At 45.3% G+C, this 144,179-nt stretch overlaps 3 protein-coding genes and 1 pseudogene across 3 annotated transcripts; all 4 read right to left on the reverse strand.

Annotated features, from left to right (window-relative positions):
* Window positions 1–3,316: 3,316 nt before the first annotated feature.
* On the reverse strand, window positions 3,317–65,132 carry LPCAT2 (lysophosphatidylcholine acyltransferase 2). The gene is made up of 14 exons (XM_084812867.1): window positions 64,959–65,132; window positions 49,603–49,742; window positions 46,173–46,390; window positions 37,021–37,133; window positions 31,526–31,586; window positions 30,909–30,967; window positions 30,696–30,730; window positions 25,453–25,507; window positions 24,458–24,540; window positions 21,469–21,594; window positions 19,459–19,612; window positions 8,145–8,243; window positions 6,721–6,862; window positions 3,317–5,692 (listed from the first exon to the last, which is right to left on the reverse strand). Exons 1-14 carry the CDS (start codon window positions 65,118–65,120, stop codon window positions 5,469–5,471), a joined length of 1,671 nt encoding a protein of 556 aa, XP_084668993.1. The 5' UTR covers window positions 65,121–65,132; the 3' UTR covers window positions 3,317–5,468.
* Window positions 16,747–19,278, reverse strand: CAPNS2 (calpain small subunit 2). Its single transcript, XM_084812868.1, has one exon. The coding sequence runs from the start codon at window positions 18,954–18,956 to the stop codon at window positions 18,042–18,044; it is 915 nt and encodes a 304-aa protein (XP_084668994.1). The 5' UTR covers window positions 18,957–19,278; the 3' UTR covers window positions 16,747–18,041.
* Window positions 65,133–84,965: 19,833 nt separating the features above from the next.
* MMP2 (matrix metallopeptidase 2) lies at window positions 84,966–142,526 on the reverse strand. Its single transcript, XM_084812869.1, has 13 exons — window positions 142,121–142,526; window positions 138,922–139,148; window positions 134,792–134,940; window positions 129,400–129,528; window positions 119,964–120,137; window positions 113,308–113,481; window positions 111,467–111,640; window positions 109,157–109,312; window positions 107,993–108,122; window positions 100,099–100,235; window positions 91,620–91,779; window positions 89,194–89,303; window positions 84,966–87,936 (listed from the first exon to the last, which is right to left on the reverse strand). The coding sequence occupies exons 1-13, from the start codon at window positions 142,322–142,324 to the stop codon at window positions 87,833–87,835; spliced, it is 2,028 nt and encodes a 675-aa protein (XP_084668995.1). The 5' UTR covers window positions 142,325–142,526; the 3' UTR covers window positions 84,966–87,832.
* A 751-nt stretch (window positions 142,527–143,277) lies between these two features.
* LOC146338848 (small ribosomal subunit protein uS14 pseudogene) lies at window positions 143,278–143,469 on the reverse strand (annotated as a pseudogene).
* Window positions 143,470–144,179: the final 710 nt, after the last annotated feature.

A 144,179-nucleotide genomic window follows, 5' to 3' on the forward strand; every position in this document is an offset into this window, starting at 1 on the left:
TTCTTTCTTTCAAAATGTTTTATTTTAAAGTTCAGAAACCATAAAAAAACAGCACAAACATTGAGAAAACACCATACATATTTGCACACATGAAACAATACTGCAAAATTATCTGTTAATTCTAAAGATGAAGCCCTACCTATGATTTAGAGATGATATTTGCCATTTGGAACTTGGTATTAAAATCCAGAAAGCCATCAATGTACCTAATATATTAGTCTTCCATTCAAATGATTTCTTGGGTGTGCTATTCTCCAAAGAAGGTTATTTGCCCTCACACAAAATTCAACAGTAAAGTAGCTGCACTTCTGTAACTATGTACAGTGATTTTAGCCAGAGTAAACATTTCCTCCTTTGCAAAGTAAAATTACTGCAAATTCTTGTTTTGCACACATGTGGCTATCCTGTATTCCCACCTTTGCCAACCTGGTGCCCTCCAGATGTTTTGGACTATGAGTACCATTGGACACTGCCAGCATGGCCAATGGTCTGGGCTGATAGTTGTTGTAGTCCAAAACATCTAGATGGCGCAAGTTTGGGGACAGCTGCCATATCCCCCTGCACTGTTTATGGGACCATAATCCAACATACAGTTAAGCCTATTTAAACCCACTTATTTCAATGTGCTTAACCAATGTTTTAAATTAGAGCTGTGACAAATGGCCTCTCGAAATTCTCCACCCCAGTTGTGGGCAGAGGAAATTGGGAGGACCATTTCACTGAATTTCTCCAATGGGAGGAAAAATTCTCTACTGATTCACACAGGTAGGGGCGGGGTCACCATTGGCTGAGGTAGTGACACAACTTCCTTCTTTTTTCCCTAAGGTTTTTTTGGGGAGGGGGCGTGGGGGTGAGCTGCCACTGCAAGTGGCAATGGCATCCACTGTGTTGGCTGCCTGGCCCCCATTTTGCATACACCACAATGCAGGAGTGAGGGGACCCGTGTTGTGTCCAGCTCCAGGGAGGAGGTGAAGCTGAACCTGAGCCAAAATCTGTCCCCCAATTTTCTGAAAGTTTTCTTCCATTGTTCTGCCCCATTCTCAGGATGCTCTAGAATTTATTTTTGTGGTGTTTTTGAGCTTACATAATCACTGCAAGGTGGCCAAAGGTGCTTTCTATTACACATCTCTCATTGCTTTGCAGCCTCCCAGGCTGCCTGCGCTTCCTGAGCTGAAAAAGCTGTATGGGAGGAATTACCACATGATGTCTTCCCCTGGGCTTTAACTGAAATGTAGGAAGCCAAGGAGGTGACAGGCTGCCAGAGAGATGATTGCATAATGAAAGACAGGAAGTTGTGCACGCTCCTCGGACACCTCAGTTGTAACGCAGGCACAAAACCCCCAAACCCAACCCATGAGAATTTCTCTGAAATTTTCATCACCATTGAATTTCTTTTCAAAAGCCATTTCTTTTCTATCAAATTGAATGAGAACGGTCAAAAAATACCTGGGAGAAATTTTCGGCGTGGCATAGGGATGGCAGAGAATTCCACCACGGATTCCAGTGAGGCCGGATTCTTTGGAATCCGGCCCCCCGGAATCCGTGGTGGAACAGCCTCTTGCCCCCCCCCCGCAGAATCCCCCGGGATGGAACTTACCTGGGGTGGAGGCAGTTCTGGTGGCGGCGGCTCCGGCAGTGGCTGGTCTCCTGGCCGGCCGCGGCTGGGCTGCTGCGGCCGCCATTGCCGTCCTTCGAGCTGTGATAGGCTATGTAAGAATTTACGTAGCCTACCACAGCTAACCCCTAAAAAAACAAACAAAAAACCAGCGTACGCAAATGGTGGCGGCTACAGCGGCCGCCATTTGCGTTCCCTATTTTTTGCCGTTCTAGCCTACGTAAATATTTACGTAGGCAATCACGTCGAAAAAAAGGGAACCGCAAATAGCGTAGTGGGTGCTATTTGCATTCTTCCCCCCCCCCCCGCTGTTTTATCCTATGTAAATATTTACGGATTTATGGAAGGATTCTGGGGGGGGAGGACTGGATCGCCTCCCCCCCCGTTGAGGATTCTGGGGGGAGGGACGGAGCGCCCCGCCCACCGTGAACAGAACAGGTAAGTCACTTTCGTACATCCCTAGTCTGGTACTAATTTAAACACACTTAATGCTGTGTTTAAATTAAACACAGCCTTGGCAGTATGGCAGACACTGCCTTTTGCAAAAGGAACTATACACCATTTTCTTTTCACATACACAAGAAGAGTCACACCCTCATCCGGATTCATCCATATCATTTCTGTGTTTGACACGTTTCTGTCTTTTCCATCACAGAGCAGCATGCACAGAATTCTAACATTGTGGCCCAGCGCTGTGTAGGTCCAGAAATTGCACTAATCCAGGAGATGTTGAACCTCTTTCAATATGACGGCTGAATTCAGTTTCAAAGAAACTCTCATTGGTCACATTCCTGTGGTGAGTGTGGCCAAAGACAAAAAGGGTGGGGCCAAATTCCAGCATACTTGATCTAACAACTCTTATTGTGAGTAACTAAGCCTTAGAACAGTCGTTTCAACCACTTGCTGTGAGGAAATGGCTGCACAAAAGCTGGAAAACCGAGTAACAATTGGCAGGTTAGGGGAAAGGGGTGGATCCAAGGAAAGAGGTGTGGACATCTGGGAGGGACCCCAATGGGCCAGACTGGGACCCCAGACCTGAAGTTTAACACCCATGCACTAATCTGTGGATCTTCCAACCAATCGCTCTCTTTCTATCTCTCATCCTAGAAGAAACAGCCATATAGCAACTGTTGAGTCTGTAGCGCTAGATCTTTTTATTGGTATTGAAGTTAACTGTTAGGGCACATTTATGCATGCCAGATACCTCTTTTCTAGCAGTATTTCCTGCTTTTTATTCTGTATCGTGCAAAATACCACAACATATGTCATTGTGTTGTGTTCGCTACAAGGCACAAATGTGCAGAGCGAGACAGCATCAATATGATGGGATTGTACCGATATGGCACAGGGTGTAGATCTGGCCTCATTCAAATTTAAACATATAAACTACTGGTGGGCACATACAAAACCCATAGCAGCAGGAAGGGCAAATGAAGCCCCCTGCCAACGTAAAGCCCATAAACCATACATTGCAAGCATACCCCTCATTTATTGTATTATTTATTCAGTACAATATTTACATCTTTTCTTTCCCAAAGGACCCACCCCAAACGGCACTTGATAAGGATAAGACAGGCATGACTATGGTAATATATTAATTTTGGGGGTGGGGGAAGAATGCAAAAATACTGTGCAATCATTTTTCAGTGCAGCTATAAGGTCAAAATCACCTCAGTATGCTCTCTTTCTCCCCTCTGAATACCTACAAAACAGAAGACATTGAGACAAATCTAATCTCCCCCTGCCCCGTTGCTTCCTTCTTCAAAATGTCCCTGACCAGAAAACATGACCAGACACAAGTTTGGGTGACATACTTGTTCAGATTTCACACTTTCAAACCAATACACAAACAAAAATCCAATTATCAAAATTTGCAGGTAAAAAAAAAAAGCATACAAAAATATTTGTATTAGGGGGAAAGTGCATATAGTAGTGAACAAAAAGTTTAACAATGTATTAGGAAAATTGCTCGCAAAAAACATATACGTTAGGGAAATACACATACAAAAATGCATGTACTAGGAGAAATGCACAAAAAAAATGAATATGAATTTTCATGCAAAAAAAATCTAGATGTACAGGATGAACTGAATTTAAGACTGGAAAAATTCTTGGAGTTCATGACAAACTAAACTAAAGAATGGAAAACTGAGAGAAACCTAAACTGACACATTTTTTCATTTCAATATAGGTCCCAATAAGTACATTGGTATGTGTCAAAGGGTGATTTTTTCTCACCATCGCCACACAACACCAATGTTTGGCTGCTATTTGGGTCATAGAAAGATCCACATGCGGAAAGATAGTGAGGACCAAATGTATCGCCATATTTAGTAGAGCTGTGAACAAATGGCCTCTCAAAATTCCCCAGCCTATTTGTGGGCAGAGAAATTGGGGGGACAATTTCATCAAATTTCTCCTAGGGGAAGAGAAATTCTCCAACCATTTCTCATGGATAGGGCTCACTATCTGCAGGGGTTGTAGCACAGCTTCTTTTTTTCCCCTAAGGGTTTTTGGTTTATTGCACTTCTTCTGTAGGTGGCAACAGCATCAACTGTGTTGAGGCTTCCACTTTTCTGAGGCAGAATTTTGAATTCCTTTTGGTGGTCTTTTTGAGGTTACCTAATCACTGCGAGATGGCCAAGGGTGCTGTGTGTGTTTCCTCTCTCTATTGTACATCTTTCTATTACTCTGCAGCCTCCCAGGCCACCTGCACTTCCTGAACTGAAAAAGCCCCATGGGAGGAATTGCCTTATGATGTCTTCCTCATGACGGCTTTAACTGAAGTGCGGGAAGCCAAGGAGGCTACCACAGAGATTAGTGTGCAATGACAAAGAGGACACTCATGCACACTCCTCAGCCACCTCCTAAGTAAGGTAATCACAAGAATCCCAAACCCAACCCATGAGAATTTCTCCTCCTTTGAATCTCTTTTCGAAAGCAATTTCTATCAAATTGAATGAGAATGGTTGAAAAAAAAATGTGGGAGAAATTTTCAGGACAGCACTAATATTTAGGGTTGACCCAGTCCTTGATGAGCACAAACAGCTATTCAGAATGTTGAGGGTGCTATTTAATCAGCTGATTCTTTGAGCTTCTGATTCACAGATTTGGCATGTGAATGATATGGTCCGAGACAGGGGCATTAATCCTGCCAGCTTTCCTCTAGATAAACTATCACACAATTCCTTTTCTCAAGGAAACCAAAAAAGAGTCCATCAAGTAAGCATTTAATGTGGTCATCCAATGAAATAGCCAAGGAGTAGATGCAGAAGTGAAATGACTGGGAAACAGGAAGGTGGTGGCATCACGTGGAGAGTTGTAGGGGCAGGATGAAAGGGGGAGGCATGGAAAAGGAATGGGACAAAGGGGGCAGGGAAGACACATTACTGATGTTGTTCCACTACAAAGCCCACCCAAGAGGCAAACTCCATCTCTATTCATTTACGATCTCAAGAAGTTTCAGCTCCTGCCAAGATACTGAGGAGCTGGGAAGAATCTATTGGCTAGTCAAGAAATAGTTCTTAATTGTTCAGAGACCCCTGCCAGAAAGCAAAGAGGTAAAAAGATCTGTACTCCTCTGAATGAGTGTGGCCCTGTGTTGAATTTTGCCTCGATGCAAGCAACCGGGTAAAATAGGAGCACCATTAATGCAGCCCACATGGCCAAAATAGAATAATTCATTCATTAAAAATAGTTTTGACATAACTGTGTTGTTGTTTTTTTATAAAGTAGTTTAATCTTGGTCTTCATTTTCTACAATAAAAAGATATTTTTGAATGTTTAAGAAAATTGATCCTTATGCAGGTTAAGTTAAAAACAAAAACAAAACCATATTTCAGGCCTTTTAGATTCAGTCTTCTTTTTTATCAGAAACACTTGAATGGTCATCTTCAGTGATCTGAGGACAGACTTTATTCCTTGGCACTGAGGTCTTCTCTGAAACTGGGGGTTTTGCAGTGGGTATGCAGCAACTAAATTCCGTCTCTGGAAATAATTGGCAACGTTGTAGCTCACGGTATGTTGTAAATATCTTGGCATATTCAGGATGTTTCAGGGCAAAATCCTTGAACTCTTCTGGAAATTAAGGAACACAAGAAATGAGATTTAACAATGGCAAATTTCAGAAGTCACATTAAACCAGACACAGGAATTTACAGCCCCCCCCCCCCGCCCAGAAGCTACCAGGGATGCACCCTCCTCAAGCCACTGCTAAAATTGCTGCCACTGCCAAATTTGTCACAGAAATTGCCACAGAGTCAGTGGCAAAAAACTAGCTTAGAAGCAGAACCACACTCCTGGGAAGCTTCTGGGACTGTGAACTGACTTCCAAACAAGACACGCGTTTGTTTTCCCACACTTCTTGCTTTCAAGCAAAATTGCTGTTATCCTGTCACCACCATGGCAGCAAATTTGGTGGCGGCAGGAGGCAGCCCTGCAGAAGTGGCCATGCAGGCTGCGCATGGTCTGTAAATCACGTGTTACCCACCCCTGCACTAAATTATGTGATAAGAACTTCCGCAGTGAGCCTTGGGTTCCTCAGCTCCCCTCTCATCCTCCAGCATGGCCACAAGAAGGTATCTTGGAAGTTTGGGCTTCCATTTTTGCTTAACCACAGCTTGTTGTGTTGTCTGGACTTACATACTGTGGTTAATGTTAACTATGGTTTCTTCGAAACAAGCCGACTTCAAAAAAAAAAAAAAAGAGGTCATGAAGCTGGCATGTTGCAGCAAACCACAGTTCATATGGTGAACAGAAAAACAAAGCAAACGCTTCCAAACTCTTTCCTTGTGGCCATGCTGCTGTAATGGGGAGGACGGGGGGGGGGGAGAGCTTGATGCTTGCTGCTGCTCATCCCCATCTTGCCAAACTATGAGCTAGTATGAGGACTAAATGACAGTGGCATAGGACACCAAGTGTGCACCCCACACACAAGCAAGATGCAATTTGTACAGGCAATATCTACACTTTCAGCTGGTTGAACTTTCATGGCTGCCCCGTGGAACCACAGGAAGCATAGACCTGTGACGAAGTCAACTAAGAGCACTCCCAGCGTCCTCAGAGACAAGGGGAAGCCGTGATAGTTCAAGCTCAGCTATACTTACCATAGGTGAGCTTGTTAGAGTTGTCAGCATCTATTTCCTTGAAGAGATTAGAAACATCAAGGTCAGGAAGTCCAAGTGATGAGCGGATACTTAAGGCAAATTCGTCTTCCGTTATGATGCCATCTTCATCAATGTCAAAGAGCTGGAGAAAGAGAAAGAAATGTACTGAAGTTTCAAAACATGGACAACGTGCAAGCTGACACATCCTTACTGCAGTCAAGTAATGCTGTCTATCTTTGAATGAGTACAGAGCTGTCAGAACACCTCAGTACCTGCCATGTTGATATGGAGAGACAGGGGTTCTTGCAGCAAACTAGGTGCAACTAGTGTGTGTGGGGGAGACAGTCATTCAGTCCGCATTTTAATTTTAATGCGACCTTCCCCAATTTTTCACTTTCAAAATGAAACTCAGAAGCCTTTCAAAATTCGCACTTCTCCGAATTTTGAAATGGCATTCTCGAATCAAAACATTCATACAAAAACGGTGGCTATTAGGGAAAATAACATTTTAAAATTAATTATATTAGGAACAATGTTGAAAAAAGTGTACATTAGGTAAAAATGCATAGAAAAATTTATGTATTAGCAGCCTCTCATCCCCAGCACACTGGCAGAATGGCTCCACCACCATTGCTGTCCCTGTGGTGATTCGCTGGTAGGGGGCCCAAAATGGTACATGGAGGGACAGATAGGTTATGGGTTATGGGGTTGGCAGCACATGCCCTATGGGTCACATGCAGCCCATGCCGACATCCCCTGCCAACTCCCCAAATTGGGATTTCTCCCCCCCCCAAAAAAAAAGATATCTGTAGTGGCGACAGAGGACCCAAAGGCTCAAAATTAACTTGTTTGCAACCTTAATTTGAGCCCTTTAACCCTTCATAGTGGCTGCAGAGTGTGAAAAGTGTACAATTTTGTTTGCGAACAAGATAATGTTGACCTTTTGTGTGCTCTGTAGCTGCTAAAGATGTCATCATCATCATCATATTGTTGTTGTCGTTGTCGTTGTTAGTATTTAATTAAAATCAGAACCCATGGCAGTTCCGGGTCTGGGGGACAAAAATGATCCCTGGACCTCCCACAGTTGCCCAGTGCTGGGCTAGACCATGGATTCACAGGATCTTGAGCCCCTTTATTCTGCCACCTGCTCCCAAAGAGGCCTTGAAACTCCACCAGCCCTAGAAAGGACATACTGAATTATCTCTGATTCCTGTCAATGTGGGGGGGGGATGGGGAAGACAAAATGGAGCCCCCCACACAAAATAGAAAAAAGTTGCCCCTGCCCTTCATCCTGCCTTGGGAACAGCAGGGCTTAGATGTGGTACAATTACCCCCCCATACACACACACACAGACACACACACACAGACACACACACTCTAGCCGAACTCTTTTTGGAGTTGGGCACTAAACTTGAGGGCTTACCCGAAAAGCCATCTGAATCGTCTGCTCTGTATTGGCAGGATTACATAGAACAGACAAACCAATCACATATTCCCTGAAGTCGATGGAACCATCGCCATTCTGTAAGAAACACAGGACAACAGTTATTATCTGGGGAGGAGCATGATGGAGGTTTTGTCTCTCTCTCTGACATGCTAGATTTCCATGTGCAGTGGGGGACTTATTTTTAAATGTGGGAGCATTGACAATCTTTGCAAAACCTTCTTGTCCTGATCTTCACAACCCTCCATGGCCTTGCCACCCCATCACCTTGCTCTTATATTCTATGACTTATATAGTCTCTTATATGATGCATCCCATTCTGTGATCATCACTCATTCCACCACCTTCAGTTGCCAAAGGTCTTGGGCTCCCTCATACGTCTCCACTCTTTCTCCTTCGCTTTCCCTTCTGCTGCTGAGAACTGCCTCCTACAGCACCTCCAAGGTGCTGCTCACCTACCCAATTTCCTTCAAATGCATCCCCCAAACTCACATTTTTTATGAAGCCAGAGGAACAACCCCATAGTCATCAATGCCCTACAGCAGGGGTGCAGAGTTGCAAGCCCTGGGGCTGCATTTGGCCCTTCAGGGTTCTCCAGATGGCCACGTCCCTTTCCTCGACCCTCACTGGCTTCCCCCAATAGTTCGGTTTCCCAGTTTTTGTGCCGCTTCTCCCGCCCCCTCCGATTCCAGAAGGTTGAAAAGCCTCTCCTAAGGCTTAGTTTCTGGCAGGAAGAGCATCAAGGTAAAACACGCTAGAAATTTTGATATTTTGGGCCTGCCTTTTTTGCCTTCAGCCCTACCCACCACTGGAATGCAGCCCCCGAGAGCTTCCTTGGAACAGAATTCAGCTCATGGGCTGAAAGAGGTTCAATACCCCTCCCGTACTGTAAATAAGTAGGTGTAACTGAAATAATGACATTTTCTCCCCCCCATTTTCCCATTCCTCCTTTTCCTTGTGACTGATTTCAAAATATATGCCCTTTGATGTAGGTAACGGTCCTGTTTTTTTTGTACATCAGCATGCACATAAACAGCATAAACACCAACAAGTGGGATCTAGTGCTCCTGTTCAAGGTTCCAGCCCGCCAGTCATGATGTTTTTGAAGATATTTCATTCCATTCCTCCTCCTCCTCCTCCCTCATTTTGGCCCTCTACACACAGTCAATCATATCTCATGCATACTAACATGCACAAACTTTATTAAGCTGTATTCACCCCCCCCCCCAATGTAGGATGTTCTTCCTAAAGTTATTTTGTATTTCTGCAAACCTTGCATTTTCTCTCAGACTTGTGTGGGCAGTACTGTTTTGTCTACCTATGGACTGGCACTCAAAGAATGGGTTGTCTATATCACAACAGAAACACGGTTCAGGAAATAACATACCAGGCAATTATCCCAATTGGGTGTTTTAACTATTTCTTTGTCTAATGCATTTGGTGGGGAGAAAGGGTGGGGGGACATGCTGCAATATTTGGATGTTTTGTCATGTACAGGGTGTTCTTTGGGAGACTGGAAATCCCTTCTGATCCTGAGCCGCATTCACTCAAGTAGTGTTGTCGGATTAACAAAAGCACTTCCAAGTCATCATCATTATCACATTTATACCCCCACATTTTTTCATCTTGCAAGGGACTCAAGGTGCTTTACATGCTCTTCCTCCTTCCCATTTCATTCTCACAACAAGCCCGTGAGGTAGGTTAGGCTGAGAGTCAGTGATTAGCCCACAGTTACCCAGTGAACCCTTCGCTTTCTGGATTCAATCCGCGTTATTCAGCTACTTGTTGTTCAGTCATTAAGTCGTGTCTGACTATTCGTGACCCCATGGACCATAGCACGCCAGGCCTTCCTGTCCTCTGCTCTCTCCCGGAGCATGCTCAAGTTTATATTCATTGCATCGGTGATGCTATCTAGCCATCTCATCCTCTGCTGTCCCCTTCTCCTTTTGCCTTCAGTCTTTCCCAGCATCAGGGTCTTTTCCAGAGAGTTTTCTCCTTGCATTAGGTGGCCAAAATATTTGAGCTACAGCTTCAGTATCTGTCCTTCCAATGAGCACTCAGGGTTGATTTCCTTTAGGATTGATTGATTTGACCTCCTTGCAGTCCAGGGGACTCGTAAAAGTCTTCTCCAGCACCACAGTTCGAAAGCATCAATTCTTCGGCGCTCAGCCTTCCTTATAGTCCAGCTCTCACAGCCATATGTTACTACTGGGAAAACCATAGCTTTGATTAGATGGACCTTTGTCGGTAAGGTGATGTCTCTGCTTCTTACTATGCTGCCTAGGTTTGCCATAGCTTTCCTCCCAAGGAGCAAGCGTCTTTTAATTTCATGGCTACAGTCACCGTCTGCGGTGATCTTGGAGCCCAAGAAAGTAAAATCTGTCACTGCTTCCATTTCTTCCCCTTCTATATGCCAGGAAGTGATGGGGCCAGATGCCATGATCTTAGTTCTTTTAATGTTGAGTTTCAAACCAGCTTTTGCACTCTCCTCTTTCACCCTCAACAAGAGACTCTTTAGATCCTCTTCGCTTTCTGCCACACCTGCTAACAAAAAGGGACCTTTTTGAGGCCAACATTCACTGTAGAGGTCCATTTGTCAGGCTCATGTGAAAGGGCTTTCCGCTGTGTTGCCTCCAAACTTTGGCTATTGGGCGGTATAGAAATGAAATGAAATGGAATGGATGGATGGATGGATGCATGAATGAATGAATAAATATAAACTATGGAATACACTCCCTCAAGAACCATGATTGGCCCCCACTCTCTTGGCCTTTAAAAAGGCTTTCAAGATACAAATGCTCAATTTATCCTGTTAAAATGTGCAGTTTTTAATATTTTTTAAACCGTTTTTAATGTTCTTGTTTTCACTGTTGCAAGGTTTGCTGTTTTAAATTTTTCCACACCACTGTGATGGCTTTTTTAGCAGATATAAAATAAATAGAATAATAAAATAAATAGAATAATATGAGGAAGTAACCATCTGGCCTCGTCTGGCCAATTAGTACAACACAGAGATTCCTTGGCTGGCTTCTCTGTAGACTTCCCTTTTTCAGCCATAGCTAGGGAGTGAACACACAGGCTACATCTCTTTCTGACATCTTTCAGGTCACCGGTTCAAGACCTGCTTCAGCCACATCCATAACAATTGAATGTGGAGTGCTAGTGCAAAACTTTAAAGTCATAAATAGCGCGGGACCGCAAGAACTTGAAAGAGCCAACCTCTTTCTCTAAAACCCCACCTTCATCAGAGAGGGAGAGAGGTCTTGCTCAGGAGTAGTGTCCTAGCTATTGAATGACCAGGCACTTAACAAGTACTCATTTGTTTTAAAACTCACCCAGGCATTTTAAAATATTTTCATTATCTCAGTATTTCAAACACTCTGGGTAGAATGCAACTTACAGTAGACCCACTGAAATGTATTGATTTGCTTAATTTAATCATGTTAATTGGTCTACTCTAAGTAGGACTTTCATAGAATCATAGAATAGTAGGGTTGGAAGGGGCCTACAAGGCCATCGAGTCCAACCCCCTGCTCCATGCAGGAATCCAAGGACTTTAGTTGGATTCTACCCTCTGACTTGGGGGGAGCAATCCTATGGCTGCTAGTCAGCAGCTAGACAGCCATAGGATATGTGGTTTTCCAGGAACCGACCTCCCCCACCTTCCGCGCTGCCTCGCAGGCAGTGTGGAAGAGTCCCGTGCTCCGCTCTCCAAAGAGGAGTGTGGAGCGGCCAGAATGGGGTGTTCTGGGGAGCATTCCAGGGTGCATTCTGGGGCAGGGAAGGCGGAAATGCCAGTACAACACATCCTATATGTCGTCTGGCAGCCTCCTCCCCCACTCCGCTTTCCTGCGGCTAGACAGCTGTAATTGGCTGTCTAGCCGCAAATGCAGGGCAAGAGATGTGCAGAAGGGACGATTCCCTCCGTGCTTCTCCTGCTCTGCATTGGATAGGCAGCTGCCTATTCCCATAGGATTGCGCCCTTAATGGCACTTTCTATCTGCTGGTTGCTGTATATGTAGTTTTAATTTCTGTAAATTGTCTTGAAATCATGGATAAAAATGCTGTGTATAGAAACATTTTAAACAATAATCAAATAGTTAGATAAATAAATGCATAGTCTTCCCCTGTTTACCCCTCCTTCTTGTCTCCACCGTGTCTAACATTAGAGTGTAGGCCCTTGTATTGGCCCCAGTAGCATAACCAAGTCATCTGTAGTGTTAGAGGGGCCCAGAGATGCTTGCTTAATGCTTGCTTAAGTTCATTATTAGTGCAATTCCCTTGTTAGTAGGCCTCTGAGCATGTGAGATGAGTCAAAGGCCGATACATTCCACACTAACAAGCTAGAAGATCTTATCAAGACCAGCCTGGGAAGTGAAGCTATGTGTTTATGTGGAACTGCAGGTGGCTGTGCTGGGAACCAAGCATAGCTAGTCTACGCTGGGAATGAACACTAGATGGCACTTGCTGCTGCTATGCTGCCTCACTGCTAACATGTATGGTATAAAACCCATTGTACCCGATGGCTCTGGGTTCAGAGAAGCTGTCTGATCCAACCATTGGGTAAGCCTGTGTGCTGATTGTACTCAACACAGTATCTCCTTGTAAGTAAACCTGGATCTGATTTATCACTACCTTGGCACCTCTAAATTAAGAGATCGAAGCCCACAGCTTGGGCAATATAGCCCCTCAGGGCAGAGGTCTGTTACCTTTCATTTTGGAAAGAGATATGCGTATTGGTGATGCTATGTATCAATCTTCTCCACCCTGGTGCCCTTCAGAGGATTTGGACTGCAACTCCCATCAGCCTCAGCTTCTATGGCCAATGGTTAGGAATGCTGGGAACTGTAGTCCAAAACATCTGGAGGGCACCAGCTTGGGGGAAGCTGCCACGTTATAATAACCATCAAGTGCAATGGAGCGTGCTCGGTTTCGACCCATTGGTTGCACAAGTGTGAGTGTTCAAGCACAAGAGGCTTACATAGTAGCCCTCGGGACACTGGCTAATTTCGAGGCTTCAGGGAATATGAAGGGAGGGGCACTCTGTCATAAAGAATGGAATGCAGTATGAACTGGGAGGGGCATTTGAAGACTTTATTGTTTTTTTCTTCCCCTTTACAGAGGGTGGGGAACACACACCCCGGCTACTAGAAAAACAGATGTGCCCATACAAAGCAAAACATATTTTATTCGTTATTGCTGCCAAGAACACAGGCCTGGCATTTACTGTTTGTTCTCTTCCCAAATGGAAAACATGTTGCAGCCTAATGCAGAAGCATTCCAATGTCCTTCTAATGTTACAGGGATGTCAGGGAATCCAACAGGGTTGGCACCAGAGCGTCAATGTTATCGGGCACCTGCCAAGGCACACCGCTGACCACCGGAGCCCTCTAGCCCTGCGCTCCTTTGCCATTGCCTGCCTGAGCCTACTGGCAAATGAGCAATGGGGTTGGAGAGAAGCAGCAGCTGCCACCCACCTGGACACCAGCGAACCCTTTTTCCTCTGGGTGGCAACAGGGATTGAGGAAAGGGAGATAGATTTGGTGAGGGTCTACTGGAGGCATCTTGTGCAAGCCCCCCCCCCCAAACAAGAGGCAGCCCTAGAGTCCAATTTAAGAAATACCCAGATTTGTACATATGTTGCAATTCCATGGAAGTGCAGAGAATCCACAGAAAGCAGTACAGGGCACACAATGTCACCATCAGGGAATCTCAGCATTCATTTAAACACCAAAGCAGGGGTCTAGTCCTCATGAATACCGATACAAAACAGTGAGCAGAAAATGCCTAACAAGTCTCAAGAGCTAAAAAGAGTCTGTTGCATAAGATTTATGACATGAAGATAATTAAATTGAAAAATCAATACATCTTACATTAAAAAAAAACCCAAAACCAATTCCAGAAGTTCTCTGGTTTTTAGCGGCCACAGCTTGGGGCGGGGGGGGGGGGACGGGACACATATTTGGAAGCTCCCAGAATGGAAGCAACTGACGAAGAGGAAAGGGTTAAACAACTTCTTACAACATTTCCCATCCACTTTCTCCATTCCAAATGACCCCCCCACACACACGCACACCAGTCTCTTCACAAAGCCAGGTACTGAGGTAAAGCGATCTGAACACTGATATGAACAACAGAATGGCGAGCCGTTTCCATGCTGGGTGGGGAGATGAGCAATGAGAGAGGTGAGAATGAAATGAGAGAGAGAGAGAGAGAGAGAGATTTGAGAAACAGCTTGCTTGATTTCCCTTGCCAAGAATGCAGGAGATCACCTTGCATATTCCATCTGTCCAAACACGCAAACACCTTTTTTGAGGGCTGAAAAAGTGAAGAGACAAGCCTCGATCTGACACAACGAAAAAAAAAAAATGACAATTCATTGGAAACTTGAAGATGTGGTTTTAGAAACAGTGCAAGTTGGGGGTGATGGTGGGGACAGTGAGGGAATGAAAAGAAGAAACAGCAGAGGGCGGGGGATGTGCTGCTGGTGAGTGGGGGCACAATAGCTCCCTTCAGTTGTTCTCCCCTCACATTATTTCTAATTGCATGAAGGGGTGAGGTCCCGCCCATGTCACACTTACGCACACCTGTGTTGAGGCTGAAGGTCTGAAAGTGAGGTCACGTTCAATGCATGCTGGCTCCCCATGAGAGCTAGAACCCTGCACTATCCTGTGTCCAGACCAGGCTCCCGATTTCAGATTGTCTGTCCCAATGAGGGGAAACAGTTGATAGGATAGACCCCCATCACCCCAGAGCTAAGAGTAGGTCAGGGTTCAGCAACCTTTTTGGGCCCATGGGTATATTTGGAAATTTGAAAAGCTGTCCTGGGTGCCACCACGAAATGGCTGCTAATAGAGGTGTGGCTTACCAGAAGGGACAGGGGTCCCTTTCCTCTCCCACCTTCCTTTTCTGTGTGGCTGGATCCTCTGCAGAAGAAAGCATCAGCCTGAACTTGCCCACTATCTTCATTTCTTAAGAATGTTCTTGACCTCCACAGTGGCCCAGAGGGATTCATGGGACATGAAGGTAGCAGCAGCTGCAGGCCCTGACTTTGCTTTGAAACAATCCCAGCTGGCAGTAAGGGAATTTGTTAATTTAAAAAGTGGAAGAAGTAGAGCATCTTGGTGTGTGCCAAGGAAGGTGTCTGATGGTGCAGTGCAATCCCAGGTGCACTGCCTACTCCTGGAGAAGACAATACTTTGTTAGATGGACAAACAGTTTGACCTGGTCTAGCACAGGTTCCTATGATGGGGGTGGAACCATCACTGTAGGTATGGATGCATCTGTCAGCTTGGTTATTTTTCCTGCATTCCATTTTTTTTTAAACCCTCACATTCTTTCTGTCACTCTTGCAACAGAAATCACTTGCAGGGAAGCTTTTGAAATTAGGCAGAGGGACCCCCCTGCCATAGGATAGGATGGTCAGTTTCACTTTCTCCCACATTCAATATGTTTTTAAAACCTCGAGTTCTTTCTGTCCCAAAAAACTTTGCACATTTCGGCAGTTCAAAACAAATTGAAATGAAAGTCTGCATAGGTCAAATTCAATAGCTGCAGCTATTCCCAGCATGGAGAGAACCATGTCGTACCTGCCTGTCATATAGCTGATAAAGATGAGGAGCCTGTTAGGGAAAAAAAGAAGAGGGATGCCTAATTCAGTGCCACAAACATGGATGAATAAGTTAATGGGATTTAAAGCCAGACTTTTCAGAGCTAAATCCTCAAAGGTCTGGGCTTGGATGCACAGTTTTAATTTCTTCCACATTTGTTTTTATTTTTAAATCTCAAATTCTTTCCATCCTGTTTATGAAGAATTATATGAGTTTGGGTAAATTCTGATCAAAACATGAACCAAATAAAATCCTCACCCATCCCTATAGGAGATAATCACTGAGGATGTGTTTTGCTTGCAGAAAGCCCTAGGTTCAATCTCCTGGGCATCTCTGGTTAAAAGTATATTGGGTCAGGAAAGCTGGGGAGGGACTGCTGGTTGGAAGAGAGAGCCTTGGGCAAATGCTTGGACATTTATAAATTTATAAATTCATACTGCCCCCAAGCTCCTCAGAGAGAAATGCAAAATGAACAATGCATAATAGAGTCATGTGGACACGCTACCAAGCTTTCAGTTTCTATCATGGATACCGGAGATCTTTCCCTCTTTGTCAGCCATCCTGATGCTACCCATTTTATTGGCATCCGAAGCTTCGTCTACAGTTGCACATTGAAGCAGTAGGTAGAAAAATGGTTCATACCAATTCAGGCTACAACAAGGGGTGCCATATTTGAATCCTCTCCCAAATCAAAGGAAAGACTAAAGTCACACAACAGGGAGAGAAGTTCTGGTACGGGCTTTTGTCTGCTGTGCTTGCTTTCTGTCTGGAATGCTTAATGTAAGCAATATTGGGGGTGGGGAGTGAAGCATCCCCCCCTGCATCCTTGCCAGGGACCTGGAGTGGTACAGACCACTCTAGGCACAGGATGGGATTTCTTCTGCAATCCCCCCGCCCCCAGTTGTCTCCCTCCGCTACCCCCATTCAGCTAACCCAAGCTACAACATTACAGAAATAGCAGTAATCTCATTGTGTTTATCATCCAAGTTTATTTCCCCTTCTTTGCACACATTCATGCTCAGAAACTAGGAGGGGATCCGTTTTGCTAGTGATGGCTTGAGATTCAAATCTGTCCTCAGGCAAAACGATGTAGAATGCCAGACAAAAAGTTACGAATTAAAAGAAAAAACTGCTCAGCTCAAAGCTTGCTCTCCACGCCCTCCTCCCACGTTTAAGTTCAGCCTCTCCAGATGTGCCACACGACAACCTCCATCAACCCAGCCAACACAGCCACAGCTGGGGACAAAGGGATTTGTAGTCTGATGCATCTGGAGGTCTCCAAGTTGGGGGAGACTGGTCTTGTTTCAGCATTCCCTCCAACAGAGAACTTAGGTTGCCGAGTGCCTACCGCAGTTTGGAAATGAAACAGGACCACCCAGTAATAAGGGCTCTCCAGGCAGGAAGAAGTTTATCAGTTTGTACATTAAAGGAAAGAAACTTTAAGACAGTCGGGGCTGGTGGCTCCAATTTCGGCAGGGTTGTGCATCCATTCTGGGTTTCAGTCAGAAGCAGCCAGAAGTCTAAAGGAGCTATCCAAGGAGCTGAACCTATTTTGGGGATAAGATCCAGCACCGTGGAAAGCTCCTTTAGAGTTCTGGCTGGTTCTGATTGAAACACAGAATAGATTCACAGCCACACTGAAATTGGAGCCCCCAGCCCCCACCGTTTTAAGGAACAAAAACAGCCTAACAAGCACCTGTGAGCCTCCGGGACTTACACATAATGTTGAGATGTTAGTTCACCGGGGTGGGTGGGGGTGGGGAGATGGGAACTGGAGGTTGTAGGGGGAAGAAAAGCCACCTGGCCTGCTCAAGCCCTTAGAACTGAAAAGTGAGGGTGGGGTGGGGTGGAGGGAGGTAGTATAATACCGTATCCTGGGGTGAGAATGAGTTTTGTTCTACACATTGATATAGCCCAGGCACACTAAACAGTACATACAAGTTCTTGAAGTGATAATCAACTGTCTACAAAAGAATAATACACATCCTGGCCATCCTCAACATGCCAAAGATTTTTCCAACAAAACGGTACATAACCACAGACAGAAAGCTGAAATGAGAATTCTGAGTAATGCCAGGAATAATTCAACACCTCCCCTACCTTGCCTATCACCCCAAAGGTAGCAATGGCAAGAAAGTTGGCCTCCTTTCCAGAACGGAAGAAGATCCAGCTATTTAACTAAACAGGCATGTTTGCAGTCCAAAGCCAGAATGAGCATCATAGTTTTCACTGTCGTTGTCATCTTCTTTCTGCCAGTTGTCTGGTTTCAAGAGTACATGGTCAACTGCAGCCACTCCTGGATGGTCATCTGGACTTTGCCATCACCATCTCTGTCCAGAGCTTTGAAGGCACGGAACATGCCGTCCAGCCGTACCAGGCAGCTGATGAAGTTGTTGAAATCCATGCTGCCGTCTTCATCGGCGTATCGGCGGATCATCAGCGCATAGAGCTGCTCGTGGAGGTCGAACCCTGCGCTCTTGAAAGCAGAGGGCAGCTGAGCCATCTCAACAGTCCCTGCTGGGCCACCGCTGTGCTCCTTGTAGACTCGCTGCCATTTCTTGAGGTTGTTCCACAGGTAGCGGAACTGATAGAAGTCCAGCTTGCCTGTGGTGTCGCTGTCCATGACTGACACCATGCTCCGGCAAGTGTCCAGGCTGAAGCCATCCGTCTTTAGGTCTTGATGCCTGGCCATCACCTTGTTCAGGATGTTCATCAGCTCTGTGGGGCACACCTCCATATCGTCGCCGGCCAGCTGGGCAAAGAGCCGGCGGAACTGCCGGAGCTCCTCACTCTCGTTGGCTTCCACGTTGGCGAAGTGGCTGCGGGGGGCCGGTGGCGGCTCTGGGGTGTACCGAGCCGCTGCCTCACTGACGATGTTCACAAGCCCCCCGAGAAGCCCCATGATGTTCCCAGCTTTTTTCCCACCGCTGCCACCGCCTGCCAGGAGTCCTCCGAGGCCTCTCACGAGGGCGCCGCTGCCGCCGCCGCTGCCGCCACCACCTCCAAGGCCTTTCAGGATGGCTCCGCCAGCGCCGCCACCACCTCCGAGGCCCTTCAGGAGGGCCCCGCCAGCGCCACCACCACCTCCGAGGCCCTTCAGGAGGGCCCCGCCAGCGCCACTGCCAGCGCCACCACTCCCGCCACCGGTGGCAGCATCCAACAAAGCCTGGGCGAGGAACATGGTGAAGATTAGGAGAGACCCAGGCGTCTTCCAGAAGCTCCGACGGAGTTTGTAGAGAGCTGAGTTGGGTGTGTGCTACAAGAGCAATGCAATCTGCCAAAAGCTATTACCACATTCCATGCCCAAACAAGTCATCCAGCAAGGCTGGAATCTATCACAGATGTGGTGCCCCGCCCTCTGCTGTGGACGAGCGGGCACAGAACCGTCCTGTTGTGAATTTGGGGTTGCACAGCCTTTTCCGAGCAGATCTAGGCTCACCTTAGCTTCATTCGTTCTGCCTCCTCACTTGCCCTTGCACAACACCAGCCCTTTCTTCGTTTAGCAGTGCACAAGCTCCCAGCTCGCCTGGTTTATATTAAGCAGTGAAACACGATTGGTGGGAGGTGTGGTGTTGTTTTTTTTAACTGAAATATTTTTGGACTGAGATATTTCTGTCTGCAAACAGGACAAATCTATTTTCACATCAGCTATGGAAGAAGAGTGGGGGTGGAAGCTTGCTTACCCTGTCAAAAAGGGCAAACAGCTCTTTGAGCACGCTGGAGACAGGCAGCTTCAAGTAGGTGGCAAACTCCTCGATTCCAATTCGGCCGCCTTTCGAGGCGCTGGCGATTGCGGCGAACTGATCCAACTGCTCTCTGATGTTGTTCCACTTTAGACTATGAAAAGAGGGGGGAAGTGGGGAAGGGCTGGGATTAGCACACGATGCCTTTTGAGAGGTACAGAGCAGCAGAAGCAAGACAGCAAATTTGTTTGGAAGCAACTGAGTCACGCGGTGGTAAGGTTAGCCCAGATTCTGGGCCCCAAGCACCATGAGGGCGAGAAACTTGACCTATTTTTCATAAAGAGGCAGTCCCTTCCACACATTGCCTGCATTAAGGGGCAACACAGATGTGAAAGGGATAAGCGGTCAAACCTCTAGCCCTGCCCCGATGAAACACAGCTCACTCCTAAACCTGCTGTCCACAAATTGGTGAGGATGCCTGAGACAGAGACACCCTCAGGCTTCCCTGCCTCAGGTGGTCCTCGTTAATGTGAGTGTCATGTGAAGGGGCCCAGTGATTTACAGGATCCCACACTGGATTGCTCAAGGCCTTCTCAGTGGTGGCACATGAAATGTGGATACTCTCCCCAGGAAGGCACACCTGACACCTACTTTCAAGTCACTTTGGTGGCAGACAAAGATCAATTCCTTTCAGTTCCATTTGATCTGCCTCATCTTGGTTGGCGTTGGTTTCTCTGTTTTAAATTCATTAAAGAAGGAGCAGGACCCTGGTGGGGGGGGATAAGGGGGGGCTTTAGCCCTCCTCTCCCCACTGCACTCTGGTCTGAGGGGAAACCTCATCAGGCCTCCAACTGTCAGCAAGTTTCGCATTTGGACAAAATCCAGAAGGAGTGCGATGCTAGCCTGTTGCCACAAAAACAATGCAGAGTCTTGTGACACCTTCAGGACTAACAAATTTATTATGGCACTAGCTTTCAAGGACACCACCTGCCCCCAACATATGCACCTTTTCCATGAGAGCTTATGCCATGATAAATGTGTTAGACCAGGAGTAGGCAATGTCTGGAGGCTTGGGGGGGTGGCGGCACTTTTACTCACCAGACCCCACGGCAGGCTGCGGGGTGCCAACCCCCCCGGGGCGAAATCATGGGCTTGCCACCAGAATTCAGCAGCAACCAGCTCTGTAGCACTACAGAGCATTGCCGTGGTTAAATTTAGCTTGTTTCCAAGCGAAATAGAGCTAGGGAGGGATGGGTGCGCCCCCCTGTCTGGGTTCTCTGGGCACTTGCCCAGCCCCTGCCCCCACTCGTGCACCCCTGGACCCATGCTCCAGCTTCCCGCCACTCGCTGAGCCACCTGCACTCCCTCCAGGACCCATCCTTGAACACCACAATCACCATTTTCCAAAAAAAACCCAACAACCCGGCAATCGCCATATGCACACATCTAGTTATATTCAAAATGGCACTGTGAATGGGCCATGTATGCAAGATTAATCTTGCGTATATGGGCCATTCATGTCACCATTTTGCACACAACTAGATGTGCGTATATCGTGACTGTCATTTTTTTAATTTATTTTTTGCAAAATGGCACGCGCAGTGCTTCCTCATGGGTCCCAGCCGAGTGCCGGAGGCTCGGCGAGCGTGTGGGGGGGTGTCAAGCGAGGACAGGGACTCGGCAGGCACGACTCGGGGGTGTGGGTCCTCTAGACTCCAGGACTGAATCAGGCGCATGCATCATCCCTAAATGGAACGCCTTTGGTGCTCCATGGCAGCTGCAGAGTGCTCAAAGGGCCAAATTTAGCTAGCAAACTAGCTAAATTCTACCCCTTGGATGCTCCAGAGCCTCTATGAATACCTTGGGGGTGGATTTTGTTAAAATTATGGGGGGGGGAGAAGCAGTGGGGGCTTCATAAGGCCTGTGGGCCCTAAGTTACCCAGCCCTGTGTTAGACTTTAAGGTGCCACAAAGTCTACTGTGGTCATGTACTCAGCAAAAACACACTTACTTCAACTTCCTGCTGATTTTTGTGAATTCAACCAGACCAGCCTCCATGGGCAAAGTCAACTGTCCTGCTGAAATCATTAGACGGCAGTCTTCGTATGTGTGATCAGTAACTGGCACATCTAAAGCACTGCAAATGACAAACAAAATACAGGGACACACAACACCAGTTAAAGAGGTAAACCTATCTTCTCATCGTAAGCACTAAGAAACATCCGTATTTCACAGAACGTCGCAGCAATGGAAGAACTGCCATGACGTTCAAGGCAAAAGCTACAGTGGAAGTTGCATTAATAGAGGGGTGGGGCCAAATTCAATTTTGGAGATGCTCTCGGGGCGGCATTTCAGTGGTGGGTGGGGGCCAAAAGCACACAACGTATCAGCATGTTGTGGCTTGTTTTAACCTTGGGTTAAAGCAAGGGTGTTGAATCTCTTTCAGCCTGGGGGCCGAATTCTATCTCAGAGAAGCTTTGTGGGACCACATTCCAGTGGTGGGCGGGTCCAAAAGAAAAATGCAACGTATTGCAACTTAAAGCTGTTACTGCCAATCACTAAGCCTTAGGAGAGACATCTCAGCATTTTAGAAGGGGGGGGGGGACTGCACAAAACCCAGGAAACCACCAAATGAACAGTGGTTGGGGGAAAGGGGACATGGCCATATGGAGTACCCCAGGCTTGAAATCCCTCACCTCTACCTCTACATTAATACAAGGACTAAATACATAACTGTGTAACTGTCAGGTCCCAGCTCCAGCCCTGCAGTGAGCCTGGTAGGTTATAGCTAGGATTTGATTAGAAGTACCCAGGAAGGGCTTGGGCCTATTCAGCCTCTGGAATGTCAGAGTCTGTGTGAGCTTCTCTCTGTCGGTGTCCTCAGAGCGGAGCCAGGGGGAGTCACCCGACTCCCTGCCCACCTGCTGGTCTGGCCTTGGCAGGCAGGGAGGCTGGAAGCTGTCCGTGAGAACCTGACAGGGGTGGGGTTTGCAGAAGGGTCGCCCAGGTTGAAACGCCAGTGCTGGGGGGCTGAGCAGTGATGCTCTGTTTAGACAGAGGCCTTGCCGAAAGGCTAAAGGACCTTGTTTGTCAAGGGATCTGGAGGGGGAGTCTTTCGGTCATACCTTCCCTTTTAAGCTGATGCAAAGGTGAAGAGCCTTTGCTTGGAACATGCTGTCAGGTTTCTCGATCCCCCCAGCGCACACACTCAGGCAATCTGACACCGGACACCCAGATAAGGGAGATTTCTTTATTGCAAGAAATCCCATGGCAAAAGCTTAATGGTTCCGCTCTTCAGAAATCACATAGCTGATGGTCAATAGTGATAGACTCTATGTAATTCCAGAACAGTCCAAAGCTAAACATACTACCATGACTGAGATCCTCATCAACATGGTTTCCTCGTTGCCATCTCCATAGTTCTGAACACAAGGGAAGGGACTCTGGATTTCTGGCATATCTAACCCAGGCAATCCATACATGAGGTTCCAATCCCACACATGGAATGGCAATGATCCTGAAATGACCCCATCAGGGAATCAAGGGATAAATCCTTGGAAGGCCTAAACAAAACCACACCCATACAGAGTCCAGCTTTGAATCTTTTTTTGGTAACTCCAGGCTGAATGGTTGTGGCTTATCAAGATGGAGGGAAGGGTAAACCCAGACACACAAAGAGTTCTGTGCCACCGCTTTCGCACTGGTAACTCCACACTGAATGCTTCCAGGCATAGTAAAGTCCAAAAGTCATAGATCAAACCCAGCCTGCCAGTATGCTGAGCTGATGATGAACAAAGACATACAATCCACAACAAACGAGAGTTAAGTCGATGAAAAACTTCACAATACTTTTCATAGCAAGTCATTAGCAAACCAAAGTTCCACTTAAGGAAGAGTCCATGTGCAGAGTGCCTTCAACTTCCCAGATGATGATGGATCCAAACAGAGAAGGTTTTCGGCAATAAAGCCGAGATGTTCCTAGCAAAGGCTCTGCATCAGCTTGAAAGGGCCCTTGACAGACAAGGGCCTTTAGCCTTTCAGCAAGGCCTCTGTCTAAAAAGGGTGTCACTGCTCAGCCCCCCAGCACTGGCGTTTCAACCTGGACAACCCTTCTGCAAACCCCACCCCTGTCAGGTTCTCATGGACAGCTTCCAGCCTCCCTGCCTGCCAAGGCCAGACCAGCAGGTGGGCAGGGAGTCGGGTGACTCCCCCTGGCTCCGCTCTGAGAACACCGACAGAGAGAAGCTCACACAGACTCTGACATTCCAGGGGCTGAATAGGCCCAAGCCCTTCCTGGCTACTTCTAATCAAATCCTGGCTATAACCTACAAGGCCCACTGCAGGGCTGGAGCTGGGACCTGACAGTAACAAGCATTTATTATTTTGGTCTTAGCCTCCATATCTGCTGGTAGGCAAGAGAGGAAGGTGAAGAAACACAGGGCTCTATTAAGCCTTACTAGGATCCCTCACAAAGAAGCACTGCACATATGGAGGAGTGGATCGCGCCCACTGTATAGAAGCTAGGGATCTATGAGAATTTTGGTTTTGCTCGTGAAACATGCAACCATATCCCATTCGAAAGCCCGATTGTGAGCACATATCTGCCGAAAATATTTGCAAGTTGTCAAACGTGCTTGCATTCATCTCATTCTTGATTCCCAGTTTGATCTGTACAGATTTCCTAATCTGCAGAAATCTCCTCTGCCCTGCTTCAGCCTGTGGAGGAAAGTTGTGCAAAGTATGACATTCATGCAAATTTGGGGAAATGTGTGCAAATCTCCCATTTGATTGCTGCTTGATTTGTGCAAGTTTCCCGCTGGCACAAAGTGAGCAGCAATCACTAACGCGAACAGGAATCGGGCAGGAAATGAGCGGGGAGGCCATGTTTGGAGTATCATAGCAATCTCGAACATCACTTGTTCTTCCTTCGCTAACAGAAGCTAGTCATCAACAACTTTAAGATACTTTGCAAAAATAATACCCCCATGTGAACTCATCACCTCGCCATTTTGTTACGAACTCTGTTGGCAAAAAGAATTGGATCTTCCTTCTCTTCCTCTGTTGGAACGTAGACAGGAAGAAACTGCAGAAAAGAATGCAGTATTTTTTTCAGTAATCAAACAGAGGTCAGTAGACAGTCAAGAACAGGGGTATCTGGTCACACAATTTTGTTTTGATTTGAATTAACTCATCAGCTAGGGAAGATAAGCAGATCAGCCACCAGATGGTGCCACATCCTTTAAAAAAGACAATCTACTGGTGGAATTTATTTATTTATTTATTTATTTATTTATTTATAATGTTTTGGGGACACTTTTTTAAAAGTGAACCCTCTCAATAAATAAGCATGGTTCAATATCACAAGCTCATCAATTTTTCTAGGTAAACAAACAAACAAAAATTGCAGTGCCTTCCTAAAATCAAGAATGTTTACTATTTTCTAAAAAAGAAAACAACAACAAGAAGAAGCAATACTGAAGTTGTAATTGATTTCAGCATTTCTCAAACCTTAACAAGCTAAGCATCCACCTTTCTGAAGCCCATGTTTTCCTATTAATATTCTGGCAACAAAATAGCAAAACATGGGCAATCGAAATGGACGGGCTCATCCACCCTTAATGTGAATCAGTTGTCAAGGAACAGCCAAAAATCAGAAATGCAGGCAAGAATCTTGTGGCATCTTAAAAACAGAGAGGTTTATTGTGGCAAAAACTTCCTTTGGCTGTAGCCTGTAGCTCGCTTCAAACTGGCCTCTAGCCCATGCAACCTGATGCTGCAAGGAACCTGTCCATTTTAGGATTCCATGAGGCCCTTGGTTGTGGTTTCCTGCACTCAACTACCTCTCTGCAGCTTCTCACAGACATAGACCAAATCAGCATATACTAAAACATTTGCAAGAAGGCAGTTTCTTTATTGGGAAAGAAGGGGGAAGAAAAACAGACACAGCTATATCAGCTAATCCAAGTTAAAACACCAACATTAGTCTGGTTCTTACCTCAACTTCAACTTTTGTAAAGAGCTGGCACAAAGTCAGGGCTAACAACTCTTTGCTGGAAAAGAATTTTTAAAAAATAAAACATGGTTGCTATTAAGCAAAAAAACTGGAAAAATGAATCCATTTGGACACATGTAAGCACCTGGGTTTTAAGATGTACACTACAAATCAAATTGTCACCACTTTTAGAAGTCACATCCAATAATAACCATGCCTCGCACCCATCCCTTAAATAATCTTTACAACAACCTTGCAAGGTAGACTATTATTCTTCCCAGTTTAATGATGGGGGTGGGAGGTGGGTGGGAATGAGAAGCTGAAAGGGACTTTTTAAAACCACCTTCAACAGTCAATGTTAGGGAAACAAGTTTTGAGTCCGGAGGTTCTTCCTCCTCTTTCAGCAAAAAAACACTTCCTCCTCTTCTAGCAAAGGAGAAGAAGAAAAGAAGCCCCAAAAACTTTGCTGAGGTATATAACCTTGGGGCAGGAATAAGAGGTGATGGGATGAACAACTCTGGTTCAGGCTACTGTTAGAGGATTCTAGGATTTGAAGGTCCCCCGTCCCCCCGCCCCACACAACTCCTTGCAAAATCGGAAACTAGCAGAGCAGGGGAAAAGATTCTTGATCCCACCCTCTGTTACGTGTGCGCATTTTCTACATGCAGGAAGATTTCACCAAAGGGGAACATTCATAAATGCAGTCACCCATCGGCAATCTAGACTGGTGCAGTCCATTCTGCTGCATGTGTCAACTAGGCCTAACATCCGAGTTGGGGTGGCTAGCCTTGCCTCCACTCCCCTTTCACCATTCTGGGCTCTTACAGAGAGGAACACCAACCCCCTTAAGACTCTACAACTACCATCTTTTACAGAGTATGCAAATGAACTGGTTGCTCAGCCGTTTTCTCCCCCACTCCCCACCGAATAAACTGGCAATGAAGCACACTCCTCAGCCTCCAGGGATGGCCCAAGACATTTTGCTGCCTGAGGCAAAGAACAATTCAGTGTCCCCTCCTGTCCCATAGATAAAAAGCCAAATGGAGTGGCAGCTGAATATTTCTTCAACGCTGACGATGCCGCTGTGTCCACCACTGCACCTAACGGAAACAGGGTGTAGGGTAGGTTGCATGCTTCGTAGCTCTCTCTGCCAACACCATTCTGCCACCTCCTAGCATCTTCTGCCTGAGGCAACTGCTTCACTCTGCCTAACGGCAGGGTTGGCCCTGACAACTCCAGCCAAAACCGCTAGCCACCTTCACTTAGATCATTTAAAGCAGGGGTGTTGAACCTCTTCCAACCCAAGAGCAGAACTCAATTTTGGAGACGCTCTCATGGGCTGCATTCTGGTGGTGGGTGGGGCCAAAGGCAAAAGGGGTGGGGCCAATATGTGCAGAAATACTAAAAATAGCAGCATATTTTAGCTTAAAGCTCGTAGTGCCAATATTAAGCTGCAAGAGAGGTATTTCAACGTTTTAGAATGGGGGGGGAACTGTGCAAAATCCAGGAAACGGAGGGGCCATGGCTCAGTGGTACAGCACCTGCTTTGCATGCAGAAGGTCCCGGGTTCGATCCCTGGCATCTCCAAGTAGGGCTAGGAAAGAATCCTGCCTGAAACCTTGGAGCGCCTTTGCTGCCAGTCAGTGCTGACTATACTGGGCTAGATGGGCCAGGGGTAAGACTCAGTACATGGCACTTCCTGTGTTCCTATGCTCCTATGAAGCCACCAAATGATTGGCAGTTCATAGGGGAAAGGAGGTGGGACCAGGAGGAGGTGGGGGGCTGGAACTGGAAACCTTGGTGGGTCAGACAGGAACTGCAAGAGAGCCAGATTTGCCCCACTGTCTTGAGGTTCAACATCCTCCCATTTAAAGGTGGCCAGGCCATTAAAGAGAAAAGCATTTCTGTTTCTTCAATAGTTGCAGAGAAGAGGGAAGTTCAGTGCATGTGGGTTCTCTTGCCGCTGCAGCTTGATGATATGACAAACTGCCTTTGGCAAGCTGCCCCCACTCTTCTACACAACTACGTAAACTACAGGAGTCTTGTCTTGTAGACAGTCTCCCCAGCCACCCACCCACCCTTGCTGTGTTTAAGAACAGACTTCACCCTGAGGAATAAGCAAAGGCAAGCGAAAAACACTGCTGAGGAAGTTTCAGAGGGGAAGCAAACTGGATAGCAATGTGATTTCTACATACTCCCATTTTGTAACTGGGTGGGGTTTTTTTCCTCATGTGATTTTTACATACTCCCATTTTGTAACTCGGTGGATTTTTTTCCCTCATGTCTACAAACGCTCTCCCTCATTGAAATGCTTGGTACCATGCTGATTTACAGTTTATCCTCTTAAGTGAATAGCGCTTTGCACGATCAGAGATACAAAATGTTTCTGTCTGCCTGTAACTCCGAGTGGTGGTTGTCAAAGACGGCTGTGTTTACCCTAACATGGCATCTGCTTAGAGAAAACAGCCATCGACTGAATCAAGAACATATAGCTGGGGCAGGTGAACAATGGAACAATTGTGAATTCGCTTATAATTTACAGTGCAATCCTATACGTGTCTACTCAGAAGTAGGTCCCATTGAGTTACTCCCAGGTAAATGTGTATAGGATCTGCCACTTAATGAACAAAAGCTGCCACTCTTGATCTCCTGTATCTACAAACCACAGCAAGGCCATTTGTTCCCCTCCCCACCCCCGCCCCCACCCTCGCTGGGTACTCCCATTCTTTCCTTGGACTTTGCAAGGAATGTCTAATATGTTTCTGCAGCGTAATCAAGCACAAACTAACGCTTTGTGCAAACCTCATTTTGTTCACAAGCAGGATCGGAAACCCACTTCAAAAACCTGTGGTTTCCAGGCAAGCAACAGTTTGCGGAAAGCACACACAAGCCAGATGCAATGGTTTGACACTAAGGTAATCTTGACATGAAATAATAAGCCAATACTCTGGAGAACCTCACTTTATTATCCAATCACTCCTGCTTCGCTCCTCCCACAAAGCAGGAATGCCTGCAGTGACCAGGAGCTCACAGGCAAGAACAAGCTTAGTGTTATGTCTGAATTAGGGATGTGCATTGCTGGGAGATACAGTTCTTTTTTGACTCAACAGAGTTTCTTGGCATATGCAACTCGATTTGCATTTGAACGCCAAGCTGCCAGCTTTTCCTCAAATTCTGGGAACTTTTTTCTGGTGCATTTTTCTCCCACAGGTTCTGCAATTTGTGCAAATTTCTGAACAATCTGTGGAAATTGCAGACCTGCAAGAGGGGGTGGGGGGACCATATGCAAGATGCCCAGAAAATCTACAAACGGTCCCGACTCACTGCAGACTGAGTTGGGCACCACAGCAGGAACCGGAACAAAGTCCAGTGGAAACTGGGGTTTGGAGTGCGGTATCATCAGTATTCTCCACACCCCAAGGTTTGGGGTGTGGTGTCATCAGTATGCAGATGACACGTAGCTCTACCTCTCATTCAAATCTTCACCAAGGTTGGCCGTAGAATCCCTGTCCAAATGTCTGGAGACGGTTAGTGGCTGGATGGGGAGGAATAAACTGAAGCTGAACCCTGACAAGACCGAGGTACTTAATTAGGGATGGCAGAGAATTTCTACGGATCTCGGGGAGGCCGAATGCGTTGGCTATTTGCGTTACCCTTATTTTCGCCGTAGTCTATGTAAATCTTTACGTAGACTACCTGGGCCCAAATAAGGAACACAAATGGCGGCGCCCATGGGTGCCGCCATTTGCGTACGCACTTTTTTTTCTTTTTTCAAAGTCACCCATGATAGGCTACGTAACGATTTACGTAGCCTATCACGGCTGACTTTGGAAATCTAGCCGTGATAGGCTACGTTAATCGTTACGTAGCCTATCACGTGTGTGTGTGTTTTTTTACATTCACTTTTTTATTTCGTGGCCGGGGAGACAGGGCGCTTCTCCCCGGCCTGAATTTCGGCCGGGCGAGGTGGGGCGCCTCCCCCCCCGGCCTCAACTTTGGGGGGAGAACCGAAGCGCCTCCCCCCCACCGCAAAGCAAGCTGCGGGACCAGGTAAGTGACTTTCGCACATCCCTAGGTACTTTTGGTGGGAGACAAGAGGAGGCTGGGGGATGTTGACCTGGTGTTGAATGGGGTACGGCTACCCTTGAAAGACCAGGTCCGCAGCCTGAGGTCATTTTGGACTCCCAGCTGTCCACAGAGGCTCAGGTGTCAGCTGTGAGCCGGACAGCACTTTACCAACTCCATCTGATACGGCGGCTGCGCCCCTTCCTTGGTGGAGATGGCAGACAGCAGCGGCTGGATCCGGACCCGCCAGAGGACCATATGACTCAGTCCACCAAGACTTTGCGGGGTGGCAGGGGGGATTGCTCCATTCTGCCATGGACTCTGGGGGGCCGAATTCACTGGATGTCGGCCTCACTGGAGTCCGTGGCGGAATTCTCCGTCATCCCTAACTAGGAGTCCTGGTTTGGACATAACACTAACCTTTTTTTTTTCTTCTCCTGGAGGGTTCCTGGTTACCGAAGCTGCTCCCAGTGGTGGGAGAAGCCACATGTAAGTGATCAGGCAGTGTGGACCAGCACACTTGCTTGTGAATGGAAAGCCAGGATTCTCCGTAATTCTGGCTTACTGTTTTGCATGAACTTGGCCTAAGTGTGAACTTAGCCAGCCAGCATGGGGTATGGTTTTTTTTCTGACTAAACATGCATAGGATTCTGTCATTAATCTATTAATTTGCAGAATAACGTTTGCAGTCACAGAATCATAGAATAGTAGGGTTGGAAGGGGCCTACAAGGCAATCGAGTCCATCCCCCTGCTCAATGCAGGAATCCAAGTCAGAGCATCCCTGACAGATGGCTGTCCAGCCTCGTCTTGAACGCCTCCAGTGTGGGAGAGCCCACCACCTCCCTAGGTCATTGGTTCCATTGTCGCATTGCTCTAACAGTCAGGAAGTTTCTCCCGATGCTCAGCCGGAATCTGGCTTCCTGTAACTTCAGCCCATTATTCCATGTCCTGCATTCAGGGATGATCGAGAAGAGGTCCTGGCCTTCCTCTCTGTCCTAGTTAGAAACTCCTTTTGGTATGCATTTGATACCATATCTAAGAAGGTTTTATACAGTGCCTCTCTTATTGTTTTCCTGATACAGCACAGTATGGTATAATAAGGTAGCCCAGCTTGCCAAGTACCAAGGGAACAGCTACCTGGGAGAAGAAGTACATTTAGCATTAGGGTGGTGGCACTTACAAGCTGTAGCCCTGCCATGTCCATGTCACAGTATCCTAGATTTAAAAATGAAAAAAAAATACATTATTAGACTTTTTAAAAGATTTTAAAGATCACCTCACACACACTACACTTTTCAATTTGATTTCAGAAGTGGGATGGAGGTTTGGCAAATGGAAAATTTTTTGATAAAATAATGGTGTGGGGAGAAAAACAACAACACAGTCAACTTACCAATGTGTTTGGGTACCGAATAAGCACTGGCTGAACAGGAACACCAGGAAGAAAGGCCCCTGGAAATACAAGTCATTTGTTAAACCGGTCAAGAAAATCACTACGGGGAGAACTTACATGGACTGTGGGTTGAACCTAGAGCAGGGGTGTCAAACCTGAAGTCCGTGGAACAAATCCAGCCCACATGAAGCTCTAATCTGGCCTTCTGGAGGTTGCCCAGAATGCCACACCCTGTGGCCCCACTCCTTTCCTCTGATCACAAATCATTTAATAGTTTCTGGATTTTGCAGTTTTTACCCCATTCTCAAAGGTTGAAATGCCTCTCCCAAGGCTTAGTTACTGACAGTAAGAGCTATAAGCTAAAGTAAAATGGTATTTTTGGTATTCTGGATTCAATATACCTGAAAGATACACTCCTAGAAATGCAGCTCTTAACTTCCCAAACCCCCAAGTGCTCTACACACATTTTTTTAAAGAAGCACCTAATTTTGTAGCATCCGAAGTAAGTTAATCATGTTTTAAATCAGTATTTCAAGTTTTATATGTCCTCTCCCACCCCCACAACCCAACCCACCTCTAGCTGTTCAGAAATTAAGATCCATAAAAGCCTTTCTCACCTTGTTTGAAAGTGATCAGACACGAACGATTTGTACATGTACCTTCTGGGAAAATCAATACCTGGGATATAGAAATATATTAAAAAAAATACATATTGTATTCAACATTAACCGTTGCACAAATTTGATGACATTTTTTCCCCTTGGCATGGCATTGTGCCAAGAATGAACCAGTTCCTGGTTGGAATGAATTGCTGAGTGCAGAATTGAGTTTAGCCTGCTCTGGAGGGTTGTTATGTCAACAGAGAGAAACTCTAAGTATGTTGGCCTGAGTTTCCTGCAGTGCGGTGGTGGGCAACCTGCAGCCCTCCAGATGTTTTTGGATTCCACCTGCCATCATCCCTAGCCACTGGTCATACTGGTCATACACCCCTAGCCACTGGTCATACACCCCAATTCACAAGTGAAGGATCATTGTCAAAGCTTACCCCAACCTGGTCTGTTCCATGTTGTGGAAGCCGATCTTCTATTCCACCTCCTATGTGCTGTATTCATTCATTCCTCAATTGCTTGTCTTCCACCAATTAAAGAAACTACTGAAATGCACACACACACACACACACACACCTGCCGCCCAGGGTGTTGAGCCACTTTCAGCCCAAGGGCCAAATTGTATTTTGGAGAAGCTCATGGGGGAAGGATTTCAGTACTGGGTGGGGCCAAAAGCAAAGAGGTACAGATGAGCGGTGGTCAGGGAAGGGGGGTACAGTCATTAAGGGAACCCCAGAGGGCTGGAATGGGACCCCAGTTGTGCCACATTTGGCCTGTAGGCCTGAGCTTCTGCACCCTGTTCTAAAAGAATGTCACTGTCCTATAATAAGGGATGTGTGAATCAGCAGAACTGGAGCTCCCCTAAGTCATCTGAATTCCATCTCAAAGCCTGTTCTGACTGGAATCCATACCACAATGGAATGGCTGTGGCTCAGCGTGACACAGCACATGCTTTATATGCAGTAGGTCCCAGCTTCGATCCCTAGCATCTCCAGATAGGGCTGGAAAAATTCCTGCCTGAAATTCTGGACAGCTGCTCTCAGTCAGTGTTGACAATACTGGGCTAGATGGACCAAGGGATTTACTCAGTATAAGGCAGCTTCCTGTGGTCCTGTGTTCCAGATTGTGAGTTTTGGGATTTATTTTGTTTTTGCACGAAAATCTGTGCGTATTTTCATGCATTTTTTTTCTGAATGTCCACATCCCTTGTGCACCTCTTTGAAATGTAAGCATTCTTCTCCCGTTAAATGAAGCATGTCCGTGCACATTTTTCAGAAGTATGCACATTTTCCAAATGTACGCATGACGTCAAACGCATTTGGGGGGGCCCTGCGAATCACATTGCGAGATCAGAAATGTAAGGACTTCGACCACAGATCATGTCCAAGTTCTCTCAAGCTGCGACCTGGGTGAATCCTGATCAAAAATGAACTGAAATGAATTTCTCATATGTCCTATAATAGGTTAGCGAAAGTTCAAAATGTCTCACAGCAGCTGCAGTGTGCAAAGCAACAGGGTACATATTGTATGGCTGAGTATGAGCTAATTTGGTACTGAATGATCTGATTTAGCACTGCCTTCTGACTGTTGGTCCATCTACGCAGCACTGTCTCCACAGACTAGCAGTGGCTCTTTCAGGGTCTCAAGTAGATAAAGATCTTTTCTATCAGGGCCTATCTGATCCCTTTAAGTGGAGATGCCAAGGATCGAACCTGGAAGTTGATGGATTCAAGTCATGCATTCTGCCACCAAGCTACGGTTAGGGATGTCAGTCAGTTGGAATTGGGTTCCTTTTTGGCTCGACCGAGTTCTGCAGCTTGTATGAATTGCTTTGGCTCTGCGAACTGAACTTCAGGCTGTTTCCCGAATGCTGGGACCTTTTTTGCACTTTTTTTTTGGAAGCGGGGGGGGGGGGGGTCTGCATCTTGAGCAAATTTCTGAGCAATTTGCACAAATTCAGCCCTAATTTGCACAAACTGCTCAGAAATTTGCACAAATTGCAGAACCTTTAAAAAGTGCAACATTTCTGGAAAATCTGCAAACTGCCCGACTCACTGCAGATCAGGTCAGGCACTGCAGGGGGAACCTGACTTCTCTAGCTGCGGTCCTTCCCAATGCTGTTTAGTGTGAAACAAAGTTTTGCAGAAACCCTCATAAGGTCATTGCCATTTTTAAGCACACTAACTGGAAAAAGCTGATCAATGATGTTTGTTTGTTCGTTTAAACGTACTGTTTTATTAGCAAAAGGCAACGCTCAAACTTAGGTCATCTTCCATACTTTTTTCTACATCACAAATTCACAACCCATGCACCAGTTAACCACCTACAGCTTTTGTTTACTATTCAATCCTAACTCTCTCTCTCTCTCTCTCTCTCTATATATATATATATATATATATACATACACACACACACACACATATATATATATATATATATATATATAAATAAATAAATAAATGGACATCCTGCCTCGCTGATTTTTTTTTTTTTAAGGTCAACAGCTTCGATAGCTGAGTAAAATCCTGGTTTCAAGGCACATTATCACCACTAGAGGGCATTCTAAATTCAACCAGCATTTGGCTGAGCGAACTACCAACCTAATTCTGTCCAGCTATCTCAGACAACAAGTCCCATAATCCCCAGGCTGCATGGCCAACTCGTCTGGAGGGCATCAGCTTGGGGAAGGCCAAAGATCTCCTATTCTATTCTCTCTGCCACATTTGAGGATGGGTGATGATAACGTGAAAAGATAGTTGTTGTTCAGTCGTTCAGTCGTGTCCGACTCTTCGTGACCCCATGGACCATAGCACGCCAGGCCTTCCTGTCCTGCGCTCTCTCCCGGAGCGTGCTCAAGTTCATATTCATTGCATCGGTGATGCTATCTAGCAATCTCATCCTCTGCCGTCCCCTTCTCCTTTTGCCTTCAGTCTTTCCCAGCATCAGGGTCTTTTCCAGAGAGTTTTCTCTTCGCATTAGGTGGCCAAAATATTTGAGCTTCAGCTTCAGTATCTGCCCTTCCAATGAGCACTCAGGCTTGATTTCCTTGAGGATGGACTGATTTGACCTCCTTGCAGTCCAGGGGACTCGTAAGAGTCTTCTCCAGCACCACAGTTCGAAAGCATCAATTCTTCGGCGCTCAGCCTTCCTTATAGTCCAGCTCTCACAGCCATACATTACTACTGGGAAAACCATAGCTTTGATTAGATGGACCTTTGTTGGCAAGGTGATGTCTCTGCTTCTTACTATGCTATCTAGGTTTGCCATAGCTTTCCTCCCAAGGAGCAAGCGTCTTTTAATTTCATGGCTACAGTCACCGTCTGCGGTGATCTTGGAGCCCAAGAAAGTAAAATCTGTCACTGCTTCCATTTCTTCCCCTTCTATATGCCAGGAAGTGATGGGGCCAGATGCCATGATCTTAGTTTTCTTAATGTTGAGTTTCAAACCAGCTTTTGCACTCTCCTCTTTCACCCTCAACAAGAGGCTCTTGAGATCCTCTTCGCTTTCTGCCATTAGGGTGGTATCGTCTGCATATCGGAGGTTGTTGATAATTCTCCCAGCAATCTTAATTCCGACCTCTGATTCATCCAACCCGGCATTTCTCATGATGTACTCTGCATATAAGTTAAATAAGCAGGGTGACAATATGCAGCCTTGTCGTACTCTACGAAAAGGTAGAGATGGTTGCAAATCTAAATGATGAATTCTATTTATTCCATTCTCCCCTTCTTCATTGCAGTCTTTCTAGGATGATGATGATGATGATGACAATTTTAAGGGTTGTTAGGAATTTATTAGAAGCTCAAGTTATGGGCACATCTATCCATGTCTATCTGGGAAGTGATTTTGTCACAGTGGGGATAGGGATGTATGGATTGTGTAAAATCTGTTCCGACTGTGTTTTGCGGATTGTCAGACAACTTTTGTTCCATTGTCCACCCATTGGAGGAATAGGACTTTGTTTCTGAATTTGTGCAGATTTGCACAAAATTTCCACAAAATTGCACAGTTTTCCCCCAAATGCACATTTTCATGCCATAGCCTATGGGGGAAATGTATATTTTTGGCCATTTTTATTAAATTTTTGCATATTTTTCTACGACAAAATTTGCACAAAAATCCCAAAGGTCAGAAAAACGGTCTGGACGTCTGCAGAATCCACCCAACAACAGAAAAGCTGGTCCACTGCGGAATCCGTGGGTCATATTCATAAAAAATCTGAACTCATTTGGTTCCATTGTGGATTTCTCTGCCATCCCTACATGAGGAAAAGGTGTTGAAAAGATCCACAGCTTCTCTGCTCCCCACACACAGGCACACTCTCATCCCTCCCTCTGCTTCTTCTTCCCAAGGCCAGACCTTCGACCTCAGGAAAAGGGAAGGGCTTGCGGGGGGGGGGGATCCCCACTCAGATTTACCTCTCCACAGCCTTAATCCCTGGAGGGGGAAAACCTTAGCATCCTATGCCCTCTCAGATGCCGTCTAGGACTGAACCCTTTGAACATTATGAACGGTATATAGAGAGATTTTTTTCCTCCCTCTGTCATAATACTAGAACAGTAGCCCAGTGAAACCAATTGGCAGGGACCTCTGGAACTAGTGCCATTTCATGCATGACACAATTAACTTGTGGGGTTCCCTGGACAAGGTATGGTGACGACACGCAAATTCACAGGGGACAGATCTTTCGGTGGCTGTTAACCACACTGGATCAGTAGCAGGTTGCCTCAGCATATCACATGCTGGGGATGAAAAGCAGGGGAGCAGTATTTCATTTAGCTTTATTTACTGGCTTAGATGGCTTTTGAAAAAAACATAGACAACTTCATGAAGGACAGGTCTTTTAAGCACAGCTGCTGAATAGCCGTTGCTGGAGGTGGGGGGGCATGGGAGGTTGTTGAATTTATGTCCTACATGACTACCTCCCCAGTTTATCTGGCTGACCACTTTTGGAAACTGGAAACTAGACAAGAGGTACACTTGATCTGATCCAATAGGACCTAGAGATGTCAAGAATTTTAGTTCAGTTCACAAATCATTTGATGATGCCCTGTTCACAACCCCGAGTGCAAACAGGAGCGCATGTTCTCTGAAATGTTGACAGATTCCTGAGCTTGTGCTTGCAAATGCACACTTTTCCAAATGAGTGCTTTTCAAAATGCACACTTTTCAAACTGCACATGTTCACATTTCAGTCAATGGGGGGAACGTGGGCACTTTTGAAAAAGTGTACCTTTCCCATTTGACTGAACAACAACAAAAAAACAGGTTGCACACGAGAATGGGAACGAGCCAACACAAGCTTTAACCTGAAGTGTGGAGAATTTTGGCAACCCCAAGCATTCCTGGTTCTCTCGACTCACCACTCTCCTATATTCTTAAGACGTTGTCCATTGATCCAAGACAATTCTCTTGAGCTTGTACTGTCCGGATGAAAGATGAGGAACTATTTCTCAAAAATAAGACTCAGCTTTTCAGCAAATAAATGAAACCTAAGCTCATACCTGGGGCCACTGTTCTCCCGAAGTTGCTCGTCTCTTTATTTCATTGATTGTGTTCTTCCGAGAATCAGGATCAACACGGGAGACCAAGACGGGCTGGAGCGCACCTAGGATCCCTGTTTAAAAACACATCCATAAATAACCAGCAACAAGGAAAATCAAGTGTGCTACCATGGTTGGTTGATACAAGTGTCTTTTGAAGAACCTTCAAAAAAAGAAACGATAAGATTTTGCAATTTCTTTAGATTTACAGTGTATAGGGGCCACATCTGGCCTGCCTGGGATGCCAATCCAGCCCTATGGAGTACCCCATCTGAACACACACCTTTCCCCTGGCCCAACTGCCTTTCCCCTGATGTCAGGGTTGGATCAGAGCCCAGAGAGCCCCAAAGCAGATCTGATTCTGAGGAAGAGATAGAAACCATGGGAGAGGAACCCGCGCGTTGTTTAGAGGTGCAGCCGGGGGAGAGCCCCTCCCGGTACACATTCCTGAGAGTGATAGGGACCCTGGCAGGGAGAGGGAGGCACACCAGCAATTTCTGGAAGCTAGGCACCGGCACAGCGTCAAGCGGGAGATGGCGGGTGCTGAGAGGAGGCACTTATCCCACTTGGTGTGACAGCAACAGCGGCGCCTCGATGCCCCACGGGAAAGGGGAGGACTCTCTCCTTCTAGCCCATAAGTTCAGAGGTTTCCCGCCTTCCCCTCCAAATGGAGAGCAACTGATTCCTAAGGCTAGAACTCCCGAATAGGCAGCTCTCTTAAGTCTCACTCGTAGGATCAAGCAATTATCATTTGTAAGTGTCATTAGGTTGAATGGAAATAAAGCCTTGGAAAAGAGCCCTATTGTCTGCGTGTTGATTCTGGCTACCTGAGGGTCTCAGAAGGCAGCAGGGGTGACCTCCTGACAGCTGGCCCCAAGCCCTTTCCCCGTGTTTTGGTGGTTTCTCAGATTTTGCAGGATTTCTTCCCCAGTCTAAGAGGTTGAAATGCCTCTCCCAGTTATTAGCAGTAAGAGCTTTCAGCTAAACTATGCTAGTATTTTAGGTATTCTTTTTTCCCTTTTGCCTTTGGCCCTGCCAACCACTGAAATGTGGCCTCCTAGAGCTTCTCTGAAATGGAATTCAGCCCTCAGGCTGAAATATATTCTGCATCCCTACCCTAAGGAACACACAAAAAATGGTGGGATGGGAAGGGAAGTTACCCAGCCTACTTGGATCTTAAAGGTGTAAGGCCAGTCTGTTTCCCGCCTCCCAGCTGAGCAGAGCAGAGCAGATCAGAGCAGAGCAGAGCAAGCTGCTCCAGCTGGTCCAGGGACTACAGAAGCAAGCAAGCTCCCAGAGAGCGAGTGACCAGAGCAAGCAAACAGGGGAGCAAAGAGGAGTTGGCCAGGGGAGGTGCAGTGGTAGAAGAGACAAAGGAGACAAAGGAGACAGAGGCTAAGAGGTAAGTGGGCTGCAGGAAGCCCAGGGGGCTGCCCTTTAGCCTTCTGAGTGGCTGTTAGCTCACCAGGTGCTTCTGAGAGCTCCAACTGAACTGGGTGTGTGTGGCCTGAGTACTCCCAGCAGCTGAGTGGGCGGGAAGCTTCAGTCTGTTTCCTGCTTCCCAGCTGAGCAGAGCAGAGCAAGCTGCTCCAGCTGGTCCAGGGACTACAGAAGCAAGCAAGCTCCCAGAGAGCGAGCGACCAGAGCAAGCAAACAGGGGGAGCAAACAGGAGGTGGCCAGGGGAGTTCGGCAGGAGAGGTCAAGGGGGAGGCCCCTAACATTTTTTTTCATTTTTTTTCATTTATTTTATTTTATTTTTTTTAACTAACTTTTTTCATTTATTTGTCTTGTAACACACACTTCCACACCAGTGGGACTCTGCTTTTAACCTCTACTGAGCAGGCACAGGCTAGTCTAGAACAATCACAAAGCTAGACACAAAAAGGGAAAAGAGGCAATGGAAGGACAGGACTCTCCAGTGGTGGTAACCTGCAAGGTGTGTGCAATGTTCGTTTTCTTGCCTGAGAACAACATGGCCTACACCTGCAACAAGTGCAAGTTGATCACGCTGCTGGAAGAAAAAGTAAGTGGACTGGAGTGGCAACTGTCGACCCTCCAGGGAATAAGAGAACACGAAGCGTTCTTGCTTGGACAGAATGGGGGAACTACAGCAGCAAAGGGAAGACCAGAAGCTTGAAGAGCAACAGCAAGATGAGGCAGAAGTGGGAAATGCTGAGGTGAAGAAAAATGGAGTAGAGGATACTCCGTGGAAAAGGGTGACAGTTAGGAGAAGAAGTAGACACCACTCTGCACCAGTGGAAGCAGTGGAGCTGTGGAACCGATTCCAGGTACTTGCAGATGAAACTGGAGAACAGCCTGCAGAGGAAGAATCACAGGGGAACCTACATGAGAGTGAGCAAGAGGCTGAAGGTCAGTCAAACAGAGGCAATGAAACCCAGGCCTACAACAACAAGAAGAGAAGAGTGGTAGTAGTGGGAGACTCCTTGCTGTGTGGGATCGAGACCCCAGTATGTTGCGAAGACCCGTGGACTTGCCAGGTATGTTGTTTCCCAGGAGGACGGATTAGAGACATGACTGAAAGGTTGCCTGCACTCATTAAGCCCACTGACAGGTATCCCTTTCTTCTCATCCATGTGGGAACAAATGATACTGCCAAGCAGAGCTACGAAGAGATCACGTCAGACTTTGCAGCTTTGGGAAGGAAACTCAAGAACTTTGGGGCCCAGATAGTTTTCTCATCCATCCTTCCAGTAGTTAGAAGAGGGATAGAAAGGGAACGAAAAATACTCCGGGTGAATGACTGGCTACGAAGGTGGTGCCAACGAGAGAGATTTGGATTCTGGGACCACGGGCTATACTTCCTGGAAAATGGACTGTTGGCAAGGGATGGGTTGCACCTCACAAAGGATGGGAAGAATGTGTTTGGCCACAGCATGAAGAACTTCATCAGGAGGGCTTTAAACTGAATCCTACGAGAAAGGGAGATGTAATGTTGGGGGTAACAATGGATGTAGGCACATGCACTGCAGTGGAGAGAAGAGCTCTGATAGCGCCCAATAATAGTCTTCAGACACATGTAGGAAGAAAGCCAGACTATGAAGCACATGGTCTTCGATGTCTATATACTAAAGCCCAGAGTATGGGAAACAAACAGAACGAACTTCAACTCTTAATACAGGAGGGAAATTATGACTTGATAGGTATAACTGAGACTTGGTGGGATGACTCTCATGACTGGAATGCAGCAATTGAAGGATATAACTTTTTCAAAAAGAACAGGAGGAACAGAAAGGGAGTTGGGGTTGCACCGTATGTGAAAAATACATATCTCTGCACAGAAATACAGGAGGAGGAGCTTGGTAGCCCCATCGACAGCATCTGGATCAAAATAAATGGAGCAAAGAATAAAAGGAACCTGGTGGTCGGAGTCTACTACTGGCCACCCAATCAAGGAGAAGACAAGGATGAAACTTTTGAAAAGCAAATAGCCAATGTTTTAAGGAAGCATGATGTAGTAGTAATGGGGGACTTCAATTTCCCCAATATTTGTTGGCAGACAAATGCTGCAAAACATGGCCCCTCCAGGAAATTCCTGACTTGTGTGGCAGATAACTTCCTCCTACAGAAAGTAGAGGAGGGAACTAGAGGATCGCCTATCCTTGACTTGATCCTAACCAACAGAGATGACTTAGTGGATAAAGTAGCAGTTACAGGAACTCTGGGGGAAAGCGACCATGTTGTACTTGAGTTCTTGGTTCTAAGAAAAGCAAAAGCCAAGTGTAGTCAAACACGTACCCTGGATTTTAGGAAAGCTGATTTTAATAAACTCAGAACAATGATTAGTAAGGTCCCATGGCAAGCGACGCTGACGAGAAAAGGAGTCCAAGATGGGTGGGAGCTTTTAAAAAAGGAAATTCTCAGGGCACAATTACAAACAATTCCAACAAGAAGAAAAGGTGGAAGACAACAGAAGAAGCCAATGTGGCTTCCCAACAAGCTTAGGGATGACCTGAAAACAAAAAAGAACACATATAGGAAGTGGAAAGAAGGCCAAGTAACAAAGGAAGAGTACAGGCAGGTAGCACAGAATTGCAGGGATGGCGTCAGGAAGGCTAAAGCGGAGAATGAGCTGAGGTTAGCGAGGGATGCTAAAAACAACAAAAAGGCTTTCTTCAGCTAAGTGCATAGTAAAAGGCAGAGGAAAAAAATGGTTGTTCAGCTGTAAAATAAGGATGGCAAAACGATAACAGATGACAAAGAAAAGGCAGAGGTGCTCAATTCCTACTTTGGCTCAGTCTTCTCCCAAAAGAGGGTCTATGACCCCCCTGGCAAAGGCGAAGTACAGGCTGAAGGGGCAGGATTGCAGCTTGAGATCGATAGGCATATGGTCAAGGAACACCTAATTACTTTGAATGAGTTCAAATCTCCAGGGCCAGATGAACTGCATCCTAGAGGAATAAAGGAACTGACAGAAGAACTCTCAGAACCGCTGTCTATTCTCTTTGAGAAATCATGGAGGACGGGGGAAGTGCCAGATGACTGGAGGAGGGCTAATGTTGTCCCTATCTTCAAAAAGGGTAAAAAGGAGGAACCTGGGAACTACAGAGCAGTCAGTCTGACATCAATCCCAGGGAAAATTCTCGATCAGATGACAAAGCAATCCATCTGGAAGCACCTTGAAAACAATGCAGTGATTACTCGAAACCAACATGGATTTGTCAAAAACAAGTCCTGCCAGATGAATCTGATCTCATTTTTTGATCAAGTAACCTCCTTGTTGGACCATGGGAATGCTGTAGACATCATATACCTCAACTTCAGGAAAGCTTTCGACAAAGTGCCCCATGATATCCTGATGAGCAAACTAGCTCAAAGTGGGCTAGATGAAACAACGATCCGGTGGATCCACAGTTGGCTACAGAATCGGACTCAAAGAGTGCTTATCAATGGGAACTTCTCAAACTGGGAAGAGGAAATGAGTGGGGTACCGCAGGGCTCAGTCCTGGGCCCAGTGCTCTTCAACATTGTTATTAATGACTTGGGGGAGGAAGGGCAGGGAATGCTGATCAGATTTGCAGATGACACAAAATTGGGAGGGATAGCTAATAATTTGGAAGACAGAAACAAAATTCAAAGTGATCTGGATAGACTGGAGCGCTGGGCAGAAAACAACAGAATGACATTTAATAGGGATAAATGCCAAGTTCTGCACCTAGGAAAAAGAAACCAAATGCACAGTTACGAGAGAGGGGATACGTGGCTCAACAACGCTACAAGCGAGAAGGATCTTGGAATTGTTGTCAATCACAAGCTGAATATGAGCCAACAATGTGATATGGCTGTAAAAAAGGCAAATGCTCTTTTGGGCTGCATTAATAGAAGCATGGCTTCCAAATCCCGGGAAGTACTAGTTCCCCTCTACTCAGCACTGGTTAGGCCTCATCTGGAGTACTGTGTCCAGTTCTGGGCACCACACTTTAAGAAGGATGCAGACAAACAGGAGAGGGTTCAGAGGAGGGCAACAAAGATGATCAGGGGACTGGAAACAAAGCCCTATGAAGAGAGACTGAAAGAACTGGGCATGTTTAGCCTTGAGAAGAGAAGACTGAGGGGAGATATGATAGCGCTCTTCAAGTACTTGAAAGGTTGTCACAGAGAGGAAGGCCAGGATCTCTTCTTGATCATCCCAGAGTGCAGGACATGGAATAATGGGCTCAAGTTACAGGAAGCCAGATTCCGGCTGAACATCAGGAAAAACGTCCTGACTGTTAGAGCAATACGACAATGGAACCAATTACCTAGGGAGGTGGTGGGCTCTCCCACACTGGAGGCATTCAAGACGAGGCTGGACAGCCATCTGTCAGGGATGCTCTGACTTGGATTCCTGCATTGAGCAGGGGGATGGACTCGATGGCCTTGTAGGCCCCTTCCAACCCTATTATTCTATGATTCTATGATCTATATGGTCTTAAGAACAATGAAGAGTCTTGTGGCACTTTACAAACCATCAAATTTATAACAGCATAAGCTTCCATGGACTACAGTCCACTTCATCAGATGATTGACATGTTATCAGGAGTTATATATACACAGTACACATGGTTGGAAGGGAGCAGGAAGTACCGACAGTGTCTTGGCAGCACTGTTTGTGTTCTCAGCAACCAGAGTTTTGTGAATGAGCGCTATTTATACGTGATTGTTACTTCAAAAATGATGAGAGACAGCGTACTGTAGTGGTTAGAGTGCTGGACTGGGACTCGGGAAATCCAGGTTCTAGTCTCCACTGTGCCATGAAGCTCACTAGGTGACTTTGGGCCAGTCACTGACTCTCAGCCTAACCTACCTCACAGGGTTGTTGTGAAGATAAAATGGAGAGGAAGAGGATCATGTAAGCTGCCTTGGGCTCTATGGAGGAAAGGCAGAGTATATATGAGACAAACAAAAACAATCAAAAACAGCATTCAAAACCTCATTCGTCCACCTGCAGTCTAAACTGATAAACAGAGTATATTGCCCTTCCTCCTTGGTAGGGATGTGCAAATCAGCAAGACTTGAGCTCACTGAGGTTCTCCAAATTCCATCTCAAAGCTTGTTCTGACTCAAGAGTGTATCAGATTGCAAACTTTGTTTTTCCATGCATATTTCCCCAAATGTACGCGTAGATCGTGTACATCTCAAAGATGTGTTCATTCGTTTCCCATTGGTTACAGTGTATTTGTCTACATTTTTCAAAAGTACGGACTTTTTCATATGCATTTATTTACATGTAGACATGCTGTCAAACATTTGGGGGGGGGCGGTGTCCGTGAATCACACTGCAAGTTTGGAAATGTATGAACTTACAGACTGCATCCACATCTGTATTCACTCCAGAAGGTGTGAAATCCTGATACATCCTGTGTAAATCCTGATAAAAATGAACTGAAACAAATTTCTCATACATCCCTACTCCTAGGACAGCCTTCCCCAACTCAGCGCACTCCAGATGTGTTGAAATGCAATTCCCATAATCTCTGACCACTGGCCATGCTGGATAGGACTAATGGAAGCAGCAGTCCAAAACAACTGGAGGACACCGAGTTTGGGAAAACCGTTCGTGGAGCTCATTACAATTTCCATGGTTCTCTCCATACCCCCAATTTTTATCCTCACAACACCCCTGTGAGGTAGATTAGGCCAAAAGTTTGTGTGGCTCTGAGCCTGTCACTATGAGCTTTGTGACTGAGTGTAGATATGAACCTGGGTTTTCCCCCATCCTACCTCGGCATTCTAAATGCTGCATCATGCTGGCTTTTGTGCTGCCACCTCATTCTTCTGCATGTGTTAGACAAGGTCCAATAATAATGGTAAAATAATAAAATAATGAAATAATAACAGAATAAATTAACAACACACTGAGACACTAAGGGTGCAATCCTATGGCCACTAGTCAGCGGTTAGAGGGCCGTTGGATACGTCAGTTCCTGGGAACCGACCTCGGAACCCGAGCTCTGAGGTCGGTTCCCTGAGAACCAACCCCTGTGCTGCCTCGTAGGCAGCACGGAATGGCCCCGCGGAAGAGGAGCATGGAGTGGGAGAAACAGGGCATTCCTGGGGGTGTTCCAGGGCAGGGAAGTTGGACATCTGGTATGACATATCTAGGGATGTACGAAAGTTCCGCCACGGATCTCAGGGAGGCCAAATGCCAGCGCATTCGTCCTCCAGAAATCGGTGGCGGAACGGCCCCCCGCCCCCCCCCCGGGATGGGACTTACCTTAGGCGGATCTTCCTGGCGGCGGCGGCAGCTCCAGTGGCGGCTGCGGCGGCGGCAGCCGGTCTTCTGACCAGCTGCCGCCACCACCATTTCCAGGTTAAAAAAAAAACACAAAAAAACCCGTGATAGGCTACGTAAAGATTTACGTAGCCTATCACGGCTAGATTTTAAAAAAACACCGTGATAGGCTACATAAATGTTTACGTAGCCTATCACAGCTGATTTAAAACAACAACAACATGCGCATACGCAAATGGCGGCGCCCATGGGCGCCGCCATTTGCGTTCCTTATTTTGGCACGTCTTAGTCTACGTAAACATTTACGTAGGCTAAGACGGCGAAAATAAGGGGAACGCAAATAGCGTAGCATCTTTGCGTTCCAAAATAAGGAACGCAAATGGCGGCGCCCATGGGCGCCGCCATTTGCATATGCGCGTTTGTTTGGGTTTTTTTAAAATCAGTCGTGATAGGCTACGTAAACATTTATGTAGCCCATCACAGCTGACAGCAGGGACGCAAACGGCAGCAGCTACGGCTGCCGCCATTTGCGTCCCTGCTAGCCAGCGGCCGGATGTCCGGCTGCTGGCGGAGCCGGCCGCAGAACCCCTGCGGAGCGGAGCCGGCCGGCCAGGATTCCAGGGGGGAGGAACGGAGCGCCTCCCCCCCCGGCCAGGATTCTGGGGGGAGGGACGGAACGCCTCCCCCCCAGCATCAGCATAATCTGCGGAAAGGTAAGTACCTTTCGTACATCCCTAGATATATCCAACATGTTCTCCAGCTGCAATCCCCTCCATGCTTCTCCTGCCTTGCATTGGATAGGCGGTCAATCCTACCACCTATCCTGGTGGGATTGTTCCCTCCGACAATAAGACACTAAGGGCGTAATCATAACTAGATAGTTGTCCGCCTCTGAACTTGGAGGAGACCGCCTATCCAAAGCAAGGCAGGAGAGGCACAGGGGGGATCTTTCCCTCCATGTCTCTCCTGCCTTGCTATTTTTCGCTAGACAGCCATTTTCAGGGGGGCGACCAGGAGAGGAAGCTGCCGTATGACACACTGGATGTGTTGTATGTGCAGCTCCGCTGTCCCCATGCCGGAATGTCCCACAGAACGCCCCTTTTCAGTCACTCCGTACTCCTCTTCTGAGAGTGGAGGATGGGGCTTCTCCACACTGACTCCGAGGCAGCACAGATGAGAGGGAGGTCAGTTTTCTGGGAACTGACATCGGAGCACGGATTCAGAGGTCGGTTCCCGGAAATAAGCATATCCTATGGCCCTCTAGACAGTGTCCAGTGGCCATAGGATTGCTCCCTAAGATACTAACCCCGGTTAGAGGCTCAGTTCAGAAACCAGGAAAACCCAACCCACATTCCCTTGCATTTTGCAATAGTAACTTACGGCCGAGAATGGGCACAGAGAGGTTTTCTTGCCGAGATACTGTCGACGGCAAGCCTGCCAGGACACAGACAATTCCGTCGAAGAAGCTGGAGTGGGGTGCGGCCACAAGGATAGGCGCTTGCTCAGGTCTGGCTACTTCCCCCTTCACTTTGACTCGGAAGCCCATCGCAAAGAATAAAGCACGGCCAAAGAACGTGAGGGCAGTATAGGACACTGTCCTTGAAATAAGGAACAATGAAAAGGAGTCATGAGAGCATTAAGGGAATATTTGTTCTTGCTTCATTCAAATCCTTCCTCAAAAGCCACCTTTCCAATGAAGCCTTTGGCTCCACCTCCTGATTCTCATCCCCTGCCACGTATGGCCAAAACAACTGCCTCCTCTTCCCCTGGTTACCCCTGCCTGTTTCCCCTCCTCCTGCCATTTCTTTGGACTGTGAGCTCCTCAGGACAAAGGCTTGCCTTCTTGTATTCTGCAAAGTGTATTCCATATATTGGTAACACTATGTTACTACTGATATCATACATAAGGAGAGCCCTGCTGGTTCAGACCGAGGGTCCATCTAGTCCAGCATGTTGTTCACACAATGGCCAACCAGCTGCTCATGGGAAACTGACAAGCAGGACATGAGCACAAGAACACCCTCCCGCCCATGTTCCCATGTTGCTGCATCTGATACTGGAAGTAGCATAGAGCCATCAGGACTAGTAGCCATTGATAGCCATTTCCTCCAGGGATTTGTCTAATCTCCTTTTCAAGCCATCCAAATTGGAGCCCATCACTAGCGATGGCGGAGAATTCCGCCATGGATTTCAGTGAGGCCGAATGCACTGGCATTCCCCCCCCCCCAAAATCTGTGGCAGAACGGCCTGCCACCCCCCCGCCACCCCCGTGGATCCCCCCCCGGGACGAGACTTACCTGGGGTGGATGTTCCGGATGGCAGCGGCTCCGGCAGCGGCTTCGGTGGCAGCAGCTGGTCTTCTGACCGGCCACCGCCACCATTTGCAGTCTGGTCTTTTGTGTCTTTGGTTTTTTTACCCAGATGTGATAGGCTACGTAAAGACTTAGGCTACGTAAGTCTTTACATAGCCTATCACGTCTGGGTAAAAAAACAAAAACAAAAAAAAACCCGTACGCAAATGGCGGCGGCTATGGCAGCCGCCATTTGCGTTCCTTATTTTTCACTGTTTTAGCCTACGTAAATATTTACGTAGACTAAAACAGTGAAAAATAAGGAATGCAAATGGTGGCCGCCATAGCTGCCGCCATTTGCAGACGCTGCATGTTTTGTTGTTGTTGTTTTTACGTTAGCCGTGATAGGCTACGTAAATTCTTACATAGCCTATCACAGCTGTCTAGGTAGACGCTAATGGCGGCCGCCATTTATGTCCGCACCAGGCTGTCCGTGGCCGGAAATCTGGCTGCGGATGGCCCTGGCCACGGAGCGGAGCCGGCCATCGAGGATTCCGCGGGGGAGGACCGGATCGCCTCCCCCCCCCCGTCGAGGATTCCGCAGGGAGGGATGGAGCGAAGGTAAGTGAGTTTCGTACATCCCTAGTCATCACTATGTCTCGTGGTAGAAAATTCCATAGCTTAACTATGCTCTCTGTGAAGAAGTCCTTCCTTTTATCTGTCCTGAATCTCCCACCAATCAGCTTCATGAGGTGACCCCTGGTTCTAGTATTATGAGCGAGGGAGACAAATCTCTCCCTATCCACTTTCTCCACACAATGCATAACTTTGTACACCTCTATCATGTTTCCCCCTTTCTCACCGTTTTTCTAAGCTAAAGAACTACTAATGCAAAGGCTACTACTATGTTAACGCTGCTACTACTAGTACTACTACTACTACTAAAATAATTCAAATGGCGTTTTAAAATGTCCATTGCTGCTTAACCTATATTATCATGTTGCAATTCCCTTTCAGGTAGGTCACTATGTATTTATTTTTTAAAATTATTTATTCCCTGCCCTTTATTTTAAAAAAAGAATGTACAAGGAAACTTACAAAACATTAAAAAAATACCCCAAAATATAAAAATTCAAGAACAGAAATGATAAGAGCTGAAACACAGTAAAACCATAAAGCGGCAAGGCAATAAAACCTCAGAATAAAAAAAATGAAATCCTTCTCATAGCTCAATTAAAAGCCTGGGCAAAAATTCTCAACAGATAAGGAACAGCTGACAGCCATAGAACAGTGGACTGGCAAAGGGGAATGTAGGAGTCAGCATCTTGGATTTGGGCTGGAGACTGAACACGAAAGGGAAAGAGAGGGACCTAGCATGTCCCCAAAGAGCATAAGGCCACCACAGCTCAAGATTTTCCAGGAGTTTCTTCTGCTAGCACCAGGGAGAAAAAGTCAACAAACCAGTTCTAGCAATTTCCATCTCCATCCTGATCAGATCTTTTGTGAAGTGAATACGTTTTAACTGCCCACTCAAGATCAAGCCACCAGAAAATACTTTGCATTACTAGAGGGATAGCCACAACCATACATTGTTGCTGGGAAAACCCATCTCACCACCCACCCTGCCTCTCTCCAGCAACTGTGAGGACTGCAGCTAATCTCAAAGGGAACAAGGAAGCCGGGGCGGGGGGGTGTTACATTATTGTCCCAGCTAATCAGAAAGTCCCAGTGCTTCGATCCTGGAAGCCCTGGCTTCACTACATCACTGTGAGTAGCTATCTGGAATCCCGAACATGAGAAATCCACATTGCAACATGTTGTTGCAGAGGAGGGGGATTGCCAACATTTTGAGCAGTCTCTGCTCCTATGCCTTTAACGGTCACTTCCTCTGCAAACTTTAGCAGGTGACCATGATGTGAGATCAGAGTTCTTAGTCAGGATAGCAGGAAGCCATGAGAACTCCTTGCAATGTGGTGTTGCAGGTCTCACCTGAATACTATATTCTAGGATTTAAAGAAACAAACAAAAACAAAACTTTGTTTTTCCCTCTTCAGATTTAAGAGGGAAGTGAAGGCTTTTATAGTTTCGCTCATGCTCCGAAAAGCATGAGAATGATGACGTTAAGGCTCCTGCCTTAAGTTCCGTTTCATATACTCAGCTAAGACACTGGACAGTCTCCCGTGGTGTGTTGACGTACACAAAATCTCATGCATGTCTACTTAGAAGTAAGTCCCACTGAATTCAATGGGACTTACTTCCTGGTGTGTACAGCACTGTAGCCTTAGGATTCATGCACCCACATCTAGTTCCTGGGACCATGTCACACTGAACACAGAAAAATGCACTGTGCTTATGACTGGGCTTTGTTTTGGCCCCGGATGATGACCAAAATATTGTTGCAAATAAGTTGTGAAGCTTTCACCATCACACAGACAAATCTGTGCTATTTATAACAAGGCGATGCCTCCACATTAAGAGGGGTGGGAAGTCTCCCAGAGTGTTTCCAATAGCTGGGTTACCTTTTCCATCCCAGAAGTGGCAAGGTCCCCTTCTCCGTGTTGCTGGAAGTTGCCAGAAGCGCAAACGGCCAAGCCATTAGGAAAATTAACAACAAGCATATGGCACGCAGTGGGATGAGAATAATCCCAAACAGGACAGCCTGGGGGAAAGAAGGGAGAACATCAACAAATCACCTGGACACCACCAGGGATATTTTAGTTCATTTGTTTGCTTTCAAAGCACATGTCAGAAGATCGGCTCTTAACGAACCAGCAATTAGCCATGGATAACCCACCCTCATAAGGCAATGCCAGAAACTCAAACACAAAGCAAGCATATGGGTCAATAAGAAAAAATCCCAAAATCCAAATCTTGCTGATGGAGGGGTCTGGATATCTTGAACGCTTGCTCACAATTGTGTGCATATTTTGTTTGCCCTAATAAAAGTATTGCCCAACCATGGATGAGAAACTTTGGTTTATTCTAGGTTTGGCTATGGCATTAGTTGAAAGTTGGGTATGTCTAGAGGACCAAGCTCCACCAGAGTTCTGGATGCCAAGAATGGACAAAGTCAATGGTTCAGATAGGAGAATATGGCTCATATATGGCCTGTGTAACTTTAAAGAATTATGAACCCTAATCAAAGATAATGACATGTGCTTCCCACTTCTGCATGCTGAGAAGTTCCAAGGGCTTCCAGCTTTGATTTCCTTCAGAAGAGAGTGCCCTACAGACTTATGACAACTGGCCAGTGTGGTCTAGTAGTTAAAGGTGTTGGGCTAGATCTCGGGAGATCTGGGTTCTAGTCTAGACTCGGCCATGAAGCTCACTAGGTGAATTTGAGCCATTCACTGACTCTCAGCCTAATGTGCCTCACAGGGTTGATGTGAGGATAAAACAGAGAAGTGGAGAACCATGTAAGCGACATAACAACAATAACAACAACAACAACAACAACAGGAGGAGGAGGAGGAGGAGGAGGAGGAGGAGGAGATTTTTGTTATACTTCTATTTCAGGGGTGGGCAATATGTGGCCCACAGGCCACATATGCCTCCCACACCCCCAGTGTGCCCCCTGTTACCCACCCTCCCAATTTCAAGGGTACCAGTGTGTGTGTATTTATCAAACAAAATGCCGTCCAGAGCTGCTATGGACCACCAAAAGGGTCAAAATTAACACGTTTGCAAGCTAATTTTGACCCTTTTAGCACTCCTAGCAGCTCCGAATGCCATTTTATATTTATGTATTTTCCCACTGTTTTTGGCACCCACTGGGGGGCGGCCTGCAGAGGGGTCCTGGGGGAGGGCAAAAATGGCCCCTTGATGTCCCAAAGTTGCCCGCCCCTGCTCTGTTTTGAAATAGCCAAATAACACAGAAGTGGAGCCTAGTGGCATCGAAGTGGAGCCAAGTGGCACCTGGTGCTCCTAACCCACATCAGATCCCTGGAGAAAGTCCCCGAATCCCCAAGGTGGCTTCAGCCAATTCACAGCTTTCTCTTCCTCCCTGTTGCTCCCACCCACCCAGAATCTAGCTCCTCCTTCAAGCTCTGATGGGTCTCTCATTCAAATACGGAGAAATTCCCAGCTACCTCTTTGAGGAAACATTAAGCAACTGCTCTGGGCTATGAAACAGCAATTTGCTGAGCAAAAGGAAATGGTCAGCCAGCTGTTGTAACAACAAACACTACGCTATTTCCTTCACACACACTTTTCTCAAGACAGCTTGCAATGCAAGTTGAGGATTTGCTCCTCGTAAAACTCCCTGGATCACATGGTCACAAACCGGAACAAGAGGCGAGTTCAGGGGATGGAGAGACCAAACAGCCAGTTCATGTCTGCATGTTTGACACATGATAAGTGTATTATCAAGTGATGACTTCCACATGCAAATAGGTCACCATTGATCAACACACACCACAGTCAGAACTCACTGCTATAAATTGTGCGGAATGGAAAGCAAAGGTTTGTACACATTCATAGGGAAGGAAAGATCTATCACAGCCCTTATGGCTAAATGGAACCACAAACCATTGGGCAACATACCAACTGTTGGGCAACACACAACAGGAAAAGGCTATTGCCCTCATGTCTGCCCGTCGGCTTCCGGGAGGCAGCTGGTTGGCCACTATGGAAAAAGTGCTATGCAAAAAAAAAAAAATGAAATCCTACATTTTTTTTACCATTCTTATTCAATATAATAGAAAACAAATTGCTTTTGAAAAGGAATTCAAATGAGAAGATAATTTTGGAGAAATTCTCACTGGTTCACGTTTGAGGTTCTTTTGCTTGCATTACTTCTAAGGTGGCTGAACGGTGTGTGTGAGTGTCCTCTCTTTCATTGTACAATCATATCTATGGCAGTATAACCTCATCGACTTCCTGCGTGTAAATTAAAGCCCAGGGGAAGTCATCATGAGGTGATTCATCCACTGGGCTTTTTCAAGCCAGGAACCACAGGGAGGCTGCAGGCAATGGAGATATTGTGTCTCAGAAACAAAAACACAGAGAGAGCACCTTCAGTCACCTCACAGTTAGAAGGTAGTGGTGAGCCCACCTCTGAGAAACTGTTGAAGAATTTCCCTTCCCCTCTGGAGAACTTTGGTGAAATGGTCCCCCCAGTTTTTCTGCCTACAAATAGGGTGGATAATTTCAGGAAGCCATTTGTGCACAGATCTACATAGAATACAGGGTGTTGGAATAGACCAGCTGTTCCCAACCTGGTTTCCTCCAGATGTTGTGGACTACAACTCCCAGCATTCCTGACCATTGGTCATGTTGGCTGGAGCTGATGGGAACTAAAGACCAGAATGTCTGGAGGGCACCAGGTTGTGGAAGATGGGACTAGATGGGCCTTTGGTCTGATCTAGGAGGGCTCTTCTTATGTTCACATCACCTCAAAATGGCACGGTTTCCAATGGGGTCTGGACACACATGGATCTGCAATCATCAAAGACTGAGCCATCAGTGAACAAGCTACATGAATGTATGAACTGGGACAATTTCCTATGAAATCAGGCCCTCCCAACTTCAGCCAGCATTCCCAAACCTAGTGCACCCCATGACTCCATATATGTTATTTATTTATTTATTTATTTATTTATTTAGTATCCTGCCCTATATCATTAAGACCTTAGGGCAGCGTACAGATTAAATCAATTTAAACAGTATAAAACAATAAACAGTTAAAAACATATTAAACCATGAACAAGCTGACGCCAATTAAAATCTATTAATATTAAAAACACTTAAAACAGTGTGCTACTTTAGGGAATGCTGGACTATAACTCCTATCATGTCCAGCCAGCATAACTATGCCCTGCAGATGTGTTGGACTACAGTTCCCATTATCTCCATGCAGCACAGCCAATTATCCCCTGCAACCCACATCACCCCCATCCAGCAATGACCATGCTGGCCAGGGATGGTGGGATTTGTCATCCAACACATCTGCAGGGCACCAGCTTGGGGAGGGCTGGCTCAGGCATTCTTGCAGTTAATTCTCTGGATGTGTTTCTCATACTGTTAGTCATGCCCCAGGCAGAAAAAAACAACTTCAGCCATTGATCAACTGTCAAAAGGACACAGAAAGTAACTTCCTGGCCTGCAATATTTGCCTAGATATCAATGCCAGGAAGGTAGAAGGTTTTTTTGTTTTGTTTTTTAAACAAAATTGAATGTCAGTATTTTAAACTAAGACAGCGTCATGCTTTGTTGTATAACCGGTTTTACAACCACAGGTGGCACACGGACAGATGTAGAGTGAAATAACATAAAAACCATGCTGATCATCAGTACTTGCACACTGCTGGCCAGGTCTAAATACCCTAGAACAAACCTCAGAAACTTCTGCAGTGCATAGGTTTTCCTTTGGCAGACACATCATTGCGGAAAAGCATTCTACTTAAAGGTAGAAAGTCTGAAGGTCAGTGCCTTACAGTGTCTAAATACTACTGTCATCCAGCAGAGAAAGTACAGAGCAGGGGAAAATTCCCCTCCTACTGCAGCTGAAACAGAATCAGTCCCCTGACTGTCAGCAGAAGCAGGTCCTCCCACCCACCCACACCAGCAAATATCCAACAATTCTTGGGTCTCTCTGACAGCTTCTACACTCAACTCATGTCCCACCATGATGCTACATTCCCAGCGTGTTGAACCTCTTTCAGCCCAAGAGCTGAATCCCATTGTCGAGAAGCTCTTGGGGGCCACATTCTAGTGGTGGGTGGGTCCAAAGGCAAATGGAACAGAGCTGGCATACTTAAAAATGTTGTTGTTGTTCAGTCATTAAGTTGTGTCCGACTCTTCGTGACCCCATGGACCATAGCACGCCAGGCCTTCCTGTCCTCCGCTCTCTCCCAGAGTGTGCTCAAGTCCATATTCATTGCAATACTTAAAAATACCAGCATATTTTAGCTTAAAGCTATTACTGCCAGTAACTAGGGCTGAGGAGAGGCATTTCAACCTTTTTGAATGGGAACAAGTGTGCAAGAACTGGGAAACCACCAAGCAAGCGGTGGTCGGAGAAAGTGGGTGGGGCCAGAGGAAGGGGGCGTGGTCATCTGGGAACCCCAGAGGGCTGGTTTGGGATTCCAAGAGGGCCGTATGTGGCCCATAGTCTGAGGTTCTGCACCCCTGCAAGCATCAACAGTATGAGAGGGTAAAGCCTGGGTGCAAAGTTCAACTTCTTAAATAATTTGTTTGTTTGTTTTAAAGCACAACATTTTCCCCAAAATCAAACAGGTGCAAAACAGCAAGACCATGCACGGGTGCGGAAGGCTGAAGCTTTGCTTTTATGCCAGATCAGATAATGGGCCAATTAGCATCCCTGAAGGGCATAACTTTATACATTATTACTGCTGTAACGTGCAGTTACAGCTGTAGCCTTATGCCTTCAAGGACGGTGTGCCTCATCTGATGTTTGTAAGTGGAACGAACAAAACTAACTAGGGAAGTGGCAACATGGTATCTGATGGAAAACCATGAGACAAGCTTCACATATAGGACCGTGGGAGAGAAGACTGGGGGAGAAGATCTATGGGTGCAATACAGCAACCGAGCAGAGAGCAATGTTTATAGAATTTACCATTTCCTATCTGTACCAAACCCAACTTTTGACCAAGTTCAACAAACATTAGCCATACACTTTTGGAACAGAACACTCACTTCCTTTTATTTGCTTTCTTTCTTGCTTCTTGGCATGCCTTTAATCATCATTCCTTCGAGCAAGTCTGGGCGTTCCATGGCTGCAAAGGTGACAGCACCCTTGGGTTGTGTTCAACCTGCCCTTTCATCACCATGTACACAGTGATGTTCAGGCCTCACTTACTGACTGATGAGGGGTATCAACATTCTTACAGTACTACCACAACAGATGGAGATCTATTACACACGCAGTGACAAATGCAATCCACAACAGCCAACGATTACAGAGTTCTGAAAATAGGACTTAAAACAGCCTTCCCCAACCTGGGGCCCTCCAGATGTTTTTGACTTCAACTCCCATCAGCCCCAGCTGGTCCTTGCCCTAGGTGGGTATCCTATACACAAATTGCTGACCTTTGCACAATAACCTAACCATGTATTTAAGAACTTGCCTGCTCGCCTATGGCGGCAAGGAATTCCATACAGGCAAGTGAGCGGGCTGGTGGGTGGGTGGAGGAGAGACAGATCTCTGTCTCTCTTCCACCATTCCACTTGGTTTCGATGTTAGCAATGGAGGAGGGAAAGCCCTTTTCTCCACAGCCAGCATGGAAACCTATCAGTCTGAAGGATGGGGGATAGATCTCTATTTTAGTTTATTATTATTATTTATTTAGTTTATTTAGTTTAGTTTATTATTAGCTTGTTAAGGGTCTAGGAGCCTGCAATTCCATACTGGCTAAAGAGGCATTTCCTCTTCTTTTGCAGCCAATATAAAATGCATATTTATTTACTTACTTGCAGGCTGCTAACTTTTGCTGGCTTATTTACAAGGTCACACGCATCCCTGCCCCACACATCCAGCCAGAATAATTTCACATATTTCATGCCCAAGAGTCTGCCAATTTCACCAGACTGCATGAGACAATTATTTGATTGTCTTGGTGAAAACTTGCAGATCAGCACTGCAAGGACTGTCACATGATACATGCTGCTTTGTTTTGTGCAAAGATCTGCTAAAACTAGGAAGCAATAAATCACTGGTGTCCTTCTTCTGTTCAGGAAAACAGATTAAAAATTGCAGTTTTGATCTATAGCAAACCCCTCCCCCCATTTTTAAAGGGGAAAAAAACCTGTTCCAGCAAAACAAGATTTATAATAGCTTTTAAAGAAATCCCTTTCTTCTAAATATGATTTATTTAGGGTGCAATCCTATGCATGTTTAGGCAGAAAAGAACTCCTGCAACTCCCAGCATTCCCTAGCTAGCATGGCTGGTGAATTCTGTCTAAACATGGATAGGATTGCACCCATAACTTAATACAAGAAAGAATCAAATTGCTTTTTTGGGGGGAGGTGCAGAATTTTAGAGTTTACAGCATTCTGGAACAAGCAGCACAAAACTGCATGAAACCAACAATAAACGTTGACGTAGTTCCTTAGTCTAGCAAGTTATACCTGCTGTCTGAGGAAATACACTAGCCCTGAAGCCACAGGGGGGGAAACCTGCAATCTTTGGCTACAAATAAAAATAATCAATAATGATTAAAAATTGGCTTGCTTATCCTGGCTTTTCCCAACTGTTAACCTGTCTAAATGTTGTTGTGTTTTTATAATGATGCATTATTTTATAATTTGTGTAAACCACTTTAGACTTTTTTAAAATGGGAAGAGGTATCAAAACAGTTTAAAATAAATAAATATAGAGGACAATCTATGGGCCCTGGAAGAGCACCCCAGGGACCATAGGAATGCTTGGAAAAATCCTTCTGAGGTTGGAGACAGTGCTCCAACCTTGGAAGGGGGAGTTGGAGATCCGCCCTTCCATCCCTGCCCCCTTGCAGCCAACATGGGAAGTACTGCACCAGCTGCCCCCAAAGTCAGAAAAGTGACCTCGGAGGATGAGGAAAGGGGGTGTTCCAGTGGGTGGGAAGGGGAGTAGACAGGAAAGGCCAGGATGTGAGATAGCCTGAGTGTCCTCCAGCCCTTCCCTTCCCTTCCCTTACAAAGCACCAAAGATGGAGGACGGAGAGGCAAAGATCACCTCTGCTGCTCTTCCCACCCTGCCGGCTTCAGCCTGGCAGGACGTAGGAATCTCGGAAGCTTCCAAGTTCGGAAGCTTCTGAGAAGCAGGGGAGCAATTGATAGGATTGCACCCTAAACAAACAGATACAAATCCAAGAATATAGTTCAAACACTGTCAAGAATGTGCACCCCCACACACACTAATACCCAACACCACCAGCAAGTATGGCATCATTCACACAAAGAAAGGCAAAACGTTTTGGATGCTTTTTTCCATGTCCACAGCTCCCTTGCCTGTAGGCAGGAATAAGCTACCTTTGCGTACTGCTTTATGAATTTGGAGAGCATTTGAACACAAGGTCCTCAACCTGCATTCTAGAAGGGGCACAGTCCTGAAGAGTCTTTCCCGCAGGTTCTTCTGACAAGTCTTAGAACAACATGTAGCATCTGCAACAAAGCGATCAGGACTCCAACCACAGCAGCATTCTGTGGCTACGCATAAATGAATGCTCTGTCCTCACCAGGCTTTGGGGAATGGGTTCTCTCCCACAGAGGCGTTTTTCTCCCCACTGAATATTTATTTTTAGTGCTTCTGCAAACATCAGGTTGTGCAATGCCCAGCCCTGCCCCCGAGTCTGCCGATATCTCTCTCTTGTGCATGGGTGGTGCTGTTTTGACTACGTAAGCAACGTCACTCACCACCTGAAAACTAAAAATGCCCTTTTCCACTGAAGACAGCCCCTGTGCAGACCTGGCTGAAACAAACTTGTTGTTGTTGTTCAGTTGTTTAGTCGTGCCCGACTCTTTGTGACCCCATGGACCATAGCATGCCAGGCCTTCCTGTCCTCCGTTCTCTCCCGGAGTGTGCTCAAGTCCATATTCAACGCATCGGTGATGCTATCTAGCCGTCTCATCCTCGGCCGTCCCCTTCTCCTTTTGCCTTCAATCTTTCCCAGCATCAGAGTGTTTCCCAGGGAGTTTTCCCTTCACATTAGGTGGCCAAAATATTTGAGCTTCAGCTTCAGTATCTGTCCTTCCAATGAGCACTCAGGGTTGATTTCCTTTAGGATGGACTGATTTGACCTCTTTGCAGTCCAGGGGACTCGTAAGAGTCTTCTCCAGCACCACAGTTCGAAAGCATCAATTCTTCGGGGCTCAGCCTTCCTTACAGGCCAGCTGTCACAGCCATATGTTGCTAATGGGAAAACCATACATTTGATTATATGAACCTTTGTCGGCAAGGTGATGTCTCTGCTTCTTACTATGCTGTCTAGGTTTGCCATAGCTTTCCTCCCAAGGAGCAAGCGTCTTTTAATTTCATGGCTACAGTCATTGTCTGCGGTGATCTTGGAGCCCAAGAAAATGAAATCTGTCACTGCTTCCATTTCTTCCCCTTCTACATGCCAGGAAGTGATAGGGCCAGATGCCATGATCTTCGTTTTTTTAATGTTGAGTTTCAAACCAGCTTTTGCACTCTCCTCTTTCACCCTCAACAGGAGGCTGTTTAGATCCTCTTCACTTTCTGCCATTAGGGTGGTATCGTCTGCGTATCTGAGGTTGTTGATAATTCTCCCAGCAATCTTAATTCCGACCTGTGATTCATCTAACCTGGTGTTTCTCATGATGTACTCTGCATATAAATTAAATAAGCAGGGCGACAATATGCAGCCTTGTCATACTCCTTTCCCAATTTTGAACCACTCGGTTGTTCCATGTCCAGTTCTTACTGTTCCTTCTTGACTCTCATACAGGTTACTCAGGAGACAGGAAAGGTGGTCTGGTACTCCCATCTCTTTCAGAATTTGCCACAGTTTGTTGTGATCCACACAATCAAAGGCCTTAGCATAGTCAATGAAGCAGAAAGAGACGTCTTCCTGGAATTCTCTTGCTTTCTCCATGATCCAGCGAATGTTGGTGATTTGATCTCTAGTTCTTCTGCCTCTTCGAAACCCAGCTTGTACTTCCGGTAGTTCTCGGTTCACATACTGCTGAAGCCTAGCTTGTAGGATTTTGAGCATCACCTTGCTGGCATGTGAAATGAGTGCAATTGTGCGGTAGTTTGAACACTCTTTGGCATTGCCCTTCTTTGGAATTGGAATGTAAACTGACCTTTTCCAGTCTTGTGGCCACTGCTGAGTGTTCCAAATTTGTTGGCATATTGAGTGCAGCACTTTAACAGCATAATCTTGTAGGATTTTAAATAGCTCAGCTGGAATACTGTCATCTCCGCTAGCTTTGTTGTTACTAATGCTTCCTAAGGCCCACTTGACTTCACTCTCGAGGATGTCCGGCTCCAGTTCAGTGACCGTACTATCAAGGCTATCAAGGACATTAAGATCTTTCCTGTATAGTTCTTCTGTGTATTCTTTCCACCTCTTCTTAATCTCATCTGCTTCGGTTAGGTCCCTGCCTTCTTTGTCCTTTATCGTGCCCGTCTTTGCACAAAATGTTCCCTTGAGATCTCCAATGTTCTTGAAGAGATCTCCAGTCTTTCCCATTCTGTTGTTTTCCTCATTTTCTTTGAATTGTTCATTTAAGAAGGCCTTCTTGTCTCTCCTTGCTATTCTCTGGAACTCTGCATTCATTTGGGTATATCTTCCCCTTTCTCCCTTGCTTTTCGCTTCCCTTCTTTCCTCAGCTACTTGTAAAGCCTCATCAGACAGCCACTTGGCTTTCTTGCATTTCTTTTTCTTTGGGATGGATTTCGTTGCTGCCTCCTGAACAATGTTACGGACCTCCATCCATAGTTCCTCAGGCACTCTGTCTATCAGGTCTAATCCCTGAAATCTATTCCTCACCTCCACTGTATATTCATAAGGGATATGATTTAGGTCATACCTGAATGGTTTAGTGGTTTTCCCGACGTTCTTCAATTTAAGCTGAAATTTTGCAAGAAGAAGCTCATGATCTGAGCCACAGTCAGCTCCCAATCTTGTTTTTACTGACTGTATAGAGCTTCTCCATCTTTGGCTGCAAAGGACATAATCAATCTGATTTCGATATTGACCATCTGGTGATGTCCATGTGTACAGTTGCCTCTTGTGCTGTTGGAAAAGAGTGTTTACTATGATCAGTGTGTTCTCTTGGCAAAACTCTAGTAGCCTTTGTCCTGCTTCGTTCTGTACACCAAGGCCATGCTTGCCTGTTATCCCGGTTATTTTTTGACTTCCTACTTTAGCATTCCAATCCCCTATGATGAAGAGGACATCTTTGTTTGGTGTTAGTTCTAGAAGGTGTTGTATGTCTTCATAGAACCAATCAACCTCAGCTTCTTCAGCGCCAGTGGTTGGGGCATAGACTTGAATTACTGTGATGTTGAATGGTTTGCCTTGGATTCGTACTGAGATCATTTTATCATTTCTGAGATTGTACCCCAGTACTGCTTTTCCCACCCTTTTGTTGACTATGAGTGCTACTCCATTTCTTCTAAAGGATTCCTGCCCACAGTAGTAGATATAATGGTCACCTGAATTAAATTCGCCCATGCCTGTCCATTTTAGTTCGCTGATTCCCAAGATGTCGATGTTCAATCTTGCCATCTCATGTTTGACCACCTCCAGCTTACCTTGATTCATTGATCTTACATTCCAGGTTCCTAAACAATATTGTTCTTTACAGCATCTGACTTTCTTTTCACCACCAGACACATCCACATCTGAGTGTCCTTTCGGCTTTGGCCCAGCCGCTTCACTCTTTCTGGCGCTACTTGGAAATTCCCTCTGCTCTTCCCCAGTAGTATATTGGACACCTTCCGACCTGAGGGGCTCATCTTCCGGCGTCATATCTTTTAGCCTTGTGATACGTTCCATGGGGCTACAGCTCTGCAAAAAGCAGTCTCCACTTTCCTAGTCTTGGTCTGACAACTGTACATAGTCCTCCTCCCACCCACAAATGGAGGTGGCCCCAATCTTTGCAGGAAGGGGGGCAAGAAAGTGACCAGGAAAGGAAGGGTTTATCCTAGCCTTGAAATTGCAAGGTGGAAGGAAAGCATTACCCCACTTAACAAAATGGAAGGTGAGCCTGGAAGGGAACCACCTTCCAAGAAATGTTTGGCCACAAGAAGCAAACCAGCAGGTTTCATACCCTTCTCCCTTCCCTCCCTAGTTCTGTCACCTCTCTCTGCATGGCCAGTGTCCCCAATTAAATGAGGGCTGAAATCCTGTTACCAGGGAGGAAGTCCCAGTGAAGTCAATGGAGCTTACTTCCAAGTAGACATGCACAGGACTGCACTGTACAGCTGTGACCTGTTGAGACACGTTAAAGACCACAGTGAAAGGCTACCCACTGGCAACCACAGATGGTCTTGATTGACCTGTTTTCTTTCTAGGATTAAAAGACACACACACCCGCCCCCCAAAAGCAGGGTGTGTTTCTTGGAAGTGAAGTCTACAAATCCACAGAGACTTAGCAACGTAAGAACGGCCTTGGAAAGTCAGTGAGGACTCATGGTGGCAAAAACTGGAATGCTTCATTGGCACGGCCAGGGATTGGTATATCAAGATAACAGCCCCAAGGATGTCCTCTCTGCCTTGTTGATGTAAACCAGTGGTGAGTTGTTTTTCTCCCAAGCATTTTATCTTCAGAGAAACCATTCCATGTCAAGTTATCAGCCAAGGAATCCCCCTGCAAACTGCAGAGGGAACATGTCCCTGGGGCACATTCTAGGCTACAGACTCATTTCATGTATGGTGCTGTGAATGAACACAGAGGGCACCTTAAACTCCTCTGCAATTCCAAACTGCAGGGGGAACCCCAGTTGCTCTTGTAACTCCAGCCCTACTACCTCTTTCTGTTGCAGTTTGAAAGCCACCGGTGTAAACCCAGCCGCCTGTGCTGGCCCCTGCTAGGTTTTTCTGGCACTATTTATTTCATTTCTATACCGCCCCATAGCCAAAGGTATTTATTATACTGAGGTTCCGCTTTTCTTTCAAGGAGCCCAAGGCAGTTTACAAGAAGTACAACAATAATTTCCCATCCTTGCTTTGCAATGTGTCATATGATAACTGGTTTTGGCAGTCACTTATTTCAGATTCAGGCAAACTAGGAAAATCCACGCAAAGTCAGACAATCTAGCTCAGTGGCAGGAGCTCTCCAGAGTTTCGAACAGGAGTCTTTCCAAATTCTATCTGGAGATGCTAGAGATTGAACTGAAGACCTCCTGCATACAAAGCAAGTACTTGACCGCTGAACCACAATGCCTCCCCAGAGTTTGCTGTTCTGGAAGTAACACTTCCCCATAGTTCTTTATCCATCTGACAAAGTACACTCCGGTCCACAAGACTTTATATGCCAGGCCAAAAATAATTCATCTTGAAGATGCCACAAGACTCTTGCTGGAACAAACTAACATGGCTAACCTGCCAGAATATTTTCTGTAGTTAGTTTATACTAAACGCACACCTTTAAATAAAAGAAAGAGGAGAAAATGCAACACCCAAATCCTGGAAACTTTTACTGAAAAACTGGCACTGGACAGAAATGAGCAGAACAACTTTGAACCAAACTCTTACCACTATAGACTTGAAATAGGAAGCAGGAAATCCTGTTCTATGGAGATTAGAAACTCTCAGTACCAGAGATCAGCATAATGCAAGAGGCACTATCTAAATCTTACAATTAGAACTAAAACCAAAGCCCATTGCAAGACAGGAATCGACCCACCACTTGCATCAAGAATGGGGAATAAAGCTACTGTCAATTTAAACAGTCTGTACAACTGGGAGGGGGAGATTGCTTTGTATTATTATTATCATCACCATCATCACTGCAATATTAAAGTAGCAAAATCCTGCCTGGAATATAACCGTTTGTAAAAAGGGAAATTTAAAACATGTTTGCATTTGCAGAAAGAGAAATCTGAAGCAGGTTTGCAATTCAGAACACTGGTAGTAATGCTGCATGGAGACCTTTGTTTAAATCTGACTTCTCAGCTATAAAGAGGAGCCTATTTAATGGTGGTTTCATGAGAGCAGAAACCAGCAGAAATGGGGTTTTTTGCACCTAGAAGAGTAGCTACAGTTTCCTGCCAGACTTGTCACACTTAAGCCCAACAGGTGCAACCTCCCCAGTCATGCTACACTCAACAAGTTGTGGCAACGAGGCTAGCATAGATGGAGATAATAGAGTTAGGGCCATCAATAGCTATTAGCCATGATTGAGAAATAGAACCTCCATGTTCCAAGGCAGTATACCTTTGAATACCAGAAACTGGGGAAATAATATGGCAGACGGTTATCTGGCCATTTGGACTGTGGCTCAGTGCAGACCACATGCTTTGCATGCAGAAGGTCACTGGCTTGATCTCCGGTATCTCCAGGTAGGGCTAGGAAAGAATCCTGCTTAAAGCCCTGGACAGCCACTGCCAGCCAGTAACAACAGTACTTGGTTAGCTGGACCCATGGTCTGACTCGGTATAAGGCATCAGGTTCCTATCACATAAGCAGGGTCTCATCTCAGTTGTAGAGTGCATGATTTCCACACAGAAAACACAATCCCTGGCATCTCCAATTTAAAGGGTTCTTGACTGGGATAGCAGGAAGCCAAGTCCTGTGAGGCACAGTTGAAAAAGGCTGGGTATGCTTAGCTTGGAGAAGAGAACATTAAGAGGAGACGTGATGCCTTCAAATATCTGAAGTTCTGTGACACAGAACAGACTTCCCACCTGTTGTGCAATTATTTAAAGAAGAATCCTTCCATTAATAACAGTAGAAGTAATAGCAGTAATTAGGATAAGTATTAGTTCTCATGAGAAGAAGCAATTAGGAGAGCCAATTGAGAAAGATTAAGAAATTATCTCAAAATCACTGAACTTCTTCGCCTGGCTAGCAATGGTTGTATTATCCCCATTTCACAGGGAGAGGAACTAAAGGGAGAACAAGCGACTCCCAACCTGAGTGGAATTCCAAATGTATTTGCTTCCTAAACTTCTAGACCGCCCACTGACCAGAGTTCTCTGGGCTGTCTGCAGGCAAACTAAAAGCATAAAATACAAAACAATACGCAAATGATCAAAACAGCATATCATAAACAAAGGGTAAAAATCCAGAAGCACGTAAAACCAAAGGAAAAGCAAAATAACCCCAGCCAGCAGTGAGTTTATACCTAAGAGTCCTCAACAGATTATTGGCCAGTTGTCTGTGGACCACACCCTATATAAATTCTGCCCACTTCTGCAGCAGAAGATAGTGTTGTGCTCACACAAACACATGAAACTGCTTGGTATTTTAAGAATGTGTTTTAACCTTAACCATTTTAACAACTAATTTTAACTGATAATTATTGTATTTTTCTGTACGTTTATGTAAATTTTGTTACTGGTTTTGTGCTGCTATTATCTAAGCCCAATGCAAAAAATGTGATTCATTCAATAAACGCAGCAGCGGAATAAAAATGTGCAGATCGAAAAGCACTTAAATGCTTGGCAGAATAAAAGGGTCAAAAAAGCCAGTAACATCAGCGCCAGTTGAGCCTCCCAAGGGGAGAGTATTCCCTTCATGAGGCGCCACCACCAAAAAGGCCCTCTCTCCTATTCACTCCCCTTGCCTATTAATTTATTTATTTGACTTATATCCCGCTTTTCTACCAAACAGTGGCACTCAAGGTGGCTATTTGCCAACCGGCTACTCATTAGCCAGTATTACTCTTAATTCCAGCCTTACTCCTCCTCCCCACAAGGGCCCCAACATCCACGCAAAGGGGAGCGGGGTGGAAAAGGTTGCTATCGAGGTCCTACAGAAGGCTAGCGCCTGTTACGATGACCAGGTCTTCCATGACTCTGCAGGAAGTTGAACGGGGAGCGCCAGGCAGGTGGGGCTCAGAGGAATTCTAGCAGAATGAATTCCTCTCCCGCTTATGTAAGGAGGAGGCCGGGCTCTTTCGAGCTGGGTTTGTATTATTATTATTATCCTCCTCCTCCTCCTTAGGCAGGCACCAGAAAAGCCGCATGTACGGGATTTCAGCTCTGCCATCTTCAGCTCAGCTTAAAAAAAAAAAAAAAAAAAAGCATTATCAGCAGCATCACGACCATATGCAGCTTTAAAGAACGCAGTCGAGATTTACCCAACGCACCTCGGTGCCATGGCTGGATCGCCTTTTGCAAAGCGCCCCTTGTCATCCTCCCCAGCCGGCTCACCGGCGGACCTGTCGCTCGCCCCAGATGCCCCCGCAAAGCCTCCCCCCGGCCCGGGTTTGTTTACAGCGGCTGTCCATCGCCTGTACCCTGGATTTGTCTTTTGCGTCCAGGTGCGTCTCTTGCACGAAGGGGTTGACCACCAAAGGCGAGGCGAGCGACTGCTGCCTCGGCAGCGGGAAGAGTCCCGGGTGTTGTTGCGTCGACATGCCGCCGGCTGCGGATCCGGCCGCTCCCGCGCCCAGACTCATCGCTGCAAAGTCAATAAAGGGAACCGGGAGATGCTGCAAAGGCCCTCGCTCCTCCCTGCCTCCCAGGCGCCTGCGCGTCATCCCTCGACGGTGGGGAGGGGGTGAGAGGAGAGGGGGGGTTGCCAACTTTTTCTCCGGTCCCTGCTCCTTTGCCTTTAACGGCAGCTTCCTCTGGCGGCTTTGGCAGGCGATCCTGATCTTAGATCAAAAGGAGCAAAGAGCGTGGCTCCGTAATGATAAAGACTAACACATTTATTCTGGCATGAATTGGCAATCCTGGAGGGGAAGGGCCAGGACGACTGTCAGTTACTGCGGGAGGAGGGATGGAGGAGGAGGAAGGACGAGGACAGGTTTCTGAGCGTTCCCTGCTCTTCTGCCCTTAATAGCAGATTCTGCGGCAGATTTTAGCAGGTGGTCATGATGTGAGATCGGTTGGCAATCTTGAAGCGGGAGTGCTTGGACTCCAGGTTATTGGGAGGAGGGTCAGAGGAGGGGAATTGGCAATGTTTTGAGCAGCCCTGGCTCCTCTGCCTTTAAAGCAGCTTGCTCTGCAGACTTTAGCAGGTGACCACAATGTTAGATCAGCTGGCAACCTGGACGGGGAGCCTTAGGACCACACCAAATTATTGTGCCAGGAGAGATGGAGGAAGAAGATTGCCAACTTTTCAGCGGCCCTTGCTCCTTTGCAAGCTTCCTTTGCATACTTTTTTTTTTTTAATGTATTTCTATGCTACCTTTCTGAAGCCAACCTAGGCAGCTTACAGGGGTTTTAGAAAATACCCCCCCCCATAATTCAATAAAGCATAGTAAAAGATTAAAAAACACCATTAAAAAGCCATAACCATAGCAACACTTTTAAAAGCCAAGCTACAAAGATGTGTCTTTAGCAGACTTTAGCGGGTGATCATTACTTCAGATCAGTTGGCAATCCTGGAAGGGGACTGCTAAGTTACTGTGGGGTAGAGGAATGGAGGAAGAGGAAGGGGATTGCCAACTTTAGAGCAGTCCCTCCTCCTCTGTCTTTAACAGCAGTTTCTTCTGCAGACTCCAGCAGGTGACAATAATTTTAATGCTAGCCCTAGCTTCCTTTTGCTGAGTTCCGTGCACCCAGAACTTGTTAAATGCCAGGTCTGCTCCTTTGTCTTTAACAGCAACTTCATCTGCAGAGTTTATCAGTGGCTGGCTACCAAGAACTGTTCTTTTAGATCAGTTGGAAATCTTGGGGGAAGATTGTTAGGAACCCAGGTTATTTGGGAGGGGGAGCTAGAGATGAAGAAATTGCTCCCTGCTTGATCTTGAGGAGGAAATAATAACACAAATTTGTAAGGTCTGAATCCTGCCTGTAGTCTTGCACTCTGCACATGTTTGGAAGTGCTCGGAATTATAAAATGCTGTGCTAGATATACTGATTCAGCAGGACTCTTATATTTCCAATGGCAGTCAGCCAAATGCATCTAAAAAAGGGAAGTGCATTAACTGGATGTGAAAAAGAAAAAAAGGAAAAGGGGGGGGGGGAACAGCCAGAAAAGAAATTGGACACAAAGCATACATTACTTTAGAGGCATAGCTAGCAGCTATGTCTCTCCCACCACACTCACATACACACACCCCAGGGTAATCCCAGGGGCCCTGATCTTGACTGAGATCCAAGCTTGTGGGGTAGGGGAACCTAAACACTTTTCCCTCTGTTGTGCTCCAGATTAGCCTCCTGCACCCACACTTTATATTGCCAAATAGTGATCCATTAAAGCAAGTGGAATAGGACTGGAAAAACTTGAGTTCGAATCATCACTCAGCCATGAAGTTCAGTGGGCCAGGTACTCCTGCTCTACCTGACCCACCTCACAGGGTTATGCGGGGAGAGATATGCACACTACCAAGATGTCCTTGGAGGAAGATATAGAAGAGCCTTCCCCAACCTGTTACCCTCCCCATATTTTGGACTACAATTCCCAGCATTCTTGCCCATTGTCCATGCTCACTGGAGCTGATGGGACTTGAAACCTAAAAGATCTGGTGGGCACTAGGTTGGGAAAGGCTGATATAGATAAATAAAATAAACACCTCCCACACTGGCTTTTTCTTTTTTTTTTTGTCCCCAGCCTCTGGTATTCAAAGATATGGCAGCTGTACACATGGAGGTTCAATTTAGCTATCATTTGACTATCACTAGTCTTTGACAGTTTTCCCACAAATCCCCTCCTCCCACAGATTTGTCCAAGGAGCCCCTTTTAAAGCAGATGGGCAGCCATCACCAAATCTTGGGACAGTGAATTCCACAGGTCAATTCCATGTTGGATGAAATAATGCTTCCGGTGCTACTTTCAGAGCTTCCTGTCCAATCAGTGTCACTGATTGACAGAAGGGAGGGGAAAAAAAGATGTCTATCGATTGTTTCTCTGAACCATAATTCCTAGAAACTGTGACTATACCTATCCCTGCCATTTTTTTTCTAAATTGAAATGCTCCATAAACTTTAACCTTTTCCCACAAGAAACATATGTCTTGATCATATTTGTGAGCCTTTTCTGCAGCTTTTCTAGCCCTCTAATATCCAGCCCTATGATTCTGAGAGGTGGCGTGGCCAGACCTAGATTAGTATGAGGGCAATACAGGCAGGTTTATTGTCAGTCCCTCGATGTGATAGTTTTGTCTATGTGATAAGGCACTTTTTTTTCTGAACCATAACAACAACATAGCTCCTGTATGTATATACAAGAAATTGGAGGCTTGTTAGGGCACAATGCTCTGCATGCTTAGACAGGAAAATGTCCTACAACTCCCAGCATGCCCCAGCCACTTTTTTTCCTGCCTAAACATGCATAGGATTGCACACTTAGCAATTTGTGGGTGGTCTTAACAACAGAGCACCCCAAAGAACCTCCCAAGTACCACTGGTTTACATCTTAAGGTACATGGTTGAAACTTGTGCCACATTGTGTAAAAATAATATGCCTTCTTGGTTGCTTCATAAAATCGGACACAATTTTAGGCAGCTTCTGTCCCTAGTCAGAGCTTGTTTTCTCATATAAGGTCCTTTGGTTCAAAGGGTACGTGACTGGAACCCATCCCATTTTGTAAGGAAATGGTTCTGGATCAACGAAGTTGGTGGCTCTGATGTTGGTGGGACTGAGAATCCATTCCGGAGTTCTGGCTGGTTCTGACTGAAACCCCGAATGGATTCAGAGCCCCACCAACATCAGAGCCATCACGATATATGGATATATCACGATATATCGATATATCGATATATCCATACATCACGATATATGGATCAGCATTTTGTATTCCAACCATTACAAAAACCATCATAGTATAAATAAAACTAAATAGGATTAGGGTTAGAAACACATTATCAACATTTTTTAAAAATAAACAAAACAAAACTGTGTATAGCAGGCGCAGCCTTCCCCGACTTGGTGCCCTCCAGATGTTTTGGACCGTGTGATATATCACCCTTCCCTCTCCTATTGTATCATCACCATTCCTCATAAATATTTTTACAACACCAAGTACAAATTCTAGTTCCAGAATTTCAGTACTTCTATACTTTCTCAACCTCTTCCCTTAGGTAATTCCTTCGAGCGAGTGTGTGTGGAAAGAATATATTAACTATCACCTCAGCAGCCACTACTGTTTTGTTTTTCTCCTTAAAAAAAGAAAGAAAAAGTAAACTTTTTATAAGCCTTTACACCACCATCCTCCTCATGAGGAGAGAACCTTCCAGTTGTGTGTGTGAGAGAGAGGGGTGGGGGTGGGGGTATAAATGCACAGGCTATAGCTTATTTCTTTCATAGTTTCCTCTAACCCTTTTTCTGGCAACAAACAAGACTGAGAATGGTGTGGTTTGAAAGGACAAATCAAAAATGAAACTTTATTTACAAGGCGTAAGATGTTTCAATGCAGTTTGAGTTTTTTGTGGTAAAATTCTTGTTTCATGTTTTTATTCATTCCTTACCTATTCTACCCCTTCTAATAATAAAGCTTTAAAGTAATAAATAGACCTCCCTCCACCTCCCAGGGGTGGGAGTGGGAACCACCCCCAAAGCTAGAGCCCAGTGCCCTAATCCTACCCCTCAGAAAGCCAGTCCCTATCTAGCTCTCCCAAAGCAAACAAAGATGCTGTTATTTCTCCTCTCCCAACTGAAAAATGGAATAGCCAGTTAGGAGATCCCATTTAAAATCTGAACATTTTCTCCCCCCTACTCCCTACTTACCACAGCCTTTAGGGGAAAGAATATGTTAGAAATACATCAATCATGCAAACAAACAAACAAACTTTCAAACATGCAATTAAACAACAAAACAAAATACCGTTTCATCACAGACCACAACTCCCAACTTATCTGACCATTGGCCATGCTGGCTGGGGCTGATGGGAACTGAAGTCCAAAACATCTGGATGGTATGGCACCAGATTGCAGGAAGCTGGTGAATAGCATCTATGGAATCCAGAGAACTGAAATCACTCTTAGAATAATAGACCTGGAAGGTATATTGAAGGCTACCTAGTCCAGTTTATTGCCCAATGCAGGTTCTACAATATGGCTTTCCCTCACATTTATATGCTAGGGAAAGTGGAAGGCAAAAGGAAGAGGGGCCGACCAAGGGCAAGATGGATGGATATTCTGGAGGTGACGGACTCGACTTTGGGGGAGCTGGGGGTGGCGACGGCCGACAGGAAGCTCTGGCATGGGCTGGTCCATGAAGTCACGAAGAGTCGGAAGCGACTGAATGAATAAACAACAACAACAACACATTTATAAGAGTAAACTACAAAGGCTGAGACTGCTGAATTCCTATGTGTGCTTACTTGGACCACAGCTCAGTAGTAGAGCATCTGCTTTGCATACAGAAGGTCTGAGGTTCAATCCCTGGCTTCTCCAGGTAGAGCGAGGAAAGAATCCTGCCTGAAATTAGATCTGTGCACAAATGGCCTCTTGAAATTCTCCACCTTATTTCTAGGCAGTGGCACCACCAGTGTGGTGTAGTGGCTACAGCGTTGGACTGGAAGCCAGGAGATCTGGGTTCTAGTCTCCACTCAGCCATGGAAGCTCACTGGGTGACTTTGGGCCAGTCACAGACTCTCAGCCCAACCTACCTCACAGTGTTGTTGTTGTGAGGATAAAATAGAGAGGAGGAGGATAATGTAAGCCGCCTTGGGTTCCTTGCAAGAGGGAAAAAGGCGGGATATAAATGCAATAAATAAATAAATAAATAGGCAGAGAAATTTGGGAGACAATTTCACTGAGGGTGTTCGGGTTTTCCATGTTGCAACAGCACCAACTGTGTTAGCAGGGTGGCCCCCATTTTGCATCCCTCACAATGCAGACTGGGGGGGGGCGTGTCTAGCTCCAGGGATGAGGTGGAGTTAGTGCTCTGCCAAAATCTGTCCTCCAATTTCCTGAAGATGTTCCTCCCCCATGAAAGGGTTGTCCATTGTTCTGCTTCGTTCTCAGGATATTTTATCATTTCTTTTTGTGGTGTTTTTGAGCATACTGAATCACAACTAGACTTGCAGGCTGCCTACACTTTCTGATATGAGAAAGCCCTAGGAGAGGAATTGCCTCATGTTGACTTTCACTGGGCTTTAACTGAAGTGTACGAAGCTGAGGAGGCTACAGGCTGCCAGAGGGATGATTGTACAATGAAAAACAGGACAATTGTGCTCACTCCTTGGCCACTTCCTAAGTAAGGTAAGCCCAAGAAACCCAAACCCAACTCATGAGAATTTTCCAAAATTTCTTCACCATTGCTTTCAAAAAGAAATTCAATTTCTTTTCTACCAAACTTAATGAGAATGGTTTAAAAAAGTATGGGAGAAATTTTCGGCATAATGCTACTACCTGAAACTCTACTGCCAGACAGTTAGTGAGAGCCAGTGTAGTGTAGTGGTGAGAGTGACGGACTGGGAGCCGGGAGATCCGGGTTCTAGTCCCCACTTGGCCATGGAAGCTCACTGGGTGACTTTGGGCCAGTCACAGACTCTCAGCCCAACCTACCTCACAGGGTTGTTGTTGTGAGGATACAACGGTGAGGAGGAGGATAATGTAAGCCGCCTTGAGTTCCTTGCGAGAGGAAGAAAGGCGGGGTATAAATGCAATAAATAAATAAATAAATAAATAAATAGTGTCAGCATACTGAAAGACCAATGGTCTGCCTCAATATAATAAGCAAGCTCCCTATGAATAAGCTTCATTTAATATAGTTGGGCTTTTGCTGTCCCCTGCCTAATATCAAAGTGCTGCATCCAGCATCAACACCACCAATGACACTGTAGATGTAGTCCCTTCCTCCATAATATTAAATCTTGAGGTCATCCAATAAAGCAGCTGATGCAAATGGGTGGGGATATTCAGAAAAGATAAAAAGAAAGTACTTTGTCACACTGCATAGTTCAGCTACAGAATTTGGTGCCACAAGATATGATGATGGCCACTAACTTCGACTGTCAAGTATTTGAAAAGAATAGCTTAATTGGAATTACTGGGAAGGCTATTGGGAAATTGATTTGGTTGTTGTTGTTTTTTAAATGAAATGCAAAGTAAAGAGCAACTAAAAAAGCTTGATGTTATATAATTAAGAATCTGGAGATGTAAGTAAGTAATTGTGTTAAAGGACAGACACACAAAGACCTAAGCAGGTTCACAATGAATTCCTGAGAAATGTATGGAAACTGATTAGATGGCATCAGAAGAAGAATAAGTGTTGGGTTGCATAGCCCTGTCAATTGGCTTGAAGTGCTATTTTAGTAATGAAGAGGTGTGAAACTGTATTACTCACTATCAAATGTGTATTCAAATGGTGGTATTCAGTGTTAGTCCTGGTTAGGGCAGACCCACTGAAATGAATGGGACTTAGTTTTGTCATGACTAACATATGGAGGGCATCAGGTTGGAGAAAGCAGCTCTGTAGAATTCATTATCACCCCCAAGATTTAATCCATGTTCCCACATCACTATTCTAGAAAAGCAGTGCTCCTGATTGTTCAGAGACGGCCTTCCACATGGGCACAGTTGCATGTGTAGTGTGAGTGGGGGGGTGATCTTGAATTGAACGCATGGAGATGTGGTGTATGAAATTCCACTCTGCCTTCTTCACGTATTCAACTGGACTGGACATCTGAAAGCAGTTTTGCATTAAATGAAATAAGGCTGGCTGGCTGGTTTACCAGAGGCCTTCCACTAGTAATCCCTCACCCATTGGTACCTTTGCTGTGGGAATGGATATTACAGGATATTAACTCAAAGAATCTCACAATGGTACACTTTTGTGGAAACCAAAGGGATATACCTGCTTGAACCTGGTTGTGGAAGATCAGTGACTGAGCAATCCAAAAGGACCCTAACACAGAATCTTCCCCTCAAACCAGTGGATACACACTTTGAATCAACCAGTTCCTAGTCATTTTGTTTTGGCAGGAAATTGGTGCATAGACCATGGCTACACTAGTTCAAAATCTACATCTATCTTAGATGGATTTTGTCACAGAGAAAAAATGACCTGCCTTTGATCACTTTCATGGTTGCCATGATGAGACAATCTCTCTGAGACAATCTCTGTCTGCTATGACATTTGCATCCCTGCCTTTTGCTGTGATAGGCTGTGTAAAGATTTACGTAGCCTATCACAGCAAATGGCAGGGATGCAAATGGTGTCCGCTATGCCAGACGCCATTTGCGTCCGAAGACGGGCAGGGCGGCAGTGGATGGATCCGGCCAGTGGCTTCGTGGACTTGCCGTGGAGCAGAGCTGGCCAAGCAGGATTCCAGGGGGAGGCAATCTGCAAACCCCTCTGGTGGACTCGAAGGTGAGTTCCATATACCCCTACTCCCCATCTTTCAGGGATGAAGTCATGGATTTGGAGGAGGTATCAGATCTGGAGAGGGAACTGGTTTCAGAGTCAGCCCCTAATGTTCCTCTTAACCTGGAACCTCCAGTACAAGAGGGGGCTGTTTGGCCATCACCTCTCTGGCCTGAGGTGGTCATCTCATCTCATCTTATCTTCCTCTGACTCTCAGGACTCCAACACAGAGGATCCAGTGGGACCATGATCTTCCCTGCTCCGTTGGACTCAGTGGCTGTAAGAGAGATTGCCTCTCACCGAAGGCAGAGCTAGACAGACAGTTTGAATTGCAGCTCTGTTTAATGCTCAGTCTGGAATTCCTGGTGCTGAAGCAATGTTTGAGCGTTGCCCTTGTTACATCTCCAGCCTGAGCTCTACACAGAGCTATCCAGGGTGCTATCTGGACCCCTGCCTTTCTTTGCAAGGATTTAAAGTTTCCAATGCAGCAAGCATGGACACAATTACATTGTGTATACTGTAGCCCGTACAAAAAGCTACATTTGTGGACTCAAATCTGCACACACAGGGCTTTTCCCCCCATCTTCCATGCTTGGTTCCTCCATGCTCTGGCCTATTCTTCCCAGCCTAGCTGTTTGCACCCCCCCTTCCTTTGCTATACCTTCCTTTGTGTTTGCCAGCCAGAGGAAACAAAAAGCGAGCAAGTGATGGCTGCCCTTATGTACCTTATGACACAGACCCAGGGCCGGCCCTGGCATGAGGCAAGGGGAGCCTTTCGACTCAGGTGGCAGAATGGGAGGGCGGTAGGGCGAGTGCCACTGCAACCAGCTGCCTCCTGCAACCACATCACTGCTGACACTGGCCAGCCATTGTTGCCCCCAGGCAGCCAGCTTGCCCCCCCCCCAAGTGAGGAGTGTCTGCTGGCTGTGGAACAGCTGCTGCTTACAAGTGTTGCTGATACTTTGCCACAGCAGCAAAAACGCCTTGAAGTGTATCACTTTACTCTATTTGCAACCATAGTAAAGTGGCTGGCAGAGCTCAGTGCTTCTACAAAACTCTGAGGCCATCTTGCAGGACTGGCACTGGGGGTAGGCATTGTTGGGCACCTGTCAAGGCCCTTTCCCTTGTGGGGGGCCTACAGCCAACCCCTGGTACTTCCTGGCCCTGCTGCTCTTCATCTTTGCCATCATTGCCTGTTCGTCTAACCAGAGTGAGGCAATAGAGCAGCACCCTTTGCTTGCCTTGTGCTCTTTCCTTCAGGTGGTTCCACAGCTCAAGACCAGAGGGAGAAGGCAAATGGATGGGCAGCAGGAACAGAAGGAAGGTGGTGGAGGTGGGCCACTAAAGGTATCTTGCCCAAGGCTAGATAAATATTTGATCTAGCCTTGGCTCTAAATCTTTGAGCCAGCACTGCCATCTTTCCTGGATACCCTGTGGTGCCTCGCTCTGAGGAAGGACTCTATGCCATAATGTAGGAAACTTCCTCAGAGCAAAGCATTGTGGGGCAAGTTGGCTGCACTCTCATGACTAGGGGGAAGTAGAGGAGGAACAAGAGAGCGGCACTCCTGCAGCTGCGCCATGGGGCAAGTAGGGAGGAGGAAAAGGACTGAGCGGCAGCCAGGGACCCGTCTTCTAGCTACATGCTACCTCCAATACCTGAGGTGGTAAGCCTATGTACACCAGTTGCTGGGGAACATGGGCGAGAGGGTGCTGTTGCATTCATGTCCTGCTTCTGGTTTCCTGGTCAACCGTTGGTTGGCCACTGTGTGAACAGAATGCTGGACTGGATGGACCCTTGGTCTGATCTAGCAGGGCTCTTCTTATGTTCTTCCCTCCCCATTCCTTTTCCTTTGTGTGACATGCCTTTTTTAGTCTGTTAGCCTGCAGGCAGGGATTGGCTTGTTCTATTGCATTTATGTAAGTTTCTCCAGGAGACTTTTTGGCTGAGGAGTGGGATAAACATACTTTTAACAAACAAACTTGGGCTGGGTACATTGGACGTTCTTTGGGGTGCCGCATCCTTTCAATTCCCACAAGTTCTTTAATAAGGTTCACCTTTCTTGCATATGTATACAGAAGCCCATTTCTTCTAATGGTTGGAAAATATGATGCTGTGCAAGCAAAACCAGTATCGGTTATATATTTGCCTCTTTCTCTGCCACACTGCATTTTGACCTGATACTTTAACTGAGCTTGTCAACCACAACCTTAAGATATTTCCTATTAATTACTCATAACCAGTTCCGCCCCCGTGTATGTGTGACTTGTACCAGTTTATGTGATAGGCCTAAGTCCTGTGACCTATGCCCCACACACAGTATGATGGCATGAGTAAAAGAAGAAGAACCTCAAAACCTTAAAAGGAGGAAATCTTGAAGCAGTTTATTTTCAGCCAAAAAGAGCGAAGAGCAAAGCTAAAAAAGAAAAAGAAAAAAGCTTGATCAGAAAACCTAGAAAGATAATATCTTCATATGGACTATTTCCCCCTTCTTCCCCCTTGTCAGCAAAGAAACTAACAACAATGATAATAACATTTAAATTGAACCATCCAAACCAGCTGCTGGAGCAACTGAACATGAAAAGCACCAATCCCTATTTAGTGATGGAATTCCAGTATTTCTGGTGAGGCTCAACCTGTTTCCACCCCTCACTCTCTTGCAAATTATCTATTGTTAGGGTCGAGGAAAAAGTCCCTTCCCTTTTGTAATGTCATCAATATAATCATTACCCATCATTGCGTTTTATTGTTCAGCTCCAGGGCATTAAAATGCTGCAGTGAAACAAGCAGTTAGCCCAAAGCATCACCAAAGTAGCAAAGATTATTTTATTTAAAAACAAAACAGAACAGAACAATCGTAGCTTCCCCAGCATTGCTGTTGTCCTATAACAAGCAAAGTAGCTTCTCATAACACTTCTATCTTTTCTACCAAGAAGGAACTCACATTTCCAAAGAACAGTCCAGTGTTGGGGGGATAGGGCTTGGGAGACCTAACTTCAAATCCCTTCTCTGTCCCAAAGTTCACCCGGTGACCTTGTGTCAGCTGCTATCTCTCAGCCTAACTCACCTCACAGGGTTCTGTGAGGATAAAACAGAAGGGCTTTTTCTAGGGTAGATAGGATAAAAATGCAAATAAATGTAATCCTTGTCCCCATCATTGCTTCATTGAAATGAGAAAGCAGTTGCTGAATAATGACCTGTAATGCGGGTCAAACATGGGTCAAATAACAACATGCAAAGATATGAATGTAGCCTGGATAAGTCTGTTTAGATATCAATATCCCATCCCATAGAGAACCTGGAGCTTAGTCTTGGGATATATGTCTGGTGAGTGTGCACAAGGCCTGGCCTTTGTGCAACTTCCCCATGTAAGGCCAACTAACCCTGACATCCCCATCTAGTGTTGATAATGAAGTAGTGCAGTTATAGTCAGCCAGGAGATAAAGGGATGGGTAGAGAGATCTGTGTTGAGCAATCTGTCACACTCCAGTGTGACCAAGAATGCAAACAGATTTAACATGGGAGAGCCATGTACAACTGTGTGTGTGTGTCTGGGGCGGGGGGCCTCTGGGGCAGGGGTAGGTACTATATTGTCCCTATATATTTTGTCCCATGGGCCAAATTCCAGCTGGAGAAAGGGTAATTTTTTAATTAGAAAAAGTAAACTCTGCTTTGCCCTTGATCTAATTGTTGTTGCTGTTAATGAAATATTTCTTGACAGCCTTTTAGGGCAGAATCTGAATCTGAATCATGCATCACCCTCCCATTGGTGGTGCTTCTATTATTCAGTTGAAAACAAAACGAAAACAACGTGTAGTTTAATCGGTTTTCCATGTCCACTCAAGCTCCAAAATGCCAGGATGTTGGAGCTGTTGAGAGCCGTTCCCTTAACAGATGCATTATTTCGGCAATATAGATATATAATACGGTATCCTATGCTGTGGTTTATTCCAGCTTAACCACTGCCTTGGAGCTGGATGGCTGTAGGTGGGAGAGTTGTGGACCTAAGTCCCTGATTTCTCTGTTCACTTGAATCCCCCCCCCCAGTGTAATTGTGGGTGGAAGAAGCTGGGCTGGCATCATCTGTGTCCTTGTCTCCCTACCTGCTTGCATTGTGTTTCTGAGAACCTGAAGAGGGCTGTTAAACAGATCTAATCCAACAACTGTCATGACTCTCCAGAGGAACCTGGAGCTGCCCAGGACAGTCCTGGATGTCCAGGACAGATGGCATCACATCTGCCTCCTCAAGAAATGGAGAGCTCAGCTTTGGAGGAGGAGGGGGATGCTGAGCTCCCAAGAATGCTAGGGCCTAAAGATAAAGGCTGGGATGGTGGCCAGGAGAAGGAATGACTGAGGAAGACTCCTCAGGAGGAAGGGGCTTCTTGTGAGCAAGGCCCTCCTCAGGAGTAAGACTTCTGCTAGTAGGCCTGTAATGACCTGCAGCTGAGCCTTGGGTGGGGCTCTGAAAGTACAGTCTTTAAGAGCCTCACTCATAGGGTTATTCTAAATGATACTTTTATTGTGTGCTCCCAGCAGAAGCCGGGTCTCGGGTAGCTGGCTCAGGTCAACTCAGCCTTCCATCCTTCCGAGGTTGGTAAAATGAGTACCCAGCTTGCTGGGAAAAGGTAGTCATGATGACTGGGGAAGGCAATGGCAAACCACCCCGCTATAGTCTGCCATGAAAACGCCAGCAAAAGCTGCAATCCTCTAAGGGTCAGTAATTACCCGGTGCTTGCACAGGAGGAACCTTTCCCTTTTCCTGCCATTCCTCACTTATGTTAGGCTTGTTTATGAGTGCTTGAGATGACATTGTCATCCTCCAGTTTTCATGCTATGTTTCCTAACTACTTTTGCAGGGGTTTTCAGGGGGTGTAGGGATGCTTTGGGGGGGGGGGGCATCTTGAAACAAAGTGAAATTTGCCACCAGTGTAATTGTGTCATTGTTCCACTATAGCACAGCACCACCTAGAGGTTATGGAGTGGAAAGTACAGGAAGGCAGGAAAGGTGGTAGCGGGAATGTTGTGTAGAGCTCTGATCTTAATCCTGCAAACAATCTGGGAGTAGATGCAGTTGGTTAAAAAGCCTCATCTTATAGAAAAGCTCTTAGGCAGGGAGAATTGCTGGAACAACATCTATGCACCAGCTTTGAGCCTTGGCTGCATGCTCCCTGATTGTCTAGCCCTTGCTTCTCTGGACCCTTTGTGTTGGACATTGGGCTGCTTTGTGATGCTGTTTTTGTATTTCCCTTGCCAGGATTCCCTTGCAGGGTTCTTCACCTGCACCCAGCTGGCCTAGATCTTGGACTGCCTTGTAAGCCTGCACTTGCAACATACCCACCTGAAGCAGGAGATCAATATGCACCCAATCAGGAGAGTGAATAAAGCCAAAACCATACATAGAATGCAAGGCCAAACAGAGCTGCATTCCACTGTAAGAAGGCAGCATGGGGTAGGGGGCTGGATCACCACAATGTTCCTACACATGGTGGCTGCTATATCTCCATAGTCCTTAACTATGGATGGGAAAGGAAGAAGATCAATCCTGAAAAGCTACCCATTTGGACAACCTGGCTGGTAAGAACTAACCATCAAGTTTTTAGTTCTTGAATGGGAGGAGAGAGTGATCCAGATAGGAGGCCTGGCAGATGGCTATTTTGACAAAGAACCAAAAACAGAGGTTGACCAGAAAGGCAAAAGTGCAGTCTTTTATCTGGCCTGCAGATGGCACTGTTTGTTCATTTTACTGGATTGGGCCAGCTGGCTTTTTACTAACTATAGACTTTAGAAAGAACTATTATCTATCCCAGTTTCTGGATATATCCATAAGGCAGCTTCATCAAAAGGGAAACACAGGGGAAATATATTCACTCTCAGAAATTGTGTAATTCTCTTCCTGAAACAGATAATTCTACAGATAAGTGTCAGGGTAATGTCACATGGAGGTCTTACACTTACAGTACCATAATTCTTTCCATTTTACAGATGAGTCATTTGAGGCACAAGAGAAAGAAGTTGGCTCAAGGCAGTCCACTAAGCTGCCAACAGAGTTGGCAGCTGAATTCATAGATGTGGGGTGTGGGGTTAAATAGAGCTGTGCTCTCAAAATTCTCCAGCCTATTTGTGGGCAGACGAATTGATACAATTTCACTGAATTTCTCCTAGGGGAGGAGAATTTCTCCAAACAGTTTCTCACAGACAGGGCTCACTACTGGCAGGGGTTGTAGCACAGCTTCTTTCTTTTTTCTTCAGGGTTTTTGGTTTATTGCACTTCTTCTGTAGGTGGCAACAGCATCAATTTTGTTGAGGCTTCCACTCTTCTGAGGCAGAATTTTGAATTTCTCTTGGTAGTATTTTTTTAGCTTACCTTATCACTGCAAGGTGGCCAAGGGTGTTGTGTGTTCGCTCGCTCTCTCTCTCTCACACACACACACACACCTTCCCCTACCCCTACCCCTGCCTTCCCATTGCTCTGCAGCCTCCCAGGCCACCTGCATGTTCTGAAGTGAAAAAGCCTCATGGGAGGAATTGCATCATGACGTCTTCCTCATGATGGCTTCAACTGAAGTGTGGGAAGCCGAGGAGGCTACTGGCTGCCACAGAAATTATTGTGCCATGACATACAGAACAACTGCACACACTCCTCAGCCACCTCACAAGTAAGATAAGCACAACAACCCCAAATCCAAGCCATGAGAATTTCTCCAAAATTTCTCCTCCTTTGAATTCCTTTTTGAAAGCAATGTCGTCTCTATCAAAAGTGAATGAAAATGGTAAAAAAAAAAAAGCGTGGGAGAAATTTTTGGCACAGCACTAGTTTTAAATGTTCTCTGAAAACGTAATTGCTCAGGCAAATTTTGCTTGGCTAATAACTGATCATAATGCTGTTACTCTGTTTTACAGTCTCTGTTTGTTGTTTCTTTCTTCTTTATCTTACCTGTGCACAAGGAAATATATTGTTCTTGGGGAAATCTGTTTCCTTCCACCTACTGTGAAGATGGTAGCTAAGTTCGGAGGTAACAGAAAGCCCAAAGGAGGTGGCAGATGACGTCAGTCTCTTTGCTATTTAAAAAAAGCTGGCAGTGTTAGTCCTGGCTCCACTACACTACCAGGAGGTGGGTCTGAGGGAGCCACGTGGTTTCGGGCAGCACCTTAGGCTCTGCCCTGCAGCCCCTTTCTCTGCATACTTTGCCCCTTCAGACAAATGATGTGTGACAGGCGCTCTTTGCTACAGTTGCGTATTCAGAAATGGTCGGAATCCCCCCTGCACACACATCTACGTACGCACACACCAACCCATGGGATGTTGGAGAAATCCACAACAGAATTGAATGAGGTCTGATTTCTATGACTCCAACCCATGGATTCAGCAGCAGACTGGCTTTTCCTGGGTCACACGGATTCTGCGGACTTGCAGACCATTTTTTTTAAACTTTCTGGAATTTTACTCAAATTTAGTCATAGAAAAATATATAAAATAAATTTTAAAAACACTGGCCAAACATACAGATATTCCCCATAGGCTAAAGCATGAAAATGCACATTTTGGGGAGGATTTCTGCAGTTTGGGGAGGATTTGCACAGCTTAGGGGGATTTGCACATTTTCAGTGTGAATTTGTGCAAATGTGAATTTTCACACATTTGGGAAATTGGGAAAAATCCAATTCCACCAATGAGCAGATGACAGAATGAAAGGCACCTGACAATCCATGAAATGTGGGTGGAACAGATTTTACAAAATCTGTACATCCCTAACACAGACACACCAACAAATCCAATTTCATCATTCACTATTTGAATTTCAAATTCAAACTTGACAAGTTGAATATGGGATGTTACCTCAACAGTTGAAATCTGAGTGCTTTAAAAATGTTGGTACATCTTGCTTTCAATTCTGGACAGTCCCACAATATTTATTTACTTAGCAAAAGATCTATCCCACACCTTCACGGGCTGAAACTTCTCATAGTGGCTCACAACTGAATAACAAGAGCAATTGTTGAAAACGTGAATCAAGTCAACATAAAACAATAGCACCACCAATAATAATAGTAATAATAAAAAAATTCCTAACACAACTGGCATGCAACAGGTTTGGGATTTAAGGAGGGGACCCACATGTCAGAGCAACAAGGGGCAAATAATTTTGGCAGCAGAGTGTGAGATGGGCATGACTGGATGAAGGTGAGATAATGGAAGACTGTCAGAGAATGTCAGAGAAATTTACAATGGATTCAAAGGAGTTTGAATTTCTATGAATCCAGCTCATGGATTCTGCAGCGGACTGGCTTTTTATGAGTCACACAGGCTTGCCCACTTAAAAAAAAACAAAAACCTTTCTGGAATTGTACACAAATTTAGTTGTTCAAGAATACAAACAAATACCAATAAAAAAAATATAAATCCCCCCCATTGGCTAAATTGGAAGCTGAGGGAGAAAGGACTTTGAGGTCTTTCTGTGTGCTGGGTATATTATTTTACTTGGCTTTGGAAGATTGTTACTAAATAAGAAGAGAGGGGCGGAGCACTGATGTTTATCCAATGCAGTTAGTGGAGGTCAAACCCCACATGAACAGGAGATGGAAGTTTATGCAGCAGCAACATAGTTGCCCTGGTCTTTGTGAGGGTATAGGGTACAGATGTGCAAATCAGCAAACCTCGAGCTCACCAAAGTTCTCCGAATTCCATCTCAAAGCTTGTTCCAGCTCAAGTCCTTATCAGATTCTGAGTGAGCTTTTTCTTTTTTTCCAATGAAATCCGTGCATATTTTTGTGGGTATTTTTCCAAATGCACACATCAATTGTGCACATCTTTGAAATGTATGCATTCTTCCACTGATTAAAGCATATTTGTGCACTTTTTTTTCAGAAGTATACATATATTTCATGCACTTTTTTTTTTTGTCAAATGTACACACGCTGTCGAATGCATTTCATTTTTGGTCCACGAATCGCACTGCAAGCTCAGAAATGTACGGACTTCAACGTCAGATGGTGTCTGAGTCCGTTTTGAATCTGGAAGTACAGGGTAGTGGAAGAGAAATACCTCAAGTGGTGGCAGTGGGTGGCAATACCTGTGTGAGACCTCTCGCTTCCTCAGGGTGAGGTGTCATACCATATTCAGCAAATATTTGAATATTTTGATCGCAGGTATTAAATCTGAAAACATGTGGACTTGTGGTCTCAGTACGGCCCTCTGGTACTCCCTGTATGACCCTGCCCCTTTCCTCCAATGGCCAATTTTTTTGTCATTTCCCAGGTTTTTTTCTCTCTCTCTCTCTCCCCTTTCTAAATGGTGGAAATGCCTCTCCTAACGCTTAGATACTGGCAGTAAGAGTTTTCAGCTTCAAAATTCTGGTATTCTAGTGTGTGTCCTTAATTGCCCCTACCCCTTTCACCTTCAGCCCATGGCCCCTCCCCCCGCAGGACTGTGGCCCCTGACAGCTTCTCCAAAATCAGTTTCGGCCTTTAGGCTGAAAGATGTTTGACATAGTGGACTCACATTCTAGTAAATGGCCCCATATAATTTTACATACAATTAGCTCAATTGGTGTTTCATTTGAATCCCTTCTAATGCTTGAGCAACAACAAGCCTCCAAACCTCTGTCCACAGATTATATGATATTGAAAGACAGGATCTGTACTCTCTGGCAAACAGAACTTGTTCTCCAATGGCCATGGGATTGTGCCCAGTTATGGTATCTCACTTTCTTATTTGACGTCCCTTAGGAATATACAAGCTTGTGGAGTATTAAAACTCACATGGCTAAATGTTGTACCAACAGTAGTGCTCCAGGGCAGATTTCTGAAAATTCCACTTCAAAACAGGATTGTGTCCATGCAAAGCAGGAGTCCCTGAAACTTTGATACATGTACTTTTATATTGTATTTTTTTCTCTGATTTGAGATGCCACATAATTTATCCTCTTCTGACCAACTTCCCAGGCCATGCGGATGAAAGACTGGTTATTAATTGTTTCTCGGATAAGGTCCGACATGTCACTGAACAGGTGGCTAATTTCTTTCTAATTGCCATGTATTAGTTAAGTTGAAGAAACTGTAGCCTGTGTCTCGATATTTATATACTTGTCTGTATATTTTAACTTGAACAGGTCTAAATGACCATAATAAAGAGAAACTTGTTTAGCATGCCTGATTTAGAGAATGTCTGCAAAGTAATCAACATCCACATTGCCAGAGGGGAAAAATACTTTTGGAGCAAATTCATTTCAGCTCTAGTCTTTACACTGTTGACTGTGTTTTATATCCCTGCTTAGATAGATATGGCATGAAATGTATACACACTCAGTAAAGTTACCACGGGTTTGGTCCAGCTGATGGATTCAGGCCTATTCTGGCAGTTTTAGTCATGTTGTGGCTGACAGTCCCATTTTCTTTGCCTTTCTGAATTGTCATGTTGGCGTAGCCAACAATTGGCTTTATTACATGGAAACATGAAGACATGTTGGATGATCTGCAAGATTTGAAATGCCTGCTTTGCAGGAGGAGCAGGCCTTCTAAGTTAGAGCAACCACTTTGTCATGTTGCCAAATTCCAGGCCTGCACACATTAAAATCAATTATTCTTTTAAAGTTGAGGTTTGTTTTGGCTCCACCGGCGGAGTCTTCATAGTCTAACAGGTTAGTCACTGTCTGGAACAAGTCTGCTTCTTCCCTCTGAAGCCATCCCCGAGGCATGGAACTGAACAACTGTGAGCTGGTTGAGAATTCCTGGAAGGGCCATGTTCCATTTTATTGGCCTATTACTCTGTGCGAGTGGATGGTTTGTTCAGCTCTCCTGGACTTCTCTATTCTGCCATTCTCTAGGCTGGCTGGCATTAAGGGGGAGGAAATGAGGTACGACCTGGTGAACAGAGTTTTTGGGCTGGGTGTACTGGAAACGGTATGCTGCATCCAATTCTTTGCTCAGCTCTGAACGTCTTGTGTGGGCTTGACCAAGGTTCTCTATCCCAGCCTGATTTTCCTCTCTTAAAAATATAGCTATTACAGAGCAAAGCTATGGTCCCTGGGAGAGAACTCCCCTCCTGAGGCCATAGACACTGCTATGACCTCAGGGCAGGGAATCCAAGTTTGGATTGTTCCTCCTTCCCCTTGCAGCGCCTGCTGTAGGGAGACTGCCATCATTAGAGGAGTCTTCTGAATAGTCCAGCAGGCTGTACAGAGGGGAAGCAGGTCCATTCCATCAGCCCTGCTGAATGTCTGCTTCATTTTTCTTCTTCCCTCCCCATGCGTTTTTCCTCATGTGCCAGGTCTTTTTAGATTGTAAGCCTGTGGGCAGGGATTGTCTTCTTTTACTGATTGCATGTAGGCTGATCCAGGAGCCTTTTTTTTTTTGGCTGTGGAGCAGGATAAAAATACTTTAAATCAATCATTAAAAAAATAAATAGTTCTTGGATAAGGTTAAGAAAAAGCTCTAGTGGTGGGTTGGGCAGAAGGCAAGAAGGGTGGGTTCAAAAATGCCAGCATATTTTATCTTAAAGCTCTCCTAAGTAGCCTTAGGAGAGGCATTTCAACCTTTTAGAATGGCCAAAAGACCTGTAAGAAAACCAAACAACCAGTCACTGGGGAAAGGGGTGGTGCCAGAAGAAAGGGCATGGCCATGGGCAAGCCCAGGAGAGCTGGATGTGGTCCACGGGCCTGTCTTTAAACACCTCTGCAGTAGACTTATGTCAAGGCTATAATAAGCACTGGCCAGTGAGGCAGTTTGCTGGCAGAAACCATTGCCTGCAGGGCAATCAAACACATGGCTGGGAGGGGTGCCTCAGTCAGAACTTTCAGATACGTGATTGCTGATTGGCTAGCAGGCCTGGCTGACATCAGCAGCTGCCATCCACACTGAGAGGTGCTAGCCCATCAGCTGCTAGCTCAGTCTTGCACAGTGCTGACTGAGACAGTCCCTGCCTCCTTCTCCCAACGGTTTCAAGTATGAATCGGATTTTGCCATTGCCCTCAATTGCCACCTCATTGGCTGCCACCAACTGTCCCACTTCAGACTGCAGGTGGGAGATCATGAGACTGAATGCTTCAGCATACTAAAACCATTTATTACACATAGAAATCCAAATGTCAAGGAGAAGTGCTCTTGTCTAGCCTTCCCTGACAAGCTAGCTTTCTATGTTCAGGGAACTGTTTTATATGGAGACGTTTTCCACCTCTTACCAGGCAACACATTTTGTGCTGTTCTGATTCCCTGAACATACAAATCCTTTAAGAAATTGATCACGGACAAGGACCAAGATGGTTATTTTTCTTTATTTATACCACTGGCATTTCATGTATGCAGTTTTATTTTCCCTTAAAAGTTCTGTGTGCGAACATAAACATTCCATCAGGTTGTACAGTGAAAACCTTGCATTGCCTGATGCTTTGAATCTAAAGAGAGAGAGAGAGAGAGAGAGAGAGAAAGAAAGAAACAAAAGGAAAAAAGAAAGAAACCACCTTGATATAATAAAGAACCGAAAAAGAAAACAAAGTTAAATGCCCAGATTCGGCATTTCTGTGTAACACATCAGGGAGCTTCCAAAAGGGCACTTACACCCCTCCTGATTCTCTTGTGCCCTGTAGATTCTGTTGCACAAGTGGGACCTACTGCTTGCACAAAAGAGATTTAATACTTCCCATAGGAAGCCCCCAAACACTCATTTCTGGATTGGGACTGGTTGGCGGAGCTCCCTTATGCAAGCTCTGCCGACCTGCCGTGTTTCAGAAATGAGCTAATTTCCAGTTGCCCCTGGAAGCTCTAGATCTTTGGTCTGCAAGCAGTGGTTGCTGCTTGTGGATTGGAACTGGTGGGGTGCAAGAGAACAACTGGGGGCATATGCGCCCCATTAGATTCTGCCCATCGACTGCAAACATCTGAGCTAGTCTGCCCGTTAAAAAAGAAAGAAAAAAGTTGTAGTAAGCAACAAAGTGCATAAAGCAGATTGCTAATTTTAAGTAAAAGCATTCAAATAATCAAAAAAGTAATTTAGAACAATAATTTTCATACACGTTTATTCCCATGATTCCATCATGTTTCAACACTTAAGGCAAAATCCCCAGGCAACCTGTGCCTCCTTTTGTCAGTCTTTCCACACTGGGGTGAGTAGAAGAAACTGGAACAATGAATGAAACTACCAGGGAATGAGAAGGATGGTGCTACTCACAGAAAAAAGAGAAGTATGCCTCGCTTTGGCAAACCTGAACTGGAGCAGGTACAAACAAAACAAAACAATCGAAACTCAAAACGTACAATGGCTGAATTCAAGAGCGACATTTTAAATTCTGAAATCTGACTGACAATTTTGAGGGTCGTACATGAGCAATGCAGCTGAGGCTGGATCTTGGGGTCAAAGTCCAGCCTGGGTGGGAGGCAGTAAATGACCACCCAGAGAGTGGCAGGTTAACAGTTCATCATGAAACTATGGAATTTGCCACAACAAGAAGTAGCGATGTTCACAAATTTTGATGGCTTTAAAAGGGGGTTAGACAAATTCCTGGAGGAGAAGGCTATCAATGGCTACTGGTCCTGATAGCTATATGCTACCTTCAGGATCAGAGGCAGTATGCCTATGTACACCAGTTTCCGGGGAACATGGGCAGGAGAGTTGTGTGGCACTCATGCCCTGCTTGTGGGCAGCTGGTTGGCTGCTGTATGAATGGAATGCTGGACTAGATGGACCCTTGGTCTAATCCAGCATGGCTCTTCTTATGGACTCATGAGGGCATCAGGGCAATAGAAGCAAACTCCATTTTATTCCTATAGTCATGATGGTGCCATGTTTTGAGCTTAAAATGCAAAAGTGCACATGCCAGAGTATTATTATTTTTAATCAGGGTTGGCAACCTCTTTTTTTGGTGGTGGTGGTGGTGGTGGGGTCGCTCTAACATATCAGGAATGTAGATGCAGTTGTAAAGCAAGGCATGGTGGTTGAGGGTGACAAGAAATGTTAACTGTGCGCTTCACAACTGAAGTAATTCACATTCCCATCTAATGGGCTCTCCCATCAGACCACTAAGCCCAGGGTCTAAAATTATCCAGCTGCACCACTGTGTGCTGATATATTTTGATGGCAGACCACCAATTCCAGGCACCCAAATCTGAGTAGATTAAGGGTAAGGAGAATTACTCTGAATTTGGGGATCATGATTCCATATTTGGAACTTTCAGATCTGGAATGCAAGTATAATTTCATTCTGGCTCTAGAAATGAGGCCCCTTGTAATCCATGGAATTTCATGTGACTAAGAACTACGTGTCACTGTCAGTAGTCTCCTGTGTTGCTAGATACAACCACATCAGGCTGCAGATGTCAAATCAATTATTTGAATGTTCTGCTCCCTGCACATGGATGACTAGCATCGCAGGGTGAAAGCTTGACCCAGGCTTTCTCCCTGACATGCTAGCTTTCTATGTGCAGGTGAATTTTATTTATATGTGGACACATTCAAACATCTGATCTCTGCCAGATAGAGGCTTGCTTCAGAACCAGGAAAGTAGAGGTTGCTGTTCTGTCACCAGCACCAACCTGAAAACATGGAAAACGGAACACTGTACCACATTTTAGGCTACAGAAGGAAACATCTCTTGTTGTATGCCAAAAAAAAGTTCCAAATGTCTTAAATTAATGTATGAAAAAAGAATAAGGTCATAGTGTGCCTGGCACTCCCAATCCTAAATGCATCTACTTAGAAATAAATCCCATGAGTTTGACGGAACTTGCTTCCAAGTAAGTGGAGTTAATAAAAGGATCCAATAAAGTCAAGTAGTGGTACTTAGTGATTTGGTACCAGTACCAGACTGGCCCTTGAAATAGCATACAGATCTATCTCTAGTTGCAGGTAAGACATAGGACTTTTACAAATAAAAAAGTATAAATGTTATTTCTTTTGTTTGTTATTAAGAAGTCACAAAGCTCAGCAACCCAGCCAATCAGTTTTCACATTGCCAACTTTAACAATCTTTAGGCTCTGATCTTCCAATTTGAGATAGTACCAGTCCTTGAAGAAGTAGCTGTGGCCTGTAAGGAGAAAACAAGTCTTAATATAGTTCCATAAAGTTAAAAATAAATCTGGGGCTTGCTAAAGCAGTGGCCAGGGCCAGCCCTGCACTTAGGCAGCGTGAGATAGCTGCTGGGGGGGGGGTCAGCAGCTCCCCCTCCCACTGTTTCCTCTGGGGGCTGAAACAGACATTACCTAAAATGTGTATCTAGCAGCCATGTCCCCCACCCCATTTTTACACTAGAGCAGGGGCGAGGAACCTCTTTCAACCCAACGGCTGGATTTAATTTTGAAGAGGCTCTCGGGGGCTTCCTTCCAGTGGTGGGTGGCTTCTAAGACAAAAGGGGGGTAATTCTGGTCAGTTTCTGTATGTGGAATGGGGGCAGAGGGGAGGCACCATCTTTTCCTTTGCTTCAGGAAGCAAAATGACTTGGGCCGGTCCTGGCAGTGGACAGGAGGACAAGGGAGTCAGCTCAATCTATGTTGGAGTTGACTGGAGGCTGTTGAACATTGCTCAACCTGGGACAGTCATTGTGCTTCGCTAACCACTAGGCTTCCCAGATTTTGTGACATCAGGTCAGACATGGGGTGGGTGATGAAACCCCAGTGGAAAGCCACTTCTGGAGTACAAAGATAAATCTGATTAATTGTCGTTGCTTTCGACTAAATGTTTCTGGGAGCTGTTCTACTAGGAGGCAGAGAATTCCTTTCTGAACATTAAGTTACTGCAAATCAATTTTTTTTCCAGTTTTTAAAAATGCTTTTTTCCCCTTTCCCTTTCCCTTCTCTCTCTCTCTCTCTCTCTCTCTCTCTTTCTTTTAATAAGGAGAAGATGGATATAAATTAAAGGCTTGAATCTGATCTTCCATCACTCAGCCCCTGCCGCTCCCCATTTCCCCCTGCCAAAGGTCCTCAGTCACTGAGGAGATTCCGTTCAAGGGACGTTTTGGTCATCGGTATACCCATGAATGCAGTCTTCTTAACCACAATCTGTGCAGCATTAAAAGTGGTTTTGATTACTCCGCTGGAGACAAGTTATTTAGACAGCCCGGGTAAGTTCAGGAAAGGTCATGCTTCCTAAATTTCCTTACAGTGGTGGGGCATTTTAATGGAAGAGAAAAGCTTGTCGTGGCTGCAGGCAGCATGCCAAGCCGCCGGCCGCCTTGGTGACTGCTGCAAAAGAGAATGTCTCGGAGAATTCATGCAGCAGACCAAAGTAATCGATCTCTGAAAAAACAACAAGAAGAAGCAAGACTAGGAACGAGACGGCAGCTTACCACTTCCGCTCACATCCAGCACAGCATCTAAGTTGTCTGGGACACCATTCCAGGCATCTGCAATTAATTTGGGGAACCCAGGATCCATTTTCTTCTTTACTTCATTGTACCTGTAAAAAGTTTGGTGGTGGTTAGGGATGTACGAAAGTCACTTACCTTTTTGACTAGGCGATTCGTGGGGGGGGGAGGCGCTCCACACCTCCCCCCAAAATCCTTCTCCGGCCGGCTCCGCTCCGTGGAGATTCTGTGGAGCCACCGGCCGGGGCTGCCCACAGCCGGAAATCTGGCCACTGGGCAGCCTTCCTTCCGGAAAAAAACACACCTGCGTATGCAAATGGCGGTGGCTACAGCAGCCGCCATTTGCATTCCCTTTTTTTCGCAATTTTAGCCTACGTAAATATTTACGTAAGCTATTACGGCGAAAAAAAAGGAACGCAAATACTGCCCACTGCGCTATTTGCATTGCCCTTTTTTTTGCCGTAATAGCTTATGTAAATATTTACGTAGGCTAAAACTGCGAAAAAAAGGGAACGCAAATGGCGGCCGCTGTAGCCACTGCCATTTGCGTACAGCGTTTTTGTTTGTTTGTTTGTTTTGGCTTGCTGTGATAGGCTACGTAAATACTTACGTAGCCTATCACGGCAAAGGGCAGATGCAAATGGCGGCTGTGGCAGACGGTTGAAAGACCAGCCACCACCACCAGAACATCCACACCAGGTAAGCTTCGTACCAGGGGGGAATCCGTGGGGGGTGGGGGGCAGGCCATTCTGTCACGTATTTCAGGGGGCCAAATGCCAGTGTATTCAGCCTCACTGAAATCTGTGGCGGAATTCTCTGCCAACCTTAGTGGTGGTGGTGTTTTTAAACACACATGTATATTCAGTGTTAACAGTTCAGAATATTGTAGTAGTAGCTGTTGTTATTAATTTCATTTCTATACCACCCAATAGCCAAAGCTCTCCGACTAGTTATGCCAAAGAGCTAAGGAAGAACATATGAACCAGTCTTTTAAGGCACAATTCTATGCATGTTTAGATAGCAAAAAAGTCCTACAACTCCCAGCATGCCCTAGCCAGCATGGCTGGGACATGCTGAGAGTTGTAGGAGTTTTTTCTGTCTAAACATGAATAAGATTGTGCCCTTACTGAATTAATTTAACACATCCTTCCCCAACCAGGTACCTTCCAGATGTGTTGGACAACAACTCCCAACATCCCCAGCCAACATGATCAGATGTGTAATAGTCTAACACATCTGGAGGGCACCAGGTTGGGGAAGGCTGATCTAGCAACTATTGTGTACTGCTGCTGGTCAGGATAGATTATACTGGGCTTATTGATCCAATGGTCTGATGTAACAGGAGGTAGCTGCATATAAGTTTGACAGGCCAGTGTGGGGTAGTGGTTAGAGTGTTGGACTGGGACTCAGGAGATCCAGGTTCAAGTCCCCACTTGGCTATGAAGCTCACTGGGTGACATTGGGCCTCAGCCCTCAGCCTAAGTGGTGTTATAGGGTTGTTGCAAAGATAAAATGGAGAGGAGAAGGAACATGTAAGCTGCCTTGGGTTCCTTGCAAGAGGAAAAATGATGGGATATTAATGGAATAAATACATAATTAAATAAATAGTATTGCAGTGGAGAGAGAAAAACTGAGAGAGAAAAAACTGAGGACTGTAATCCTAGTGTGCCCTTTCATTTCAACAGAAGGTCAATGTCTCCCTTGATCAGTGAATTATAAATTGGTATGACAAATCAAACCAGACCCATCAATCTCTGTGGAGAAGTAAAATAAAAGACAAAAATGATTAAAACGCCAGGGAAAATAAGAGTATCTTCAGCTGGTACTGAAAAAACAAAAGACTAAGTCTGAAGTGAGCCTTCCTGGGAAGACTGTTCCAGAATTGAGGTGCCAAAACCAAAAAGGCCCTGCCCCTGGATATCACCTACCATGCTTTTGAAGGTTCAAAGACCTAAAAAGAGGTATCTGAGGATGACTTTAGTACTTGGGCAGTCTCATTTGAGAGAATTGTCTGGGTTTGAAACCATTTAGGGCTTTAAAAGTTAAAACCAGCATTTTGAATTGTGCTTGGAAATGGGTCATGCAGTTGTTTTAAGTCTCTTTATTTACTAAATTTCTAGCAAAATATGTACAGTGTGACCAGCTCTAGTTAGTAATCTAGCTGCTGTATTTTCAAATAACTGAAGTTTCTGAGTCCTCTTGAAAGGCAGCCCTGGAATACAAAATGTGACAGTAATCTAAACTACTACTGATTCTCCTGCATTCGAGATACACTGAACTAACTGTGCTCTCCTACAAAGCAAAAACAAATTTACTCTAAAAATCCAAAGCTTAATAAGAGAATAAGTACCACCTAGCATTATAGTGCCCGAACACTGGGTCGTCTGCCAAAAACATTGGTGCCTTACCTCCAGAATTTGTCGCCTGCAAAAATGTAGGTCTTCTTGTTTTTGCTCCAGTTAAAAGCTGCATTTACTTGTTGAACGTCAGGAGGTAGTCCCAGGCTAGTGAGTCTCTTTGGATAACCTCTTTCCAAAGTGCTGGCTGAATAAACCCAATATTCATTTCCTATGAAAATAAAGCATCACGTTCTAATAATCGTTTGACTTACACCTGAGTTTAATGGGAAGAGAAAAGGGCTACATTGATCAGAGGTTCTCAAATGTCATCTCCGTTCAGCTAAAGGGCCAATAAAGGAGGACTGAGCTGGAAGTTCATTTCAAAATAGTTTCAGCTCAAAAGTGGGGGCTGTGTGCAGTGGTGCAGCACAGCCAGGGCTCACAGGGAGGCACTGTCAGCACGTCGGTATTTGCAGGGACACTGTCACACTGATGCCATTTGCTACCAGGGATGTTGTCACAAATCCCTTGGCCCCCTCTATCCTTAAGCACTCACACACACACACAAATAAAGAGGTTTCAGTCTCACGCCTTTAATTCATTATTCACAGGTTCATTACAGATGCAAATCCTTGAGGACTCTCTGGCTACAGAGGAATGCCTCTAGGGGATTCAAATGAGATCACTGAAAGTTGCCCGCAGTTTGAAAGGGTGGCTATCTGGCTAGGCTAACATAGGGAGGGAGGCCCCACCCCTCGCATGCTGCTTCCCTGCGTAGCCTCTCACGCATCACTAACTGGTTTGACTGTCTAAGCTCCGCCCCTGAGACTTCCCTCTTAGCTCTGCATCACCGCCTTGTGTATCTTAGGTCACAGTCTTCAAACCCCTTCTCCTCCTGCTCGCTGCTCCTCACAGAGGGGGGTAAGGAGGAAGCTTCATGCCCGGCCATCTAGGAGTTGGTGGTAACCTGAGAAGAAAGCCTACCCATATCTGAACTGCCTTGTGAAAATGCCTCCACCAGTAGGGGTGGACGAAAGTCACTTACCTGTCGTCGAAGCTTGTTCACGGTGGGGGGGAGGCGCTTCGCTGCTCTCCCCGTGAAGTTCAGGCCAGGGGGGGAGGCTTCCTGCCTCGCCCGGCCACGAACTCCAAAGTTGTTTTTTTTTTAAAAAAACGCCCCCGTGATAGGCTACGTAACGATTAACGTAGCCTATCACGGCTAGATCTGCAAAGTCAGCTGTGATAGGCTATGTTAATCGTCACGTAGCCTATCACGGGTGACTTAAAAAAAAAAAAAAAAGCGCATACGCAAATGGCAGCCCCCATAGGGAGCTGCCATTCGCGTTCCTTATTTGGTCGCTGTAGTCTACGTAAATCTTTACGTAGACTACGGCGAAAATAAGGGCAATGCAGCATTGCCCTTATTTTCGCCGTAGTCTACGTAAAGATTTACGTAGAGTACAGCGACCAAATAAGGAATGGGAATGGCGGCTCCCTATGGGGGCCGCCATTATCCGTACGCGCTTTTTTTTTTTTTTAAGTCACCCGTGATAGGCTACGTGACGATTTACGTAGCCTATCATGGCTGACTTTGCAGATCTAGCCATGATAGGCTACGTTAATCATCACGTAGCCTATCACGGGGGCGTTTTTTTTTTTCTTTTATTGCAATGGCGGCGGCGGCAGCCGGTCGAAAGACCAGCTGCCGCTCCCGCCCCGCACGAACACCCGCCGAACCGCCGGCCGGACCCGCCGCCGGGAGGGACATTCGGCAAAGGTAAGTCCCGTCCCGGGGGGGTGCGGGAGGTGGGGGGGTGCGGAGAATTTCTCCCCAAAACTTGTTCGGGGGGCCGAACACGTTGGTGCTTGGCCCCCCGAAGTTTCGGGGAGAAATTCTCCGCCATCCCTATCCACCAGTTCTGGCTGCTCCTCTTCTGAATTTGAGCTGCTAACTATTAGGGATGTCAGAGAATTCCGCCATGGATCTCGGGGAGGCCGAATGCTAGTGCATTCAGCCCCCTGAAATCCGCGGCGGAATGAAGCCCCCCGCCCCCCCGCCCCGTGAAAGACATGTGAAACGGAGCACTTACCTGCTGCCGTTCGCACTGCTTTGCGAATGGTGGCCATGTCTGCGGCCGCCATTTGCTTCTTCATTATAGCCGTGATAGGCTACGTAAATACTCCACGTCCCTGCGGAGGCTGTGATAGGCTACGTAAGTATTTATGTAGCCTATCATGGCAAAAAAAAAAAAAAGGAATGCAAATGGAAGCGGCTACGGCGGCTGCCATTCGCGTTCCCTTTTTTTTGCTGTGATAGGCTATGTACATATTTACGTAGCCTATCGCGGCAAAAAAAAGGGAACACAAATGGCGGCCGCTGTAGCCACCGCCATTCACGTTCCCTGTTTTTTTTCTCATGATAGGCTACGTAAATATTTACGTAGCCTATCACGGCAAAATACAGGAACGCAAATGGCAGTGGCTACAGCAGCCGCCATTTGCGTCCCTGTGCAGGCTGCCCAGCAGCCAGATGTGCAGCTGTGGGTGGCCCTGGCCAGCAGCTCTGCAGAGTCGCTGCAGAACAGAGCTGGCCAGGGAGAATTTCGGGGGGAGGGACGGAGCACCTCGCCCCCACTGCGAATGTCACCCTTCGAAAAGGTGACTTTCGTACATCCCTACTATCTCCCAGCGTTCAGAATCAATCCTGACAGATGTATAGATTGTGTAAAATCCATTACGTCTGTGTTTCATGGATTGTCAGGTGTCTTTCATTCCATCATCTAGCGATTGCTTGAATTGCATTTTTTTGTGTCTGAATTTGCGCCAATTCACATTTGCACAATTTTGCATGTGCAAAAATGTGCAAATTCTCCCCAAATGTGCATTTTCACACTTTAGCCTATGGAAGAAATGCACATTATTGGTTGGGTTTTTTTTCTTCATATTTTTCTATTTGGGCAGAATCTGCCTGACAGGGGAAAAGCCAGTTTGCTGCAGAATCTGCAGGTCAGATTCACGAAAATCCTAACCCATTTGGTTCCCTTGCAGATTTGTCTGACATCTCTATCTGCCACCCTGCTCAGATTCCCCTGTTCCCTCTGAGCTTAGCTGCAATACTCAGAGCAGCTGGGGAGAAATGAATTTTCCCGGAAACAAGATATTGTTCCTTCTTGAAATGCAAAGTCTTCTGGGGTTGACTTGGTCTTGATTGGGCAATGAAGACCCATTCACTTTACAAAAGACCTGCTCCTGGTGGAGATGAAAACTGCAAGAACTGGTTTGTTGATATGGATCGACACAGCTGCCTGCATGTTTTGACTCTCCTTGGGAGCGGGGCTATGGGGACTCCCATGATGAGTGCCTGTGCTTCAAAATGTATCATCACTACAGCACTGGCTGTGTGTGAGAAGAAGGTTTTTCATTAGGGATGTTAGAGTATTCCGCCACGGATCCCAGGGGGGCCGAATTCCAGTGAATTTGGCCCCCCGGAATCTGTGGCAGAAAGGAGCAACCTGCCCCACCACCCTGCGAAAGCCCCCCAGAACGGAGCCTACCTGGCGGTGGCTCTGGCTGTGGCTCCGGCGGTGGCTCCAGCGGCGGCGGCAGCTCCAGCCGCTGCCGGGCTGCTGCGGACGCAAATGGAGTCCTGAGTAGGGGACACTATTTGCGTCCCTATGGTAGCCCATGATAGGCTACGTAAATATTTACGTAGCCTATCACGGCTAAGGCGGGGATGCAAATGGTGTCCCCTACACCACGTGTTCCTGTTTTCTCCATGATAGGCTACATAAATATTTACGTAGCCTATCACGGAGAAAACGGAAATGCAAATGGCATAGGGGATGCCATTTGCATCCCCGCTTTAGCCGTGATAGGTTACGTAAACATTTACGTAGCCTATCACAGGCTACCATAGGGACGCAAATGACGTCCCCTACTCAGGACACCATTTGCGTCCGCAGCAGCCCGGCAGCGGCTGGAGGCCCCGCTGCAGGTTGGCCTGGCTGGCGGCTCCGTGACCTGGCTGCGGAGCGGGACTGGCCAGGCAGGATTCTGGGGGGGAGGAACGGATCACCTCCCCCCTGTCGAGGATTTCGGGGGGGGAGGGACAGAGCTCCTCCCCCCCACCGCAGATGTCCCTGGACAAAACCAGGTAAGTGTTTAGTACATCCCTAGGTTTCATTGAACTGTCTTCCGGCTTGCTTGTTTGGTTCCCACAACTGCCCTGATGATAGTGATGATCTTCCAAGCAGTCCCAGCTAATGGTGGTAGGTGTCTATTGTTTTACCCAGCAGGCTCCAGAGTGAGGGGAGGAAGCATTACCCTTAGTCAGATTTAGCTTCATGGGAATGCTTCATTGTCACATGGCAACACTACTAGAGATGAATGCCTAGAAAAAACCCCAGAAAAAATTGAGGAAAAAAAACTTTTTTCCCTCCCCCCTCCCCCCTCCCCCAGACAATTTTTTCCCCTCAAAACATTGGGAAATTTGAACAGCTTTGGATTATGAATATTTTCTTTTAGAATTTAAGACAGAAGATTTATATATGGTTACCCAGCCTTTCCCTGACAATGATTTCTAAAAACTATGTAATAAGAACACTTTTATGGAAAGACTAGAGATGTAAAATTAGTACACTGCACTACAGTGGTTCCGCTCCTACTTGGATGGCCGATTCCAGAAGGTGGTGCTGGGGGATTACTGCTCTGTGCCATGGCAATTGTGCCATGGGGTTCCACAGGGCTCTATTTTATCCCCCATGCTGTTTAACATCTACATGAAACCGCTGGGGGAGGTTATCCAGAGGTGTGGGCTCAGGTGCCATCAATATGCAGATGACACCCAGCTCTACCTCTCTTTTACATCAAAACCAGGTGAGGCAGTGACTGTTCTGAATCAGTGCCTGGGCACGGTAATGGACTGGATGAGGGCTAATAAACTGAAACTCAATCCAGACAAGACGGAGGTACTGTTAGTGGGTGGTTCGTCTGCCCAGCTAGGTGATATTCAACCTGTTCTGGAGGGGGTTGCACTCCCCCTAAAGGATCAGGTTCGTAGTTTGGGGGTGCTCTTGGATCCAGAACTGTCACTTGAGGCACAGGTGAACTCAGTGGCATGGAGCACTTTTTATCAGCTTAGGCTGGTATACCAACTACGCCCTTATCTGGACAGAGATAGCCTTGCTACAGTTATCCATGCTCTGATAACTTCTCGTCTGGATTACTGCAATGCGTTATACGTGGGGCTGCCTTTAAAAACGGTCTGGAAACTTCGGCTGGTCCAAAATAGGGCAGCAAGATTGTTAACAGGGACTGGCCTGTGAGCTCATATTACGCCAGTACTTTTCCAGCTGCGCTGGATGCCAGTCCATTTCCGGGCCCAATTCAAAGTGCTGGTGTTAACATTCAAAGCCCTTAACGGCTTGGGGCCAGGTTACCTGAAGGATCGCCTCCTCCCATATGTGCCTGCCCAGACCTTAAGATCATCAGCAGCAGCCCTTCTCCGTGAGCCCCTGCCAAAGAAAGTGAGGCGGGTGGCTACTAGGAGGAGGGCTTTTTCTGCTGTGGCACCCCGGCTCTGGAATGAGTTCCCTAGTGAGGTTCGCCTGGCGCCTACATTGTATTCCTTTTGGCGCCAGGTGAAGACCTTTTTATTTTCCCAGGCATTTCAGCATTTTACCTTTCTAAATTTTTATCTTTGCTGTTTTAAATCTGTATTTTAAACTCTTGCACTGCTGCTAGGTTTTATTGTGGTTGTATTGTTATATTGTGGTTTTAATGTTCTGTATATTTTAAATTGTTTTATTGTGTGTTGTTTGGATTTAATTTTTGTGAACCGCCCAGAGAGCTTCGGCTATTGGGTGGTATAGAAATGAAATAAATAAATAAATAAATAAATAAATAAATAAAATTATCTGGGAATAATGAAGCCATGGAGAAAATGTATGGTTTTTTAATCCTCTCTTCAAGATTCCCAGCATAGTTTTTTTTCCTCTTTCATTCCTTATTATTATTGATCTAAGGTATATTTTACTCATATACATTGATGCTCAGTTTCCCAAGTTGTGAGTAGGGTCACCATTGTGCATTCTTGACAGAAAATGTGCATTCTTGACTGTTTGGGTTTTGTTGTTTTTGCTGTAGCAGTCATTTAATGTAGTTCTAATTTATTCAGACAATGATTAAAATTTTACTAAGTTCATTTTTAAAAGTTTAAAAATATATAATGATAATTTTATGAGCAAACTAAGTTATACATAAAATAACTTTAGGAACAGAAAGGCTGCTTTATGTTCCTAAAGCACCCTGCTCCCCAACTGGTGCCCTCCATATGTTTTAAACTACAGTACCCAGCATTTTTGACCACTGGGCATGTGGCCTGAAGCTGATGTGGGAGGTGAAGTCCAATATATCTGGAGGCCACCAGGATGGGGAAGGCTGTCTTAAAGCAACAAAGTGACTTTAGATTTGTAAAGAGCACACACAAAGTATTGCTTATTTTTCAATTTCTTTTTTAAAGAAAAGAAAACTATGTACAAACTGTCCAGATCTTGTGACATTTGCTGGAGCCACTCAGAAGCAGTTTTAGAGTAGAATAAGCACTCACTGAGCTGCTGCCCCAGGCCTTTCTCTAGAACACTCAGAGAGAGTATGATTGTGTAGTTAAATGTGGATGTTTAGTTTGAGATTCAGAGAGATTTGACCTTCCCTCTGTGACATGCTCTGTCAAGAACTACTTGTCACAGAGCTCTTTGTGCATAGGCAAGAGAGAGGGACAGCTGGTGGGAGGGATAAGGGACTTTAATACACCTCTCTCTCTCTCTCTCTCTCTCTCTCTCTCTCTCAAACACACACACACACACACATGCATACGCAGATCCGAGAATCTGTCTACCATGGACAGAAGTTGGCAGGACATGGAAGCTCATGGAAAAACAAGTTGAGAGGCTCACAGAAGGTTCCTCTGCCCAATTTCTGGGGATCTCCTTCCCTCTGCCACACCACAGCTCAACCATTCCACAGATACCCTCTCTGTGTAGCATTTTCGGGGGGCTGAAGGGTCTGCCATGGGAAGGAAGAGGTGAGAATATCTCCTTCTGCCAGCCAAGTTGCACACAACTAAGCCTGGATTGAACCCATATACTCCAATCAATCAAGATTGTTTATTTTTAATCCAACCCCATTTTGTCTGTTTTTACTGCTTAGAAGAGTGATTCTTATTCTGTTGGGATTTGTGGTGTATTTTTGTTTGACAGTACTTTAACCACTGAGTTTTTGCTTACTGGTCTTTTAGCAATTTGCCAGTTTGCATTGTTTAGGGATTTTTTTATATCGGACTAATTGAATTCCTTCCGCAAACAGTACTTCAACCTTTCTTCTTCCTATAGTCCCTTGGGAAGGTGAGATAGGGATGTAGTGCTCGGACACAGACAAATGAGATGTTTTGGCTACATCCAGTGGATCATGTAATCCAAACTCAGCTGCCATTCAGCCATATGGAATTCATTACCCAAGCTTTTTCCTTTCCTTTTCAAAAAATGGTACAGCAGCATTTAGCCATATTATTCCCCCCCTCCTTTTCTTTTTAAGAATGGCTGGAGATGTTTAGTCATGTTGCAGTGGATAACAACAAACAGTTTTTGTTTGTTTTTTGCTGGATCAACTATTTATGCCATTGAAAACAACTTCCTAGCATTGCAAGATTAGGAAAGGCAGCTGCACAAAATGCATAGAGACCCACAAACACAGACTCACACATAAACTGTCAGTAGGCAGTGGACATTTTTGTCTCTTTGCTTTCACTGCCATCCCAGTGGGCATAGCTGTTACATCAGATATTTGGAAGAGAGGACATGGTTTTTGGTTTTGGCAAGTAACAAAGAGGGATGTATGAGAAATTCAGAACATTTTAGAGAAAGGTTTACTCAGTTTGTACCTCCCAAATTCAAATGTAGACTTGAACACAATCTGCCGTCCAAGTCCATGCAAATCCAAACTTGTGATGCGATTCCCGGACCAAAGAAAAATACTTTCGAAAACATGTACATTTGAAAAAATACACATGGAAAAGATGAATTAGTTTGAAACATGTGCACAAAGCCCACCACTAGAATGCTTTAAAAGCAAAGGTGTCAAATCTCTTGATGTGGGAATGGTTCTTGGGGGCTGTGTTCCAGTGGTGGATGGGGCTGAAAACAAAAGGGGGCGGGAAGAAAAAACCAAAAATGCCAGCATATTTTAGCTCACAGCTCTTGCTGTCAGTAACTAAACCTTAGGAGAGGCATTTCAACCTTTTATAAAGGGACGAAAGCAATGCAAAGCCAGGAAACCATAAAAGGGTTAGTGGTAGGAAGAAAAGGGGTGTGGCCATCTGAGGAACCATGGAGGGGCAGATTTGGACCTCTGATGGGTCAGATCTTGCTTGCAACGCAGCTTTAAAATGCCCATTCTTGTTTGTCCCTATGTTCACCATTTAGAGAGAGGAAATAAAAAAGGACACACTTGAATACTTATGCAATGTGCACTTAGGTCTTCAGGCCAATGCTACCTGAAAAAAAGATGGTCTTCTCTTCCTGTGGAGCCTCATAGACAGCATCGATTTTTTCCGGCACCTCAGACCAGAATGTAGCAACAAGCAAAGGGCCAGTGGGTCTGTTACGTTGGTTTGCAGTCCTCCAGATGAATCTAGGCAGAAAAATCACAGAGAGTATACAAAGAGCTGATTCATGGGCACATCTGTTTCTCATCGGCCCTGGCAAAAGTGCAGGCACACATATGCAGATGCAGGCACGCACACTTGCGTGCACTCACACAATCCACCAGCAACATAAACGTATAATTTGCTAGGGTATATGCATGAAAGGTTGGCCATCATTCTTTTCTTTGGGCAATATTTCTAGCCGACGGACATCTTCATGTGCTATGTGTAGCCGTTAACAGTGTATAACAACTTCTCCAGCGCTCACATTAATCCTTACCACAGAACAAAAAATGTATTTGGTTCTCCAATTATCCCCACAAATAAAGCCATTTACAAGGCACTTAAACCCTTTCAGCCATCTCCATTGCTGTGCGTTGAACAGATGGATATGCATTTGGCAAATGCCAGCATTTGTACTGGCCACATTATTCTGGATGATTATGATTGTAGCAACTAAAAAGATCAAATCTAATAATCATCTATCAAACAGCTCAGCTGTAAATGAAACCTGGAGCATTAAAATCATTCATCAGAGGCATAAAAGGGGCAATTTAGTGGCTGCTTTTTATGTAGAGGCAGTATCCCTTCCTGCTTTATGAGCACTGAAAAACTGCAGTTTGATTTCAGTGGTGGTGCTTAGGGGAAAAAGGGACAGGGTACTAACAATAGTGTTTGTGGGTTTATTTCTCTTCCTCCCACCACTCCTGCCAACCTCTGTTGGACGAAGAGGCCATTTTGTTCAAAGGACCCAAAAAACATACACCCCAGCTTACACCAGCTGGCTAATTTTGCAGACAACAAGTTTGCTGTAGCCCTTGTAATAAGATAAAACTGCAGTTTGGTTAATGTCAGGCAAATTGCTTGCCTGCATTAGGGCCTTTTACTAGTATTGTCCACGTTGGTAGTTTACGAAATGGGAGCTGGATCTCAAGAAAATGGAAAAAGAACACTGTTATAGCCTGTAACTGGTGCATGAGTTCTGTTAGCATCCTCAGAGCATTACACGGAGAGCATGGACTCCTTGGTACGCATGTGCTGCTGCCATTTATATGTTTATAAATTAAATTATATACTGCCCCACTGGCAGGTGACCTTGGGACAGTTTACAATAATTTTTTTTTAAAGCCAAACAGCAAAAAAGTAACAATCATAGCAATAAATACAACAGTGAAAATATCAAGAGACTGAAATACTAAAACATAACAAATGTTTAAAAATATTAAATTGCCAGTTTAACAATCAGAGCACCAGATTAGACATTAAATGCCTGCTGGAAAAGGAAGGTCAAGGTCTTAGCCTGGCATCTAAATGTATACAGTGAAGTTGCCAGGCACGTCATCCTGGAAAGGGCATTCCACAAAGTGGGAGCTGCTACAGAGAAGGCTGTACAGAGTAAGGCATCATCCCAGCAGCTGCAGTGTGCACATTAATCACACAACCACAGGGGCAGAGGTGATCACATGGGCCGTTCCTATGGATCATCACTTGGTGAGGAGGGAGGCTAACCCATGTCATTGGACCCACCTGTAAGGTTCTGGTATTCATATGCATAACAAGATATGTGGGTTCCCATCATAGGGGAGTCATAGTTCACACACTTTTCCATGTATGGGGAGGTAGCCTATGAGTTTTCCAACTGACTTAATGGGGTGCAAGAAAACACTTATTACATGTTACTCCATCTTAAAAGTTACTGCAGTAGAGGATGAGAAGAAATTAGATGAGACAGCAGGGACTACTACATTGGCCTGCTGAGACACCAGCTCCATTTGTCTCTCAGCTATCACCTATCAACCATCATTCTACTTAGCTGCAGTACAGAGTGAGAGATGGGGAAGCAGGGCCTATTCTATGAGCTCTGCTGGAAGACCAGCTTCACTTGGCTTCTCTTCTCCCTGAACTGTGTTAATTCATGTTGATTGTCATAAGAACATGGAGACTTTAAGAACTGGCGCCTGGAGTTGGTTTGTTTTCCTCTTCCCTCCTCATCCATTTTTTCCCCTTTTCTCTGTCATGTCTTTTAGATTGTAAGGTAGAAGGGCAGGGATTCTCTTACTTTTAATCTGTGTACAGCAATTAGTACATTTTAGGACAGGGGTTCAGACCATTTTCACTCAGGCTGAGGGCCAAATTAACAACAGCCCAGAATGTAGGCCCACTATCCAAAGTAGGTGGATCCATGTCTGGCATGGCCCCATGTTTTCACACAGAGACACATCCACACACCTCCTTCATACACCTCCTTCATACACATACACACATAGCCTTCCAGTCCGACCCTACCCAGTGCCAAGAGAGGCTCCCTTATTTCCATTCTGCAGCAGATCAAACTCCCCCCCTCCCAGTGCTGGGGCAGGAGAAAGGATTTATCCCCAGCCTACTGCTGCTCAGAGATAAGACTTTTGCCTGGGGAGAGGTGATGGGGATTGTGGCAGGGGTTGGAGCCTGGGAAGGAAGCTGGTGGCCCCGTTGGGGAATCCTTGCCGGCCGTAGCTAGCCTGTGGGGCGGAGGTTCCTCGTGCCTGTTTTAGGCAAATGGAAGCAGGAAAGGGGGGGGGGGTCACCAGAGGAAGCAACATGGTCTCTTTCGATTGTCCTCTAATGTTCTTCTTGCTGCCGCAGCACCAACTGTGTTGGTAGCCAGGCTGCCATTTTTCAACTGCCACTGTAACCCTGTCCTCACATTATGTTGGGGGAAATGGCAGCTACCACATTACAAAATAAAATTAAAAAATAGTGGTGTATATTTAGCAAAATGGCCCTTTTTCAGATGGGGGTGGGGAAGGAATATCTCATACCATTTTTGGTAGGGAGAAAAAAAAGCTATTATGCAACATTCCCAGCATATGGCTCATTTGTGTAGCCGCTATGGTTGTAGCTGATGCCCAGACATATTACTCATGGAGTGACTCCTGGACTGGAACCAGCCATCTGAAATAATCTCATCTAGTTTGGGGGCAGGGGTGTAGGATTTCAGACCCATTATACCCTATCTGACCTTCTAGACTTGCCAGATGACCACACCCCTATTTTCCTGGCCCCACCCCTATTCCCCAACCACCAATCATTTGATGGCTTCCCAGCTTTTGTGCAGTCCACCCATTCTAAAAGGCTGAAATGCTTCTCCTAGGTTTTACTACTGGTAGTAATAGCCTTAAGCTACAAGATGCTCATAGTTTTTGTATATTGGTCGCAATCCTTTTGCCATTACCCCTGCCCACCTATCAGGGTTCCCCTTATGTGGACCCCCTGAGCAACTCCTTAAGGATCTCTTGCCTCCTGAAGAGTCCCAGCTTCCTTCTTTTACCTTTCCCTTCCCAGTAACGTGGGGTTAGGCTGTAGATGTGGGATGACTGACACTTTAGACGCAGAGTTTAACCACAACAGTGTCAAGGCTCCTTGGTAGCCTCTTTCATTCTAATCCAGTAGCCAAGTCCAGACGCAGACAAAGGGATTATTTTCAAAGCTTTATTCCTTTTTTACAACTTAACAACTCTACTATTAGCGACTATGAGCAGCAGAATGCCTATGCCCTCAGTTGGAACAGTTGGTCCCCGTTTGAAGGAGAATCACTGGCAGACCCTGAACTTATGGGCTAGGGAGAGTCCCTCCCCTTTTCCCTTGGATCCTCTGGGCGCAACCGTTGCTTGCGCGCCAACTGGGCTCTACGCCTCCTTTCTGCACCCTCCATTTGGCGCCGCTCCCTGCATCAGCGTTGTGCGTCCAGCAAGCCCTCTTCCCGCACTCTCTCACTCCCGGGACTGCTATCTATGTCAGGAATGCTGGTGGGAGGAATCCCTGCCAGCTGTTGGCCCTGGGAAGGATGAGAGCACTCCTCTCCCAGGAGCGGCTGCTCCACCTCAGAATCAGAACTACTCTGAGATTCTATGGGCTCAGTGTCCACCCTGACAAACAGTTTACTGGTAAATTAAAGGAAGCAAATCACAACTAAAGGTATTTACACAATAGAGGTGAGTGATACAAAAGGCATTCAAAGAAAATAAAGGTTGCAAAATGAAAATTCCTTTACCCTAGCTGCACCTAGAATTTTCCAGGCTGCTTCTTCCTACTAACTCTTCAGCCTCTGGTCTTCTTGACTCTGCTCGTGCTGGCTCTCTCACCCTCTTTATATACCCTCCTCCCTCAAAAATGAAAATGAAAAATGAAAAATACTGCTTCAACTCTGAAGAAATGAAACTTAACTGGGGAAATGAAACTGAAACGTAACCAGGGAAATGAAACTACTCCTCTCAGGGATACCCCCTCCCAACAAAAGCTCCAGGTCTCTAAGCCTGAGCTTTTTTTCCCCCCCTTCCTTTTGCTTCTGTAGGCCTCAAACCTTCATACCACCACTGGAATGTGGCCCCAAGAGCACGTCCAAAATAGAATTTGGCCTTGGGCTCAAAGAGGTTCAGCACCCCTGTTTTAGCTGGTGTTCAAATATATTACTGGAGTGATTACTGGAATGGAAATCAGGCTCATGAAAGAGATGTTATCATACTTTGAGGCACAGAATTGCTAGACTTTTTTCTTGATAATACATATAAAGTGTTTGTATCCACTAATATAATTTTAGTTATATATCACTCCTCTGCCACTTGGCATTTTGGATATGATGAGATGGAACTGTGGTGATCTGATAGCAACTTCAAATGAAACTGCATTGAAACAGGAGTCGATCAGGTTCATCCTACCCATCCATTTCTTTTCTGAGCTAGAATTAGTCAGTTAGAAAAGACCATTTTAGTACTGTAGGGAAATTCATGAAAACTGCATCTGAAAAGTCAACACAGGATGGGAGAAATTGCTGGGCATGCAGCCATCACCAATGACTATTCAGTGGCTTGAAACTTGGGAGTTTCTTTTCCTGAGCATGCTTGGATGAGTTGTTTGGTTTTAGTCAAAACATCTCCTATTTCTGCATGGCACACAACCAGGGCAGTTTCCAAAACTGTTGGAACAAATCTGACGATTAAAAAAAAAAAAATGTACACAGTTCTTATATGTCTGGAACAATACAATAACCACTGACCTTTCTGTCATTGCCAGTTTCATATCATTGGAACGGGGTTTTTCCTTTTTTCAGCAATGATATTACAGATGATACTTTTAATGTGTTTGCTGCTGTTACGAACCCAGCACAGAAATGTCTTTTAAGCAGAGAAATCAAGGGTGGGAGGGGAAACCTCAGGACAATTTACTTTGATTCCCAGTGTCAGAGCTTGGCTATAGGCAGCCAATGATGGGAGCCAGGAGACAAAATTAGGAGACAGGGATCACAAGAATAGCAAGTATGAACCAGGAATCAGTGAATTCTGCTGTTGCCCGGGCAAGGACCTTGCCTGAACATGAAGAGCTTATAATCTTTCCTAGTCAGGAGGAGCCAGCAGCCAGCCTGGGGAGGTGGAGTCACTCTGGAGCCAGGAACAATTTACTATTGAGAAAATACTCTGACCCACAAGGAAGGAACCATAGCTCAGTGACAGAGCAGATGTTTTGCAAACAGAAGATCCCTCTTATCTCCAGTTTTTGTTTTTTGAAAGGATCAGGAAGCTGTTGGCAGGAAAGGCCTTTCTGCCTGAAATCCATTGCCACTTGGAGCAGACAATACTGGGGCAGATGGACCAATATGCTGCCCTGAAGTAAGGTAGTTTCTGGTAGTTCACAAAAGGGGGGGGGGGCAATACACAGATCAATAGCTCCTGGCACCCATCCAGGGCCACCAGAGAAGATTGCGTCTATAACTTGGGGGTTTATTTGGGTGTTGAACCTCTTTCAGCCTGAAGGTCAAATTCCATGTTGGAGAAGCTCTCAGGGCTGCAGTCCAGTGGTGGCTGGGCCCAAAGGCAAAAGCGGTGGGGACATAAATGCCCCAAATGCCAGCATATTTTCATTCAGAGCTAGTAAATAAGTCTTGGGAGAGATATTTCAACCTTTTAGAATGGGGAAAAACTGCAGAAAAGCTGAGAAATCACTAAACAATCAGTGGTTGGGGAAAAGGGGAAGGAGGTGGGACCGAAGGAAGGGTGTGTGGTCATCTGGGGAATCACAGAGGGCTGAATTTGGTATAGATATTTGAGGTCCTGCACCTCTGATATTTGGGGCAGGGGAGTTGTGCTCTCACCTCTATTAGAGCAGCAATTTTCAAACTTTCTTTCTTCAGGGAACCTTTTCCTTATTGACTCATTTGCCACTGAACTACTGTGTGGTGTAGAGGACATGGAGGGATAATACAGGTGACACACTCAGCTCATGGGGTGTTCTGGAAGGGCCTATTATGTGTTGTCACCGGGGACTCTGGCAAGGCAGGTTTGTTTAAAGAACTGTTTTGACTGCTTTTAGTACTCTATTCCGCTGTTGGTTTTAATTTGGTTTCATGATGTTGTAATATTTTTATTCTTTGCCGCTAGATATATCTTGGTTTTATTCTGAACTGTTTTTTAAAAAAATCTTTTTAATGTACTGTGCACTGTCCAGAGAACTTTGGTTACTGGGCAGTTTAGAAGTATAGTTAACAAAGAAATAATAAATAAATAGGTTACTTGAATCAGAGACCCTGGTGGTAGTGTCCAGGAAGTTTACAGCACTGAGGCAGCTCTCCAGCCCAGCACAGTGAGCTTTTGGTCTAATCTTTGCTGCACTGTTCTGCCACCTGGACAATGGTTGGAAAGGGATATTGCAGCTCATCACTGCAGCCAGGCCAGGTGACTTGAGGAACCAATAGCTAGCTTTATATGTACCCTGTGGCTCCTGGCTTGGTTCTTCATTCTGAGCTGCTCATCAGAACAGAACTACAACTGCCTCTCCTCATTTACATACATGGCCTTCCTGAATTCACTCCTCTGCCAGTCTTGGACCACGTTACTTGCCTCTGATCTCTCTGGTCTTGGTCTTCCTGTCCCGGAACTTGACCACCACCAGCAGCCATCTTTGACCATTCTGCCTGTCTCTGGCCCTTTGGAATCTTAGTTTCTGCCTTCAAAGTTGGCACATGCAGTGTCAGTGCCAGTTTTCAGAAGGCCCTTGGGCAAGACACCCTCAGTGGGCCTTCCTCTCTCAGTTGAGTTTACCTTCTTGCCAGAATTGTTGCTGGCTGCTGCTGCTCTTCCTCCTCTGCCTCATTTTCCTCATCCTTGTTTGCTTGCCAGGCAGAGAGCTAATGACCAAATAGGCAGTTGCTTCTACTGCTTCTCCTTCACACCACCATCATTGTCTGGCCCAGAGTGACAGAAAGGTAAACAAGTAGGTTGCAATACTGAAGAAGAGGAGCAAGTCCAAGAGGTTCTTGTCAGTGGGAATCTGCAGGGGGTGTGGGCCCTCAGCAAGTGCCTGGCCATGCTGACTTTTGATGCCAGCCCTAGGCATGTGCCTGCCCTGGACCATACCACTCAGCTCCAAGCCTGCTATGCTGTGACATCCCTACCCTCGCACACACTGGATGTTCACCTGAAAGTTGCCCATTATTTATAGAGGAGAGGAAGCTGCCTTCCAAGGAATCTTGTGTACCATTTCTGATCTTCTCAGTGAGGAACAATTGAGAATCTTCAAAGGAACCCCTGGGGTTCCCCAGAACAGAGCCTAAAACCATCATTAGACCAGATAGATAGATAGATAGATAGATAGATAGATAGATAGATAGAATATTTAAACATATGAACTTCACCTGATCACAATCCCGCAGATTCTGCTTTTGTTTCAGTGCCAAAGAATTGTACTAAACAAACCCACTGATCTCACTTACCGGTCTTTGAAGAAGAAGATTTCCCCTCGGAGTTGAGCGACAGCATCAAAGACAATGTCTTGGCCGCAGAGCTCAGGGGTGACTGGCCCAAGTGTAGGAGTTGGGCCTGTTCCAACATCAGTGGACCCCCCTGTAAACAAAGGAAAGCTTGATAATAGTTGTCCCTCACTAAACCCTCCACAGGCTGAATGGCCAATGGATGTGACCCCACTCACTGATTTCATCTGACCTCACCCCCAAGCTTCACCCTCTGGAGGTACCCTAGAGACTCCATGGGCCAGATTGGAGAGTTCAGTGGGTCAGATTAGGCCTGTGGGTTGGGGATTCTGCACCTCTGTTATAAAACAACTACAATATTGGTGACAACCATGAACATTTCAACTAAACAGGCTATCAACCCTGACAGCCAGTGTGGTGTAGTGGTTAGGATGTTGGACTGGAACTCGGGAGATCTGGGTTCTAGTCCCCACTCAGTGATAAAACTCACTGGGTGACTTTGGGCCAATCACTAACTCTCAACCAAACTACCTCACAGGGTTGTTGTGAGGATAAAATGGAGAGGAAGCGGATAATGGATACTGCCTTGGATTTCCTGGAGGAAAAAAGTGGGATATAAATGTAATAATAAATAGAGTAAAATAAAAGTGTGGCATTAGCCAAAGCATGTAAGACATAGGGGTTCCATATCATAACCATAACTAAGAGCCAGTATAGTATAGTGGTTACAGTGGGACTTGGGAGATCTAGGTTCTCCTCCCCATTCAGCCATGAATCTCACTGGGTGACTTGGGGCCAGTCAGTGCCTCTCAGCCTAACTTATCTCACATTGTTGTTGAGAATATAAAATGGAGGAGAAGGATCACGTAGCCACCATCGGTTTCTTGCAAGGGGGAAAAAGGTGGGATATAAATGTAGTAATAACTAAATTGAAAATCATATGCCATCAAATGCCTGGGAATTAATGAAGAGAAGTCTTAACCTGGCACCAAAAATATGACAATGTTGGCACCAGACAGGCCTCGCTGAAGAGAGCATTCCATAATTGGGGGGCTTGTTCAACTTCCACCTCAATCATTCTACCAGTTATGCTGTTTTGGGAAAGCCCCCACTCCAATATTAGCTGTGGTATAGGCCCAAATACTTTGGACAAATGGAAAATATTACCATAAAGTTCCTGGATTCCTTGAATGTCATCCTGGGAAAGCCGAAAGTGCTTGGTGTAGGTATAGATGGGAGCCATGAGTGCTCCAGGGTCTTCGGAATGTTCTAGTCCCATGGCATGGCCAAATTCATGAGCAGCAACCAAGAAAAGGCTGTAACCTGGAAGAAAACAAATACATTTTTAAGGGATGCCTCTACATAACATGATCCATAGATCTATTTGTGAAGCCAATCTGTTTGTTTCTTCAAGTACCATCATTAGAGGTTGGAAGAGATTTAGCTTTAGTCTATTGAAATCAGGCCTTCCTAGCTATTGACTTAAGATCTGAGGTGCTGCAGAGTGTGTATAAACATTCCAACTATTCAGTAAAGAAGGGGCAGGGGCAGATGGCATGATGTGCTGATGGTGTAAAGGAGTTGTTCAGCACTGCAAGCAGTAGGTACCACTCTCATAATGTCAACCAAATGTTAAAATACTATTCTAGCCCTTTTCAGGAATCTTTGAATGGGTGTGGAAGGCATGGGAGGATCATATGCACTGTCCATAGCTGAGTGGTAGGAGCACCTGCTTTGCATGCAGAAGGTCCCAGTTTCAATCCCCAGCATCTCCAAGTAGGGCCAGGAAAGAATCCTGCTTGAAAACCTGGAGAGACACTGCCAGTCAGTGTCGACAATACTGGGCTAGATGGATCAAGGTTCTGACTCGGTATAAGGCAGCTTCTTTCATTCCTATGTCCCCCTGCCTCTGAGTTGTGCATGTTAATTTGAAGGCTGGAACAGATCCACATGAGTAGGAAACCTGAAAAAAGTATGGAAAGAGACCCTCGTGTATACAGTTGTACAGGTACAGGATCTGTTCCAACATTCCTTTGAATGGCAATTGGGCAGGAGGTGGAACCTGACACTCTGATCTAACTCTCCCCATGTTTTCAACTACCCTGAATTGCTAAAAACTAACCCTGTGGTAAGTTAGGCTGAGAAAGAATGGTCCAAAGTTACCCAGAGAGATTCTCAGTTGAGTGAGGATTTGAATGTGGGGCTCCCCAGTATTGTCTGAGACTGACACTCTAACCCAAGGGTGTCAAACCTCTTTCAGCCCAAGGGCCTAATTCAGTTTTGGAGAAGCTATCAGGGGCTGCCTTCCAGTGGTGGGCAGAGATGAAGGCAAAACGGTTGGGGCCAAAAGCAAGAAAGGATGTGGCCAAAATACCAGTGTATTTTAGCTTAAACCTCTTGCAAAGAGTAACTAAGCCTCAGGAGAGGCATTTCAGCCTTTTAGAATGGGGAAAAAAACTGTGTAAAACCTGTGAAGCCACCGAACACTAGGGGGTGAGGTCAGAGGAAGGCGGTGTGGTCTTCTGGGGTAACCCAGAGGGCCATAATGTGACCCCAGGTGGGCCAGATTTAGCTCATGGACCTGAGGTTCACAACCCCTGCTCTAACCACTACAGCACATTGCTTCTTCTTTATGTTCACATCTTTCATAAGGAGGGAGAGATGAGATCAGAATACAACCATTTCAAGATCACAGATCTTCACAGGCCATCTGGGATTTGCAACTCTTAGGAAATTTCATGAGATGAAAATGTTTGTTCTCCTTCCTATTTCACATTTGACTCATTGGTGGGTTTGTCTGGGTTGTGTGCCTTAGTGTTTTGCAATCTACTTTGATAATAAATAATATTTCTGAGAATGGAGGAAGTGTCTAAGTGAAATGTTTTGATTCACCAAGGACAAACTTAATTACAATCTGTTTTGCAAACTTTCCAAAACAAGAAAATAATTAAGACGAGGGATGGCTGTATGGATAAGAGTTGTTTTAAAAGAAAATTATACTCCCCCCCCATGTTTTGCTCAATAAGTGTAATGGGTCTCTAAAACTGGACAAGCTTGGTCACAAATATTGAGATGTAGCTTAAGTGTTTGAACCTGAGCTGTGGGCTTGCGCACAACCTTTTTCCTCCTCTCACATGAAACCACCTGGAGGAATGTATTGGTACTCCAAATGGGCCAGATTTGGTCCATGGGCCTGAGGTTCAACACTCTTGCTCTAAACCCTTGCCTAGAATTATTTGCAGATGTGGCTCATGCCTACAGAAGATAGCAAGTGGCCAGATACAGCAACCTTCCCAACCTGGTGCTCTCTCTCAAGATGTGTTGAACTACAGCTTCCATCATCTCTCGCTATGTGGCCGGGGGTGATGGGGGTTGTACTCCAACACATCAAGAGGACACCAGATTGGGGGGAGGCTAACCTACAGCCTATACCCTTCCCTTGTACTGGGAGAAGTATGCTTCTGAGGAAAAGAATACCTTGGTCTGGACAAAATCCCCACTTGCGGTCTTCGTCATAGTTGCTAGTTGTGGAACACCACATCTTCCCGTCTTGACGTCCTGAACTCGTGCAGGAGTCATACTTATTTCCAAGGAATGTGAAAGGAAAAACACAGGGTTCACCTTCTGAATTTCCACCAACTGTTGACATGGCTGTGAGGGAAGAAATATATGCAAGGGTAATAATTAGTCTGGATGAGCAGATTCCCTCTCTGCATTTCCATATTCGCTTCTTTTATTGTTTTGTAGATTCACTTTGCCCTAGATCTAACTTTTCCAGAATTCCAGTTTAACCAGAAGAATTTCTAAGGATTAATTCTGGGATTGGAGCATGCACAGTTTGGCACAGCATCTGGTTCCTTCTGTTCATTTGCATCATTTTTGTGTTTTTTTAAATACATACAGAAAGAATGTTGATACACCATACATACATTGCATCGAGACTGCGAATGCGTTAATGTGCATGTGAACATCAGTAGTATGTGTCTGCGTGTTTCAGAAACTGAAAGCTGCAGCAAACGACACTTGCCCAACACTTGGTATAAATTAGAGGTGAAGAACCTCAGGCTTGGGGGTCAAATCTAGTGCTTATGGGGTGCCAGTACAGCCCTCTGGGGTTCCCCAAATGGCCACACACCCTCCTCTGGCCCCAAACTGCCTTTCCCCCAATTATTTGGTGTTTTCCCAGCTTTCATGCAATGTTTTCCCTACTCTAAAAAAAAAAAAAAAATTGAAATGCCTCTCCTAAGACTTAGGTAGTGCCAATAAGAGCTTTAAGTTACAATATGTTGGCATGGTTTGTATTTTAGCCCACTCTTTTGCCTTTGGCCCCATTCTCCTTGCCTTCTGCTCCATGCACCACTGGAATGTGGCCCCTGAGAGCTGCTGTGAAATTGAATTTGGTCCTTGGGCTGTAAGAGGTTCCCCCACACCTGGTATAAATGATGAGAGGTTGGGGGGAAGTAGGTGGGGCTAGGGATCTGGGTGTGACTCTCTGGGGAACCTCAGAGGGCTGGATTGGGTCCCCAGGCAGACTGGATTTTCCCCTTGGATGGAGGTTCTCAAACCCCCATATAAAACTTGGAAAGAATAAACAACAAATGAACAATGGACCAGTTACACCAGAAACAGGAGCAGGTGATTTCAACCTTAAATTCCAGGGAGAAGTTGAGATGCAGAGATTTTTGAAGCATCTTTAAGTATCAGAGCATAGGCTTGTTTTTATGCCTGACATTGAATTCCCTCTCCCCTAGACATAAAAGCATCTAAAGCAGTAAACCTCACAACAACAAGTGTAAAAGTAGCAAGGAACCACCAAGGATGTACAAATGCAAAGGATCTAGAAGGTTGGGATCTCTCTCTTTCTCTGGGCACAGATGCTAGCTGGCATTCTATGTCCAGTTCACAAATGCATATTTATCTGGCTCTGACTGGAATGAATTGCAGCCATCTAGCGTCTCTCAGCATGGAGAAATAATGATTGCTTCCTTCCATACTTCTGTCTGTAGAGGGTTGTGCCTCCTGAGAAGGGTCATTTGTAGGCACTTAAAAGATTTGTGGCCCAAGCCCATAGGATTCATATCTGCATACAAATGCATATGCTAATTTTAGCTATGTATGCACATTTCGAAAATACACCCAGGGCCCTAAGAAATAGAACCAGGGCTTGTGCCCCATGGGCCCAGGCCTAGCAAAGCTCCTGTTCCTGAGATTGCCCTCACGCCAAAGAGCAACCATTGTCCTGAGGATCATAAAAGATTGGCAGAGTACATTGCTTTCATTTGAATAAACCTACACATAAAATAGCAGAGTTACTCTACCTGTCTCTGGACAGAATCCAAATTTCTTATCTCTGTCATAATCTTCAGTGGTTCCACACCATCTGTATCCATCTTGTCTTCCTTCTGTTGTACAACTGTCATAGGTGTTCCCTTGAAATTTGAAGGGGAACTTGCATGGCTGCCCATCAGAATTTCCACCCATCGTGAAAAGTGCTATGGGACAAGGAAGCATAAAAATTCATCACTGGGGAAATACCATGTGTGCCTGAGCCTAGTGTACATAGAATCATAGAATCATAGAATAGTAGGGTTGGAAGGGGCCTACAAGGCCATCAAGTCTAATCCCCTGCTCAGTGCAGGAATCCAAGTCAGAGCCACTCTGTATGTAACTATAGACGCTAGTGATGAGATAACAGTCCTTCACCCGTATCAACCTGCCTGCACTTTAAGATCAGTAAGAGAGGCCCTTCTCATTTGCCCACCTGCTACAGCACAGCAGTCAGGTGGGTGACCACAGGTGAGAGGGCCTTCTCTGCAGTGGCCCCACACCTCTGAAATAAGTTGCCGTCTAGGGTCTGCCATGCTCCAACATTGCAGGCTTTTAAGAAGGCTTTGAACACACACACACACACACCATTACTCTGGCCATCTCCTAAAATGATTGCTTTGTTGCTGTTTTTAGTGCTGTTTTTATTGTATTCTTACATCTTACTGTTTTTATTGTGCTTCTATTGTTCTTAATATCATACCCATTTGATGTGTTTTATGGGTGTATGCCAGCTTGGGAGTCCTTCTGCCCTGAAAGATGGCCAAGATATATTTTAAATAAATAAGTAAGTAAGTAAATAAATAAATAAATAATATGTTCCTCCATTTGAACATTAAAAAACTGATGTATGATTTACAGACAAACAAAAAGATGCTTTTCAAATGGAAAGTCTTTTGTGTAAAATATGAACACTGAAATTCATCCCAAAGCAGTAAAGAACATGGACTTAACTTATATGGGCCTTCTCCCCAGCTTTTTATTCTCACAACCACCCTGTGGGGTAAGTTAATCTGAGGGATAGTGACTGACCAAAGGTCACCTAATGGGCTTAACGGCTGAGTGGGGGTTTGAACACAGGTCTTTCTGGTTTCCATCCAACACTCTAACCACTATACCAGCCTTCCCCAGCCTGGTGCTCTCCAGATATTTTGGACTATTAATTTAATTTAATTGATTTGTATCCTACCTTTCTACCAAGAAAAAGCAACTCAAGGTGCCTGCAACTCCCATCATCCCTGGCTATTGTCAGGCAAACTGGGGCTACTGGAAGTTGTAGTCCCAAAAATCTGGAGGATGCTGCACTAAAGTACACTGTGCCACAAATACTACTTAAAAGGGTTTGTCTGAATCTACCCAGTATCAAAACATCTAGAATAAAGTGGTGCTGAGATGATGATGATGATGATTTAATGATATAGGCCCACATTTTCATTCTTTCTCCATGAAGACCCTCCACTTGAGAGCAAAAAGAAAGTGGGCTGCTTAGATGAGTCACTCACTGGCTATATAAGCTGCATCCAGCTGTAGGCCCTGAAGCCTCCAAATTTTAATAGCATATTTTATCAGCTGAACCATCGACAAGCTGCAGAAAAACATATGGAAACTTAGTACAATGTTGCCTCATACTGGAATAATCATTGCCTCACTGCCAAAAGAAGGCTCTTTAATTTTGCCCACAAGCAGAGACACAAAAAGCCAAACAGTCCTCTGGTTTTTCAGCCATTCTCTTGAGCATTCTTTGTAGCTTGAGTAGCAGAGAAATCTTGAGCAAAAGGGCAACTAATTAAGAAAGAAGCCATTCTAGTCAGTCAGGATAGAAGCTAGAAAGTGTTCATTCAGAGCAGGTGTGGGCCATGTGTGTCCCTCCAGATGTTGTTGGACTGCAACTCCCATCAGCCCTCAGCATTGGCTATGCTGGCTGGGGTTGATGGGAACTGAAGTCCAACAACATCTGGAGGATTGTAAGTGGCCCACCCCTGGTTCACAGTATAAAAGGCCAAGGTATTGTTGTATGGTTTGTTCAGAGATTTCTGCTCACGGTGGTCATTCAGGTCAGGGTGTTTTTCCAGAATGTTCTCTGCACAAGGGAACATTCTTCCACACCCACACACACCCTGTTCACTCCCCCCCCCCAGCAACAAGTGGGATCATCTTTGGTGCCATCCCTTAAAGTTCCTGAAAGAAACAGCTGCAACAAACATGCAAGGGAGGGTGAGGAAGCAACAGCAACAGCAGAGAAAGAAAAGGAGAAAAGAGTATATTTCATTCCTGAAGTGTTTCAAGATCAACTCTTTCTCAAGGGAAGCAGTCTTTACAATTCTGCAACAAATAAATAAAGCCAGTATATCAACGCCTGTGTTCTTTAGCACAGCTGCTGTTGCTGCGTTGCTGTGTCATTCTTCCCTGCATATACTGCAGTTCTGTTCTGCTCTTCTGCAGGTATGGGGGTGAAAGTCAAAGGGCTTATCATGGTTTGTTGTTGTTCAGTCGTTAAGTCATGTCCGACTCTTCGTGACCCCATGGACCATAGAACACCAGGCCTTCCTATCCTCCGCTCTCTCCCGGAGTGTGCTCAAATTCATATTCATTGCATCAGTGATGCTATCTAGCCGTCTCATCCTCTGCCGTCCCCTTCTCCTTTTGCCTTCAGTCTTTCCCAGCATCAGGGTCTTTTCCAAGGAGTTTTCTCTTCGCATTAGGTGGCCAAAATATTTGAGCTTCAGCTTCAGTATCTGTCCTTCCAATGAGCACTCAGGGTTAATTTCCTTTAGGATTGACTTATCATGGTATAATAAGGTAAAAAAAAGGTCTCTTCATCCATTTCTTTATTGTTTTATTAGTGAACAAACCCAGCTACGTACTGGTTGGAATAGCCTTTAGTTTGATACAGCAAAACATTCTAGAAAACATACCAGCCATCAGAGTTGGACACACTGTGCCTACCCTGTCTTAGTGTAGGTGTGTCTGCTGGCACCCTTAGGCATGACACCTGCCATATTGCATCCCTATATCGCCAAAGGAGGAGTCTCTCTAATCCACTTCCCTAAGGGGGGAGATGTGCCCCACAGAAGGTAGGAAATGGGCTGGCCAGGCACATAACTATGTTCCTCAGGCTTCTGATTTCCCCTGGCTGCAAAGTGTCTCAACTGCAAAGATACACATACATTAGGGAAGTTGTCCCTAGGAACTGAAAATGTTACTGCAGGCTTCAACCATATCAACACATTTAACTTAATGAGCATTAATTAATGCATTAAGAATATGATTTTTTAAATTATTATTAAAATAATTGCCCTTGGCATCCCCTTAGTATGCATGCCAAATTTCAGGTGTTTATGTCTTGGAATTATGGCACTGATGGATGGGCGGATGGGCAGACCGACAGACACACATCCTGTTTTATTAGTATAGATTTATGGGGTTTCTACCACACCCTTCTATAAATAATAATACTCAAGGGGATTAACAACCAATGAGCTATAACGTAACAATTGAATAACAATAAAAATAACAGCAGACCATCTAAAAACCTGGAGACCAAGTCTAATAAGGAAAGGCTGAATGAGCTGGTTTTGTTTAGCCTTGATAAGAGCTAAGAGGCAATATCAAAGCCATCTTCAAATATCAGAAGGGCTGTTACATGAACTTGTAACCCATGCCTAGGGATGCTGTAGAAATTTGAGGTGGACTATAACAGCCGACAACAGCAGTACCAGTAGCTGTTGGATCTTGGGTTTAAAACAATTATTAGAAAAGGCCCGCTGAAAGAAAGCAGTCGTTGTTGAATTCAGGTCTTCCCAGGGTTAGTCCAACACCCTAACCATTACAAAAAACACCTGGTTTTGTTTGCCTCCTTCTCAGAGTCTAAAGGAGAGGGGTCTAAAATGGAGAGATGAGAGGGCATATTCAGCAGGCAGGCTATTTCTTTGCTTGGCTTGAGAGCTTCTTCAAGTCACTCCACCTTGCCATTTCTATTGGGATTCACTCCATGGTACCTGGCACAAGCAAGCACTTCCCTAACCCACTGGTTCCATCCTCACCATGCCACAGTAGTCTTCACCATGACATAGACCAGCAGCCTGAATTATCATTCTCAGAGGAGAATCCCTCATTCTCAGAAGAGGCTCCAGAGTCAGTAAAAAGACTCAGCCATGGAAAGGAATCACACGACTTCTATCTCTCCGGGATCCAGTTCTCCAGAAGAATCCCAGGGGGCTTTTCTCTGGTGTCCAGACAAGACTCCATTACCATCCTGAGGCTCTGAGGACACAGGTCATCAAGACACTAGCATGTTACAACCACTCCCACATCACCACAGCCTGAGGCTCCTAAAACAAACCAAGCCTCTTTAATGATCAAAGCCACAGTAAAGGTAGAGGTGGAGCCAACTACCCTAAAGGCGGGAAATTTCCTATTTAAGCCTCAGTCTTGCTCTGACTTTTGTTGGAGCAACATACCAACAACTCTGGCTTCTAGCTCCACTGCCACACTCAGAGTTTTCTGTGGTGCCGATCACTTTCTGCCTTGCTTCCTGAGGAACCTGACCCAACCTGACCCCTGCTCCAGATCTGACACATAGCAGAACCCTGCAACCCAACAAAGCATCATCAGAGCCTACAGCCTGGAATGGTGCACACCCCTTCTCACCACACTCCACTCTCCAATGCAGAAAGCATCACTTTTCACTTCTTAGGCTCCACTTCCTGAGTTTCAGGTGCTGAGGATCAAGAGTTCTGGCAACATTATTAGCACATAAGAAATTGAATAATGTTCTTTTTCAGGAAGCTAGAGAACAGGGGAAACATTTTATGTTACAATGCCAATGGGGGAGGTATTTCATTAGTAGAGAGAAAGAGATCTGATTTGATGGGAAGCAAAACTATATTTAGTATACCGCTCTCCTCCATCAGGGGGAAAAAAAATGTTTACCACATTTTAGATTCTGGCTTGAGAAATGCAGACTGTCCAAGTTCTATGATCTAGGAGTCTCCCCCCACCCCCACCTTTTCAGAATTCTTTCCAAATTTCAGAGATAATTTGTCTGTCCATCTTGGCTTCATATATTCACAGCTTGCAAAGCAAGCAGCCAAATAGCACTTCAGCTTGCCAGGTTCCACAGCTAACACTCTCCCCCTCTCCCTATAAGATCAATTTGAGCATGTGGTTTCTTAAAGTATATAGCGTCACTTTTTCTCTGCCCAGAAACTGGGCAGCTAAAAGAAATTCATAAGAAAAAAGCCCCAAGATATTTGCTGAACATAAACACCATTCTCCAAACACATTTAGACTCCCCTTACAACATGATGCAATAAAATGCATATACCTGGAATTTAAGGGCCTCATCATATTTTTCACATCTCTTGCAACATACTGTTCATCTTTCTGAGAGATGGATAAGACTTCTGTAGACCTTGTTTTACTACATATACATAGCAGTATGGGTAGGTGAGGATTTTACATTATGGGTGGGTGAGGATTTTACATTATGGGTGGGTGAGGATTTCACAGTATGGATGGGTGAGGATTTCATTTGGTTTATTTTTTTGATAAAGACTTACCCAAATTTGCAAATGGCTGGCATCAACCACACAATCTGGGCCTGTGCACAATGTATTTTAAGAATGCTGTGCTCATGCATAGATGGTCAATGGCATGGGGAGAAGTGTGTTGGGGTGTGGGGTGGTGCTGGTGGGAAGATGCCTACGCTTTTCCTACCATATATTAGTGCTCTAGGTATAGGGGTCCGGATAGGGCTTAACCTTATACCTTTTATGATACCTTGGCGACTATCTTATAGGGCTACAACTACAGAATCCATGATTTGGTTAAAGTTGGGATGTCAGCAGATGGACAGATCAGACTATGTTTGGTTTCTGTCGGTTTTGCATTTATTTATTCATAAATCCATTCCATCCTGTTTGGACATTAATCTGCATCTTAATGTCTGTGTTATGGTTATGGTTGTTTGCTTTTGAGATTGTTTTTTTGAAGTCGTTTTAGATACATGTTTCTTTTGTGTATATTGTCTGTTCCTGTGGGGTTTTTTTTTATGTAAATGATGTTTAATCTCTGTATATTGTATTTTTAACGTTTTCAATCTTTGTAAACCACCCAGAGAGCTTTGGCTATTGGGCGGTATAGAAATGTAAATAATAATAATAACAACAACAACAACAACAACAATGCATTTTATATGGATTTTGGAACCTTTTTAAAAGTCTAAAACTGCACTGCAAAATTTGGAGAAGTGTAGAATCAGAAGGACAACTGGGTTGAGAGATGTGCATCAGGTCACAATTCACTTCCAAATGCAGACTGAACAAAATATTCAAGTAGTCCTAATTAAAGGGTGGGGGGCTTGTGGATTTTTTTAAGAGCCTCCATCCCTTTCTTCCCATAGTTGAACCACTGGCACACATAGGGAAGTGGATCCCATAGGTACCATGTCCAAACCAGCCCCCTGATTATCTGAAGGAATTCTGAGTGCAAGAAATCTAACCAACTTGTGGAATTTAACACCCCCTAATCTGACAGTTGATCCAGCATGACAGTGAGAAAATAGGAAGTTCTTACATGGCACACAGAGATGCCACAATGCACTTTCCCATTAAAACAACAACAACCATCACATTGTCATTCAACTTACATTCATGGGGGCAGAATCCATATTTGCCATCCGTATCAAAGTTGTATGTTGTCGAACACCAAAGGAATCCATCGCTACGCCCCGCATCTGTACAGCTGGTGTATTCTTTCTCATTGAACAGGAATGGAAATTTGCAGAATTCTCCATCTGCATTGCCATATTTCACCCTAACAACTTGAAAGAGAAGGAGAGAGAATACATCAGTGATGATGGCCAAAATATACATTTAGGAGTTTTTCTACACAAAGCTGTTAATAAGCTGTTAATCTGCTGTATCTGCTTTTGGTCTCGTTGCAGAATTGAGATCCGAGTACTACACAAGGAACATTTCTTTTCCTGCTATTCCACTACATAACCTCTAGATGGCACTGTGGTACAGCAGAACAGTGTAAATAATCAAGAGGAAATTGCACTTTCTTTCACAATTAAATGCCATCTTTTCCTGCTCTAAAAAAAGAGAAAACCCTCACCAACAATGCTAGTTAGACTCAGAAGAAAAACTAGGTCATGACGTCATCTAAAGAACCCATAAACAACCGTGAGTAGGGAATAGCATGCACATGATAAATGCCTTGTGTAGAAAAGCCCTAGGCTTTCTCTGCAGGATTTCTAGATCTGGAACTTAAAACAAGGCTTTGGCTACAAGCAGAGCTAGCTTAGAAATAAGAGATTTACTTGACAGTGCTATACAGTGGAAGCTGTTTAACATAGACCAATCTGCAGAGCTCTTATGAGACTCAGCTAAGACCCACAAGCTATAGAATATTGTATTGATTATCTGGTGGCTTCCTGATATGGAGTGTAGCTCAGTGGTATGGCACATGCTTAGCATGCACACAGGTCAAGCTCCTCACCCCAGCATCCCTTGTTAAAGGATCTTTGATATCAGATATGGAAAATATGTCTGCCTGAGTCATTGGTGAACTGCTATCAGCAGGGCCGGCCCTATCATTAGGCAGAGTGAAGCAGCTGCCTCAGGTGGCAGATGCTGGAGGGGGCAAGTGAGGTGTTGGAGGACAATGCTGTGTGAACCAGGCACCCTGCCTCGTGTCCCCTAAGATGGCCTGCTGCTTTCAGGTGCAGTAGAGGATATGGTTCCCTCATCACTGTCAAAGTAAGATTCTTCTGTACATGGAATAGGGCGAGGGGCATCTTATCCATTGCCTTAGGCAGCAAGCATCTTGGGCTGGCCTGGACTTTTAGTTACCTGTCAGGACTAGGGATGTGAAAATCAGCAAAACCGCAGTTTGCTGAAGTTCTCCAATTTCTATTTTTCAGTTCATTCTGACTTGAGTCCGTATCAGATTCCGAACTTTGTTTTTTGTTATTATTTTCACATGAAAATCCATGCATATTTTTCCAAATGTACACAACAGTTGTGCACATCTTTGAAATGTATGAATTCTTTCCCCATTGACTAAAGCATATATTGTGACAATACTAGGCATTGCATTTTGTGTGTCATATTTGATTGCATGTGTTAACATGTATGTATCAGCGCATATGTATCCATAGCTTATATTAGATTTTATAGTGAACAGGTTCCTGTAGTATGAATGATGATGGGTTCTAGCAAGGTCGTGAGCTATGGAGTATTAGGGGGTCTCATAAATCATTCCATAAGCACTTCTGAAAACTGGGCAAAGAGGCCCTCATAGTCTGAGATTGGCAAGCATCACGTCAGCAGTTACAGCATCCTGTAGAACAACGGCTCAAAATAGCCCTTGTAACATCCTGTGGAATTACAATTAGGTCCGTGCGCAGCTCACCCCAGAGCACTGAACCCTCAGCAATAAGACCATCTTTTGACTTATGAGTCAGCAGTCAAACATCTGTGAGAGATGGCAGTGACTGTGGATTAATAGATGTGGATCAACAGCCAAACCGGTCAGGAGGTTGTTGCCAAGACAGTGGAGTAAGGGCTTCATCACATGGAGCTTTTATCCTGTGATTGAGATTGCTCCTTTACGGAAGTTTGCGGGCTCTTTACATGATGCAGTGACCTTGCCATGACCCTCCTGCACTAAATGCCCTTTGTTCCATTTTAAATAGATTGCAGATAATGAGCTATCAAAAGACCCCACTGTGTTCCGCTTCAGTTTCCTCCGTGAAAAGACTTAAAGTGGCAAGAAGAGGAGTGAGATCAATGAAAGATAATGGAAGACTCATGGGGGGGGGGAACCACATGTAAGCGGTGATCCTGCATTTAAAACGGAAGCAGAAAGCCCTGTTTTAAATGCAGGGTTGTAGGCTGGAGTAGAAATGCCCTAAAAGTCATTGGCCATGTGGTGAGTATGGACTGATGGGTACAAAAGTGGGCTTGAGTTCAGCCCAGTTCAGAGTTCTCATAACATCAGGAAGGTGCACATCTTGAGACCCCATAATCTCCAGAGCAAAGTCTCACTGAGTGGGGTTGGCCTCCCATTGTGATGAGTGGTGAGTATGATTGGATAGGGACCGAATTCTGTTTATAGGACATCTGGTATCTGTAATTTGAAGTGCAAATTCTCTATATCCAATTGGTGTAATTAATAAAGCAATGTAAGAGTAGAAGAGCTTCTGTGTGCAGCCTCAGTACTCCAACTCTTTTTCAATCCCAGGTCTGATTGGGACGGATCACCCCATTTCAGACAGACTTGGGTCACACAATATGTGCACATTTTCCAAATGTACACATTTTTCGATGCACATTTTTCAAATGCTCGAACTTATTTTTTTTGTCCGTGAATCACATTGCAACCCCTTCATGGATCACTGCCTTGTTGTGGCGAAGGGGCTTGCGTAACTCAATGAAGCCATAAGCTATGCCGTGAAGGGCCACCCAAGACGGACAGGTCATGGCAGAGAGTTCTGACAAAATGTGGTCCACTGGAGAAGGAAATGGCAACCCACTCCAGTATTCTTGCCAAGAAAACCCCATGGAATGTATCACAAGGCTAAACGAGATGACGCCGGAAGATGAGCCCCTCAGGTCGGAAGGTGTCCAATATGCTACTGGGGAAGAGCAGAGGGTATTTCCAAGTAGTGCCAGAAAGAGTGAAGCGAACATCGACATCTTGGGAATCAGCGAACTAAAATGGACAGGCGTGGGCGAATTTAATTCAGGTGACTATCATATCTACTATTGTGGGCAAGAATCCCTTAGAAGAAATGGAGTAGCACTCATAGTCAACAAAAGGGTGGGAAAAGCAGTACTGGGGTACAATCTTAAAAGTGATAGAATGATCTCAGTACGAATCCAAGGCAAACCATTCAACATCACAGTAATTCAAGTCTATGCCCGAACCACTGAGGCCGAAGAAGCTGAGGTTGATCGGTTCTATGAAGACCTACAACACCTTCTAGAACTAACACCAAAAAAAGATGTCCTCTTCATCATAGGGGATTGGAATGCTAAAGTAGGAAGTCAAGAAATCACCGGGATAACAGGCAGGCATGGCCTTGGTGTACAAAATGAAGCAGGACAAAAGCTAATAGAGTTTTGCCAAGAGAACATGCTTATCATAGCAAACACTCTTTTCCAACAGCACAAGGGGCGACTCTACACATGGACATCACCAGATGGTCAATATCGAAATCAGATTGATTATGTCCTTTGCAGCCAAAGATGGAGAAGCTCCATACAGTCAGTAAAAACAAGACCTGGAGCTGACTGTGGCTCAGATCATGAGCTGCTTCTTGCAAAATTTCGGCTTAAATTGAAGAACGTCGGGAAAACCACTAAACCGTTCAGGTATGACCTAAATCATATCCCTGATGAATATACAGTGGAGGTGAGGAATAGATTTCAGGGATTAGATCTGATAGACAGAGTGCCTGAGGAACTATGGACGGAGGTCCGTAACATTGTTCAGGAGGCAGCAACGAAATCCATCCCAAAGAAAAAGAAATGCAAGAAAGCAAAGTGGCTGTCTGATGAGGCTTTACAAGTAGCTCACGAAAGAAGGGAAGTGAAAAGCAAGGGAGAAAGGGGAAGATATACCCAACTGAATGCAGAGTTCCAGAGAATAGCAAGGAGAGACAAGAAGGCCTTCTTAAGTGAACAATGCAAAGAAATCGAGGAAAACAACAGAATGGGAAAGACTAGAGATCTCTTCAAGAAAATTGGAGATCTCAAGGGAACGTTTTGTGCAAAGATGGGCATGATAAAGGACAAAGAAGGCAGGGACCTAACAGAAGCAGATGAGATTAAGAAGAGGTGGCAAGAATACACAGAAGAACTATACAGGAAAGATCTGAATGTCCCTGATAGCCATGATAGTGCGGTCACTGAACTTGAGCCGGACATCCTAGAGAGTGAAGTCAAGTGGGCCTTAGGAAGCATTAGTAACAACAAAGCTAGCGGAGATGACAGTATTCCAGCCGAGCTATTTAAAATCCTAAAAGATGATGCTGTTAAAGTGCTGCATTCAATATGCCAACAAATCTGGAACACTCAACAGTGGCCACAAGACTGGAAAAGGTCAGTTTACATTCCAATTCCAAAGAAGGGCAACGCCAAAGAGTGTTCAAACTACCGCACAATTGCGCTCATTTCACATGCCAGCAAGGTGATGCTCAAAATCCTACAAGCTAGGCTTCAGCAGTATGCGAACCGAGAACTACCGGAAGTACAAGCTGGGTTTAGAAGAGGCAGAGGAACTAGAGATCAAATCGCCAACATTCGCTGCATCATGGAGAAAGCAAGAGAATTCCAGAAAAACGTCTATTTCTGCTTCATTGACTACGCTAAAGCCTTTGATTGTGTGGATCACAACAAACTGTGGCAAATTCTGAAAGTGATGGGAGTACCAGACCACCTTACCTGTCTCCTGAGAAACCTGTACGAGGGTCAAGAAGCAACAGTAAGAACCAGACATGGAACAACCGATTGGTTCAAAATTGGGAAAGGAGTACGACAAGGCTGTATATTGTCACCCTGCTTATTTAACTTATATGCAGAGTACATCATGAGAAATGCCGGGTTGGATGAATCAGAGGTCGGAATTAAGATTGCTGGGAGAATTATCAACAACCTCCGATATGCAGACGATACCACCCTAATGGCAGAAAGCGAAGAGGATCTAAAGAGCCTCTTGTTGAGGGTGAAAGAGGAGAGTGCAAAAGCTGGTTTGAAACTCAACATTAAAAAAACTAAGATCATGGCATCTGGCCCCATCACTTCCTGGCATATAGAAGGGGAAGAAATGGAAGCAGTGACAGATTTTACTTTCTTGGGTTCCAAGATCACCGCAGACGGTGACTGTAGCCATGAAATTAAAAGACGCTTGCTGCTTGGGAGGAAAGCTATGGCCAACCTAGACAGCATAGTAAGAAGCAGAGACATCACCTTGCCGACAAAGGTTCGTCTAATCAAAGCTATGGTTTTCCCAGTAGTAATGTATGGCTGTGAGAGCTGGACTATAAGGAAGGCTGAGCGCCGAAGAATTGATGCTTTCGAACTGTGGTGCTGGAGAAGACTCTTACGAGTGCCCTGGACTGCAAGGAGGTCAAATCAGTCCATCCTAAAGGAAATCAACCCTGAGTGCTCATTGGAAGGACAGATAATGAAGCTGAAGCTCCAATATTTTGGCCACCTAATGCGAAGAGAAAACTCCCTGGAAAAGACCCTGATGCTGGGAAAGACTGAAGGCAAAAGGAGAAGGGGACGGCAGAGGATGAGATGGCTAGATAGCATCACGGATGCAATGAATATGAACTTGAGCACGCTCCGGGAGAGAGCGCAGGACAGGAAGGCCTGGCGTGCTATGGTCCATGGGGTCACGAAGAGTCGGACACGACTGAACGACTGAACAACACATTGCAAGCTTGGAAATGTATGGACTTGGATCACAGATTGCGCCAGAATTTGTGTTCCGTCTGGAAGGTGCAAACTGGGTAAATCCTGGTCAAAAATGTTGTGAAATGAATTTCTCATACATCCCTAATCACGACCTGCTAGATCCCAGATCTGGAGGAGGAGGAGACCCCTTTCTCATAGACCTTAGTATATGCTGGAAAAGGAATTGACTTCCTTTGGTGGGCATTCCAGGGCAGATCCATAAAGGGCATAGTATTTGGGGACTCCAAGATACCCAGAGACTCCAACATGAGCAACCTTTATGCCACAGGAACTTCTGTGATTATGTCTTAGACCCCAGAAACTGTAGCAGTTAACCAGGATGGAAGTCATCCTTAGAGAGGTGAGAGTGCTAATCTAGCAGCAAACTCTCCTCCTTAGGATGGGACCTGGCTTAGGTGTTTCTGGGACATAACTTAAGTAGGAGGATTGAGGGGAGAATGGTAGCTGCTGAAAGTCTTCTTGCTTAGGGATGTCGCAGGCACTCGACTGGGTCCGGGAATTCGTCGGGCTTCCCCTGCTCATGAACCCCGGACTGTGCTCACTGAGATGCTCCTCCCCCCCCACTCGTGCCTGCTCACACTCTCCAGGACTCACTGCGATCCCGTTTGGTGATCGCCCGCCATTTTCGCACCTTTGATTTCTACGTAAAACAGGAAGTTAAAAAATGTGCATATTTAAATATGTGCAGTTTGGAGCTGGGAAAGCTAAATAAGCGCAATATTAGATGGATTAAACCTCTAATATTGCACTTATTTAGCTTTCCCAGCTCCAAACTGTGCATATTTAAATATAAACATTTTTACCTTCCTGTTTTACATAGAAATCAAAGGTGCAAAAATGGCGGGCGCTCACCAAACGGGATTGCAGTGAGCCTGGGGAGCTCGCTGAGCTCATGGGTGGCCCAAGCACGGGTCTGGGGGGGGGGTGCGAGCAGGGGCACTGCTTTGGTGAGTGCCTGGAGAAACAGAGCTAGGGTGAGTTCTTACATCCCTAATCTTGCTGCCTCCGCCTCCATCAGCAGCAAAAAAATTTTTTTTTAAGAAAAAGAGAGACAGACAGACAGACAGACAGACAGACAGAAAATCCCTATTTGCTGCCTGCCATGCTAAATGCAACCCATTATTTGTTGGGGAAAATGGGCAGGAGGGTGGTATGGCATGCATGTCCTACTTGTGGGTTTTCCAAAGGCAGCTGGTTGGCTGCCATATGAACAGAATGTTGGACTAGATAGACCCTTGGTCTAATCAAGCATGATCTGATCTTCTTACGTTCTTATGAAAGCTTTTGACTGACTGAAATCACCAGTGTCAGTGTCCAATTCACTCCCACAATAAATGCATATAGAACCAAGCATTCAAATTATCAAACTTTCAGCTAGGCTCTAACAGTGTAAACCTTCTGGCCTGCACACTAGTACTTCTGACAGTGAGTCACTCTTTGGAGCTGGAAGAATAAGAGCACAAAGAGCCCTGAGAACCAATTTGGAGACATGGTGGTGGGATTAATTTATGACACTTCCCTGCCACTCAGCTTAGGAAGGGAAGTTTTCTGCCTCCCTGTCAAAGCCAGATCCTGGGTTAACATCCTCTGATCACAGAGTTCTGGTCTTTCATTATTCCCAACCCATTGCAAGGAGAACCTTATAAAGGAGGGACTTTCAGGTTGGAGATCACTCTCCAGTCCTGCTTAGCATCATTTTTTTTATTGCATTTATACCCTGCCTTTTTTCCTCTTGCAAGGAACCCAAGACAGCTTACATTATCCTCCTCCTCTCCATTTTATCCTCACAACAACAACCCTGTGAGGCAGGTTGGTCTGACAGTCTGTGACTGGCCCAAAGTCACCCAGTGAGTTTCCATGGCCAAGCAGGGACTAGAACCCCGGTCTCCCAGATCCCAGTCCAACACTCTCACCACTACACCACACTGTCTCTCAAACATGTCGTTGTATGTCTCTTCTTTAGCACTACATGGTGTCATCAGTGGGAACTGAACCTATGTAGTATTAAAGAGAAGGCACATTGCTTCCCCCCTCACCTTTCAATTCATTACTGAAGACTGTTGCCATGGGTGGAGCAAGTGATCCACAAGGCCTTCCCTTGGGAGAGTATGAGGCAGGCCTGCTTAGTTCAGATTAGGTATGCTAGAGAAATCCAAAATGGAATCAAAGGAGTTTGGATTTCTATGAATCTGACCCATGGATTCTGTAGCAGACTGATTTTGCACAGATTTTGCAGACTTGTGGAGATTATATATATATATATATATATATATATATATATATATATATATGAGATTTCTATGAGTTGTATGCAAATTTAGTCATAGAAAAATACATATGGAATGACCTCCCTAGTGAGGTTCGCCTGGCACCTATGTTGTGCCAGGTGAAGACCTTATTTTCCCAGGCATTTTAGCATTTTGGCTTTCTAGTCTTTTAGCTTTGCTGTTTTAAATCTATACTTTTAATCTCTGCAATCCTGGTTTTATTCTAGTTTTTTCTGGTTGTATTGTTATATTGTGGTTTTAATGCTTTAATATTTTATATTGTTTTACTGTGCGCTTTTTGGTTTTAATTTTTGTGAACCGCCCAGACAACTTCGGCTATTAGGTGGTATAGAAATAAATAAACAAACAAACAAATAAATAAATATATAAATATTCTTTTAAAATTATGACTGCCCGAGGACTGAGATCTGTTGGAGTGGCCCTCCTCTGAATCTCAGCAGTATGAGACATACACTATGGTGGGACGTGGGAGAGGGCCTTCTCTGCTGTGGCACCCTGGTGGTGGAATGCCCTTCCCTTGGAGTCCCAATTGGCACAGACATTGGTGTCATTTCAGCACCAAGTTAAAACATGGCTTTTTACCAAAGCCTTTGAGGGCTAAATGCATCCCCTAAAGCAGCACACTGCTTTAACTGTTTTATTGTTTTAGATTTAAATTGGTATTAGCTTAATTAATGATTTAATATGGTTTTAGGTGTTTAAATTATTCATTGTTTTATACAGTTTAAATTGATTTTATCTGTACGCCATCCTGGGATCTTAATGATATAGGGTGGGATACAAACATTTTAAACAAACAAACACTGGTTGAGAATGTGCATTCCCCCCATAAGCTAAACCTTATGGTTTAGTTAACCTTTTAACTTTTGTATATTTCTATTTATAGGTTTTAACTGTAATGTTGTAAAACTGCCTTGAGTCCCAGTATTGGGGAAAAGGTGGGATAATAACCACCACCACCACCACCACCACCACCACCACCATGAAAGTGCTCATTTGGGGTGGATTTGCACATTTTTGCAACTGAGAATTTGTGCAAATTTGGGAAATTGGATAAAATCCAATTCTGCCAATGAACGTACAACAGAATTAAAAGCACCTGACAATCTGTGAAACACAGATGGAAAGGATTTTAGTAAATCCGTACATCAGTTCAGATTGAATTGCTAATTTAAAAAATTACTTTGTAACCTTCTCTCCCCCAATCACAGCTGGCACTTCTGAGGGATCACACTGGACCTACAGGATTCCACTTCCCAGTCTCTAGCAACCATGGACACTTTGAAACCATCAACAGTTGGCATACCCTGTCCTTCGCCCAAAGTCCAAAGCTCATCGTCGTCAAAATGGGAATCACCTCCAACGCCTTGCCCAGGTGCAAAGGCATGAGCTAGGAGGCCATCCTTCCCATCAAAAGGATATCCATCACCGTGCTCTGTGAAAGAAAGAGCAAAGAAAAATGGTATCAAGAACAGGGAAGCATAATATCTAAAGTACAGAATGAAATGGATTCCGTAGTTACTCCTGCATGTCAGTGAACCATGGGAAGGGTAGTTCTCCAAGTGAGGAGTGGGGATCACTAACAGTACTGATCACCAAACAACAGTGCCCAAGTTTCTGTGTGGGGAAGCCATGAGAATTAAACTGCTGTCAAAACAGATTTGCTTATAGTGTATAGAGACACTGTTAGCTCTAGCCACTGAACAGCACAATCCTACACAATGCATGCCTACATGAAAGTAAGTCCTATTCACTTTAGTAGGGATGACTCCTAGATGAGTGGGCTCACAATTGCAACCTTAATGGGAGTGATTCTATAAACCACTCTATTTTAGGTGATTTGTTTCACTCAGGTCTAGCCATTCTGACATTACAAAAGCCCTGTTCACATGGCTTCTCCACAGAGACTGATTTGCGGTGTGTCTGAATGCCCTGTAAGCCCTAGTTTGATATTATGTCTGTCTGCAGCCTAAAGGTGCAATCCGATGCATGTTTAGACAGAAAAAAGGTCTTACAACTCCCAGCATTCCTTAGCCAGCATGGCTGGCTGGGGAATGCTGGAAGTTGTAGGACCCATTTCTGTCTGAACATGCATAGAATTGTACCCTAAATTGCCTTAGATTTCCTCCCCACCCACCCCCACACACATGCACAAATGAACAAATGAGCACAAATGAGCGAGGCAAAGCTAAATGCCAAGTCAAACAAATGAGGCTTATATTGCTCATTAATTGTAACTTAAGGTGTCCTCAAAAAAATTAAAATGAGAAACATGACAATCATCCAGGTTCAGTAATCACAGAGATCTGGGATTGACTTCATCTCCCTGTTCCTGTTGTCAAACTTTGTTATGGATGTCCCACTGTTTGTACATACATTCTATCTGTGTGGTTGGGAAGCTTGAACATGCAGGGTTCCTGATCACATGGTTTGTGAATGCTTGGTGGCAAACTCAACTTTAGTGCCATGCAGTATATGAAACAGCAGCAAGATTAACACTAACACACATAAAGCATACATAGCAGTAATGAAACCCTGAAAAGCAGAAGCATACAAATATCTGTTGCAAATCCTGCTCCAACTCCCTTATAGGAATGCGAAGGCCTGGAGGGATGGGGTAGGGTGACTGATAATAAAACAGGAACATTCAGGGGGAAAAAAAAGATGCTTTTGTTTTGTTTTAAATCCAGAAATCCCTTGCCTTGGGGAAAAATGGGGAAAGGCTTTTCAGCCTTTTCTGTTCTCCCACATCCATTTTTCCCTCTCTGGGACTTCACCTCTCAGTTCCCCATACAGCCACAAAGCTCACTGGCTGAGCTTGAACCAGTCACTCTCTCTTCACCTTTCCTACCTCACAGGGTTGTTGTGAGGATAAATGTGTGTTTGTGTGTGTGTATGTGTGCGTGTTCATGTTTCTGTAGAGGAACTTGTAGTGCCTTGAGCTTTTTGGAGAAAAGAAGGTAGGGTGTAAATGTGATGATGGTGATGATGAGGCCGGATTAAAGTGATGTTCCACCACTCCAGTTTTCCGTTCGTAAAGACTCCAAAAGCTCTTCAGCATTAGAGTGTTTAGTTCTTTTTGCTGCCCCACACTCTCTCCCCAACATTTTTGGCCCCCATCATCTGATATTCAGGGCATCCCTTCATCTGGGTATCTATCAATAAGCCCTTGTATCTTTTTCCCCCAAGTTGTTCAAAGTCTCTGCTTTCTCCTCGGGGTGATGGCCGGTTCTTGGCTTCTCTTGTTCTTTCGCCGAAAGCTTTTCCTGGAAAAGCAAACACCCTGGCAAGGGCATTCATAACTTTCTCACCGCCAGCCCGGCCATCCACACTGCCTGTGGCTGCTTTTGCATCACTGAAGGCCTTCTTGGTTTGATATGTTGCCACTCCAAACAAACCCCAGTTCTGCAAAGTTTAGCCCTACACTTGGCTATGTGGACACTGTGTTAGATCAAGGCCACTGAAAGCCACACTTGGAAAGTGAGTCAAGAGCAGCACCTATTCTCATCTAGGGTTACCAGCTTGGGCCAGGATCACAAAATAGGCATAGCTCATTTTTCGCAGGAGTTGGTTTTGTTTTCAGGTCAATTGAAAGAAAGGCAGGGTTGGTTCCTCCCTTCCCTCCAGTCACTTTTCACAGTTGTGCAGCTTAGGGGAACCAACCATTTTTGTGCCAAAAATGGCCTCAAAGCCAAACTGCTGGGCTTGTCTCTTACAAAGAAGAGAAACAGGTTCTCAAGATGCCAGATAGAATTTATTATAAGACATCAAGGGGGAGTAGGGATGGGCGGATTCCCTACTTGTTGTTCCGCAGGGGAATCCGCCAGCAGGGGGAGGCAATCCATCCCTCCCCCCGGAATCTGTTCAGGTCAGCTCCACTCTGCATCGGTCCTGCGGAGCTGGCCACTAGCTCTGCATCGCTGGCAAATTTCATCGATACAGGCGGGCGGCAGCCATTGCCATGCCGTATCTCTTAATAAGTAAGTCTCTAGACGCAAATGGCATAGTGGGTGCCATTTGTGCCATAAAGCTGGTAGATTAACCTAAATGCATCTGTAAATGGCTGCATTTAGGCTAATCTACCAGTTTTACGGTCGCAAATGGCGCCCACTACGCCATTTGCATCTGGAGACTTACTTATGCAGAGGGACAGCACAGCAATGGCTGCCAGCCGTATCGAGTTTCGCCAGTGATGCGGAGCAGGCAGCCAGCTCCACAGGATCGACGTCGAAAGGGATCTGACCCGGACGGATTCTACGGGGAGGCAAAGGTGGTCCATTCCACCACGGACTCCGTGGAGTCCGTGGTGGAATTCTCTGCCATCCCTAAAGGGGAGAAATAATTGTTGGGGAGAGACACTGAGTGGATTTTGAGACTGAACACTGTCTCTCCATGTGGTCTAAATGAAGACCTTGAATTCTTAGCACTCTTATGACCTGTGCGTGATTTACATAGACTACGTAGCTATCACAGCACAGTGCAGCTTTGAGACCTTGGCAGAAATGGACTAAATTATAAGATTTGAGATTTCCCCCCTCCCCGCATCACAGGATTGACACAGGAGACAATCTTTTGAGATATATATATATATATATATATATGTATAGATATATATTTATATATATCTGCAGACTTTTTTTCTTTAATAATTATGTATTTATATGTTATTTTTAGGTATCAAGTAGGTTTTATATGGTTTTAAAAATGATGTTATCCATGTATTAGCCTCTGTGGCAATTTACATTGCAGTAATGATTTAACTATGTGTTGTCCTATTTGTAAATTTTATTTATCATTTATGCTACAGCCCCCTGCCCTGAAGAAGGCCTAAAATAAGAAAAAAAAGCTGAGACACATTAAAAAATAAATAAATAAGGGCTTCCTATAATAAATTCTATCTTGCATCCTGAGAATCTGTTTCTCTTCTTTGTGATCTACTTTGGATGCTCACCTCCTTCTATTTTCTTTTCTCCTACACCTATACCAAATGACTAGGCTCTGCCTAGTGGCTTCACCCCTGGACCTATTCTGGGGCTGGGCTCTGTCCTCCCCAGACTAGGCATGGATGAATCTTTCTGGTTTTTCTCAGTTCCCTTTTTTCCCCAGTTTTAAGTCTGGTTCATCTCAAACGTTGAGCTGACATTTTTAGGTGTTCCATGAAAATTAATAAGCATTTTTGTGCACGTTTCTCCTAATACTTGCGTTTCTGCATGTATTTTGGCTAATACATGCATTTTTGGCAACCAATTTCACTACTTTGATGCATTTTTTAATATTATTTCTGTGTGGGTGTTTTGATTGGAGAACTCCATTACAAACTTCAGAGAAGTGCAAATTTCAATAGATAACTTGAGTTTCAGTACACATAGTGGTTCAAAAGTATGAAAGTAGGCAAGTTTGCATTAAAATGCAAACTGAAGAAACTTCTCCCCCATTCCTATCCATCCCACCCAGTTATTAAATATATATGTATGTATGTATGTATGTATGTCAAGAGCTGGTAACATTTCTTCCCACCTTTTGCCTTAACAGTGTTCCTAGATCTGTTACCTGTTATTTTCTCATCCTTAGCAATCCAACTACAGTAACAGTATTGACCGTCTTTGTAAGATGGTTGTAAAGATAACTAAGGGAGCAATCCTATGGCCATTAGTTGGTGGCTAGACAGCCATAGGATATCTGGTTTTCTGGGAACTGACCTCGGGGCCAGCACTCCACGGTCAGTTCCTGGAAAACCGACCCTCCTTCTGCACTGCCTGTGAGGCAGCGCGGAACAGCTCCATGCTCCGCCCTCCCAAAAGGAGCATGGAGTGGCCAAAACAGGGCATTCTGGGGGGCGTTCCAGGGCAGGGAAGATGGAAATGCCATTATGACACATCCTTTGTGTCGTCCGGCAGCCTCCTCTCCTGCTCCGCCCTCCCATGCTAAACAGCCGAAATTGCCTGTCTAGCCAAAAATGCAGGACAGGAGAAGTACAGAGGGAATGATCCCCTCCATGCTTCTCCTGCCCTGCATTGGATATCATAGGATTGCGCCCTAAGATAATGAATCCATCTTTGAACCCATGCACTATGTAAATGCTATTGGGATGATCCAGGCAGTTCCATGCTTTTCTGATGTGCATATCTAGACCTTTCTTCATGCATTCCTTATGCATGGAAGGGCCACCAATGGGGAAGGGCTGAATTTGTTTGGGGAATTAGGGATGGGGAGAAATTTGTTTGGTTTGCTTTCAATGCGAACGTACCCAGTTTTGCACTTTCAAACCAATCTATGAGCCAAAATCCACACATCTCTGAATTATACAATGCAATTCTCCATTCAAAAAATGGATGCAAAAACATTTATACTAGGGGAAAGTGTGCACAAACATGAATTCAAAAATGCATTTTATTTGGAAACATTCTTGCGAACATTTGTATATGAAGAAAAACGGAATACAAAAAGCAATGTATCAGGAGGAACTTACAAGTAAAATGCATACAGATTTTCATGCAAACTTGTTAAAAAATCTACATTTGTGATGAACTGAACTGAAGGTTGGAAAAATTAGAAGATGAGAGAAACTGAAATTGACAGATTCATCCATCCCTATGGGGAATTCCATGCATACATATACAGAAGGATGAGGGAAGGATGTGACAGAGTGCTGAATTGCATTAGTAGTAGTAGTAGTAGTAGTAGTAAGAGATATATACCCCATCGTCCAAAATTGATCATGATATCTGCTTCTCCATCATGAATTCGGGAGAATTCCAGTGGTGTGACGTCACTCCAGACTTTAAAGGCTCGTGCAAATGCATCATCCACCGTTTCAGAGTCCAGATCTGGGGTGTAGCCCAAAATCCTTAACAATCAAAACAAAAAAAACCCAATGTGGAGGAGAAAAATACAGAGGCAGGTTAATGGATCACTAAAATTAGTTCAGATTGTGAAGAATGCTTATGTTCGTTCTAATGATTTTTTCATAGCTTTGTTGCAGAGGGTTTGCACCCTTTCTGTTATGGGCTTTGGGCATGCATGATAGAAAGGAGGGATATAAACAGAACCAGAGGAACATAAGAAGCTGCCTTATACTGAGCCAGACCATTGGTCCATCAAGCCCAGTACTGTCGACACTGACTGGCAGCAGCTCTCCAGAGTTTCAGACAGGAGCTTTTCCTACCCTACTTGTAGATGGCAGGGATCAAACCTGGGACCTTCTCCATGCAAAGCAGGAGCTCTACCACTGAAGAATGTTGTGTTTTAAGAAGTATTTGGCAGAGCTACAAGTCTACATGAAGGAAACATTAAGTGGCCAGGGCTGCACTTTTTGGGTGGTCCTTGGACAAGATCACCTCAGTTTGCCCTTGTCTTCCTGACTTCCCAGGCGAAGAGCTGATGAGCAAGCAGACGATGGCAGCTCCTTCTCCTTGTTGCTGCTCACTTGCTCCGTATCGGAGAGTGGCTGAGCATAAAAGTGGACATACCAAGGAGGAGGAGCAAAGCCAGGGGGCTCTTGGTGGTGGTCCCCTGTGAGTGTATGGGCCTCAGCAGAAGTATGATCATGCTACTGATGTTGGCTCTCCGGGCCTATGCTAGGACCCTTTGGATGTTATCTTAGCAGTGCGGAAGCTTCTAGACTGTATGTCTTCAGAGCATCACTCAGATAACATCAGAAGGCTGACAACATGTGGGATGAGCTGTCGATGCCGCCCCAAACCTGCATTCTGTATCAGCAGCTTTGAAGCCCTACAACCTGAGAGTCAAATTCAATTTTGGAGAAGAGCTCAGGGGCTGCATTCCAGTGGTGGGCAGGGCTGAAGGCAAAAGAGGCTGGGCCAAAGGCAAAACGATCAGGGCTAAAACTGCCCCCAAATATCAGCACATTGTAGCTTAAAGCTCTTCCTGCCAGTAACTAAGCCTGAGGAGATGCATTTCAACCTTGTAGAATAAGCCCACAGGGACCCATGATTGAATGTTGCACTGTACATGTAGATGTCAGTAGTAGGACCACACATTGATCCTCTGCATGCATGGAGGGGGTTCTTTCTGACTATGCTGTATGGCATTAGTGGACAACCCGGTCCTCTTCAGATGTTTTGGTTGACAACTCCAACAATCTCTGGCCATTGGTCATGCTGGCTGGGGCTGATGGGAGTTGTAGTCCAAAACATCTGGGGGGCACCAGGTTGCCTACCCCTGCTGTATGGAACAGCCTCTCCTTCCTATCACCATTAGACTTGCATTCTTTTAAACAATACAGAGATCTCCTCAACCATCTGATCTTCCTGGGCGTGTATCTGCAAGCCTATCTGATGATTCATTCGTCAGTTTCTACAAAGTTAGAGAAAGAAATAATAAAGCTTTCCATCTATCCCAGGAATGGATATTGCAACCTTTTTACATAAAATCCCCTGCAGAATGTAAAGCCCCATCCCATCTATGAATACTTGGAAAAACATTCCACTGTATTCAGTGGTCTTACTCCCAAGTAAACAAGCATAGGATAGCAGCTTCAGACATACATTTATGTATTATTTGTTTATTTGCTTGTCTGCCCTTGTTAATTCCTGGCCAACAACGTCATCTGTAGGAAATGCAGGAAAAGTGCACACGGACACTCAATGCTGAGCCACGGGGCTTAAATAGATATGGAAATAATTAAAAGAGTCCCACTGTATTTCCTCTGCCTAAGGCTTATCCATTGCATTCAGACCTTAATGGACGATGAAGTGTTTGTTAAAATATGTGCTGCTCAGATCACACTGTAATTTCTGGTCTGGTCTGTTCCTGCAGACATAACATGGCTGTGGGGTTAATATCTTCCCCAGCTTGAAGTGCCAGATCAAAATTTTTAAAAAGAGAAAGGCAGACACTGTGGAGCCTGTGGTGTTTTGTTCCCTGGACTTCGATGGAGTAGCAGTTTTGCGAGTGGAGACGGGGTAATAAAGAGACAGACGGAAGTGCTTGGATTAAAAATGGGGCCACATTTATTGAAATATCTGCAAAGGGGAAACCTAGGCCGGGCACTGACTGACTGTACCCATGGCCAGATGGCACTTTTATGGGCAAAAACATACCCAGCCTGTGGAGTGGCATGACAGCATCACCGCCCCTCCGGACTGCCCCTTATGGGGGAGGTAGACCGTCCCCTGTCACCCCCTCCCAGGCTGAAAAGCTCCTGGGTGAGTGAGGTGAGTCAGTCTCCTAGGCAACTCTTATCCCCCTGCTGAGCCACAAAACCTGTTTGGGATGCCTCAGGCATCACCTGTCACCATAAGGTGCCTCTGAATGCTCACCATCCCTAAGCTCATTCTCCTTTGCCCATCCTAGCCGCCATCTGTAATGTGACCTCGACTGAGCAAGAATTAGACCAAATGTACCTAAAGGACACGCCCAACCCCATTAACAGTGTGAAGTAGGCAAAAAGACGCACAGCCAGGCCAATCGGACTGTGTGAGCCAAAAAATCCTACTTGGCCCCGAGAAGGGCAACCGGTTGGCACCCACACTGCTTAATGGGAGGGCGGGAGGGAGCCACGTGAGCAAGAGGCTGTTGGGAGGACACAGAGCGTAAAAGGCCTCCCTGGCCCCTCCCTTCCCCAGTGGTGCCACGGGGTTCCACCAATAGCGGCCCACGATGTCTGCACGTGGGGGTAGGGCAATTTGAAGGAAGGCATAGCCATTATGATTTCAAAAGTCATGGTGTTATGTAATAATGGGGCAGTCCTTTAAGTGAAGAGATTACCCTTTTAATAAGGAACATTAAGAACTAAGATTGCTCCAGCTGTACCAAGTGTGGAACGTCTCATAGTGATTAGACATGAAATGTTGGTCTGGGAAACCTACATCACACCCATGGCTTGCTTTGTTCCAGACAAGACTATAGATTCAGAGTGATCCTATCTCTGCTCTTTCTTTCTTTCTTTCTTTCTTTCTTTCTTTCTTTCTTTCTTTCTTTCTCTCTCTCTCTCTCTCTCTCTCTCTCTCTCTCCTCTCTCTCTCCCTTATTCCTCCCTCCCTTCCTCTTTTTCTTCCTCTCCCTCCTCTCCTCTCCTCCTTCCTTCCTTCCTTCCTTCCTTCCTTCCTTCCTTCCTTCTCTCTCATCCTTTCTTTCTTTTATCCTTCCTTCCTTCCTTCCTTCCTTCCTTCCTTTTTTTCCTTCTTTCTTTCTATTTGAAGAAAGAGTGAGATGTTATAAAGTTTATCCCATCTCTCTCTGCTGTTAGCATTGCCATTACTTCAGCCATCCCTAACTTGTTGTCCTCCAGATGTTTTGGACTTCAGCTCCCATGAGCCCCAACCAGCATGGCCAATGGTGAGGAATGTGGGAGTTGTCATCCAAAATATCTAGAGGGCACCAGGGTGGGGAACCATAGTTTTGACCACAAGCAGGTCCTTTTGCAAGATATCTTTACTAAAGTATGAGGGGGAAAGTCATCACCTCATGGAGAGCCTTTCACCTTGAACCTAGGTGTATGAATTGATTCAGAGGGGAGTTGCCTCCTTTTCCTGCAACACCAAGGATAGCAACATGAAGCATAAGGGAGCATCAGGGCCAGGATGTTCCATGGGGCATCAGTTGGCCCCCTTCAGGGATGTGGCCTTGGCAGGTGCCCAATCATGCCAAGCCCCTACATCACCCTTCCTCAACCTAGTGCTCTCCAAATGTTTGGGGCTTCATCTCCCAGGGTTCCTGGCCATTAGCTATGCTGGCTGGGGCAGATGGGAGTTGAAATCCAAAACATTTGGAGGGCACCAGCTTGTCGAAAGCTCTACTAGAACATAAATGGCTTCCTACTTGGGGCAACCAACTTAGACAGATGACCATATCAGACAGTACGTACCTGTACGTGACTAGATCTTTCTCCCATTTTGGTTTTCTAGGAAAGAAATTATAATTGGCTACGTCGGGATTACCACAACGTGGCTTCTTCATCGTTTCTATGGTGTTTTGGTCCAGTTCTCCAGTTTCAGAAAGCCCAAAGAATTTCTGCATTTTCTTCAAAGTGTCTTTCAGCACGAACAGATTGCAGTTGTCTTTGGGACACCCATAGTACTTGTTCAGGTATTGCTTTAACAAAAAAGAAAACACCATAGTCACAACAGGACAGATTTATCAGTTAAGCCTGGAGACTGACCTGATGATAGTGGTAAGCATGAATTGCTTCTATCTGACCAGGGAGGAGAACGTGCGTCAATGGGAACATCCCTGATCATGATTAGTAGCCAGTGACACACTTACCCTTCATGAACTTAATATACTTTTCAGCTTTCTCTACAGCAGAGGTGTCAAATGTCTTAATCCTCAAGGCCAAATTCAGTTCTGGAGAAGCTCTTGGGGACATATTCCAGTGGTGGGTGGGGCCAAAGGCAATTTTGGTATGGGATGAAAAACACCAGCCAATTGTGTCTTAAAGCTCTTCCTGGCAGTAACTAAGCTTTTTAACCTCTTAGAATGGGGGGGAGAAACTGGACAAAAGCCATGTAACCACCCAATGATTGATGGTTGAGGAGAAAGGGATGGGGTCAAGCGAAGGCGTGTGACCATCTGGGCAACCCAGAAGAACCATACAAAAACCTCAGGCAGGCCACATTTGGCCTGCAGGCCTGAGGTTCAACACCCCTTCTTTATGGCTAAGATGAGACAGGGAGAAAAAATTATCTCTATCCCCACATTCTCCATACTATGCCTAATTTTGATAAACCTCCATCATTTTCACCACCCCTTTTAATCACCCCTTCTTTCTAAGCTGCTTTGGGGTGCAATCCTATGCACGTTTAGACAGAAAAAATACCTACAACTCCCAGCATTCACAAGTGCCAAAAAATAAAGTAAATAAAGGGGAGAGCAATCCTATGGCCCCTAGACAGAATCGGGTGTGTGTGTGCCAATTGATAATTTGTATTCTTGGATCCAAGGTCAGAGACACCACTCTGACCTCAGACCCAGGAGTCCAAACTGCCTGCCCCCTCCCTGTTGCAGCCAGCACAGAGGGAACCACATGGGCTGCCTCTGGGGGGAAAGGGGGTGGCTCTGTGGACAGGGAGGGGATGGGACATGGGAGGACAGTTTATGAAGAATCTTCCAGCCTCCCCAGCCTCCTTCCCTCCTGTTCCACAGAGCTCCAGCTAGATGGGTGAAAAAAGCCATGGTTGGTGATGGGGCCCGAATTGGAGGTACATGCATGTGGCCCATGGACTCTATGTTGCCCACCTTCTGCAGTTCAAGGTGCAATCCTAATCATGTTTAGACAGAAAAAAAGTCCTACAACTCCCAGCATGCCCCTGTCAGCATGGCTAGCTGGGGAATGCTGGAAGTTGTAGGACTTTTTTCTGTATAAATAGGCAGAGGATTGTGCCCTTAATTAGGTGAATGATGTGTTTAATGCAGGGGTGCAGAACATCTTTCAGCCTGAAGGCTCAATTCCATTTCAGAGAAGCTCTTAGGGGCCGCATTCCAGGGACTGAAAGCAAAAGGAGGCAGGGCTGAAGTCCAAAGGGGAAAAGCAAAAACACCAGCATATTGTACCTTAAAGCTCTGACTGTCAGTAATTAATCCTTAGCAGAGGGATTTCAATAACTTTCCAAAAGTAGTCAACAAATCTTAATGAAGAGCGAACTCAGCCAACTTCTCTGTTTCCTATTGTATTGCATTTTATGGCAGTGATTGGTTGCCTTACAATGGCAACCTTGGACACTGATTGGTTGTCCTGCTATGGTGGCATGGAATGTTCAACTGCTGGTGAGTTACCTAAGTTTGCCTTTGGGTAATGTGTGATGTGGCCATCAATCATTCTTCCAAAGGCTGAGGCTGGGGCTGGGACTGGGGCTGGGGGGTGGAGGTAGGGGAGAGTTCAACAATGCAATCTATAGACTGTAATCCTAAACACATTTACTAGCAAGGGAGCCTCATTAAGCTCAGTGGGACTTACCGCTCAGTAAATGTACACAGGATACTCCTGCTCAGTTGCAGTATTATGCACAGTTACCTGGGAGCAAGCTCCATTGATCACAGTATGACTTACTTCTGAGTAAACATGCATAAGTTTGCACTGCACAACTAAATATATAAATCATCTCCAATTCCTTTAAACATGATTTTTCTACAACATTGGGTTTGTTTGTTTTTGTAATGAAAGACTGGGTAAATAGACATATATCTATATATCTATAAAATCTTACACTTTTCATCCCTCCAAGCTCTTTCAGCAATACTTGAAGAATTGGATACAGAACATAGTTGTAGAATGGCTTTCATGGGCAATTATTACTTCAAGCAGATCTGTGTTCAGACTAGTCATTATGCTCGCTGGAGAATCAAGCCAACTTTAAACAGTAATTGCCCTATACTTAAGTGATGCCTCATAAACAGCAGGAAGATAATTGCAGCGGGAGGGGAGAATAGAGAGAGAATGGTCACATCGATATTAATGGTGATCTTTTATGCAAGCTTTTAAAAAAACTTACTAGGCCATAATTTCCAAGGAAACTTTTTACTCTTTACTTCATGTTCCAATCTTTCTGCGGAAACCCGAGCAATTTGAAGATCTTGGGTTGGATCCAGAATCAGCCTTCTGAGAGAGGAAAAGCTCCACTTGCAGAAGGTCCCTCTGTCCAGTTTTGGGGGATCCTCCTCTCTCCACACCACAGCTCAACCCATTCAGCAGGGTCTCCTGACTCTCTGTGTAACATTTTCAGAGGGCTGGATGGGCTGCTGTGGTAAGGAAGGAGCAGGAAAATCCACTTCCATCAGCACAGTTGATCCAGCAGTTGAACCCCTTGTTAGTGTATACAGGACAGTCGTTCAAAAACACACCTTTCTGGTCTGGCTTTAAAAGTTTTACAAGGGGAAACAGAGTTAGGTTTAACATTCGAAAGCTGATAACCTTGCCAGCTACTTTCCCCTATCCAGTAACTCTGGAAACACATGGCATTAGTTATTGCCACAGATTCAGCAGTTAAACAAGACAGATAATGCAGAATATTTATTCAAAGGGAATTGGGGGAGTAAAAAACAAAACAAACAAACAAAACAGACCTTACCAATGCCAGCTCTTTGTCTGTTTTGGGAGAAATGTCACCTGGAAATTTAATAATGGGTGATGGTATCAGTTCTCTGCCTGCTAAATCTTCTGGAAGCCTTGAGGTTGGTGGTGGAGGAGCTGAAGTTGGGTGAAAAATGGAGAGCTGGATCAAAAGGATGTTAAAAAGGCAACCAACAGAGCTGAAAGAAACATGCGTCTTCATTCTGCTTAGATTTCTATAATGTCCCCTATGCCTCTTCTTCGTAAAGAGCTCTTGCTCCGCTCCGTCAGTGAATGGAGTTGTAAAGTCCCATCAGTTGCTAATCAGCGCATCTTAACTTTCCTGAGGGCTCCCCACTTTTGCTTGCTCCAGCAATTCCTTTGTATGCTTAAAACATCCAGATGCACAGTCTCCAATCCACCGCAAGAGGAAGTCTGAAAAACCAGTGGAAATACGAAGGGCGGTGGGTGGAGGTGGGAGAGAAAGAAAGGGGGGGAAAGGGGGCAGTTACCAGATGTGTGTTTTGCTGGAATTTAAGGTAGTAACAAGCAGATCACTGTTTTAACTGAGAGAGAGAGAGAGATCAGATTATGTCCTTCCACACACACTAACTTTTTCAGACTGCAGCTGGAACAAACATTCTCCCCAGATAAATTAGGCACTTCTTTAAGAGATGAATACCAGGAGATTTTAACAATGTTTCTATTACTGGAGAGCACATCAAGCTGGGCCTACCCACATGAGTAAAACATTCCTTGAACTTTGGCTTCTGCTCAAATTGGAGTCAATCTACTTCGACACTACAGTATATAACTATTTTCTTTCTCCTTGACTGGACAGAGCCATAGACAAAAGTCATAGACAATGATCCACTACGGCATGGATGTCAAAGTTTCCTTAAATTCTTCAAAGCCTAATGATGGAAATCAAGCCAAGGGGTGGATAGCTCACTTGATAATTTGCCATGGCTGAGTTTGGGATTTTTAATTTTATTTTGGGGGGTAACCATCTGACTTCCCAAATCTGGGTTATGAAATGTTAGTCCCTGATCCTAAGTGATAGGTTTTTGTTTGTCTGTTTGTTTACACATATTTATTTTTAGGTGCACCATATGTGGCAAGAGTTGCTCATTCAGGTAAATCCTCCAGGATTCTTCAGCCTCTTCACACATCTCTTCAAGCCATCTCTATAGACTGGCGTTTAATGAAACTGAAGCCCAGGTCCTTGACATACTTGTGGAAGCACTGCTGGCACGTGTGGAGTCCGTGCTTGCTGACTGGGCTGTGACCGCAGGAACACATGTGGCAGGATCGCGAGCCCTGCCCAGACATCTTGGGGAGGCTCCAGTTGAGTTTCTGGTGGCCCATGTCTGCTGCTCACTGACTCGCCTGCCTCGCACAACTCACTGATCCGAAGGGACAGTTAAGGGATCTCGGGTAGCATGGCTAGGATAGACATCCACTGCTGGCTACAGGTTTTCAGGGGCACTTGGGCAAGGTACCCTTAATGGGCCCCCTCCCTTAGTGAGCCCACCTTTTCACCAGCATTGCCACCAGCGGCTGCTCCACCTCCTCCTCTCCTGGATCATGGCTGTCACCTGTTTGCTTGCCAGGCAGAGTACCAGGGAGCAAACTGGCAATGGCATCTGTGGTTCCTCCTTCTTACCACCACCATTGCCTGGGCCAGAGCAAGAGGCAGGTGAACTAGAAGGCTGCAGTGGTGAAGAGGAGGAGGCCCTTGACCGTGAGCTCCTAAAAGTGGCCCCCTGGAGGGTTCTGGGCCCTTGGCAAGTGCCCTATCATGCTGACCCCTCATACTTTAAATATTTCATGCTGTCCTTTAAAACCCTAAAAAAATATTTAAAAATATGGTTCCGGCCCAGCCTAACTCAAGGAGTGCCTCCAGCAACACCAGACAGGCCGCTCAATGAGATCAGCCTCAGATGGCCTTCTCTTTGTCCCATCAGCCAGGACAGCTAGGCTGGTGAAGACGAGGGAGAGGACCTTCTCTGTGGTGGCCCCCACTTTGTGGAACTCCCTCCCTAGAGAACTCCACCATGCCCCCTCTTTAATGAGCT

The sequence above is a fragment of the Heloderma suspectum genome, chromosome 8 (assembly GCF_057233095.1).
Source record: "Heloderma suspectum isolate Gila_16-S chromosome 8, 16-S_ref, whole genome shotgun sequence".
In the NCBI taxonomy this organism is placed as follows: domain Eukaryota; kingdom Metazoa; phylum Chordata; class Lepidosauria; order Squamata; family Helodermatidae; genus Heloderma; species Heloderma suspectum.

Coding starts and splice junctions, on each gene's coding strand:
- CAPNS2 (XM_084812868.1), bottom strand. CDS start 18,956: ATGTTCCTCGCCCAGGCTTTGTTGGATGCTGCCACCGGTGGCGGGAGT.
- LPCAT2 (XM_084812867.1), bottom strand. CDS start 65,120: ATGAGTCTGGGCGCGGGAGCGGCCGGATCCGCAGCCGGCGGCATGTCG. Junction 49,743..64,958: donor ACGCAAAAGACAAATCCAGG/GTACAGGCGATG, acceptor TCTTTCCCCCAG/GCTGTCCTGTTTGGGATTAT. Junction 46,391..49,602: donor CCACTTCTGGGATGGAAAAG/GTAACCCAGCTA, acceptor CCTTATTTCAAG/GACAGTGTCCTATACTGCCC.
- MMP2 (XM_084812869.1), bottom strand. CDS start 142,324: ATGAAGACGCATGTTTCTTTCAGCTCTGTTGGTTGCCTTTTTAACATC. Junction 113,482..119,963: donor TGGATTCTGCCCCCATGAAT/GTAAGTTGAATG, acceptor CTTGTCCCATAG/CACTTTTCACGATGGGTGGA. Junction 111,641..113,307: donor TGGATTCTGTCCAGAGACAG/GTAGAGTAACTC, acceptor CTTCCCTCACAG/CCATGTCAACAGTTGGTGGA.